Source organism: Xiphophorus hellerii, chromosome 4, assembly GCF_003331165.1.
Source record: "Xiphophorus hellerii strain 12219 chromosome 4, Xiphophorus_hellerii-4.1, whole genome shotgun sequence".
Taxonomy (NCBI): domain Eukaryota; kingdom Metazoa; phylum Chordata; class Actinopteri; order Cyprinodontiformes; family Poeciliidae; genus Xiphophorus; species Xiphophorus hellerii.
The window spans coordinates 17,148,848-17,289,819 of NC_045675.1; the positions used below are offsets into that span (position 1 = coordinate 17,148,848).

Here is a 140,972-nt window from a genome sequence, read left to right on the forward strand (position 1 = left end):
AAAAATCTACCAGAGAATTTGAGTGTTGTGAGCAAGATTACTTTTCAAGCTGAGAAAATCAGTTGCCAGTCTACTGCTTACCAATCAGAAAGAGTGAGCATTTATCAAAGCAAACATTGCAAAGCACTTTGTCTACACAAGATCTGCCTGGCTGTCCTATATTTCTTTCAAGCTATTTGATTAGGGTTTTTTTAAGTCTCACTTGATTTTAACAGCCAGTCCATCACAGGGCAAGACATCCACAAACCAGGAATGAACCCAGGATTTTCTTGTTGCTAGGTGACAGAGCATCCAGCTGTTTTTATTCAGTATCCTTAAGCTTTATACTAAATATCTATACGTCCAAATAAGTTAGAAAAATAAATAAAACAGCTTTCACATAGTTTTATACTTTTTTGAGAAGTATGTTAAAGAAGGAACAACAATGATTTCTTGTTTTAAAACTGTGACGCTGCACAGATAGTTATGTGAACAATATTCTACATTGTTCGCATAGTTCCAATGGTCATCTGGAGGAGACGTGCTGTCTGGGAGGGGATTGAGCATGTTCAATCGCTGCCCCTAAACTTCGGAATGAGTTGTCTTTGAAAATCAGACAGGCAGAGTCATTCTCTCTTTTTAAATCTATTCTTAAATCTCATTTTCCCTCTTAGGCTTTTGACTCAGCATGAGGTGTTGGCTTTAATGTTTTAATTGTTTTGTTTCTATGTCAGTTTTGTTTTGGTGTACATCACTTAGGGCCAGTTGTGTTTTTAAAATTGCTTTATAAGTATAAACTGTATTGTTTTGAAATAAAATCATTGTTCTATAGAGAAAAGACTAATGCACTAGTTGAAACTTAACATGAACACATACCCTTTTGAAGTATAAATTATTAATGTACTAAGAGCAGTGGAGGAGTATAAGTAATTTGTTCTCAAACTTTTAAGATGCATATCAACAAAATCACTGCTAGAGTGGGGTTGTGTGACCATTTAGGCAAGAAAAAGGTAAACCTGATGCCCTAAAATAACTTTTTAAGCACAATATTAAGAACAATGCCAAATATACTGAAAGTTGTATAATTTGAGAATATACCAAAGTTGTATAACCCATCTAAAAATGATGGCCGAGATGCAAGTATCTGGAAGTAGTGGCTATGACATTAGCCACTACACATCGCTAATGTCATGATGTGTAGTAGTTGTTGGTGGACCCAAATGCAGACAGGCAGAAGCAGCTTGCAGCTGAAGAATATTTTATAAAAATTATGAACAAAAAACCTACAAAAATCTCAGGGAGCCAGGGTAGAACACAAACCATAATTCCAAGAGGGGAAAACCCCCACAGCAAAGAGCCACGTTGCTCCTCCCCCCCGCCCCCCCCATGGAATTATGGTAATGAAAGACCAGCAAGGAGTAAGAGGAGAAGAGATGCTTGAAGTACTGGGAGGCTGAATGCTGAACAAAAGACCTGGGCTGATGAGCTAATGGGTTGCAGGTGTGAGAAGAGAGAGCAGAAAGCAGGCTGAGGAGGGTGAGAGAAAGTTACACAAGGGACCAGGAAATGAATCTAACACTAAAGAATAATTAGACTTAACAAACATAATTACCGTAACTAGATACAAAAAAAACATAACTAGAAACACTAAGAAGGACTGAACTATAGTGAAACAGAAATAAGACTGCTCTAATCAAATAAGGAGAATAAGGAACACAGAATAATTAAACCTCAAAAACAACTCAGGATCCTAACAGCTAAGTTGTAGAAGCTTCGTTTTAGTGGGATTTAAAAAAGAAAAAAAAAAAGAGATTCTGAAGAAAGTACGTTATAAGGAACAGCCTTCACACATTTAGTTGGCTAAATAGCAGTTCTAGAGCACATTTTAATTAGGAAATACTTTTGCATTACGATTCACATTGTTGTAACAAAAAATATATTAGATGAAATATATTTTTATTTTTCTATTTTTGTAACTTTTTCAATCATTCGCATTTAGAATTTTTATCAGTAGTAATGAGTACATTTTTTAAACCTGGTTCACTGGACTTTAGTAGATACACCATTTATTTTCTTCCTGCATTTCCATGGCTCTTGTGCATTTATTTGTGTTATTTGTGTGTATGTTTTAATAGCTGCACCAGACAGATTCTGCCTTTCTCCAAAGTAATGTAAACAACAAGGGATAGGTCAGATGAATTCCATCCGCACAGAGGTCAGAGATACAGAAAATGAATAGCGATGAGAATCCCCCAGCAGGCCGCAGGAGAGACGGACTAATAAGAGCATAGCAGAAGAGTAAAAGGGGGCCCCTGGGAACAAGAATAAAGGTTTTCAGTACATTTTTAAAAGAAAGTGGTCTGAAAATATAATGATGCCTGCATCAGTAATCAGGAAAAGAATTTGTTCTAGGATATGAAATAGGATTGAAATTCCCTAGTTGTGTTAAAGAATGGGGTTTGTAGGTGGAGGGTTAGGTTATGAGAGGTGAGTGGGGATATAGTGGAATGAGAAATGTGAAGAGGAAACCTGGTGGATTGTTGAGTGGGGGTGGGGTTCTCCTTTTTTGGAGGTGTAGAGTACAAGGGACATTGGAACAAATTGATTGTTTTCTGGTTTTAGCATACTTTTCATTGTTTTACTTAGCAACATTTATTTATTAGTGTAAAGCCAACTTTTCAAAAAATACACAACTTTAGAGTTCAAAATTAGCATTGAACACCTTGATTAATGCCTTCAAGGAAGATATTTTCTACATCTTTTCTAATGGCAGATTGCGGTAGTTTTTAAATTAAACTGCTTTAATCTGCTACCAATGGATGTTTAACAATTGTAAGCATGAACAGAGTGTCAGAAGAAATAGTTGGATATTTTTGACCTAATTATTTAAGACAGTAGATAAAGACCCTTAAAATATTTGTCTGTGAATCAAAGTAACAATACTTAAGACTTTCTTTGGGTTCTTGAAGTGGATGCATCTCTTATCATAGAGGCTTTATATCTAATTATTTAGGAATTCTTGCATATCTAAGCATTTTTCCCAACCTTTTTGGAGATCTGTCCACTTCTCCCTAAGTTGGAGCCCTACCCTAGCATGCAAATATTTTGGTGTATTTATTTGAATGGGTATCATGGATTGCTCATTTCAGCTCCTTATTGAGATGCTTTTAGGTTGCTGCCTAAGCACCTGCACATTGAATCCTCTCTGCCAAAGCATGACAGTAATTAAAGCACTGCTTGTCCTTTGTGATGATGGTTTTATCCATCTCAGTGTATGCAGACCACATGCCATATATAAACTACCACTCCTGCCATGGGCTCCTCTGAACCTTGCCCTATACTCAAGCATTCAGCCACCTCTACATATAACCACCACAATCTGTGGAGTTTTGGTGAATGCTCAAAACAGTTAAATATTTGTTTTACTCTATCACTTGTAATTGAGAGCACATTATTTTCTTGATGCAGCCTAGAGCACTCCAAGACCCCGCAAAGGTCATCTTATTCTGGTAGATTTTTTGTGTGTTTTGGACTATACTTTGTGCCTCTATGTAACCTTGTGATGTACAGGCATCACAGCAGCACAAAACAAACAATGATGTACATGCTTATTTTTTATTAATGGCAATTTTGAAAGACTAATCTACCAGTCACAGTTTTAGCTTGTGAGAGGATGCTGGAGAATGTACAAACTCAAAGCAGATAGATTCCAGTCCAGGATTTGAACACAGGACTTTATTGCTGCAAAAAGTTTCTGATTATTGTGATTTAAGAAATTGAGTAATTACTTGTTAATATGTATAAATTTTCATAGCAATGCCTCTGTACAAAACATTGCCAGCATACATTTCATGACTTAAACATTTTAACTGCTTAGAAACACAAAACAACTTGTGTATGCAATTTTACTTGATGCCTTGAAACATGCTGTTGTTATTTGGCCTTCCAGTACACATTTCCTATTTCCCGAGATAAAATGGTTTGTCGATAAAGAGGTCAATGCCATGACTTAAAATCTTTAATCACTGGAATTATAAAGATTTTTCTCAAGTAATTATCTTCTACTTCTTGGGTACACACAACTTAAAATTCATTTATGCTTCAGCCTAATAGTATACTTGTCTGGAAATTTATATAAAAAACAGACCGCTCCCATTTCACCATGATTTGACTTGTTGGAAGTGAGAAAATGCAAAAATTATTTGTTTTGGAACTCAAATTGGAGGACAACAGACAGATGTCATCTAACAGCCTGCTGTCAAAAGGTTGATTGTGCCAGTACCAGAATAGAAATGCTTCATAGCTGGCCCAATTTGATATAATTGACATCGTCTGGTTGTTTACTGAAGTGCACATTTGCAGTGTACATTCATCATGGTTCCTCCAGGTGATATATTTTATTAGTTCTTTTATGTCATTTTACTGTGTTACTATCATTTATATTCTACCTATCTCCACTGGCAGTCTCTCAACTGGACTCATAAACCCATCCCCTAAAAGTGCTTTTTCCTTTTGGTAATGGCTACCAATAATATGTTTCAATTTCAGAGGAGTGAATTATCCCAATTGCAGAATTGCTATCCGTGTATTTATTTTTGCTGCACCAGTTTGAGTCTGGGTTCCCAATGGATGCCCTCTTTGAGTTTCTGCTTTGATGCGAATAATGACTGAGCCTCATCAATGCCCCTATGAACCCTGTCAAAACCTTTTGATGTTTCTCGTGTAAATTTCCATGTAGTAGTTCTAATAAGGAGTCATTATCATTTTGATTTCTTTCAGTATGAAAGTACTGACCTTTAGCAATTACTCTGAAGTGTTTGGTTAAAAGAGAAACTACCTGAAATAGTGATGACTGAAGGTTTGGTGATTTTGGAGGAAGATTAGTCTCATTGGTATAAAGTTCAGAATTGCTCACACTGAACAGTGTGCAAGATTCTCTTAGTATGAATTTGAAAACATGATTTTCCATTTAGGAAATTTTTAAAGATGTTTGAGAGTCTAGAGTTGAACTTGGATACATAAACAAACAAAGCTAATGCTAAGTTTTAAATCAAGTCAGCTTGACTTGTATCAGGCTTGTGTCAAGAGATCACCTGTTCTTCTTAAAACTGCTTTTTGTGGGCAGGCCTATTCAAGAAATAATTTGTAATGTACTGCAGAAATCGATAGATTTTAGGAATCTTGGTTAAAGAGTTGCTTTTAGTCCTAAAAGTCATCTGAGATCAGTTTGGCCAGTGTAGGTACTAAAATTCCTTTAAGATCATATAATTGAAGTAGTTGTAGTGTAGTTTTGTAAACTTTCCAAGATAATGAAAGAAATGTTGGGCTTCTATTAAATAAACTCCCAATTTCAAGAACAGTTCATTAAAAATTCAGGCATTAGACTGTTCTTCAGTGATTCAGAATCAAACATCTTCCTCCAACTGATTTAAATTAATTATACTCAGAACTCTGCTCCAATCTTTTCTTTTTATTTATTCTCAGGGGATCTGCATAATTTCTCTTAAGCTCTACTTAATATTGTTTCCTGCTGCATGAACTCTGTGTGGTTCATTTAGCAAGACTGGTGTTGCTGTTTTGTCACAGTGGAGGGATCAAAGAACCTTCTTAATGCTGAGGTTTAGGAAATCTAGAACACCCAGTAAAGGCAGCATGCTGGGTCTGCTGTGGGTAGGAGGTCAGAAATAATGAGTATTGTATAATTGCCCTTTAAAGACGCAAAACTCTTCAAATGTGAACATTATTCAGTTGAAGCGCAGCTTTACTAAGACAACCTCAGGGAAGCCAGAGATTAAGAGAAGCCCAGGTATACATGAAGGCAGGTCACAGTGTTTCACAAGTCAACACTGAACAAATAAAGAGTGGGCGGAAGGCCTTGACAGAGGTGGGCGTTGACTTTGGTTAGAAAAAGGAAACAGTCTTGAGGGTACTTGGGAAGGCTGCACTTTGAAAAAGACATTTGCTTTACACCAAATGGAATAACAATTTCATAATGCATTGATTGTGAAATGTTTACTTTCTCTGTTGAATGTTTCTTTTTTTCTCTATTTACCATCTTCTGTGTTTTTTAATGTCTCATTGAAACCCATGTCTAAGGATGCCAGACTATTGTAAGTTGTGACCCATGGTGCAGAAAGCCTGGCCTTCGTAGTTGTTAGAGGAGCCCCTGCGTTCAAACGGTACCCTGTAGTGTTCGCACAACCTCATCTCTCTCCATGCAATGCCCCAGGCCACAGGCTTCAGACAACCCCTGCCTTGTTACACTCACCTCATCCGATTCTCCTTTGAACCATTTCCCTTTGTTTTTTTTTTTCCATCATTGTTAAATTCATACCACTTCTGACAATTTAAACAAGTGTTCAAGGATAAACATGTTTCAGTCTTTATGGAGCTTATTGCCAACTTCAGGTTAGGTAATAACTAAGTATCTAAAGAATCCCTACTTCTCAAACTGAAATGTCCTTTTGAAACCCATTGAATAATCTAAAAAGTATATTTGTAGTTGCTTGATTGTGGTTTTTAAAAATGCCAATAAATTAACTGCAACATCAAAATAGAAATCAAGTATGCCTCTTACGCATACTTGATTTCTATTTGGTCTTGCAAACAAGAGGGATATCTGTATGCAATATCCCTGTGCCCTGTGGCTTATCTGCCTAATGTATGGTAAATTTGACCATAAATTTGACAATTTACCTTGACATTGTAAGGTAAATTTGACATAAACAACTGTGAACTACTCTAAGTTTGAGATAGATTTGTTCAGTCCAGGTGGCATATAATGGTCTTTGTGAATTTTTAATACACGAGTTACAAAAAAGCCTACAGGTTTATGATAAGTAATCAGTAGTCTATGAATGGCTGGTTGTTAAGTATGTTTCTAATTGTATAACTTGTTAAAGTCAAAACCTAGAGCAAACTAAACACCCTAACATTCTCAGGTGAACTTCACTCCGCAGACGTCTGCCCGTACTCGAGGCAGACTCTAAGCGGATGTCCGCTGGACATGTGCGCGCAAAGGTCAATTTTTATGACCGCATACGCATACTCTGTGTCGCACAGTAAACTGCTCAGCAGGAAACAGTGTTCATATCAAACAATTATGCATGTGATACCGAGCTGATAAGGTTGAGAGTCAGTGCAACCAGTTTCGGGTACGTGCAGCATGACTGCCACTCTCTGTCCCGCACACAGGTTTGCGTTGACTGAACTGAAGGAGAAGAAACAGGGCTAGGTGCCCAAGAAGCTCATCAAACTTGCTTGTATATAATAGGACTGTGGGAAATAAAATATTTTGTCATGAGAAATATAGGCTATCAGTATGCTTGACTATGAAATCCCAACCAGCCGCGCAGAGTCAGCATGGCTCACAGAATATGCTCCATATCCTAGAGCACAGGTGTTAAACTCCAGTCCTGGAGGGTCACTGCCCTGCAACTTTTAGATGTGGCTCTGCTGCACCACACCTGAATAGAGTAATTATGTCATTAGCAGGGCTCTGGAGAAGTTATCTACACAAGAAGGAGGTAATTAAGCCTTTTCATTCCAGTGTTTTGTACCTGTGGCACATCTAAAAACTGCAGGACAGTGGCCCTAGAGGACTGGAGTTTCACACCCCTGTCCCAGAGTATGTGGGAGCCTTCAGGCTTCATCCACACAGGGACGATTTTAGGTGAAAACGCAGTTGTTTTTTTAATCATTTAGGCTTTGTATCCACAAGGCTTCAGGGTCTTGGGAGACCAGACAATCATTTTTGAAATACAAATCTAGAGTGTATTTCAGAACACTGGTTTCATGTTTCCATGTGTCTATGCAAGCCACATCTTTTTTTGTAAACACAAAACTAGGTGGTTGCCATTACTTTTTGGCTTAACTTATTTCTGCCATAATAACGTGTTCACTCTTCACAGGCTAGTTCTGGTGTTCCTTTATCTGAGTACATAAAATTAACTTGGGTGTTCAAGGTCTCGTTCAAGGTCATCCACAGCAACTTTTAAGAGCATCAGAAAAGTCTAGTATATTTTCCATGTCTATCAGGGTAAAACAATAATCAAAATGTAAATCAATTTGACTTCCATGTTCGCTGGAGATAAAAATAAAGTTGACCATACCAAAATTTTGTACAAACTCTTCACCCTGCTGCTTTGGCTTACTGTGCTGCCATCCCTCTGGCAATTTACTGTTCAGAGCCGTTCTGACTAACAGGAGTTAGACCTTGCTTGGTTAGTAGGAATTTGGCAACTGCAAACATGCTGAGGACACATGTGTATCATAAGTTGGGAAATTTTAATCTTAACTGTGAGATGATTCTGCTATGTATTGTATAGATTTTTCTGTTCCTCTTTACACTTTTAACAGTTTCGCTGTCATCTTCCCATCTCCTTCTTCTTCACTGTAGTGGTAATCTGTTGGAAAGGAGAACCAAAGTCACACTACATTAGTTTGGTGGTGGCTGTTGCTGCAGAGAGCCATTACTCTTCCTTGACAGTATCAAAGAGAGCAGCAGAGCTGGGCTGCGGCTAGCCCTTTACACTCTCCCTCACCATGCGCCACTCTGAGGAAATTGCCTTATACCTCAGCAGGCAGGAGGTGAAACGGCAGCGACACCCATGCATGTGTCACTTTCTGGGCTCAGGACTTGGGTGGGAGTGGGTTTTGGTGTCACACACAAATACTGCCTGGGGACCAATGGTGGAGCAAATCCTAAGGGGAATAGAAGCCATGATGCACATTTAGATTTGTTTGAAACTAGAGAAAATTCTTATTTAGAGGTTTATACTAAAATGATAAAAATGGAGGAATGGGGAGAGTATGTAATTGCTAATGATCATTACATTAGCAATTACACTTAACACTTAAAACACAATACTCATTAGCTGTTTGTTAAAGATAATATTAGGTTTATTTGTTGAAAGATTTTATGAGTTTATTATCAGGGGAAAATGTTTGAATGTGTTACTGAGTTAGCATTTTTAGTGTTGCTAAGGAGAACATTTTAAATTCACAATTTTTGTTAGCAGTGCAGCTGCTCTGAAGCAAATATAAAATAGATGTTTTCTCTAAAGACTTGGAGAAATGTACAGTTCATACATAGAGAAATATTGGATTGTTTGTTGTTTGTTGAAAAATAACCTTTTTTTTCAGGGTTGGTGGGGGGTAAGAAATTGTTGATGCCATTTCAACTTCTCCTGTATCTTACCACACCACACCCAGCATTCTGCGCAGATGTCTCGAGAGAACAAGTGTTTATTGCTATTATGAAGCAGGCTTTGTTGTGATTGTGTGTGCTCGCTGTCCCCTTCTCCTTGTTTCTTCTCGCCTTTCATTTTGTGCCGGGGTGTAAGGGGGTGGGGGGCTGAATTGGTGCAGCCAGTCTCCTCTGCGGCTGTGTGATTAGAATGGGAGGGAGGGAGAGTGCATCTCAGCAGGACTCTCTGTTTTATATTCATCAAAAGAGCTGCCTTTGATTTGCTCCCTCTTTGACGTGTGACAGCGCGGACTGCAGCACCACACTGCTGCGAAGGAAATCGTGCACTTACCACCCCCTCTTGTACACCACCCCAACCTTTTTTCCATTTTCTCTTTTCTGCTAGCCATGCCCCCTTCCACCGTCTCTTTTAGTCTGGACCCCAGGCCAATGCACCGACTTATTAATTTCTTCATTATTATTGATATTGCTGCTCTCTGCAAATCATCAGACGCGCCAAGGTCATCTTTGCAGAGAATGTGCCCAGTATTGTTACTCCCCTCCACCCGTTTGAGAAACAGATGGACTTATAAAATGGTGAGCTCACAAGTGCTCTGATTGTGAGACAGTAACAAAGAGAATGTAATACACATAATCCAGAACAATACCAGCCTTGAATAAGACCAAATGAGGATGATGTGATGTTGCTAACAATGACTGTAATGAGAGTTTCATTAAGTGACTTTGTCATCTGGACTGCAACCATTGAGTTTTTCTTATATTTTGTCATTGCACTATTCATGCACCATTATCATTGCTCCAACTACTCTGCGGTTACAAAAACAGCTCAGCTTGTGACCTTGAGTTTTTTGTCTTTGTGGGAAGGCATCTGTGATTTCCTCTGTGTTGACTCAATAGCTCACCTAATAACCACAGTCAACTATCAGATGAGTCAATTCTGCCTACTCTTTGATAACTTATACTGCAATCACATACACATTCATACGTACACCTTCACTGCACTGTTCAAACACAGTTCCATTTTCACTTTGCTGTTCCGTCTCAAGTGTACACAAAGGCACATTGCTATATTTGCACAGGACTGCTCTGTGCCAAGAGAGAGCAAGATGGTTATTAACAACATGAATTATTTAAGAAATTTCCAAGTCTGCAAAAACTGGTTAGAAGAGAGAAGATAGAGACGAAGCTGCTTAATTCTTTATCTTTGTTCTGGTGTTGCTGCATTTGTAAAAATCCTGACCTGTTTTCCAGTTTCTAATTTTAGTGATTCAAAAATCAAAAGTTTAACTTCTACAGATTTCATTTCCAAATAATTTTCAGCGTTCATTTAATTCTGTTCAGGGTCAAGAGTGTGTGCAGTGAGGGAGGAGGGGGACAAGAAGCCTAAATTAGTAAGAGGCAGAACATACTCGGAACAGTTCAATTTACAAACACAATTTTTAAGAAAAACATTTAAAATTGTAACAAAAGCAAACCAACAGATTATTAACTGTCTCATTGTAGATTTAATTTTCATACCTAAAATATACTTGTGAGGAAAAATGCGGAGTTGGTAATCATAACTGTGCAGAAGAAAAATACATTTTTGTGACTTTTGAAATGGACAAACAAGTGATTTACCAAGCAAAATACCTCCAAGGTTTAATCCGCAACCAGTATATTAGTCAGTCGTTTTCAATTTTGGTCAAACAATAGCTATTTTCAGTTCTTTACACCTTAACCTTTTCACAAAACTAAAGGGCATCATAGCTTCAGCTGCAAAAAGGCTAAAAGTTTGTTGATGACTTCATCCTCATGGGCACTTTACTTTTGTGCTTCTCTTGGTCAAACAGTAGCCTATCTGACCTGATCTTTTTACACTCTCCAGGTTCATTCATAATATAGCAGAAGATGACGTCTCTTAACTCAAATATTGTAATAATTCTGATCAAAACTCACTGTAGACTTTCTTTTTTTTTTTTTTGCATAATCCTGAACTGACAAACTGATTAGTCAACTTTTTTCAGGTGTGTGTAGTTATACTTTTGCTGCGTAATCTGCTCTGACAGGATTTTTCTTGGCTGAAGGCACAACAAAAAGTCACAACAAAAACCAGATAGCTTTCACTATCTAGATTTTGCTTTTACCCTTAATTTTGTAAATCTTGCTCTTTAGAATAAGATTTCACAGTTTAATGTGTGCTTTATTATCTTAAAATTAATGTGTGTTTTTTAATTTTATAACACACATTAGACTGCAAAGACATTTTCTTCCAAAACGTATCCGAAATAAAACCTGTTCACCTGAACAGGTGGAGTGTTCAGTCCCTCACATCAGTATATAAAATTATTTCAGTCTTTGCCTTCATTTTAAATTGTTGCTTTTTGACAAGTTCATCTCAGACTGTCAGTGTTGTGGTCACTCTTGAAAGGTTCTGATGAGTCGCTAAACACCAAAACAGCTGAAAAAAGTGAGAAGGTATCTCAATAATAGCTAGCCACTGTGCATGAGTAATAACATGTTGTGTGGGTCATTGGACCTTTTGACATGAGTACATCAGTTTGATTTTGTTGTCAGCTGAGATAGAGTTTGATTGGAGTTTGATGCTGCACTCTCCCCATGTGATTGCTCTCCTAGGCAGATGAAACCAAACTGTTCAAGGTGAACATTGTGTAGGTCCTGTCTACATGCATGCATCTTAACACTGTCTCCCTAATGGTCCTTCACTTAGCTTAGAGGCATTTTCTCCAGCACTCAAGCCAGCATCACCCTCTGTCACTTCAAATGTTCACTTGCTCCAGTAAGCAGACACAGGCGTTCAGCTCTTTCTCTTCTGTGCCACTTCACAGAAAGGGTCTGTGAGGGAGACAAGAGCAGATGAGAGGAAAAGAAAATGAAGAGAAAGAAGAGTGTTAAAGTATACACCACTGCACTTTGTGTCAAAAAAGGCACATCTAGACCCCTTGTAATCTCTGAAGCCATGGTGTGGTGTGTCAGTGTTAAGTTGATACCAAGCTTTGGGGTGCTGTCTGTGGACTAGTATATCTGAAACTACACTGTAGCACTTAAACTCCATAATCCTTCTCAAAAGGACAGCTAAGTGTCTGTGTGATCAAAATTCACTGCTCTTTTTTTCTAAACCCAAGCATTTTTGCTTCTTTTTCTCATTCTCTTGTGTTGTTCGTCTGCTCTCTGGACCCAAAAGACACCCTGAAACCTTTGGGTGGTTTCAGCATTTATCCCTTCTTTCAGACTGCCTGTTCTAGACACCTGCTGTCATACTGAAGATCGGTTAGAACCATTAATTTGCACAAAAAAGCTTTTTAGTTGACCTTTACGTGACTATTCAATAAGGTTTTTTTTTGTTGTTTTTTAAATAAACCATCATTCTATAAAGTAGCTTTAAACCATTTGTTGGAAATTGTTACAACTAGGGCTATAACAATTCATTGAGTGATTCAAGTACCTCTATTATTACAATTCCTCAAGGAAAATGATCTACTTTGAAGCTTCATTAAATTATGTTTTACTACTTAGCAGCATTTGTTCTGTCTGGATAATAATTTGTGTTTTGCAACGCTCTTACTTCCGCCAATGAGTTGTTGACAAATACTATCTGCTATTGGCACAAGATAGCGTGACAAAATGTTCTCTTTTTCCTGGACATGTCCGGGTTTTCGTCATTTTACGGGCATTCACAGGCATTCTTAAATTGACTGGCGTAATGCATGGAATACAACAGCCTCCCCGAGCTGCTGCCGAGTGGCTAGTTCGGAGCGAATGGCAGCAAAGTGCGTGGGTTGTGCTGAAATATGTGAATTTCCCTCTGGATTAATATTTTCATCCATTCATATTAAAATTTAGGCCGATATTGATATCCAATATTAATACTGCTGTTATGGCAACATTTACCAAAATTTTATTTTATTAAACTATTTTATTCAGTTACTTTATTAATGGTCAGAATAATCTACAGCTTACTCGATTACTAAAATAATCTAAAATAAAATGTAAAGAGGAAGAGAACAGATGTTACATTGACTAGGTTTCCTTCTAAGAGCGTATTCTAATTTATGACATTTCTGCATTAGAAAAGTCAAAGCATCAATCACATCAAGGGTTTATCTTCTCACCACTGTCTTTTTTTTCTTGTTGCTGAAGTCAAGAGGATTTTATAGGGCTCTTGACACAATGGAGCCTTGACAACTGACCCTCTTTGTTCTCTCAGAAAATGATGCCAAATTCAATAGGAGGCAGTAAATAAGGAAATGCTTTACAGTCTTCAGAGTCTTCTCTGTTAGAACATCAAACTTTTTTTTTTCCACACAAGCTTGTTTTTTTTCTAGGACAGAAATGTAAACATTCAGTATTTGGGTTAAAGTTGAGGCATACTCACAAAACCCTTGATTATAAATTCATAACATTGGAGATTTAATCTTACCACTGATATCTACCCAATGGAAGCACTTAGATCAGCAGAACGGAGAAAATCACAGGAAATAAAGCTCTCCTTTTGCTTTCAGACACCTGTTCCCACATCCAAGTGGCTTTGCCAGAGCCTCCTTCAAGCAATTACTTGCTAGTGGTCAGCATTTGGCCTATCTGTGTGGATTAACAGTGAGAATGCTGACCAGGGAGTCGGTCAGTCGTGAGGCTGTCACACCTCAGTGAGTGGGCTGTGGGCTTGAGTATTGGCACACAAGGGCTGTCTTGAGGGACAGGGAATTAGAGAGGTCAGGTAAATTCAGTTGAAGAAGCATTTGGTCTTATTCCTATATCCAACTGCAGCCCCTATCTGTGTCTGCCACACCAATAACTAGCAACAGAGGTGAAGGTTTTGAAATGAACCACTGCATAATGGAGATAAACTGAAGTCACAGGTCATACAGAGCGATAACAGCCCATCCTTAACTGGGAAGTTTCATACATCATCTCGACAACTTAAAGCAGAGGTTAGTTTGAAATAGGCCAAACTTTGATTACGTGGGACAGAATGTGTTTGTTCATGTGTGACTACAATATAATGTTTTTTTTGTGTGCATGTGCATGATTATGTGTGTGATAAAAATAGTGACCTCAGAGTTGCATGGGTGTGAATGTGAGTGGAGACCTTAAGTGATATTGGTGTGGGCCAGTGTTCGTCTGTTCAGGCGCCAAAACGTGATTGTGTTTTGATTAGGTCTCAGTGGTGTGCCTGGACCTAGCCTTGTTGAGATTCCTGCCACTCCCAAATCACCATCTCTTTCCCAATTTGACAGCTGATGGGATCTCAGATGGAATGTGCATGTGTGAATTGCCAGCAATATACATAACCTAATTTTTCGTCTTCATTTTTCACCCTTTTCCCTTCTCTTTGCTTATATTGCAGCCGTCCATCTCTTTTATCTGCAGTCATTTCTCTTTTTTCTTTGTTTACTTTTATATACTTCTCATGTAAGTCATGTGGTACATAGTTTCAATACCTGTCTTTCCCTTTTCACTTCTCTATAGTTCTAATAAGCAGTAACTGGTCGGTTAAAGAAAATTCTGGCACAGAACTATCAAAATAAACAATTATTAGGAGAAACATCATGTTTCTAAAATTTTGCTAAGCTTTAGTGGTTCAAGGATAAATTTAACTTGAAAGGAAACAGTTATTCAAGAAAGCTAACTGCTCTCTTAATAAGTCCATTAATACATCATGCATGGTTTGGTTGTCATTTTCTATCTTTTTCTCCAAATATAATGGACATGAAAATGGAAAAGAAATAGAGAAAGGTAGGGTACAAAGTTTAAAGGGAAAGGAGGAGACAAGAGTAGATGAGAGAAAGAATTATAGAGTATACCAGACAACACTATAGAAGTCTGCTTCTGCACCTATAAATACAAGAACCAAGAAACTACAGCAAAAACCAACCCTTGCATATACAATAACAATAATAGCATAATTGAAAATTACACAGTCAAAGGTAATATAAGATGTACCTAGTGGCAACCACAACCCAATGTACCTGGAAACACCTGAATCTAAACACGTGTGTAGGTGTGGGTATGTGAAAGGGTGTGCTGGCTTGTGTATATAAAGTCTCTCCATAAGAATGTTCAATGTTCATTCTCAGTTTTAATTTGACCCCAGTTTCAGTTCTTTTCAACACAGCGTGAACTTTGAACCTGACTATGTCTCGGTCTTTGTTACGTAGTTGACTTCAATAATGGCCTTATTTGTCTAACACTACCTGATTATCTCTGCTGATGGCTATGGCTATACAAGTTTAGAAATGTTACATAAGTCGCATAATTGCAAGCTTTTTTAAAGGCATGTAAATGATACTAATTGCTGTTATTACAATAAAGTATGAGGGAAAACTGTCTCTCCATATAGCATTTGTAATGATAAACTCTGATTGCTTTGGTCTGTCTTAAATTATGCAGTCCAGCTCTTTACTCAAGACTGGTGGACGGATGCTAACTGCACTGAAATGAAAAGTCATTCATATTGTTTTTTTTTTTTTTTACATGCATGATGTATGAGTTTTAGCTGGACCAAAATGCATGCAGAAGTTCAGGATGATCAAGGTGAAGGTTTTCAGTTTAACTTTATATTGTGCCAATTCACAACAAATCTCCAGGCACTTTAGTAGTCATTTCAATTCATTCACACATACATTCCAGTTGGTCCTAGTTGTCAAACAGTACAGTTAGTAGTTAATTATTCAAAGTAGTTTAAAATTTTGCTATCAAAGGAAGCCCAGATTGTGTTGAGTCTTAAATAAAAAACAACAGAAGCATACAGGTCTGGGGGCCTGACCAGAAAAACAGACAGTGGAATGACAGGGAAACAGATTATGTTTATATAGGGAAGGAACCATCAAAGGACAATTAAAAACCACTGAGCTTAAATACTGAGGGATGAGTCAGGAATGACACTAGATACAGGTGAGGAAAATCAGGTGTTTGAAAACAACTGTGAAAGGGAGCAGCCGTTTGTGTTTATATAAAATAGCTTTATTAGTAACGTGATTAGACAATAGTCCTGTTTAAATGTATATCAAATATACTTCACAGTATATCTGTGTACTAAGGATGGTTTTCTGATTGTAATTAGCATATCAGTTTTATTGTTTGTTTGTAATGATGAGGATGTATGACAAGATTGCAGTAATGTACCTTGGCAGTAAATTGCTTAGTATTAAACACACATCATCACTTTCGTCTTAAAACCAGTAAACCATTTTGGGATGTCGTAAAATGTTTACGATGCTGTGGTTGACTCCGGCAGCACTTTTGGACATGAACATTATTGTCCTTACAATTCTAATCTATCATCCTAGACACTAAATCAAGGCTCTGCCTGTTTATGCTTTCATGTCTGACAGCGCAACACTCCAAAGGATCTCTGAAGAAACATAATTACCTTAACCTGGTTAAATAGTGTCCTTGTTATTCTTGTGTGTTAAATGCAATTCTACTAATCATTTATATTCAATTCATACCAAATTTAAATAATTCTCATCCAATGGTACTTTAGGGACCAAACAATTCCAATCCATATCATTCTAACACAGTTTTATCTAAGGTGGTCATCCAATGAAAGATTACCATATCAATATGAATCACTATTATTATCAATCATAACTGTTGATTCAAGTACAGTATAGTTCGGTACGGTCCTGTCCATACATATAGTATATGTACTTTCAAAGATAGTTGCTCATATAATGCCAAGAGAAGTCAAACTAGGTGAGCCTAATGGAGCTGCTGTAGAGAACCATCTTGAGCGAGTATGTGGTGGCAACAGAAAGACAGACTTCCTTTTAACAGGATGGACCCTGCAGCTGCAACTGGCTGGAGGGAACAGAAAACATAAGCACTGGAGAGAGTATGTAAAGTTTATGGCAGGAATAGTTCCGTTAGTTGCTTCTTCTGGAAGAGAAACACTGTTAAATATCAAAACTCTGAGCCGTAGTAGGTGCCTGTACAGAAAATGCTCTTCAGTTCTTAAAAGTGAGGCAGCAGACTAGTTTTTTGGCTCTCCCATAAAAGAATCTGATCATTGACTGGAGCCTGATAAATTTATGCAGTCTTGGTTCATTTGTTTTATTCTTTTTGTGACTAACAAATTAAAAGTCGATATTGAAATAGATAGTCCATCCTGACATTTAGTTAGCAAAGGTGATATCAAAAGGTAAATGTTTGTTGACAAGCACACTGTTTTTTATGTTGGAGTATAATTCTTTATGACCAGGATGCAAAGTTCAGGGAGGAAAATAGAGCAAAGAGTGAAGACTAAGTATAGTGTAGGTTAATAGCGACCAATATCATAATCGGAATATTCATCTATTATTTCATTAAACCAAACGTCTTTATTTGTTAGTGGTTATGAATAATGTTTAACTGTAGTGAATATTGACTTTGTTAGTTTTGCTTTGTCTCTCAGCATAACTGGATAGAGGGTTTTAAACACATGAAGAATGAACACTCAGAGGCTCTAAATGACTGAATTGCAACTTTTATCTTTTAACTTATTTTATCTTTGCTCTCTCAAAACAAATGACCAACCAGCCTGAATCTTCCATCACAAAATCTTGAAGAGTTGCTGAACCTTAAAATGAGCTTAATTTTGTAAAAGGATATACATGTAGATTAGAAGTATTTTTTAATCAAAATCTAGCAGTTGTATTTGAATAAGAATAAGTTTGAGGTGGGATATGAAGAGCCATCCACCATTTGAGGACAACTGGTTTAAATTATTTTCTGCCTTTTCCAGTGTGGTAACACCAATAAGAGCCTGTCCTTTGCAACAGATCCTAATCTGTGTCAACTGCTAACAATACAATTAAAGTATAACACAACTGTCCAATATGCCTACATTAGACATGCCGCTTCATTGGTCATGTAACTGAATGTGGGAGGCTGCTGTTACACTGGCTCTAATTAAAAATCTGGTTAGACGTCGCTCCTGTGTGACTTTTGGGAAAACACCACACTGGACAGTTATTGGGTGATTTGTGCCAATTTGCTATCCTCAAACTAGAAGCTGACATTTAGTTCAACTTTAATTACCAGGAAGAACTTGGTAGTTAATGAGGTGGCAGTGGAGGAGATAAAGAAAAGTGGAGGGAAAAGTTGGAAAAATTGGGTGAAGGGGAGAGCTGAGAGAAGCTGAGTGGTGCTGCATTAAAGAATGCATTAAGCAATTAAAGTTAGGGAGCAGCAGAATGAAGTGACTTAGCGATTCTTTCCTACATTTATAACAGGTAATGGTGATTGTTGGATTTGAGCAGGGAAGAGGAGTAAGCAGCATTAATGTGGCTTATGTTAGCCTGCTGTTTTGACAGAGTTTTATGCAATCTGGTTACTAGGCATCATAGTCTACTAAATACATATAAATACTATCGAAATAAAACACATCAAATGTTCAGTGCTTTGTTATGACAAGATAATTATATCCATCCCCAAGGTGATTAAGTCTAATACGATTCACCTGAATCATATTTTCTTTTGTAAAGCCTGTACTGAAAATGGCTCTGCCACTGACATGCATCTACATATTCACACAATCTGCACACTTATGCTCAAATAATTATGTATGCATCAATATTTGATGAACAACAAAAACGTTTGCACCCCATCGCATTTTAAGCTCGAGCCATGGGATTATGGTAACGGTGTTCACAAAACCTCATCTATGATTCATTTATTACAAGAACCCAAGCCACAGCTGTTTTGCCCCTCAGAGCTTTGTCAGGGTTTGCCTCCAGGAGATGGCTTGTAAAAGAGAAAGGCTAGCGTACAGAATGTCCAAATGGACAGATTGGAAAGTAAATAGATGGTATGATGACATAGAAATATAACCTTTTTTAGTGTTCTATTTGAAGCCGTTTTCTCTCCCCTTGTTTTGTTTTTGTTCCTTTCAGTCCTGCTCTCCCTCCCTTTACTGCAGGTCTTCTCAGCTCTCATTAATGCTAATTTATGCAGGTCAGGCTGGCACAAAACTAGCAGGGAGGGTCTTCTCCCTTGATTACCAGCAGTGAGAACAGTGAGGTGGTGGTGTTGGGGGAGCAAAGGAGGGTGCTGTTGGAAGCTGGGGTAAGGGGTGACCTGGACAGACACCTCATTTAATTTAATACATTGGAGCATGCAGCAGCGGGGGAGTTGAGGCGAGGGAGGGAGATAATCAAGAAGCTGGGCCCTTATAAATGTGCTCTGAGATGACATGGAAGAGATTGGATTTGGAAACGAAGAGCAAAGAAGAGCAAAGCCAAGCGGAACACAATTGATTGATTCCATTCAAGTGATAGCACCCACTGATGAGGAATGAGTTTTTATTTTTTTATTTTTTCCTGAGGGAGGAGGATCTGATGAGCTCTTTTAAAATTTCAACATAAGTATTTTCATGGCCTATACCTTATTCAGCACGCTATCCCCTACAGTGTAGTTGCATAAATAAATGGTTGCCATAAATCCTTGCAATGCAGCAAAACACTTTAGAAATAGTATGTTCTTTTAGAATTAGTCACTGTTATTTAGATTTCTTAAACATGTACAAACATAGACAAACGTCTAATGCAATAAATATAATCCTTATCTAAAATAGTGAAAGTACTCGTTTTCACACAAGACTTGGTTTGACTGGGACAAAAGTTGCAACATTTGTCACATTTTCAGCTAGTGCAGTTTGCTTTCACACTGCAATGTGTCAAACCAAATAAATCCTTTGAAAAATCTGTTCTCCCCCCTCGCCTGTGGTGGCGCTGCACCAAGAACCACTGAAGGTTCTTCTCTGAAGAAGAATTGAGGGCAACTTGCTTCTAATGTAAACAAAAATGGAGTGGCATGAGATTTTAGCAGTTGTACGAGTTCTCCTTTGTCGTCCATGAGCCATTTTTCCCAGTATTGTTAGACAGACAAACATTTTTTAGTTGCATTTAACCAGAATGCCCTGCACTATACTTCTTGTTTTGCTTTTCTATAGTGGTTCCGCTTAGCATTCACATATGCATTGAAAACCTTGTGAGAGTTCATTTCAACTTATAGGTTTTTAGGTAGACCAGAGTTCGCTTTTTTGGCCCACATCAGAAATCAATTGCACATTCACACCTTACCAAACAAACCATAATAAGAGTGTTTCTAGACAAACACTCTTATTATGTCATTGTATCCTAAAAGTGGGAATTCTTCCTGAATATAACGGACAACATTCATTAAAAATTTCAAATACAATTGATGTGTTGTTTCATTGTTGTTATGAATGACGAGGAATATAGTACGCCATGCTTTTGCCATGTCTTCCTCCCAACAAAGCCATTTTAGCTCTACAAAAAGGCACAGATCTGTATTTTAGGCGGTCCCATAGCAACACAGCACAGACTAGTTTGTTTTTAAGCAGCCAGAAAACAATCACATACATTGCATCATTACATCACCTTAAATAGCTCTTCCACTAAAAGTTTGATCCTCACTTTTTGTGTTCTGAATTTCTTCCCAGAATAGCATTAGAGAACAACAGATAATTATCATAGTTCAGTGTTTACCTTTTATTTCTTTAAAGTTATGTTTTATTGTCACACATTTGGAAGTGGTTGTTGACACAGCTTGGCATCAGGAATCTGAGAGATACTGAGCTTGTTTTATTTTAGTAGATAATTTTAGTAGATAATTTAGTTTTTATTCATGCTCATTATGGTGTATTTCATCAGAATTTCATGCTGGCATGGAGACTCTTTAAAGTAAATTGATACCTTAGCTTCCTCTGAAGATGAGCAGTCTCATCCTGAGGCTAGAGCAATGCTCTGTTGTAAGTGGAGTGTTGGAACACCATCCGCTCATCCTGCCCATCCATACTGTGACGAATGGCAGGAAATCAGACGGTTGCCATGACAAGCAGATTATGAAATCCTTCTGTCTAGATGACTTAGACCCGTCTCTGCTTCTTAATCGTTAAATGTGATTAAAACAAACAAACTAAGCATTATTAGATTAATCAGACATGAACTCTTTGTTGCTGATCATGTTTTTCTCTTTAATGAAATGCTGCTTGAAATTAACATGACTTTCACTAATTAGATTTTGCATTGCCCTGAGAAACACCAGACAGCTCTTATTTGCCTGGAGACAGTTTTGAGATCCTTGTCAAGGCCATGAGATCAAATGTCAGGGCAAAGCAAACATTTCTGTTCTTCTGCAAAGTTCACGGGACTTGACTGAGTTGCCTGCAGTGCACTGCTTAAGCAGTAGATTATTGTTGGCGAGACCTTAAGAGAACTGTGTTGCCTTAGTAAAAGTTTAAAAATACAGAATTGCATTAAGGTAATACAAGGACAATATGAAGAAAAATAATCAGCCTAAGCAGTAATGAAAGTTATTGAATGGTCACTTTAAAGAGACACTTAACTATTCTAAATCCATGCATGTGTGTTCATTAGAAAGCCGTTGTGATCTTGGATTAAAGAGGGTTAACGTTTGCATGAATAGCAAGTATGTGTTTTTGTGAGTGGCAGCGGGTTCTACATTGTTGTCAAGAATAATCCTGTCAGCATAAGCCTTCTCTGTGAGTCATTAATTACATTTAAAATTGGATGCAATCTAGCTGATTCAGGCCTTTCTTTTCAGCCCTTCTCACCTTTTGCTGCACAAAGACTTTGTTGCTTCAAAGGCTAAATGCTTGGCCAAAGGATTCTGTCTGATTTACATTTAAATGTATATTGCTTTTTGATTGCATTAACTCATACTGTACCACTATAGTGTGTGCCATCTTCAGATTAATGCTGCTATATGAATGATGATTATAATAGAACGTAAACCATATTGGATGAAATATTGTGAAAAAGTTCAATATTTTTTTGTTCTTCACCTCCAAAAATTATACTATTGTATAGATTGGTGGAATTAAATATTTCAGCTTTTGTTGTAATTTTGTTGACTATATCCTCCTGATAATGAAAGCTTAAATTCTCAGCAATGTCAAATGTCAGGCTTCTGAAAAGTATTTACATCTATTTCTGTTTTCAATACTTAATCGAGCCTCCTTTTGCATGAGTTATTGCATCACTAGGATGTGGCATGGAGACAATCAACCTGTGGCATTGCTGAGATGTAATGGAAGCCCAAGTTACTTTAATAGCAGCCTGCAGATTATCTGCATTATTGGGCTGATTATCTTTAATTTTCCTCTTAACAATAACTCATATTCTCTATGAGGTTCAGGTCTGGCCAGTTTTGTTGCCCAATCATGCACAGTAACACCACTGTCACTGAACCAGTTTTTGATATCCTTGGCAGTGTGGGCAAGTGTCCAAACCCGCTGGAAAATGAAACCAGAATCTCAGTAAAACTTGTCGGCACATTAGAAAGCATGACGTGCTCTACTTCTTCTTGGTAGATGGCTGCCTTGACTGTGGACCAAACACCAGCAGATGACATGGCACCCCAAACCATCTCTGACTGTGAAAGATTCACAAAAGTATGGATTCTGTGTTTCTTTGCTCTTCCTCCACTAAACGATCTTAAAATCTCAATGAAATGCAAACTTTCCTTTCATCTAAAAAGTGAACTGGACCACAGAGCAACAGTCTAGTCTCTTTCTTTCCTTAGCCTTGTAGCCTGTATGTAGGATTTGCCAGCTGAGCCCAGTCTCAGTCTACTTCTTGGAAATCTGCCTCCATCTAATTTTTGGATGGCATTTTTCTGACAATCCTCTCAAGGCTGTGCACCACACTACCACACTTTTTCTTTTCATAAAATGTTCCCTGTATATGCTTGGGCACACCACTCTGTAAACATCCTGCTTCTTTAGCAAGGGTGTTTTGTTACTTGCCCTTCTTGTGCAGGATGTTGACGACTGTCTTATTGGACATCTGTCCAGTTAGCGGTCTCCCCAATGTTTGAGTAGCCTACTGACCCAGACTGAGAGATTACTTAGAGGCACAGGAAACTTTTTCAGTTGTTTTGAGTTAATTAGCTCATTAGAATTCAACTTTTTTACAATTCTCAAATTTTCTCTGTTCCTTTTTTCTCTAATTGTCTGCCCAGCTCTACTTTTTTGTCTTAATTTAGCTGAAGTGCATTTGTGTGTGTGTGTGTCCTCACAAACAAATTTACATTGTTTGTGTAAATTTGTTGTTGCACCTTCCTAAAATAATGGCCTAATTGATTTAGCCAAAATTGATTTTTTTTTTTTGCATACTCAATCTTTTGCAAATAAAAGGAGATCTTTATTTTTAAATTATTTATTTTGCTAAAATCAGTTTTGCCATTATTTTATGGTGATGATATGCATTGTTCAGTGCATTGTTCCTGTTTTATTATTCTATTGATAATACAATATTAATTGTCCAAAAAAATTATTTGAGATCATTCTTATAGCCTTTATGCTAAACTGCATTTATTGAACAATAATAAGATTTATTTCACTGAAATAAGCTCAACAAACAAATGCAGTTTTGCTGAGTTTTTTGCATCATTCAATCTGTATGTACCCATTTATAATGTGGTGCTTTTTAATTCTTATCCAGTTTGGTCCTCTCTCACATATGCCTCTGTTCTTTGTGAAGATCTTCTGTCCCTTTTTCTCTGTTTGGTGGCAGGAGGCAACTTGCCATGCATTTCACGTTGAACTCTGAGTATGTTGCTATGGTGGTTGCTAGGGATTTAGCCTAGAGTGAAGTGAAAGTCCAAATATTAAAGGTGTCCTTCTGATGCAGAGGCTATTAAAGCTGTGCAGAATGAGCAATCGCCTCAGAGAGACTTTTTTTATGCCCTTTTTTATTATCATGCCTATCGCTTTTGAAACAGCAGAATTGGTTTTCAAAACATAAGAAAGGATTACATGAAAAAGGAAAGCTTTGGGATAAGTGGAAACACTGCCTGTGTATATCAATGTTTATTACATTTGACATTTAGGCACATTTTTGTTTTTTTTTTCTTTTTTTAGGCACTTTTTTTTTTTCTTCATAGAGGTGCATGGTAATGCACTAACAAAATCAATAATTTGCCCAGTAGTATTATCACATTAAAACATGTCTTTGAATTGAATGTCAGACATAAAATGATTTACAGTTATTTTTTAAAATGTTAACTAAAGAAATAATTTCTTAATCCCAAATATAAATTGAATGTTACTGCATCCCTCACTGAGTTTCTTCAAAGAGTCTCCTGTAGCGGTTTGAATTACAATCACTCTGAAGAAGTCTCTGACTGAAGACATTTTTTGTTTTATTGTCTTGTAAAGAGGAGGTTCAGGGTTGTCAATTAAGCTATTCATCTTATGAGACGTGCTTCTTTGCACAATTTACTCTGGACGTTTCAGAGCAGAGCATCAAAGAGACCCACCCTTTTTTAATAAATGTGTTGAACTTAGTAAAATTTCTTGCTTTGCTGCTGCTACCCTAACAAATCATGGCAGAAGATATTGCACTCTCCACATTAGATATTAGAAAGTATCTTTAACATTTTATTTAGATATATTTTACCTATGCTCTTCCTGATGTCAGTTTTAAAGCTACACAACACACATACTTGAAGTAGAAAAATATTTCAATTACATTACTTTTACCAATGTTATATTTGAAGTCCCCTTGGATCTATAATAATGAAATGAGGGAATTATACCATTTATTGCTTCATGCTAGTTATAATTGTTTTTCCATTTTCTTTTTAAATGTACTGATTTGATCCCAACTAAATTTCATGTTGCATGTAACAATGACTACATTGAGGCTGCACAAACAACATAATTATCATTATTAGAGCAATTTTGATTGTAACATACTTGTACTTATATTGGAATGACTCCACTATATTTAATGCCTTAGTTAGTTATTAATATCTGTATTTGATGTGAGCATAAAACATAGTGAAATACCATCCAAATGATTAGATTTATTATTAGTAAGTGATGATTAGCAGTGATTTATTGTGACATTTGTCTTTCTCATCATGACAAGGCTGACTTAGTTTGAGATGTCAAGTTATTCATTCTTATATGCTTTTTAGCACAATAAATACCACGAAATGTGTTAAAGTTTAAATCCTTATTGCCTAATCTTATTCATTAGCTTATTTACTAATTTCGACATTGCTGTTCCAATCCAAGAGCTGGCGCTCACCTATTTGTTTTTTGTGACTTAAAATAGGTATCTTTGATTGAGAAAACGCGCTAAATATTCCATTTTGGTATTATTATTACTTAAGCACTGTGGTTATTCTATGCTAAACAAAATCTATAGACATAATTTTTGCATGTTGAGACTTCATGTATTGTTAGCATCTGTCTTTATTTGTTTCCTATTATTCCAAACACTGAATAATGAACCACCGTTCAAAGTATCAATAAGAGTAACTGTTTGCTTCCCATAATATATTTTGATTGGATGTTTGAATTCTTCTAAGTGCCTTTCTGCTTGTGTGTGACTGCTCAATATGATGGTTTATCAAGCCTGTAGCAATCGATAGCTGCCTAAATGATGATATCCATTGCCTAAATCAGGGCCTGAGGAGAAAAAGACCAGCTCTGCCCTTCCTCCTACTTCCCCTGTCGCAGTCCACAGCTGTAGCAGCTGTCACACAACCTGAGGCAGGCTAGTTAGCCCACAGAAAAGAGTCTGAACCCTTGATCAATAATTTTAGTCTGTCTGCTTAATTGCTCATTGGTCAACAATGGCGCCAGACTATATGTAAGTGATGTTCCCCCGGGTGATCGACTTCAGCTCCATTTCCACCCACTACCCTCCTAGTGTTGGGCTCACAGCCTATTCCTGCCCATTCTCTCTTCTCCTGCATTCTCGTTATGTTCGTCCATGTTCGCAATGGAGAAATTCTAACCTGATCAGCTTTTTCCAGCCATCCCCGAAGATGACACCATCCAGAAAACAGCAGTGGTACTTCTTTTGAACCAGGCCCGTTATTCAATGGCCGCTCAGGTAAATATCCGGGTTTAATGATGAACAGAAGTATTAGCCATCTACTTCAGCCTGCCATTTCAGGGAGCCGCGGGAAATTAGCAAGACTTGTAAGTTTTCTGAACGGCTTATTGTTTGATCTAATGCAGACACACTTTATGAGGATAGCGCAGTATTGATTTTGTTCATTGTGAATTATGTGAATAGATAAAAGCGTGAGTGTGCATATATATTAGATAATTATACACTGGGGTGCTAATGTAAAATTTCTGCTGAATAAATATGAAATATTGCTTCTATCAGCATCCAGCTTGTGTCTCTAAAGCTAGTCATTTGAGATGATAATTGGGATAGTATGTTTGCTTTTTTCAGATGAGATGAGACATTGTGAAAGCGTTCTTCAGCCTCAATTTAAATGTGTATTGATCAGTGTGAAGCTTAGGAGCTCAAATCCAAACAGCACTGAATCCTTTCACACTTATATAAATTCTTTGTTTCTTAAGTTATCTTTGAAAAAAATAAACTTTTTAACACAAATCATCACATACTGTATAACATTACCTATTTGTATTTATTCTTACGTTTTCCCTTCAGTAGTGGTGGGCTAATGCCATGATTTAAATGAAGTATTGATCAGTTTAGGAGGGGAGAATGGAGAGAGAGGGAGCGATTGTGAGGGAAAGAAAGCTAGACCAGGGTTATCGGTGTGGATCGCACACAAGAAAGAGACTGCTAACGGATGAGACACGTTTTAAGCGATTCCGTAAAATGGATTTCTGCATAAACTGCATTTTTAAATTAGGAATTACAGCCAGGTTCTTCTGTGTGACACACTGCGGGAGGTAAAGATGGACGCTGAAATTACAACATTGTTTTGAGCACAACAGAAATTGCCTTTTTTCTTCTTGTTCCATGTTTTTATGGAGTATTTGCCAGTCCAAATACAGATGGTTAAAGAGTTTTGGTCCTGTTAGCTGTCCGTGAGTCCATTTTGTCTCCATGACACCTGCAGCAGCATCGGGCTCACCGGACAAAGCCTTCGTCCAACTGAACCAGGAGCTTGGTCTGTTTCCTCTTTTGCATGCTATCCTCCTTTCCTTTCACCCAACCTCTCTCCTTTTCCTCTCTCTCTTTCTCTGTCTTTCGCTTGCTCTCTTCCCCTCCAACCCTTCCTCTCTAGTGATTTACCTCCGGTGATTTGTATTAATTATTGGCCTCTTTAATATTATTGGATGTCTTTTAGACTTGTCAAGAATTGCAAGTAACTATTCTACTTTTCTGATGTAGATTAGTGTTAAAGCACAGAGGAAAATTGCAATTTAAACTTTAGGAAATTAGTTTAAATATGTAGATATATTCTTCAGTTCTATGAAGCACTATAAAAAATTCCATAAAAAGTACTTTCCATCCTTGTTGTATATGTAGTTGACACCAGTGTGGCTATATATATATACACCAGTTAGCACAATCAATAATTCATTTCAGCTTTCAGGTATTTGTACCTATATGTAATATTTTTTCTGAGTATATTTGTCTGTTCTTCTAGTTCCTTGACACAATCTGTAGTTGAATACATTAGGCCTGCCTCTGAAGGACAGGACACTGTAGGTTTCCTTACTTTATAGTATCTTCTTAGAAACACAGGGATCTATTGTGCATCGTAGTTTCAGCAAAGAGTAAGCGAGTTTGCTGCACAGAAAGGGTATGTGCCAGATTGATTTTTCTCCTCTTCTCAGCACCCAGCCTCCTTTGTGTTTCTGCATTTGGACATCCTGGAGCAAATATCTCTCAGTTGCTGCCTGACCAGCTGGAAAAGTGGATGGATCTTTAAAGGACCAGCTGTATGCCAGAACACCTGAAACAGGTTGAGACCTCAACCAGGCCTAAGAGCTCTAGTGTCAGGTACAGTGTTTACTGCTAAGCATGCAGCTATTTCAGAAGGCCTCAAATTCAGTCCCATCTACTGAAGATGAGTAAATTCAGAGCAGGACAGCAATTTCAACAGTACACCTTATTATATTGTAATGAGTCATAGAAAGAGAAAGATAATTATCAAAACAAAGAGGCTACAGTGGTGCCAGTTAGTGGAATAAGGACATTTTTTCTATGTTAAATATACAGGCTAAATGTCCATAGGACTCTGACAAGTGATTAATGTTTTTTGATGTTTGGAGGTTAAAAAAAGGTCCAATGTGTTTTCACAGTGAAAAATAACCAACCACACTGACACTTGATAGCTCAATGGTGGATATGTCACCTGTTGCTAAGGTTCAGAGCAGACTGATTTTTTGTTCATGCGCTATTCCAGCATGGATATGGCTGTATAGAAAAGACAATGATAAAAACATAAAATGCTGCAGTGTAATCCCTTTCAAAAATCACTATATGTTTATAGCTTTAATCTTCTTAAAGACATGGAAGTGCAAAGCATAAAAGTGAAACAAATGACATTCAATTGCAGTTATTGTATGCAATGCACAACATTGAGGTGTTGGTCTATATTTTGAAATTGCATTTGTATATAATACATGACTTCAAGTAAATGTTTGGACTTAATATTCTATATTAGAAACAAAAATATAAATTAGATTTTAGTTTTTAGCCATTAGGCAATTTGTTATATACGCCAAAACCCTAAAGACTATTCTTTTTATCTGTAGAAAGTAATGACAGAGATTGTCTGAATGGTTTTGTCAAAAAAAGAAAAAAAAATCAGTTACTGATAAATACTTACACCTTGCTAGTAATAGGTTAGACCCAATTTACTTCAGAACTGCCCCAATACCTTTTGGCAAAGATTCAACAAGTTGCTATCAACATGCCTCAGAGATGTTGGACCTGCAGATTTGCTCACTGCTCATCCATATTTACTTATTGTACAGATGTCCATTTATGATGCAGATATCCTGCTGTACCACTGCCACAATGTCTATTTGCCGGAGATGTGATGACACTCTATCCAAAGGAGGACAGCAAACTTGTTTTTAAATTATAAAAATATGTTTATAACAAGCAGGATGAATTCATGCTTTCATCTTGCTTTTGCCAAATTGTGAATGTGTCATCTGAATGGTCCAACTTTATTGAGCTTTATATCATTGTAACATTGTACTTACGATGTTATACCCTTACCAAAACATACCTGGAGTGTTGGTTTGATTCTTTCTCGCATGTTTGAGGAATCCTCTTATCTCCTGAGGCTGCCATCTGTGGGTGCCTAAACGCTTGAACAAAGTTCTGCCTATATCCACAAAGCTTCTCCTCAAAGCTGCAGCCTCCTGCTGAGTTTCTGCCTCACAGAGCACCATCCCACTCCCTCGCCTCACCTGCTCAATTCCACCAGACTAGCAGCAGCAGCAATTAGCAAACACCTGGTGGAACTTCAAGTCTGTTGACATCATCATACCGACCCCTTCTCTGTTCTACATTTCTAAGAACATTTATAAAAGGATTAATAGAGAACACATCATCACATCACATCACACATCATCATTGATGTGATGACGTTTTGAAATTTCTTTTAAGTTATGTTTGATATATATATATATATATACAGCATTTTTATAACAACTGAAGGTAACATAATTACTGGATGCTATAAAATGGCACTATGTACCTACAAAACACATAATACCACCCCTTTAAATGGTATTATGTATTTTATAGGCATACATAATACCTCTGTATGGTTATGTTGCCGGGTCTAGTGTCAAATTTGAGTGAATCTTTGTGAATTGTACCCTCCGTTTTAGGTGATATGGGGGACTTCTTTTTGTGCAGGTATGGTCTTCTGCTGTTGTCTTATGAGGTGTTGTGTGCTCAGAGATGTTATTCTGCTTACCTTGGTTGCAGTAAGTGGTACAACTCTGGTAGTACAGCTGTTTGTCATGTTTGTGTTGCAGTAATTTCAGTGAAGATTCCTTCACTTACCATTGTCTCAGTGATATAGCAGATAGCTTCTCTTACAAAGCCAATTCATAAATTATCACCAGAGCAGGCAGAACAAAACAGAACCAAGAGATGAATAAGATATGTTTTTATTGATGACCATCAGATCAGAAACTCAGTTGGATCTACCAGAATGGGGTACTAAGCGGTCAGAACCTTTTCTTTTTGTTTCTCTTTTTTTGTCTGGAGCCTAATCAGATTAAATCTACCATGATTGTCATTCTCTAGATTCTATAAAGCAGCTGTTATCCAGTGGCTGTAATCTATCGAGTAATATTTAAAATTAAACAGAATATCACTTATTTGACCTCATTGGTGAAATTTTGTTACCTCTGAGTCTAAGCAACACACTGATCCAAACAGACATCCAAACATGTTTTCATGTTGGTACAGGTCACTTAATTTGTTGTATGATACTTTGGATTAGAATAAATAAAACATTAACTGACTGTTATTAGAAAAATCTATATTTTTATTAAAAATGTTCATATATCTGCTTTATACATTCATGCCATACTCAACTTTGAGTGCAAAACCCCCGAGTAGGATACAAGCTATATTTTACTTCAAGGTTAAAACAAACTTGTAATTCATATTAGTTTATAATGTTTGACATATGTAGATTTCGCAATAGATTTTGTTATAGCCAAGAAATGTAAGTATTTTATGTCAAATTTATTGATTTTATATATTTGAAATGGATATTACTTAACTCTATACAACAACCTGTCAGTTATTCTCTTTTCTTCTGCAGATTACGATGATGACTGAGGTATTGATGGAAGTAGAGATTAAATCGAGCACAATCAGTCAATTCAAATAAGACTTTGTTGAACCGTCTAACTTGCATTTTTCTGCTATGACAAAAAATATTATTACATTCTTTTATCTAGTTGCCAGTGATTTTTCATAATTACCTAATTAACTGTGGCTCTACATTCCTTGTTATAATATGTACTGAATAGTGACTCAGTCCCATTTATTGCAGCAAAACAAAAAGAACCCCTAAAAACTAAACAAACAATTTTCAATATGCAGCAAGTGGAGCTGTATATCAAATTGCAATCTCCATTGCATTGCCTGTGTGTTGAGTATCGCACTCACAAATAACTGATCAGATGTAATTTTTGAATGCTGTATTACAAGTGTAAAGCATTCATCTAACAGCCCTTACTCCTCTTACCAAATGTATGCTTTTAGTGGTTAATATACCAAAACTCCCAGATATAGGAGCAAAGTGTAATAGTAAAGAAAGAAAAGTCAGGATAAAACAAAAGTGTAATAATTATAAGTAATGGATTCATCACAGGCTTTTGCAGGGCTATCACATATATATATTTTTAAGAAACTGTTATTATTCATTCCAAAACATTGAGATAAGTTTTTCACATAAAAAGGGAAAGTTAATGATGTAAAACTGTGACTTCTAAAGCCTAAGTATCCTAGATGCAAATGAATAACTTACCACATGATGAGTCATCAATAAGAGCACATGTTTTGCAATCAGACTACAATCCATGAAAGCCATAATAGCTTTATTTTAGCTCAACAAGTTAAATTGGCCACAACTTTTTGCATAAGGGTTTTGCAGTGATGTAATCAAGGTGGCAATCTACTCAAGACGTATTGTATAAGTGAGAGAAGAGAAATTAACTGTTTTTCTTCCTGTGGGTGGATTACTGATGATAAAGTTGGATCAAGTGAGATCAGTGTATCTTGATACTTGAAAAACCTTGATTACAGAAAATGTCAACTTTTTTCTTTGTTTTTTGTTTTGCTTAAAACGTTTACATTTATTTTTCATCAATGTGCTTTTCAAAGAGAGTAATTAAATGAAACACAACTAACTTGTGTACATGTAAGATATATTAGTAGACATTCTTTTTCTAGACAGCTGATGTTTCATCTACAGCTTGTAATCTTGCAATAATTTCAGGTGCAGAAATTTAAGTTGACAAGATTATAGTCTACACAAAAAAGTTAAGCACTATTCTGTAGATTCTGTATAATTTGAAAATGTCACTTTTTGTAATCTAGATTTAGAGCCAGGCAGTTTAAGAACTGCATGTCTTTATCATAGGAATGTGATGTTCTCTGGTTGGAGACTGTGACGTAAAATTTTCTTAAAAATGTAATGTGGCTTAGGTGGAATTTCTCACATTTTTGAAGATGGTTCTGTGAATGCTTAAAAAATATATCAAATATGTCTATCCAAGAGTTTCCCTTTTTATATGGAGAGGCATTGATAATGAGCCCACTCAACTCCAATAAAGCTGAACACATCATAAATAAGAATGCAGACGGATGGAAATTGAGTCCCTCAGTTTTGTCAAATTTTAAAGGATATTTTAAAAAAAGCTAAAAGAAAATTGTTTACTTAATATGCACAATTCTTTTTTAAATGTTTATAGACTTACCTGTGTCTTGTTTTTAGGTGTAGAAGTCATGGTTGATATTTATTCCTTGCAGAATTTATCACTGTGTGAAATGCTTGAGCAAATGGAGCACATTAATGAGTAACAGTTGCCAAAAGTATACAACAGTGTCAGGCAATACAGATTAATTTGTCTTGTTTGTCTTAAATAATTTATGTAGTCAGAAAACATAGATTGCCTGATACTTTCTTGTGATACAATCTTAAGAAAATAGCTACCAAACCCTGACAAATATTTTGGAAATTAAGTCAGTTTCAATTTGACTGTTAAAATGTGGCTGATGAGTGGAGATAGTCTCCGCTACTTCTAAAACTTTGGTTGACTTTAAACCAACCACTGACCAGCATCTGGATGTCAATGTTCAAACCAACTGTTATGTTGTTTGGATGGAAAGAGGTCAGCTCCTAGAATCGCTAGCATGTCCAGATAGATTATGAGTGGTTACTATAGAACCAGTCAAAATTTCTATCAACCAAGGGATGAACATTAAGATGGAAAAGCAGAAGAATATATGTTTTTGAGAGGTCAGCTTCTAGGGTTTATACACACCTGACACATTTGGTCCACTTTAAACAAACCACAGTTTGCTTTCTCTTTTAGTCTGGACCTTTTATGCAGGTGTGAAGATTCTCAAACGAATCCTGGTTCAAACCTGGTTCAAACCAAAGAACCGGATCAAGACGCGCTTTTTTTTTTAGGTGGTCTCGGTCTGCTTACAAACAGTTCTGGTACGGTTTGCTTCTGGTGTGAAGACAGGCTGGCCTTGATTCAGACCAACTACAGGAAACTTATGTCTGCTTGGACTTAATGAGCCAACGTTGCTGATCATTGTGGTAAAAGCGAGACCTTTATTATTGCTAACGCTGCTTCTCCGTGTGCTGAAATATTTGATCGACTCATTCAGCTTGCAGCTGAATTTGCAGTTGCCTTTCCAAAATTAATATCACTTTGCAACACCTGCATCATATGATCTGCTCTTGACATTCAAAATTGTGCTGCAGTTGTAATAACACCACAAATATGCCTAACAGACTTGCAGCAAGCAGAACTTTCAAAGTTTGTTTTTTTTATTTGTTTTGTTTCATTTGTTTCTGTCCCGCCCCCTGTCATTTCTGTCTAATGGGAGGAATGATTGTCACCTGCGTGGCTTTGTTTACAGTCCACTTGCTAAAATGCTAAAACCACACCAAATGGAAAAAAATAAATAAAAGCCCGCTTTCAGTCCAGACCAAACAAGCCGACAAAAGGACTTTCCTGGTGTGAATATATACCCTTAGTCATGCTTGGTCAACTTGTTTTTTATCCAGCCATTCCAAGCACACTACAATCTGGTCAATCTAAATTTAGATTTCCTTTGGAGGCTTTACTATGAACATTCATGCAGCTGTTCTAGAATATCCCAACTATTTGTTACATCCTGTGTATATTGTCATCTTGGGAATTAATAGAAACCTTCGTTATGTTTTTAAGTATAAAATAAATTGTGTTACTAAAAGTGGCAATTATCCATGCTATAGGACTGAATGTTACCCACATTATGTTGTAATCTTCCTTATTACAGAAATGCATATTTCCCTCAATGATTGCATGTTATAGGTGTTTTGCTGTTTGAGGTTTAAAAATATTTCTTTAAATAATACTGGAATGATAAAATCTGCTTCCTTACACTGTGAATTTTGATTCACAGTGTAGAAAAATATATTTCTGGAAACACTTTTATCAGCACATTTGTAGGTTGCCTTAGTAAAGGTTGTGTTTTTTTTTGAAGAATAACAATGAGCAAGTTCAACTAGATGAGGAAAATAAGGTACATCTGGAATATTGTAAACAAGCAGCACCACTAATTTGACATTGCAAATTTTTCAAAGCTATTCCTGGTGCTATCTATCTATAGTATATATATAGTGTTTTATGCATTAGTGCCTCTGACTTAATGCATGCCCCCTCTCCAAGACGTAAATTACAGCAACAGCACATTATTCTTTTTCATTTTAGGTTAAGAAAATTATATCTAAAAGACAAGAAGATTTATTTTATGCCTACTGATGCAGGTTGACACATGTTTCTAAAAGCATATAGTAAAGATTTGGTGTTCTATTTCTTTCTCTTTGTTGTTTTCTTTATGCAGATGTGCATTTGTGTACAATGTGTGGGCGTGGGCACGTGTGTTTCTGATTTCAGTGTCCTCTGTCTCCATGTCACCTTTGTTGACTTTGTCTCTCCTCCTGCAACACTGTGCTCGCCGCTTTAATGACGCATACATCCTACCTTCAGTCAACTACCTAATCCCAGCAGCGCTAGCTCAGGAACAGATTACTGCTGCCAGACACCAGAGGAGAGAGCAGCAGAGAGGGGTGGGGGTTGCAGGGGAGAAAACGATGCTTCACTGACACGATATACAGAGGAATGGAGAAGGCATGCATAGAATGCTTACCAACAATATGATTACATTTTTAATCCTGAAAATTTCAATTTAATGTTAAAAAATAATATAACTTGTAAAAGCTTCATTTTAGTTTGTTAAATTGTATGTGTTCAGTTCAAATTAGATTGCTATATTTAGCGTGACTTTTCACATCAGTAAACCACTTGACTGCAAAATATATCAAAACAAATACCTACAAAGTGATAGAATATATCAAACATAAAGAGTTTTCTATGACTTAAATTACTTACAATGGGACAACAACAAAAGCAAACAAACATGGTTTTGTAGAATGGATATGCTGCATGTTTTTTAAATTGTCATTCTTTCTTTCTGTCTCTAGACCAAAGTGAAGACCCTCCCACTGTATGGCAAAATATCCAAGATGGCTCCTTCCCTCAGCAGGTATAGTAACAGCTGCACAGACCTCAAAACAAAATCAAAACACTGATGTCTGGTGTTGCCGAAGTAGTGCACAGTGTATTATGTTTTTTATATATAATCATTGCTTTAATGGGGTAACAGTAATAGTTTTAAAATGTTCTTCTCCACAAGCCAGCTCCAGACACCTTATGCCTTTAGAACATATTGATAATCAAGTTTCTTGTGTTCATATTAATAACAACTTTTAGTAGTGATTTTAAATATATTTTAACAGTATAAAAGTGTGTGTGTGTGATAGATCAGAAGCAGAAGGTCTGTGCAACCCTTATACTCAGGGTTAATTAGAGCTTTTTACTGCCCTCTCATGCAGGTGTAAATAATTGGGAGTGGGGTCTTGTCTGTCCAGCAGCTGTTGTCACCCTGCCAGCTGACACACAAGACCATGACTTTTAGGACCAAATGATTGCCAATAAAACATTTGATTGAGAGACGAAGAGAGTGAGAACCATAAACAGGCAGGAATCTGCCCTTTAATTTCACCATCTCCAGAGAATTGGTTTTACCCTGCTGGGGAGTAGGTGCCAGACACAAGGAGTTTAGTTGTCTGCCCAAGGACTGAAATTTAATTTAGCTTGTGTGTAGCCATTCTGGTTGCTTGTGAGTGTGCATAGCTGGGTGTACATGTGAACATGGTTCTTTTTGAGCTTGCTGGTGTGATTTTAGTATTTTTAAAGTGGAGCTTTAAAAATAAAAAGCTTTGCTTGATGGATATATAAATGTTTGTGCTGTTATATTTGTGTGTACTGTATTTTGTGTGTGTGTGTTTTTTTTATTCTCCTGTGACCTAAAATTTGCACATTGCCTGGTTTCTGCAGCATTTCCCTCTGTCTGGTTGTACTGAAGTTTTTATTTTCATTGCATACTGCTTTTGTTGTTACTGGATTTGAAGTCATTCTTGTGTATATTTTCCCCCAATGTTTTATCATTGCTTTAACCTGTAAACCTTGAAAATTATTTTCTGTTCCTGCTGGCCACATTTTTTTTGTTGTAATTTTCTGGTGTTCGCTGAAATATGTGTGTAAGGGAAAAAAGCAGCAACTGAAATGTTCGACAATAGTTACTTTGGCTTTTCACTGCAGCCAGCTGGTAACACTGCTTCATGTGTAGGTGTGTGTCTGTTTATGTGTTTAGGTCCAGGTTTCTGATGAAAGCCTCGAGCAGAGGCATATATCAGAGCTCTAGTACTAATAAAAGGCCAGCAAGCTTTGTTCCTCTCCGTCTGGGAACACCACTGGTTTTTACTGCCTCTCTGACAGCAAGATAAAGTGCCCTTCCAATTAGAAAAATATTTGAACGCATACCTACCAACAGCAATCCTAGGGTTTTATTGTTTATGACTCTTGATCAGGAATTCTTGCTATTTTCACACTGCTTTTTTGTCATCATGCTCTGGGTATGAACATGCTAAAATGCACTGTGTATGAGCAGTGTTATGCTTACGCGGTTTTAGGTGGTTGTCTATTTTTTTCTCTTCTTTGTTAGAGCTTTTTACTCTAACAGGTAGCGCACCGTTATGTTTTGGTATGAATTTCGGACTAAGACTGTTGATGTTTTAGCATATTGCATGAGAAGATTCTAGCGCCTGTGTGTGTTTGGGTAGATGTCATTCTTGTTTCCCCTGTCATCCATCTCTGCCTCATACAGAAATGTGTGCATATACACTTAACTGCTGACGCTAGTCCCCTCGTACTGTAGATGTTTTTCCCCCCTTCTTTCCAGAGAGTGCATTAAAATTAAATTCTCTCTTGTTGTTGTGAAAAGAGGCACACGTAAAAAATAATTGGCTGTAGGAGAGAACAAAGGGCTGGCTCCTCTCCCCTCCCTGCACACCACAACCAGGCATTAATACCAAGCCTGCTGCATTGTTCTGCTGTCTGCAGCCATCCCCCTAGCCAGACACTCAGCTCTGGAGAAGTCACTTTTAATGTCTGATAATCAAGGTGAATTTTCAAAAAGCTGCCATTTTCAAATGGTGGTGTATATATTATGTGTAGATGGGAGTTCAGGACTGGAGGATCCCTTTTTTGGTGAGAGAGACAGACAGAGAAAGCACGAGAAAGAGAGAGAGCAAGTGAGAGAGAGAGAGCGTTTCAGTGATGTGAAGTGAAAGAGAGACACCTAACGGCAAAAGAGGGAACTGCTTGAGGATTTTTGGACTAATCATAAGTAGTTGGAGAACAGAAAGCAGCTAAAATATCAGTGCCACTTCAGAATTTGGTTCAGCAATTTGATTTTAGGGTCAAATGTTTACTTCTGCAACAAAAACATTCACATGAAATAAGGTAGAAAACCTAGCAATCCAAAGCATCCATACTATCTGTACCTCTAGAGTGTGAAGGTAGTTTTTTTTGTTTGTTTGTTTGGGGTTTTTTTTTGTAGAGAACAAATGCTTCATAGTGTTGCACCTTTCTGAAGGAAATTCTTGGGCAGTGTTACCAGGGAATCAGGGATCCTGCAGCCAAGCAGTGGAGCTCCATTTCCTTGCTACAGGGCACAGACTCATCTTCTTCTTGCTCCTCCCTCCCTCGTTTTCTCCCCCTTCTCTAGGTATGATTATTTCTCCTTCGCTCCAGCACACCATTATATTCCAGTCTGCAGTTACCCCTCCCTGCTGTCATTTTTCATACCATGTTTTTGCCCATGTGCAGCACTGCATATTTGCGCTGGGCCTGTGCAATATGTAAAGGAAGCGAATGTATCCAGTGTGCAGAATGTAATAAATATATTTTTTTTATTTTATTTTATGGTGATTTACTGTTTTTTTTTTTTTCCCCTGTGCTAGTAAAGAAAGGCCAGCACTAGCCATGTATCTTAACAAACATGACTGCTGTGTATGCACACCTCCAAGGCTTTTTACTCACCAAGGAAACCAAATTATACATCTGAGGCAGACTGGTCGTTCTCCGTGCCATGACTGTTAAAAATTCACTTTTTTTTATTTGAGATACAAGCTTTGCTAGCATTGGCCAGGTAAAGTTTTTGAGTGTCGATTTAGCAGCAGTGTTGACAGCCGATATGCTGATCTTTCATAACTTATAAATTATATGTACTTAAAAAAAAAAAAATCCATTATATATCTGACGCCATGCAAGCTTGCTGCGATCGGCACTTGGATCATGTCTTATCCTTCACATTGCCTCCTCTTACCCCCCCATGCTCGCCGCTCTCCACTATTCAGGCATAATAAAAAATACAGCAGGAATTTTGAAGCTCAAAATACGGAAATATGCAACAAACACTGAAGCCGAAATTACACTCAGAGGGGAGGTAGATCTAACCCTGTGGAACAGTCGGCTTTAAATGGAGTCTGTGTTGGGAGCAGCATAGTACACAAGTCTCCCTCTGCGAGGCTGTCACAGTGGGACATGTTTCACAGAACAAGCAAGGAAAATTAACTCTTAAAGATACACTGCCTAATTTTGTCCTTGTTCATAATATCTTCTGATAAAGCCCCAGGTAACACAATACAGTAGTGATAGGTTTAAAAATATTAGTGATCAAATGAAAAAAATTGGTGGAGAGATGGGAAATTGCAGTGACCTTTGCTAAATCACTGCAGGCTTCACATGGAAGTAGGATTGAGTGTTTCTTTAGAAAAACGTACTCCAATACACCCTTTCCACTATTTTAAGTGTTCTTAGAAATGCAAAAGATTACAAATAAATATTGCTTTTCAGGGTTTTATTCACAGTAAGGTGTAAAAGTGAAGCTTTACTTGTGCTTGTCGACGGTGAGCTGCTCCACTGCACATTATATTATAGTATTTTTGTGTGGTTAATGTTCACTTTGCTGGGAGTTTTGAACTATATCGTCTAATCAATACTTGGATAAACAACTCAAACCTGGCTCTTTTTTCACAATAAAATTTGACTTTCACTCTGGCTAATATTATCCATCTTTTCACCGTACACCTGATTCAGTGCATTGATGTAACATTGTTTAAAGGTAACTTAGTGTCATGTTTGATTGCATAATAGCCAGGAATTCAAATAGGCTTCATTTGTTCCTTTGCAGTGCTAGAGCTATGAGTGCTAGCATTTTTCTCAGGCTGGTTAGAGGGCATACTTTCAAAGTGTTGATCTCAGCTGCGGTGCAGAAAAAAACCGGAGGAGACGGCCGCAGGCATTCAGATAAAAGAATGCATGGGGAATTTGAGCAAGTTGAGAGGGAGGGTGTGTTTTGCCCGTCAAGTGTGGCAGAGCAGCTCTGGCTCTGTGCCAGTATGGGCAACGTGCCCACGAGGAGGCAGTGTGTGGCCAACGCTGACTGTAACACTGAAAGGTTCAAAGATAGCAAGAGAGATGCTGGGAGAACACAAGTGTGTCTGTGGGGGGTGTCTGAGGCTGATTGGCAGGAGAGGTTCGGTCTTCATCTGCATGTGAAATGCCCAGGTTGTGATTCTGCAGCAAGAAACAGCAGGGGAAAATGAGCAGAAATTTCCTGGGCAGTGTTATGTCACCAGACTATTACTTATCACAGGCTTCATGCCAACAACACTGCTTAAACTTGCAACAGAATTTGAATCTTGTTCTTAATGATGAGGAGTTGATGGAACGGTTCATTTAATCAAGCGTTGTAGTTTCATTTAATCACACACTTGATTGTCACTCTTAATTGTGTTGTCTCCTGTTTCTTTATGCAGTGCCTGAATAAATACTTTCACTACGGGGACGCAAATGTAATCTTTCTGCTTTGTGTGCATTTACATATTATTTGCCTTTCTACATATTATCTCTCTCTCTCTCTCCCATACTCTCTCTGTTCTCCTCTTTGTATCCTTAAAATATTCTGCACACCCCTCAGCAGTTCCGCATGGCAGACACCCCTAATATAATCTGTGCGTCTGAATTCTAATTTACACCGTCAGGATAAAATAAATAGTCTGCAGTTAATTATGGGGAGGCAGCTCCTGGCTTTGCCAGGGTGATTTATGAAGTGCACGTAGGCATTCTGCAACACATTTTTCTTAATTTATTTTTAATCTGTCTTTCAATTAATTTTACTGCAAATGTCTTAATGATGGCAAAGGGTTTGTGTTAATGAGGCCTTTGTCGTGAAATGAACAGACACTTGTCCCTGCAGGTTGGAAGTTAGAGGCTTTGGGGATGAGGTCATGTAACACTTCATCTGCTACGTTCAAGTTTACTGTCTTTAAATAACGTCTTTTCCTGCATTGTAATTAAACTAAATGCAGATCTTTTGATAATTTGGACTTGTTTATTTCCAGATTTGAAGAAATGCTTTTTTCTGCTTATATGACTTCCCTCTGAGAATACAGTGCCCTATCTGTTGTTCCCAGTGATTGGCATTTTCACACCCACCATCACTGCTGTTTAAGCTGTTTCATTCAGCTGTTGTAAAGGAAGTGCCACTCTATTCTTGAACTCAGCCCATTTCCAAACGATTTTGACAATGCGTGATTGTCCAATTCGCACATCTTGCAGACTACTCACAAATTCAGACCATGAATAGAAGTGGTATTCACAGTGGAATTGTGTTGCTTATTTGTGACTCGCAATTTTACTGTAAAGCAGTGATGTAGTGAAGCTTGCCCGGTTAACATATAGTGACTGGAGTTGGGGACTGCTGGACGGTGTATGTGGACTCAAGCCTTTTGTTCATGGCACATTTGTAAGTCGTGACTCTTAGCTTCTTATTGAAGAGAAAAAAAGTTGCAGTTGCACCTTCGAAAACAAAAACATACTTCTGTCTTTTATTCATCATTTCCACCTTTCTTGTTAGAGACCATTGTTTTTGTGGCCAACTCACATAGAGTGTTGTGACAGAGACCTGGGCTTGCCACTTTCTAGACAGATCATATCACGGTCTATCCCCAATAGACGGCTTCACATTCAGCTCTGAGCATCAGGATGCTCTCATTCACTGCCTGCATATTCAGGCATTTATCTCCCTTTCCTCCGATTGCCATCTCATTCTGTTCTCTCTCTCTTTAATTTTTCCCTCAAAAAAACAAATCTCACATTAAGCAGCCAAGCATGGCTCAGTGCAGTTCCTCTCATGAAAGAGAAAGGGAATCGTTTCATTTCTTTCCCTCTCCGTCTCTGCGGTCTCTTCTCCCTGCTCATACACAGATCATTACACACAAAGGCCTCATTTTCATCTCCCACTGAGGGCACATGCATGGTTTTAACTAGTCAGCCACGCCATGACCATTGCTGGCAATCAATACCTGTGGTCAAGACTGAGCATGCAGTTCACGGTAAATGGGCCCTCCTGGTCCAACGATAAAACACCTTACACGCCACCCAATAAGTTCCTTTTTTTCCTGAGTCCATTGACGGAGTTAGGTGAGCTTAGTTTATGTTAGAAGGAAAACCCACCGAGCTGGTGATTATAAGGTCATGACAATCCACAGGAAATATTACTTATCTAGAAGTTCAGTGTAGGAGTTGACTTTAAAAGAATACATTGGATTTCCTAAAGTGAAGTACCGTACGCATATCAGTAGTGCTTTCCTTGTATGTAGTAAACAAATGCCATATCTGTCATGGATGGCACAAGGATCGGACCAAAGAGCAGACAGGAAAGTGGAAGTATCACAATAACATGAGAAAGAATCTAACAAGTATGATGAGGACCATACTGAATATATCGCAGAAAATACGTAGTTGCACCCCTGAATATTACTCATTCCTGCCGTGGAGTTTAAAAATCGTGCTTTCAAGACCTAATTTTGAACCATGATATCTAATTGCAATTTTGAGAACAAACCAGTCACTGTACTTTAATGAAAAGAAACCTGTAGTGATGATTCTTTGAGACACTTTAGAGACTACCAGAGGCATCAGGCTTTGATTGAGGAAAGTGTTAACTGAGCTCATGTTGAAAAGCAGCAGTGCAACAAGTCTTTATGGTTTCAACTGTCCCGTATGGAAACCTTACACAAGAAAAATCTACTCTATACCCAAGTGATTTAGCCAGTTCCATACTGAGTCTGTGACTGTCGCCTGGATTATTCCAAGCACTTAAGATTTCAGAGTTTTCTAGAGTTGCTTCAGTTGTATCTAAAGTTATACCCAGGAGCAGGCGGAGAGAGCAAGCAGGAAAAAATATTATGAAATAGGTGATTTTACAAAGGTACAGAAAATACAGAAATGTTACACCAACAGAATTTCACAATTTCAGAAAAGTAAGTGAACGTCCAAAAAACTGAACAAGAATGTTAGATGTAAATCAAGAAAATTTATGTTGCAAATGTGTGTCAGATGAAATCTATATAGTTTCTTTGAACCTTTTGCTTTTCTTTTCTTTGATTTTACCACCTCAGTAACTCTTACAAGTGGAGGAATAATCAGTTCATCTGAAACTACTGTTCCTTTTGCCAAAAATGATCACTAGAAAATACAGTATGTGATGATAGTTGGTCTCTCCTGGATTTTGGGATATCTGGAGGCTCTTCAATTTGGACTCAGAATTGCATTACACAATGAACTCAAAGAGTGACTTTTAGAAGTGTGGAGGAAAAACAAAACATAACTCTTTGCAGAGAAATTGTAACAAAATTAACTAAAAGCCAAACAATATCACAACCAAAAATTGACAAGTTTGTCAGGATTGTTTGTCTTTCTCTGTTTTACAGGTTCTGTGTTCTTAGTCACAGTTCATCACATTCCTGGAAAGAAATATTTTGAGTTGCCTGTGGTACTACTAGGGACAGGGCATATCCACTCAGTGACTGTTTGGTTTTTAATAAGCAACACAGAGGCAATTTGTTTCCATAGACCAGGCTTCATGGAACACGTTTTTCTGATCAGAGCTGAGCTACTGGAGGTAAAATGGCTACTGGAGTGCAGGACAAGTGGAGAAGGCATTTGAGACGGCATAGTTTTAGGCATTGTTGTGCTACAAAACAACAGAATGCTGCATGGGTGAACTCAACTCCTTCTCCAGTGGCTAACCCATCAGTCCACCTAAGAAATTCCTGGTAGCCCATACGCCAGTCCACTCCTGCTGCCATGGGCCCCTTTTCCAATTGAGCTTTAGCCAAACCAGCTCCCTCCACATCCAAACTGCTAATATCTTGTACAGCTGCTTCTGTCTGATTCCCTTTCAGTGAGAGTTGGAAGTAAATATAAAATTGTCTAAAATAACTAATCTGACAAAAACATAGTTGATATTGATTCTATATATAGCAACATGGATTAGATCATTAAGTGAAACTTGGGCATATAAACCAAACTAATGAATATCAGGTTGAATTATATGTTTCAGGGCATTTTACTGGTTACATAATTTTTTCCAAGCTTGGTGACTAACTGTTTTAAATAATTTTGCTTTGAACATTTATAGTCAAATACTGTCACCAAAATATTAGTCTGTTGAGCAAAAAAAGACTTACATTTCATAGCAAGATAACTTTCCATGGATTATTTCAAATTGGTTTGTTTTTTTTACCAAATTTCTCAAATATCAGAAATAAGCCATTAATATACAACATAGTTTGTTATGTAATAACAAGCTTGCTTTTTTTTTAATTCAAACTGTTCAGAGTCGTAATAACATCCACATTTTAAAGACTTGTTTGTGCCATCAGTGTTAGATATGAGGCTTTTTACAGCTAACTGTGAAATACATGTTTGAAGTACTTTATTGGAAATCTGTGTGAAAGGTCACAATCACTACAAATGGGCAACATGCGAAGTAATTACTATGTAATCTGCTTAAACATCTCCAAAGGTGTATGAATTCAAACAGTAAGCATGAGATGTTATAACAAGATTTTATTCTTTGGAAGCTAATTGAAGTAAGATAAGCTTGTTGAATTAATCCCAGGTTTTGTGAAATGATTGTTTTTGTTTTAATATGTGCACTGCCAGACTGGAATAGGTGATGTATGGATTAGATTGGGTCAGCCTGGAGGCTGGAAGACTTGGTGAAAAAATAGATGTTTCTCATCTTGCTCTTTGCCTCCAAGGCTCTTGACAGGCTTGATCCGTACATTAACCAAATAGATAGCCAGCAACTTTAATTACCTTTGCATCCAGTCACTCCCTTTATCCACTACTCCCCGCTTTGTTTGCACAAATCAAAGAAAGAGAGGGGCAGAAGAAAGAAATAGCACAATTACTTATTTTACCAGAGAGCAACAGCAGGCTGCCTTTTGCCAAATGACTCTAATTCCACATGGTTAACAAGATGTTTCTTTTTAATAGAGGCAAATCCATGTGACAGCAAATTGCTTTCCTGTTTGGGCTCTTAATGGTTTTCATAGTTTGCACTTCCAATAGGCAGTAAACTCAGAAATTAATATTGCACACCCTGTTATGATGCAAATGTTAGTGAGAGACGAGAGCTGTAGCTTCATTCAGAAACCTCTGATTAGATTCATAATTGTTCCACTGGGATGTTTTTCTTGAGTTTGTTTGGTCTTATTCCTTTACCTTCTTCCTTTTGTCCACATTTTTCATTCCGGTAGTACAATCATTGGCACCCCTAATTTTCTCTGTGTTGCATTTTAGCTCTGATTACCTTAAGTTGAAATATTAGCGAAGCACATTCACTTGTCTTTAAAATGGCAATCATAATAACCTTTGTGGTTGACCAGTAATAGTTCCAAATCTGATTTATGTGATTCATTCACATAATTAAATAATTTTAAGTGTAACCTAGTGGATATTGTTGTTTAGACAAATGCAAAAAAACAAAAATATGACCTTTCTGGTCCAATTGAATTTGTATTGCTTTTGCTGACAGATTCTGCTGGACTGATATATAAATAAACTAATTTGAAGTGATACTGTAACCTTTAAACCAGGTTGTCATGTCAGATTCCAAGAAGGTTTTTCTTTAGAAAATTTTAAAGTCTTAAAAGGGGATATTACTTATTTTCCAGATGCATAGGGCCATTGTATAGAACAATCAAGTAACTGAGTTATTCTCAGTAGTTATGAAAATGCTATATATATATATATATATATATATATATATATATATATATATATATATATATATATATATATATATATATATATATATATATATATATATATTCTATTGAGCTATCCAGCCAGCCTACTGAGATAATAACATAATAACATTTCTCTCAGTCCAGAAATGTGCAATCCTTGGCACAGCCAAGATACTGCGCAGAACCCTCAAGCTCCCAGGCCTCTGGTAGAGGACCCGAGCTCAGAGGATAAGAACCACCCGCGGTGGGTGAGAAGGGAATTTTTATTTTTTTTATATATATATATATATATAGTACAGACCAAAAGTTTGGACACACCTTTCTAATTCAATGGGTTTTCTTTATTTTCATGACTATTGACATTGTAGATTCACACTGAAGGCATCAAAACTATGAATAACACGTGGAAATATGCACTAAACAAAAAAGTGTAAAACAACTGAAAATACCCCTTATATTCTAGTTTATTCAAAGTAGCAACCTTTTGCTATGATTGCTGCTTTGCACACACTCTGCATTTTCTTGATGAGCTTCAAGAGGTAGTCACCTGAAATGGTTTTCACTTCATAGGTGTGCCCTGTCAGGTTAATAAGTGGGATTTATTGCCTTATAAATAGTCATGAAAATAAAGAAAACCCATTGAATTAGAAGGTGTATCCAAACTTTTGGTCTGTACTGTATATATATATAAATTTAAAAAACGTAACAAATTTTACTGCGCATCATAGCCATATATGACGCCTTGCAATTGGCCTTAATGTCTTTAAGAAGCTTCTACCCTTTCCAACATTTCCCATTCATCAAGTAGTCACAATAATGCTTCTCCATGGTTTCGTTTACGACAGTTCTTTGGACTGAGAAGTAGTTTGTATGAACTCAAGACACACAAGATTTTGGGTATATGTGTTATAACATGATATAACAATAAAGAAAGTTGATTTTGCTTCAGCGCCTCACCCTCAGAAGATTGCAGAGTGGGGCACTGTTTTTAAAAAAACATTCCTGCTGAGACTCTCTTAATAGACTGTCCAAAGGCAAGACAATGTTCAAAGCTTTTTTGAACCTCTTAATTTGAGCAGTACTGCAAATCAGGACCTTTATAAGCAGTCCTTGACAAATGTGCTAATCGCATTAATGTTGATTGTTTCTACTGAAAGAATGACATCACCGTTATTTCCTTCTTCCTTCTGTGTCATTAAAGAATGTCTTTATGTAAAGTAGATGTTGTAGCTATGTATGAATGTCCTATTGTCTTCTGCCCCATCCTCTGTCATCCTTATTAAAACGTAGAAGATTTGAGAATGCCTGGGCTTTGATTGGAATAGCACCAACCAAATACACATCTAGCCTGACCTACAGACAGAAACCACCAACAAATTCAGCTCAATCATCCTGTGATCGCTACCAGCAACTGAGGTTAAGTGGCCTGTGGTCTACATGCCTCGAGCACAGCAGCATTCCACATATTAGTCACATGACCACGGATAAACTGTACAGTCAGATTCCATGCTATATCACCATGGCAACTCTTCATATCTTCTCTTCACTCGCACATTTTCACTTGTCATTGAATCATATATATATATTCATGGGATAGTCAGGAAGATATGGAGAAAAAAATAATTTGAGAATGTTAATGCATGCTTCTTTTAGGAACTAATAAGCTTTGTTCTCATTGTTTTTATATGTTTCTCTTATTTCATGGATACTGAACCGTTCTGGAGAGTAGTTCTGAGTTTCAGTGTAGATTTAATTGGGTCACCCTCTCCTTCCATTCTCATTTCTTGCTCTGCCTTTCTGTAAAACCCAGCTTAATTAGACCTACAAGATTGTGAAACTACCAGAAACATATTGCCTCCATTCCTATTGATGTTCTGTTTTTAGAAGTATTGATGATACAAACTATGTAATGACATTTACTATACTGCTGTAGTCGTTAATGGCCTTGCATGGGATGGCTTGAGACTGTATAGCAGCACAGACAGAAATGGATAAAAGGTTTTATGGAAATAAAAGATTCCTGAAGGCGGAGAAAGCAAGGCCTAATGACTGTTGTACCAGCTGCTCCTCATTACCAAGGTCACTGGCATTGGGACCAGCTGAGATATGCTAAGTGGTTTAATGCCTTTAAAAATGGCTATGAGGCCTCACTGTTACATTCACTGACACCATTAACTCTCTGAAGTGCAAAACAAAATCGTATTTTCTTTTATTTTTTTTCTCATCTTAGCTGGTTTTCATCAAGAACGCTGTCAGAAAATGGCATACTTGTACTGTATATACATGACAACTGTATATTTATGTTACACTGTGCTGTTTTGAGCGCTGCCATGGTTGCCAAGGTTCCTTGTCTCCCACTATAATTACAGTGAGAGATCTTCCTCATGTTTTATTACATTTATGAAAAATATTTCTTTTGTTATACAGCAAGAAGCAGCAGTAAGCTAAGCAAAGAATGTATTTGCTCCCTCAATAACTTATTAGATTGTCAAACATCAAAAGTCATGTTCAATTCTTACATAGCAACAACCAATTTTTCTTACATTGCTTTGGCTTAAATTGAGGCATTAAAACTGTTTTGCTACATGCAGAAAAAGAACAAGAAATCTAAGCTTAATGTTTAGATCTATGCGAGTCCTGCGGGGGCTTAGAGGGCATCAGTGGAATTAACTCATTTGCCCGCATTTACCAGAAGAGAGTAAGCACCTAATCCCAGCTTGCATTATTAAACATGATAGCACAGTGGTTTCTGTAAGACCACCGCACTGAATCAAAGTCTGACATGGGCTGATGATGTATGGATATATAATTCAGTGCATTGCATGGCCCTTGGAATGATTCTGCTCTTTTTTTTTTCCTTCCCTCCTAGCCAACTGACTCCTCATGCACAGACACATTCATGCAACAAACCACTCCTCATCCCCTGGAGGGTACCTGTGTTTTCAAAGTAAAGACCACTTAAAGAATAGCCCCAGGCGTCTGAATGCTAAAGTGCCCTGCGTTACACATTAGAAGCTACTGTACTCACCAGAAACATAAACACTCTCAGTAACCTTTGTCTCCTCTCAAGAACACCCCAAATATCTCAAAATGGTGGAAATATACTATTACAGAGACTTTCATATAGAACAGATAGTCTAGTGGGACATGCCCCATTAAAGACCAGTCACTTGCAGGCACAGTTCATTGGATAAAAAAGACATGTCAAGAGTAAGAAAATGGTCTCTGCCCCATCAGACTTTTTAAATATACATTATATATTGTTCAGCCACATCGTAATTTTTTTAGTCCAAAATTGTTGTAAGAAGTTGCATTTGGTGAATGTTCATCAGTACTAAACAGGAGGAGAAACAGAAGAACAACCAGCCCAGCCTTTAGAGTGAGTCTGTTGTCATTTGTCGTAATGCACAGCTTGATATTAATCTTATCACAATAACAAGCAGCCACAGATGAGAGTTTTTGGGAAAGAAAGAAAAGTGTTATCTAAATTTTTAATGACTCTTCCAACATGATGGCATTGTCTATATATTTTATGTGTTTGGGATGGGAGCAATGTTAGTGTTGTTAAATCAGGTTACCCTTTTGTGCATAAATAGCTGGCGGAGACATTTGATTGTCTCAATAGAAGCTGCAACTGCTCTGTCTCTAAATGTGTTGAAATGGAGGCGTGAGGAATGGCATCATTAAGGTAATGTGTTCAGGAAGCCAACGAGTTATGCTCTAACCTCTGCTGCTCAGTTCGAGATGCGGTAAATGCACAATGTAAGGTCACCTCTTAATCAGTGAGATGCAGCACTCACAAACATGCACACACAATGCTCCAATTATATTATGAAATGGCTCTCAAATGAGTCATATGACATGTCTAGCTGTTTTTGTTCTTGCAGAGGTTATGCTTTGTAAGGCATATATGCATTGTATATGGAATTTGTGCAGTTATTGCATGAAAACTAGCATGCTGTTCTATGTTTTACCCGCATAAAATGCTGTTACATTATCTCTTGAAACAGTAGATAGTGTTACTTGTTTATACACACCAAAGGAGCTCTATACTTTCTGTTTAGCAATTACTCTGAATAGCAAAGGCTATGATGAGAAAGCAATTTTTGCTATCTTTGCCCATGACAGGATCTCAGGGAATGATAAAATCCTCAGATTTCCCTTACGCACTTCGAATTTTCCTTGTCAGCCCTGAAGCCACAGTCAGCAGCTGTCTTTTTCCATAAACCAGAGTCCTATGAAGTCTCTTGTCCCTATGTTTGGAGGCTACCAGCACTATAATGACCACGCACTCTCATGTCACTTTGTTCTCCAGTGTTTGTTTTGTTTGGTATGAAGGGTTTTCTGTGATGAATTTCACCTATCACTCTTGCCACTGTGGTTGACCAATGAGTTCTATGACTGCCTCGCCTGTGGTGTTTTTCTTTAATAAGTCCAGAGGTGAGGCAAAGCAAGCAGACCATCAGTCATCCTGCCAGGATCTTACACTCTGATTGCTATAGTTGCCTACCTCATGAACGAGTGTTATTCTTCATGCAATGATTTACATTATTCTGCTAAAATTCTGTATTTCTAAGATTGCTGTGCATCGTTCTGCTTTAGCTGGCACCGAAAAATGTGGTGTTTTATTCTGCTCTGTGTTGCAATTTCAATTACATTTTATGTATTTGAAAGGTGTATTTGGGACCAGTCTTTTATAAATGAACTCAACATACATATATAAAAATAAGCAGTCTGGTTGAAGTTTTTTTTCCCCATTTACAATGTTCGTCAACAAAAGCAATCAAACAAGGGATTTGATAAAAAAAACTATTGGCATGTAAATGGTGTAATCCCTTTTTGTATTTCTGATAGAACCCTCCCATCCTACACACCAACAAAATAGGTTCACAAGAACATTTGCATTTCGTGCTCTCATCTCAAGTAGTTGTTTAAGATGTATGCCATCACATTCGGTTACCTGCTCTCTGTTTCTGTCACAGTTCACCTTTGATGAGGACATTTGTGTGGCCCAGCACATCTTATGGAAGTCCAACCTGAAAAGCAGCACTTGTGCCTTTGGGCCTCAGTTACACACCTCAGAATGGATCTTTATTTACAACACAGAACGCGGAAACAGCTGGTCAATCCATTTAGCCTAAGGCCACTGATTTGTTCCTATTTACTACAACAGCCAGAGAAAAGCCAGGGTATTTTTTCCTCTCTCCTTCCTATTGATCCGACGCTTAGAAAATCTGCCCCGCTGTCTAAACACTATTGATCCCCCCCTCTCAACGACAGGCTCTCGCACCAGTGTATAAAGGGACTGGATGAATTGAAATTTCATTTCCGACAACTTGTTCCTGTTATTTTTACCCTTTCTTTCAATAGTTGGGAACATGCACTGGCGGGCTCTGCTACTCAGAGAGTCGATAAGTGTTTGGCTCAGAGGGGAGACAAGGGATAAAGGTGAGACTCTTTAGATTACTTTAGTCAGATCTTAAGAGCAGTATGCCATCGCATTCGGTTACCTGCATGTTTGTGGTTCTTGGCGCTTTTGTTGGTTGGGGTGATCTAGGACAGGCAAGTTGTACCATAAAAACAGATCTAAACAGATGTGGTGTTGCACCTTGATAATGCACCGTTCAACCTAAATGAATATTTTAATCAGCTGACTTTGCTTTGTATAAAGACAGTTGCTACTTGGGATATTTATTCAAAGTTAAATCACAATTTCTCAACATTAAAATTAGCAATATTTACAACTATACAACTAAAACAGAGTAATTTATTTGTGTTTGCAGTATTAGTGAAGGAAATAAGGGGCTGGGCGTCTTTCCTCTCTTAAAAATTCACTTTGGTAATTATTTAAGTTTCTCCATAATCTTATTTAGATCTTTGACATTTACCAAGTCCTCTTTGTGTCAACATTTAACATGTTGTTTAGATTGTATAACTGTTCCAAATTGATAGCAACTAATCGTCCCAGCTTTCGATCATTATAATAACGACCTTTCGTACGATGATGGTGTGGTTCATTTCACCTTAATGATGAAATATAATGTTTATCTGATAAAGATAAACACATAAACAGATGGATGGGAGAGCTAAAGTGGAAAGTTACATGAAATGTTTACTTGAAGAAAAGTGCAAAATAATGAAATTTTCACACAGGACAGCTGTGTTTTTTAAGTCAACAGCATTCCCAGTGTAGTCATACAACACATGCACTGCAGTAAAAATACAAAAAGTATGCAATGTATTCCTTCTTGTGATTGGTATGGTGCCAGTTTATAAATCTGGCATTTATAAATTTAGCTTTGTGTTTGTGCTTCTTTCTTTTTAATTCCCTGATATTAATGGTTGAAGCACATGGGCTTCAACCATTTAAACCATTAGGGAAAAAAACTGATAATTATGGGCTTCAAGCACTAAAATATTGTTATTGTAAGGCAAAATTACTATTTAAGTCACTCTGATGTCACTAGCGTTGGCATTTTATCAACTTACCCTTAAACCCATACAGGAAGACTTCTGCAAATTAGACTTACCAGTAATGACTGGTTGCTCCATCTGGGCTGAAGTTTGGAGCAGCTGAAGATCATTACAACAAGACTGAGTGTTATGCGAAAAAGATACGTTCTGTTTTAATTAACATCAATATTCATGTAATAATCTTAATACTAACCCACATTTAATTTTAGCCTCCTATTCATATTTTAATACGTTATCATTTTCACTATCATAATTCTTATTATGTTAACTGTAATTATTAGATTTATGACTAAATTATGGCTTTATTCCCAGAGGGCACATATTTTGCAGCAAACCCAATTTTTCCTGGTATAAAATGCTCCCAGTGTTTCCCCCCCCAAAAGACTGAGCAGACACTGATAAAGATAAACATATAAACACCCTAGTGTGTCTGCCACTGGGCCTGTAAGACACTCAATCTGAATTGCATATCCGCTTTGCCACAGAGGTTGTCATAAGCTGTATTAAGAAAAATGGTCACATGGTTTGACATAAATTGGAAAATGACATTTGGAAAACGGGTGCTGCTGTGGAAATTAGAGATATTAAAATTATAAATCAGCGTCTGGAAGTGTGGAGGGTTGTGGTAGCTTGAATTGCTTCTGTGCTCCACTTTCTACCTCTCTTTGTCCTTTGCCCTATTTCTCTTTTCATTTTTCGTCACAGATTTTGCTCTCTCTTTGGGCACCTCAATGTCAAAGCCCAGAAATCGGTTCAGTAAAAATGGTTTAAAACATAGCCACACAGAATGCTGCCCCAAGAGGAAAATCCCACCCTATTCTCTGGCTCTTGGAGTGTAGGATATTTCATGTATATGAACTTGTGTGAGACATGCTAGTCTGCCAATGTCCTCTAGAGCTGCATCTCGTCAGCTTATTGCACAGCTCTCTTGGCGTAACCTGCTAATGGATCATCTCTGAGGTGTGACATGAATTATGCAGAAGTTAGGTGTGCTGACACCTTTAAAAACAGACTCTTCCAATCCTCCACATGCTTCACCTCTGCTCTGTAGTTTCTGTCTAAGTGTTGAGCTGGAGAAAGCTAAGAGGCAGAACAAAGCACAGGTTTTTGAGATACGTGGGAGAAGAACATTGGTAACTGCAGAAAAATGTAAGTGGTCATTGTATTAACAGCACGTACAGATGTACACATGGGAAGTCTGCATGCATTTATCCTCATGTCCCTTTGATTTCTGACTTCCTCCTCCTGACTTTCACACTGATAAAAAAAAAGTCCCCTCATAGACTTTTCCTTATTTTGCTGTTTTGTTCTTTTGTCTCAATTTTTAAGTGATCAAACAAATTTAAAAATCAGACAAAAATAACATTGAGTTATTAAAGCGACAGCTCCAGTATTAATAAAAGGAGAAAACATTAAACAATAGCATAGATTCCCAAAGTATGACTCGTCCACCAAAATTAATGCAAGAGCAATTTGACAACTCAGGAGGTCACCAAAGAACACAGAACAGCTAAAGCATTGGACGCCTCAACTACTTCAGTGTTCATGATACAACAAGAACACATGGCAGGAATTGTGTCCATGGGAGACTTCTAAGGTAAAAACCACTGCTAACCAAAAAAAAAAAATAAACACCACATTATATTTGCTTATAAATATCTTGGCAGTCTACATAACCTTTGTGAATATTTTCTGTGGTCTGAAAGAAACAAAAGTAGAAGTTACATCTGCTGTCAAAATAAAGTATTTCAGAAAAAGACCATATTGAGAGTCAAGCATTGTAATGGTACTACAAAGGTCTTGCATTGCTTTGTATCCTAAGGTCTTGCTATATATTGATGGAATGATGAATTCTGCATTCATAATGAATTCTGCATTGTGAAATTCAGTGCTTGATGCAGGAAAAACCAGTAACTAGGTTTAGAGGACAATTATCTTGTCACATAATTAATAATACATAACATCTTAATTTGAAAACTGCTTATTGTACTTCCTGCAACCTCATGTTGATGCTAAAATTTACTTTAACGTCTGAAAACAAGGGGAAAAAAACTCCACCACAAACCAGATTCAAAATGTGAAATATGCATCTGATCCTTCCTTTATCCATTTTCTGCTTGCCAGACTTTATAAGAAATGAAGAAAATCTGCTGAACTGAAGAGTGGCTGTCACGAAGCTATTGTTAAAAAAGCAAAAAGAATTTAAAATTCCATATGAACAGGACTTAAAATCAATAACATCAGGTATTGTAGAGGTTTGCCTTGAATTATGTCAGCATGTGTGAAAGAGATCAGCAAAGGACTGTACAAGAGGGACTGTCTACTGCTATACTGTATGTGAAACAGCACAGAATGTCAATATTTTCAGACAGATTTTAGCCGTTGATGATAGGAAATCAAATGTAGTGAAGTTATAAATAAAGAACAGTATAGAATATCTGCACACATCATGTATAACATCTGGAAACCATGTTTAGCACCTTCTTTAATTTTTGGAATAAAAGTGCTCCCAAAACAGTACTACTGTACCTGAAGGAAACTCAAAAAAGAAGAACTCATGACAAAACATAATCAGTCTTGTGTTGCCTGCACAACACCATGGTCTTCTTAACAAAGCAAGGGAGGAAAGGCTGCTAGCATCTACCCAGATATTGTCTTTTATGCTTTTTAGCATCTGACTCTCTAGTTTTGTTTGCCATGTTCAATTTCAATTTTGGTTTTCAACAAATGGCTTTCTTTTTCCTTTTGAGAAAGAAACGATTGACTGAAGATGTTGCAGATGTTGTCTTTTTCTTCGTGTCAATTGATGGATTTGCCACTACATACAAGTGTTCATGCGTACCTTTGGAAGCAGTTCAGGCCTTTTGATTGAGCTCAAAGAGCAAAGCTGGAAAAGGCTGGAAATGCTGTGGGCCTTTATGCCATGATCTGCTGACCTCTGTCTTTTGAGAGAAAAAAAATCTCCGGCTTGTGAAGAGCTGCAGCTGTGCCCAATATGTTACCCATAAGACCTGGGTCAAGAGCTCTTTTCATCGCTTGTAGAGGAGGAAAACATTCAATCTTCATGCCCTTGAAGAATGAATGTTGGATTCACACACAGTGTTTAGACAGTAGTCCAAAGTAATGTCCTCTTTATAGCATGTAGGTCACCTATTTAAGAGCAGTCATTGGCTCAGACCTGCATTGCTCTGCGTCCACAATATATACACACACTTTCTTGAATTTTAATTATTTTTCTTTAAATGTCAGCTCAGTATTACATTGTGTTTGCCATAGAAGCCAACTTATATTCGCACATCAATAAACACACGTCCTTACCGTAGACCTTTAAAAGTTAGAAAAGTTTAATATGCCTGTTATGGCTTTCAAGCTGAACAGATCCATAGGAACCTTAGCTTAAAAGTCTCTCCTGCATCCAAACTTGATTCCACTATATCACTGCCCATCCAAACACCACAGTCTCCTTCAATATTTCAGCACTTTATTTACCTCTGCTGGAAATTTCAGTCCATCCTTTCTGTTCTATCATTGAAATATTTAAGGAGGTATTCTGGAGAAGTTCAAAAAGGAGACGAGGCAGTTTGTTTAGTTGAAGTTTAATGTGACTTTTACTATAGCTAAAAAATAGCTTAGAGGAGTTAACGTCTACTTGCAACAAATAAACCAAGGAAAAGCACGAAGGTTTCACAGTACTCCAAAAATAAATAAATAAAATAGAATAAAACAAAATAATCAAGGTTTTATTAGAAAGGGTTTTGGTCATTTGTCCCATTGACTTGTTCAAGTATCTATGATTGGCGTTACTTATCAAAGTGAAATAGTAAAATGCATCCTATTGATGTTTCCTCTCATTTGAATAAAAGGATTCTAGATTCAAAATTTCTTTATCTATAATATTAATAATTTAAAAGCTTCCGGTGATGAGTAAGTTGTATAAATTGCTATTTTAATACAAAAAACTCTTAACTTTTGATTTTTTTAAAGTTAAAACTATGGGACTATTTTTTGCCATCAGAAGAATATGACTAAAACCAGTGACGATCCCCTGGGTCTTCACTGGTTCACTGTGGGTGGCCAGAATCCTGTTAAGTGGATTTAACAGTGTGGTATGATGGGAATTTTATTCTTTGTTTGGGTTTTCCTCTTCAATAAAACTCATGTGTGGATATTGGCATTCATCTTTGGACTGCACGATCTAAATCCAAACATTGCAGGGTTAAAAAAATAATTATAAATTGTGACAATATCGATTGAGTTATACGTATTGTTTTTAATATTTTTGGGCCAGCAATGAATTTCTATACAAAAACAGGAAATATCTCATGATCACACAGCATGGAAGAGTAGCGCAACCTGCAACCCCGACCTAGAAAACCCAACTCCTCTAAATGTCTTGATCAGAATATATTGGAGGTTTCACAATTAATGTTTGAAACTAATATGATAGACAAACTTTTCAGGAAAATTTTCAGATCACCGCTGCATTCCCCGATACATGAGGCGTGTTGCCAAAGTCAAGTGATGAGTTCTGAAATGATGTGTTTTTACAGCACAGTTCTGCTCTGCCTTGGGATAGTAATAAACCTCGGCCTTCAAACCACAGTCAAGCGCCACTTACTGCTGAGTGCTTCTCTGGTGGTTGGGTGAGATTACTCTCAAAACAAAGTGTGGACAGGTTGATTAATAGAAGGGTCTGCAGAGGTGCGTGCTGCAGTATATTTTCACACCCGGCAAACACTTGTTCATTTCTTTCACATGGACTTTTATGGGCTGATCCTGTCATTGTGTGAGTTTGTGACTTCATAAAAATGGCTCCCTTCTTTGACGGTCTTTCAGTAAAAATGTATCAAAGCTCCTACAGACTTCTTGTTACAGTATCATGGGAGCAAAGTGTGACTTTCGGGCAACAGCATTTACATATATCAGACTCTTCTGCATAACTTTGGGAAAATACATCTTCAAGATCTACTCTGCAATCTTTTTCAGACAGGTGTAAGATACATAAATAATGCTATCGCTACTCTATTTATCCTTTGACTGATCCAGATTATATATTTATAATATTGCACTTGAAATCACTGTCATTCTTTTTTTTTTTTACATGGCCGCATAACTGTGAAAGATGGACTTACAGATTGATCTGGTATACAGCATAAGAAGTTACTGTTGGTGCTCTTAAAAATGAAAAAAAAAAATCCCCACCATGTGTATAGGAGGCTCAGATCTATTACGCATGTTAGGAAACAGAGATGCGTCCTGTACAGCCTATAGACTGTGTGTGATGGTTTTACATGGCTTACTTGGTGGATGGATGCAGCCAGATTGTTGATAGAGGGAAGCTGCTGTGTGGTCAGGCCCTCATCACATCAGATCACAGGATTCTAATTAACATCAGCTTCACCAAAGACTGCAATCAGTAGAGCCACAAAGCAAATTAGTTTTTTCTTCCTCCTATGGTGTTAAAATGCATGTTATTCTTGTGTTTTTAATTAACAGTTTGTGCTTGGAAAGCATGTTAACAGTAGCCCTTAATGAGTTTTTTTTAAATTAAACCACAGTGTGGATAAAGGGCAACTTACTTCCATGTTTGCTGATGCTTAGTTCTTTATTGTAGTACAAGGAGATCAGTAACCAGGGTTTTACTTCTTGTTCAGTATTTACATGCATTAGATGACCCTGAGAAGGAATGACTCAAGACTGGCAACCTGAAGATTAAGTGTTTTATTGTTTGCTTTTGTACTCATATTGGTAGATTAAGCGTTTAAGCGTTTTACCTCATTTAAATTACCTAATTGTTATTGTTTGTCATGGATGATATTTTTATAGACCAGCATAATAGACTTTATACTTCAATAAAATAGAAATAACTATCATTACTACTTAAGATAAAAAAGCAGAGCTCCTAGAAAACTGTGTTCTTGTTCCTACAGAAGCTTGAACTAGCTGCGTACCAGAAAAACAACAAAATAAAAAAGTTATCTCCTAGTGAGATAACTTGGAGATAACTAGTTACAAGTTATCTTGAGAAGGTACAAGTTTAGTCCAGAAAGAGGTACTCTGTAACGACACACATCAAGCTAGTATTTGAGCATGGTACATAAATCTGACTTTATTGGATCATCATTGCCTGCTTCTGGTTATTTTATAGTTAGCAAATTCAAATAAATGTTCGGTCATAAAAACATGGGTTTGAATGAATCTAATGAGTGATCCTAAATTTAGAGGTAAACAAAATCCTCAGTCGACTCGTGTCTTTCATGTTTCAGATGCGTCTCTCATTCAACAAACCTTAATCAGCTAGTAGCAAAAATTTCTCAGTGTGTCACAAAGTTCTGCTACAGCTTTCTAATGTGGCCCATTTGCTTTAATCAGGAAATTCAGTGTGATTGTAACTCATATTATTCAGCTTCCTTCAAAGAGTTGTTGTAGATGCTGAAGGCAACATCACTGTTACCTCAGATTATGTTGTTGTTGATGACCCCCACTTTAGTCTTCTTTTATTGGAGCCACTTACTGTATATCTCAACTCAGAGTAGACCACAAGGATTAAAATGTAAAAACTTTTGCCCTCTAATTATTTGTCAGCTAGAGTGAACAGATTTAATATTCAGAGCAGATACGGAGCCTTTTATGGTAGAAATGATGACCTTCACATCCCTCTCATTTTTTATATTGATTGACCCAAGCAGAAAAGACTCGCAGAGAAGTTTTTTGTGCGTTTGTTTTTGCGTTGTACCGCTGTTAAAGCAAGTGTTCAAGGGGAGAATTAATCGTATTTGGGCCTCATAAAGGTCTGCTTCTTTCTCACTAGTTAGATGTTTTCCTTTTCAATGACTTACTGAGGTTTTGGAGTCCCTTTCCCTGGCAGCCAGGTCCTTTCTCTTTTATTTATTTCCCGTAGCATCCGGCTGGTCAGTTATTTGTTTTCTGTGGTGTCCTTGTGTGTTTATAAATGGGAGAGGCCTGTCACTTCAATGCTGAAAGGATGTTTTGAGTTGCGAGAAAGATTTTTATTTATTTAATTTAGGTGAAAGGAGAGTGGTGAATAATGCATCTCAACCTGCTACATGTACTGTTTTTATCATTAGCATGCAGCCCAAGTTATCTGCAGAATACTTATGAGTACCGGCGAAATGTTTGTGATGTTATTTATTTATGTTGCTCCCTTCAATTATTCATTTGTTTATTTATTCATGGAAGAACTAACTGAAATTGGAAAATTCATTTTTGCTGAAGGGCTTTTGGCCTCATTCTATCCCCTCCCAACGCAAGGGGGGAAAGAGGGTGGGTTGCACATCATGCTTGTTAGTAATTGCTCCTTTGGACTCACAAGAGTCACTTTTACTCATCCAGAGAGGTCAGCAAACTAAAAGGAAGAAAGACAAGTGAAAGCTAAAAACAGGTTAAAACATAGAAAACATCATGAGACTCCAGATGACGGTAACATAAAACTGAGAAAGAAGTGGTCAAGAAAGTTGTGAACACCCAGACAGCCCTCCACAGGTTTAATCAAAGGCAGCGGTTCACATTAAAGGAGAGCATAATAAACTGTGGTTGCCGTTATTCAGGTTCGTGCTCCTGTGACTTCTTCATAGTATTGTGTTTGCTGTATTTTGTTTAATTGTATGGTCTGGAATTTTGTTTAATTTCACAGTTGCGCAAACATTTAATAATTATTCCTGATAAGTGATAACAAATCACTGAACATTAAATTATTGTGTTGCTGTGTCTGAGCAAGCATGAGCCTCGTGACACAAATAGCTAACAGAAAAATAATTTGTAATTAGGTTTTTGTGCTAAAGAAAAATGTGTGGTGTGCACACGTCTGTGTGCTCACCCAAACACACACAGATGTGTGTTGGTGTGCACGTCTATTATTGTGTTTCTGCGATTTACATTCTAGGCCTTCATTTTGACAACATTTTGATAAGTTTCTGTTTTTTTCTTTTTCTTTGTTTAGAGGCTAGCAGTGCAGACAGGACTGGAGTCTGACTTAGTGCTACAGGCAAGAAAACAACAAAATGATCAGAAACTGACCTGAGAGAAACATCTGCAGTAAAGGTAGAGTGAGTTAATGCATGTCTCATACATTCATATTCGAACACCCCTGAACTCCCTGTTTCTGTTTCTAAGTTCTTAAATATCTAAATTTGCTAAGACAATGGATATTTTGAGGGGACATTTTATTTGTTTTTGTTTAAGTTTTTACTTTCACTACAAGCACTATAATGAAGTGTCAACAGCTATAAAAAGATTTTTCATGACCTGTCTTGTTATATGGGCATTTGCCTGCTAAAATTAAGTCATTGTGCAACCTGAAAGATGCAGATAAAATATTTATGTGTAAAGAACTAATCTTCAATATTTATCTATAGGTGTGAGGAAATACAAATTAATGTTCACTGCCTTTATTGGCATTATTTTCTGCGTCTATTTTCATCAGGCCATTTTAATTCATTTTCATTTTAGTTCATTTTAGTATGAAACAAACTTCTTAAATTCTCGTACAAAATCTTTACAGCCTTTTCCATATAAATATTTTACTATTCTCCATATAAATAGAGAATTAAAAAATTAATCATGTGCAGATAATGGTCTTATCTTCCACTTCTTCTTTTAGGAGACACTGCTTGCTAACTTCTTCTTTGTTCCAATAGTAAAAAACCTTTCTGAAAATACAGAATTATACAGGTGTGGACAAATAAATGGCAGAAGCACATATATTACAAAGAAACAAGCAGGTTTAGTTTTGGAAATATAATTTGTAATGTTGTGGATTCATAAACACCATTTGCATTATGTTTTTGCCTCAGGGAAAAAATTGCAGTTTCTATTTTTTTCTGTTGTTTACAGCTGAATTTACTTAATTTAATGAGACAAGATCTATGAAAGAGGTGCAAATGTGTTTAAAACCTGTGTCATTGTTATTAGAGACAACTTCTGTTTGTTGTCATCACAAATGGTGATGGTGTTTTGAAGAACTTTGAAACATTTTGTGCCATTTTTAAACATCTTATGAAAGGAATGTTCACAATTCCTAAATTGTACTTTTCGTACTTTGTTTAATCCTCTTATGCATGGTAACTAAGCAAGCATAACAAAAACTGAAGTTCAAAGAGGCCTCAGATGATTTACCTTTTTCAGTGTCTCCCTTTCGGCGACAAATCTGTGATGAGTGTCATACAGTTAAGCCTAAAATGATTTGCACCCTGGCAGATTTAGATTAAAACTTTTCATTCAACCAAGAAGCTTGTTTCTGACAGGAAATGACACAGACATCTCTCAACAGATAATAAAAAAAGCTCTCATTAATAGAAATTTAACAAAGATATTATATATCTATTTTTGTTTTATTTATAAATAGTATGTTAATACCATTCTCAATAATTGATGGAGAAACTACTATTGGCATTACAGGAATCAAACCCTTTTTACATTTTTTGTGTGTTTCCGTTGATATTTTTATCATTTCTGTTTGCTAACTAGCTTCCACTTTTTTAAGGTGAGAGGGCCTCTGTGTGTAGAGTAGACTTGTTTTTCCACTGTCAATTCAAGAATTGAAGAATTAAAATATGCGCTCTTAAGAACAAAAATGTCGAAAGATATGCGTGTTGACCCTGACAAAAAGAAGTATAACTCAAAGACCCAAGACAAGCGCTGAAACATCTCATAAAGAATGTGTACAGTGTTTTGTATTTCTAAAATCCACATCGTGCATTTTCATTGCCACATGCATGCCCAATGCAGAAGCATTTTCAGAAATTCTTCATTTCTTGCACATACAAGAGCATTTATTGGTGTGAAAATGCTTGTCTGAAAAAGGGTTGTTTTCTACTTCAGTGTGCTATTTCAGAGAAATGTCGGTGTATTTGTATTAGAACTAATGAACCATACTAAAAATGCAGTAGAAGTAGGTCCCATGAGGCTGGTCAGGTGTGTCGTACTCTATTCTTCAAGATGTCAGCAAATACAGCACTGCCACAGAATGAAAATTTGTATCATTTAATTAGAGCACACTTCATTTATTTTAATCTTGTTTATGCACCTTGATTGTTTCTCAATATATATTTTCTAATTAACTTGGATTGATCAAAATGCATTGATTCTGTATCCTTATTAAATAACCTCCTCCAAGCTCTCCTTACTTATTTTTCATAATTAATGTTACTGTTAGTTCGTGGCTGTGGAGGAGGGCACCACTAACAATGTTGGATTTTAATGTAACTACGTTCAAACTAATTTGGAAAGGGGTGGAGGTTTGTGATGTGAAAGGAAAGTAAAAAACAAAACATCGAACAATCACATAAATCACCAGAACATGACAGATTAGCTTAAGATCATGTCGTTTTTGTCAAATGAGGTTAAGTCACCAACGCCATCCACCCATCAGCATTGACCTTGGTTGTTGGAGTCACTGCATACTTACATGCAAGCAGGCTTACACACATGCGTTCATATTCGCTTGCTTGGACAAAATGCCATTTCAAACCCAGCGGGCTCTTTAATTTTGATTGATGACTCAGTTTATCTTTGGAATAACAGTCCACTGATTTGTCGCACCACCTTGGTACCAGCCTCCTTCTCTCTCCCCTCATCCTCAACCCTTATCCCCATCACCCACCCCCGCCCCATATGAAAATGATATTAGAAACAAAATGAGATCTGAAATTTTGTGTTTGACAAGCAGCTTGGTAAGGGGGATTTATAGGTGGGCTTAATCCATGGAAATTTTATGCTAATAGTACTGCTTGCCCAGCAATCTAGTTGAAAATTAATCAGGGGGCTGGATGGAGAAGACGGGAAGAGAAGAGAAGAGAAAAGAGGGGAGGAGATAGGTTACTCCATAAACACCCTTCACCCTCCTCACCCCCATTCCCTCTCCTCAGCTCTGAATCTCATCAGAAATAGCCATGGGGTGTTGTCTTTGTGATGGGGTGGGGAGAGAAATGAGGAGTCAGAAAATTACACTGCAGCTTAGCACTGATTGATGCAGTAATGTATGCACCAACTTATGCAGCCATGCAAGGAGCTGCCGTATTATGGATTAGAGCTTCCCTTTTCCAACAGTCCCCTCCTGCATGACAGGAAATACACATTTAGCCATAGATCCATACACACAAACACACACACTTCTTAAAAGCCAACTGAGATTTGTTCATATTCTATTTACCTTGTTTAGCCCTTGGTGGTGCATCGTTTTGTGTGCAGTTAGCTTTGTATCGAAACGGTGATTCAGCCTTTGTTGGTTTACTCTTTCCTCTATCTTGTCACATCTTCTACTTTACACACACAGACTCTCTGCATATTCAGTCCTTATTCTCCCTTTACCCTCAGACTCACCATTACGGTTACTCGCTAATGAAGTCATTATTAGATTTTACTGGTTTTAAAACAACACAATTAGGACTATGGCCTTAATGATGTTTTCAATTTAAATGCAAACTAATCTCTTTCTCCCACTTCTCTGTCTCATTTCCTCTGCAGGCTTGCAGCTCAGCAGGAATGAACAGAGTAGATGAATCACTGAATTGTTTCATGGGCATGCGGGTGTTTTGGTGCCATTTTTTTCTTAACCGTGTTGCGAGCCAGCGTGATTTATTATTTTTACCCCAAGAGACATCTGTTACACCATTCCCTGTTTTTGTAATGCATCATCAGCCAGAGGAAAAGTAATATTATCCAGCCTGGGATATTGCACTCTGGAGTCTAATAATCTAATGTATACTAGGGCTGTTGTCATTAAATTGCCAGTGGAGCTGTAAGAAGATGCTGGGTAAGTACACATCTTTCTGTCTCTGAATTCCCACCAATATTTGTGTTTTGTCCTGCTCACACACAAATTATTAGACAACCTCAGATTTCCACATGCAACCTGGGTATGTCTGCTAATGACGTCTTAGTCTTACAGAAAGTGAATTGACACTGAGCTCCAGGAATGCTGGAACGATTAGGGGTTAATAATATCACACTTTGTTTTTAGATTAGGGTCATTCGGTTATTTAAAATACAGTCTATTAGGTCCCTGATAAAGGAAAATGCATCACTCTCATTCTGTCGCAAACTTCAGAGTAATACATCTATATTTCACTATGCCAACTAAATAAAGTGGGCTTACTTTTTCTTTTCAAGTGATTCAGGTAGAAAAGCTGTGTGGAGGCTGGTAGGAGACAGACAGGAGACATTGATGCTAATCAACAATTTCTCCATGGACCTGCAAGTGGCGGCCCTGCCTGCCTGCGAGCATGCTTTAGTTCTTATTAAGGAGAAAGGAGCCAGTGATGCACCTGAATATTCAAGTGAGGTCTGCAAGGTGAAGGGCAATACATGAAGCCAACGTTGAGCTCCATTATTTATCCATCTCAAGTGACAGTAGCCTTCTGTTTCTATAGGTCAAAAGTGTCTCTTCATTTTTGTGAACCAAGCAACATCATTTTTCTTTTGCACACACTAAAGTATATTAGCTTTTTCTTTACCTTCATAAATTTGTTCAGCTGTCTGTCAGCTGTAATCTTGAATTTGTGTTTATTAACCCGCTGCCCCCATGTTTTACACTCTGCATTTTCCCTTCACTATGGTTGTTCCAGGTGAGCAAAACAAATTGGGCAAATCATGACCCACTGCCATCTTCCTCTTGGTTATTGCAAACGTTTACTTACACAATAAAATTATTTTGTTTTAAAAAAAAAAACCTGTTTCTTCAGCTCTGTAGTTACTTGTAGTTTCTTGGCTGATTAAGTAGAGAGTTTGAAGTGTTGAAAGATGTTGTGTGTTAACAGGCAGACAGATATGAGCAGCAGTTGTGTTTGTTGGACCAAAAGTTCAATGTACACTCTTCTATTTTGAGAAAGGGAGCATGTAGATTTGAGTTGCCTTGGAGCCACAACAAAAGCTTTTGAGATCAAATGTGCAAAAGAAAACAGTATTTTAACCTGACAACAGGTTGACAAAGCCAAGAAGATGGAAACTTGGTCTGAAATACTGCAGATCATCCAGGTCGCAGGTTGTCAATGCACTGCTAACCTCATAACGTTAATGCCCCTGTCTGTAGCAGAGTAAGATACAGTATGCACAGCTCTCCACTGATCGGCTCCTGTTCCTCTCGGCCATATTCAACCCTTTTTGAGTGCAACTGACTAAGGTTCACAACCTTCAGAAAGTTTTTTGCTTTTTGGAAAGCTGTTGCAAATTCTTCTTCTGAGTTTTATTTTGAAGTCTTCATTAGTGCTAAAATGTCAAATTGGAATGATTTTGAGCATTAAGAACCCACTCATGGATGCTCAACTAAGTATCTGTTGCTTATTTTTTATATACAAAAATGTTTTATAAAGCACATTTGATTAGTTATTTATTATGTAAGTTTTTGGCAATGATAAAATCAGTTTGGTTTAAAATAATCTGCTTTGTTGGAGTTGAAAAAGAGATTAATGTTTTCAGAACATCCAGAGAGAAAAACTTTTGTTTTCAATTCTAGAAATACAACATTATGCTCATCCTTTGATTTTGAGATTAATCACATACGATATTTTGTGGTTGTTTTATATGTTGAGCAGTTGTAAAATCTGCAGGTAGCCTTTGTTGTAATCAACAAAACTGTGAACTTAACATTTCCCTTTACCCAAATAAAGGTGCCCACTGTGAAAAGCCCTTGCATATAAAGTCTGTACCCACAGCAGTGACTAATTGTTTGTTATGTCAGGGCTCGTCGGGCCTGTTTGCCTTTAATGGAGTGTGGTGTGGTGATCCATCAGCCTGTCGAGGTAGCCTGATGTCAGCTGAAGTGGTTGTGTGTCAGTGGGGCGACTGCACCGTAGATGTGTGATTTAGTGCCCTGCTTCTTGTGCTGCCTTGTGCCTTTCCCTCCAGCCTTGCACTGAAGCCCACTCTTCTCCTCTTCCTCCCTGTCTTCTCTTCTCACACCAGATTGATTACCTGAGCAACTGGCTCATGACACTCGCCATCTTCTGGCAACCTTTTAGTGCCGTTTTATAGATGGTTAGTGCACCTCATTTGGCTATTTATACATCCGCAAGTGGCCATGAAATATAGATTTGTCTTGATGGGTGTCAACATCGTAGCTATGGAGCCGGAGCACGGTGACACCTCATTATTTTAATGGTGTGAGATGAAGAGGCTCCATGGCGGGGAGTCATTTTCAAGTGTTGCTAAATGATACTGTTTTTATTTTCATTTAATATTTTGAGTCATATTTTACTCCCATTAGTAGGATTTTGTTTTCACTGCATTTGGTTTGCACCCAGAGCTGGGTTTAGGATGAGGCAGAGATGTAACTAACAATGGAAGAGAACACAATGAGCCTTTTTACTGCTCTCTCTTTGTCTCAGTCGCCAAAAAAAGAGAAAAAAAACACTCTTTCTATGTGAATGTCAAGGTGGTTGTGATGTGTGACCTGTCATGCAGGCGCACAGATGAACGCATTTTACTCCATTCACAGCCAAGGTCTCAGAGGTAATTAGGTGGTGGCACCCACTCAGTGCGATGTGCTGGTTAATTGAATAGTTAACACATCTGAGGCAGGCCTGCACAGACTGGAGGTGACACCTGTCAGGGAGTCGATCCCTACCGACCCAGGACATTTCCTGCTCTGCCTGATACATATGTCATCTTTGAGGAAATTCCAAATTAGTGGCATGCCACTGAGTGAGTGCAGTGCAGCAGGTGTCCAGATAGCTGGAGGCTGGGAAAAGGCAGGCACTTCTGTGCTCTGTCCTTCAAGACAATATGTAAAGCTTGGAGCACCTATCCTTATTTAACCTCGGGGCATTTCCATGGTTATGTGACAGGACAGTGACAATGCCTTGTGTGTCTGTGTGTGCATGTGCACGTGCTCACTTCACCTGGCTCACCCCCAGCCCAAGGCATCCAGGAGTGCAATATACATCATATTGAGATCATTTCACCTCAGAAAAGATTTGTCAGGCATGTATGCTGCTGATTGCAGAAAGTTAATTGTTTAGTAAGTTACACTTACTGTAGCAACTCTTAAGAACATTTTGCAGTTATATGTGTCTTTGCTGAGCAATTCTTTATAAGAGATTTTAGACTTTAGCAGACAGACAGCTGACTGCAGGCACTGGTCCCATCAGTGGCCAATATAGTCAGACAGAGATAACAGCTGTGGTTAGAGATGGTTTTCCACAGTTGAGTGAGACCTGGAGGCTGCTCACAGCCATACCACTGAAATGGAGCTCACAGCAAATGGAACCAATACCAGTTTTCTGCAAATTAATAGAGCAGTCGGCTCACTCACTCACTCACAGGCACTCTGATACACTTCTCTCCACTGTAGTCTGATATATGGATTACTGCACTGAGCATAGACAAATCTGTTGAAAATATAGAAATCTATATAGAGAAAACAGTATCATGCAGCTTGATTGCATTATGTCATCAATATAACATGTAAAGGCCCAGCAGGCTACCATTCAGACTAACTGAATGGCCTGGAATGATGTAAGATATCTGCCTTCAGTCTGAGAAATTATCATGCAGTTCAATGGTTTGTAGAAATGACTACAAGCAGTTCTAAATGCTTGTAACCCAAATTCAGTTTATTTAAGGTTAAATCTTTTATTATTTTTCTGTCAAACTGTAATATCTCACTTTATTTTCTGTTGTTTTTGCCTTACTCTCACATCCCATCAGTCACTCTTCATCTAATGTGGTTCAAAATGGATTAAATCATGGAATGAATAGGAAAGATGATGATTGAAATCATATTAGTTTGGTGGAGAAATATGAAAGACAGTGTCAAGGTTGTGTATAATGTGATCTACTCTGGTGCCCTGGTTTCAATACATTGTGAGACGTTCGCCTTTAAATGCTAAAAGGGGGACTGACAAGTGTTCTTTGAACTTGAATCACCTCAACTTGTGTTCTTTGTGCAATAAACAAATCCAGGCAACAATAATACAAACTGTTTTGAAAGTAAGCATTTAAACTTCTTCACAGTACTTGGAAATACTTAAACTTTGGTCTTCATTTATTATGACCCTTTGGATTTGTCAGGTGGAGACCACAAATTGCAGGATGGCTCCTGTTGTTATTCTGTAATTGACTGAATGCAAATCTTTTGCATTTATGCCAAAAGTTCAGTGTACCCTTTATGAATAAGAGTGGAGATGCTAACATTTAGATCATTCAGCAAAGTTTGTCAATTATTTATGGTGAAAGTATGCTATCCTGCTAAATTGATCACAAGCATAAATAATAGTTAGTCATTTGACTGTTGATTTAATGATAACATTTTGTGTATGTCTGAGTTGAATTCTTTATTTTTTCTTGGCTGTTTGAGTGTTCAGTGGTCTCTCTCCCATCCCATTTCCTGCATTTCTCAGCAGCTTGGTGGGTATGTGGGGCTATGGCTCAATAGGCAGATCATTCTGGGTCAGAGTCCTCTTGTGCAATCAGGTGTTTAACTGGCCTGCTAAAGTGGGACAGGAGCATCTTAACCAGCACATTGCCAAAGGTCTGATGTTCACTCAGCCTCTGGGACTGCTGTGAGTAAACGCGCCACCTGCCAATAGGCATTAGTGCAGATTTAGTAATTAAGTGATAGGGTGAGGACTAAATTGGGTGTTTGTGGGCTGGCAAGCCACCCCAAGGTCCCTTTAGCCATGCAGATAGGGGATTCTAATTGCCAGGAATATTGATCAGACGGGCGAGGGGGGTACGCAGGGAATTCACTAGCCATCGATTAGCTGTTACTACACCTCACTTGTCAATGGAGGAGAGAGGTGAGCATTGGAAAACCTCCAGGCTTTTCCCACAGTATTCTTCACCACCAGCAGCGTCTGACACACATCCAAACACTAGTGGAGTCTGTGACACAGCATGTTTCTGTAGAATTACTGCATATCAATTGCATATCTCTGAACCAACTTTATTTTCACGTAGGTGACTCCTGAGGTTCAATTGAGACCAGTAAAGTGGTTGTAATCCTCTCTACACTAACAGAAGCCACTGACTGCAAGTGTCATTGACAGATAGCTGTATCATATCTCTGTGAGTAAAACTTGATAAAGCAGAAGTTTATGAGAGCAGTCTCAGGTTCTCTTTACACATTTGTGCTGAAATGAGCTGCAGAAACAGCAGCAGTAAGAAGGTTTGTTGGCCAGCAGTCACTAGCCTGAGTCATTTAGAGCCTATTACAAAACATCAATATATTGATGGAAGTAAGTGTCTCAATGTGCTGCTCTGTAAACACACTGCTGGTTTCATTGAGCATGTTTTATCTGCTTGAATCTTATCTGGACTCAAATCTTTTTATCTTCAGCACTCTATTATTGCAGTTTTGGCTTTACAGTTTCACATTTGAATCACGGCGCCTTTTATTTGTGTAACGGCCTAATAATTCTATATTTGTTTTAAATTTAGTTAAATATTTTCTGTTTATGTTTCTTATAGAATTTTAGTTTGTTCTCTGTATTGAAATTTTCACAGACTCTTTCTGTATAAATGGATGCAGCATGTTAGCATGCCTTGTTCAGCAGGAATAGGCCAAGATGCTCGATCACCAGGTCAACAGAAAAAAAAGAAGCAAAAAGGATCAATAACTTCAAAGAAGTTTTGACATAACTCAGTAAGGTCAAAATGTATTTATGAAATTCCTGAATATATTTAACTTCTTTGACATTCTCCATGACAAATGCGTTTGTGTTGGAATTGTATAACTTTTCTGTTTTATGTCAATATTTACTTTTTCGGACATGCAGGCAACTTAATTTTAAAAATATTGGGGGTTTTTGCTATTTTTATTATTATTTTCAGTAATAAATAATTAAAAGGATGAAGAAAAGAAAATGTATTTTGTATAATGTTTCTCTCATTCTTATTATATTTAAATATTATATTTGGCTTCAATAACAAACTTATTATTCCTAAAATAATAATGTTATTTAGCTTCTGTAATTAGTTGTTATTTAGATAGTGCAAAATACAAACTTGCTTGAGTTTTGGTTATTAGTATTTAACACCACAAGTTTGTGAACAAAACCATATGTTCTGAAATAACTAAAACATTTAAACTGTTTGACTTACAAAGTCTTTTAGACATTTCTGAATGGTGATTGTCCCTCCATGCTTGTCTTCTGATTGAAGCCAAGCTGCAACCATTTATACAGCACTCAGTTACCCTCCAGCCATGCTCACAAATTGAATTAATTTTGTCTGAATTTGTGTTTTCAATCTCGTAATTATTTTTTTTAACCCCAGAGAAAACCAAGAGAAATGAGTCACATCTTCACAAGTGGTGAAATTCGATGGTCTATGATTTAACACCAACCAAAGGGACAGGAGCCTGAAGCGTTGCAATTTACCTACCATTCATCTGTTAGCCGATTCAATCACACCACATTTAACATCTTTCAGAAAATTAGATAAATCTGATGGAAAAACTGTTCTGCTCAAATTAATCTCCTTAATCCCAATTTGATCTTACGAAACTGTATCTTTTGTCTGTGTCCTTAAATCTGTCACAAAAAGTCAACGAAAGGTAAACTAACTCTTAAACCGCAGATGACTCCAACACACATGCTGCTCCATTTATATAAAAGAACTGATTACAGGACATGAGGAGTGTCCACTCTCCATTACTGTTTCCTCAGATGTTAGACAGATGTAGCCAGAACAGTTATGAGCTACCAGGCTTTATCTTATGGAAAATAAAAGTATTTTCTCTCAAGTTTAAGTTCCTCTAATAAAAGCTCAAATCAGCTGTTAGCCAAAAATATTAGTCAAAAAATAAGTTCTACCTAACTGTATTTCACATAAAATATGATTTTAGATGTCTCTGGAGACGAAGCTAAAGCAGCTGCGCCTATAGACAGAAGGTGAATTCAAACTAATGAACTCTTAAAGGGTTGAATCGTGTTGTTTTAAATTCAAACTATTTATCACATTGTCTTGTTTACAACTTTACTAAGAAAAGAACAATTGTAATACACAGAATTTTGCAAAAGGTATTGATGCAGCAATTAATATCAAAGTGCACAGAAAGGAGCTCTACAACCTCCTTGTTATAGAGCTTGAATTGTTTTCAAAAATTTTAAAACAATTTGTGTGTCAGAATGGGTTACACTGTTTCTGAGCATTGGACTACAGGCAATGTCTTGAAGTTGCCATTACCAAATCAGCTTTTCATAACTTTCTTTTGGAAATATTTAATAAAGAATTGTACTTTTTAACCACAGCAAAGTTCTACTGTCAACATTTTGTGTATCTCAGCTTTAGCAGCATAGCTTATCTTTGCAGTTTGGGACTTTTGGTCAATTTAAGTGCCAATCTAAACATACAACACTATTAGGCCTATGCTTCACAGAATAAGAACCAACAATTAATTTCTATTAGATGTCTACCTTGAAGATGTTTTGTTTTGTCATTGCCTGACTTTTTCTTTGTGAATAGAAATATATTTTGTTTATGGTGTAGCTTTTTGACAGTTAGTCAGAAACAAAAGGACATGCACTTGTGCAAATATTCCCTGGACTTTTTGTTTTGTATTAAAAGAACAAGTAAATGTGAAGATCCATTTAGCATATAGTCCATATTTAATTGTCTGTGACCAGGAAGAGTTGTTGGTTGACTAGCTGTCTATGTGATGTCTCATTTTATCCAAATGACCAGCTGGCAGAAGAAGCCAGCAGGAAAAGACCCAGCTTGAAACTAAAATGATAATTAAGCCACTCATTAGTAACAAAGACTGAAATAGTGGACCAGTTACTGCACTAGGTTAGACATTTGGCCAGGATCCTGCTTTAAGCAGCACTTTGAAAACAGTACTGCAGGCTCCAAATACAACTATGCTGAGAACATTAAGGCTAAGAAAATTAGTATATTTTTCTTTGACAGTGACAGATTTTGTTTAGATTGTCACAGTGAACAGAGGGGCACAATGTATATTTTGATCACAGTATGGAAATGTCAATCCAGATTTTTTGTTCCTAATACAGATCCTAGTTATTAAACATACATTATTTTCCAATACTCCTTTACACCCAAAATTTGCTCATTGCTTACTGTGTGTGCAATAGTTATTAAAACCAGTTTTAAGGTAATGACTGATGCCTAAGTAGCTTTACAACAGTTTGATGTGCTGGCCCATGTCAAACGCCCATATAGTAGTTGATCATTTCTTTCTCTTTTCTTGCTTCTTTATATCTATTTCTTGCATTATTGTGCAAAGCTCGTTTGCTTGCTTTATACTCTCTGCAGCATACATAAACTGATTGGCTTATATTTGATTAATTAGCAACCTGTTCAATGTGTCAAAAAAATAATTGAGTCAATTTAGTTCATTTGGCTGTATATAAATCTGAATTTGAAATGAATTTGTTTGTCTTGTAAAAAGCCCTGAAGTAGCCTTTGTTTTAACTTGGTCTTATGAGAAGTTGGTTGACATATGTCAACTCAACTGAACTAACATAATAAGTAATGCTCTGAATAGTACTGTCACACAGCAGTAGTTACTTGGGGTGTTATTGGGTGAAAGGTGGATGTTTTTATCTTTGGTTTAACACAGTGGCACTTTGTGTGCTCTGAGTTTGTAGATGGATGGGCACCCTCACACGAAAACATATAAATTATTTGATTTGTCTCTTTGTTCTTCATTAAGTACCTGAACAGTGCAGCTCAAACTACTGTACGTCTAAAATATCTACTTCATAGAGTTCCCTTGCTGCAAGGACTCCTGAATGCTACACAGTAGCATGTAAATACATGGTGTAAACACTTTCTGTAATATATTATGTTATGTAATTAAAATATTGTAAAAACACTAAGTGATTATGAACTGCAGATACAATATTCCTAACAGTAACCAGAAAAACAGTCATGTTGACATGATTGAAAATTGCTATACAGATTTTATTGGTTAAATTGTAACTTGTTTTGTTTCATAAAGCTGTGACCTTCTGTGCTTTCCAAAAGCTGATTAGATAATGAAGTCTTTCTCCACAAGCCTGAGTGGCAAGTATTGTTAAATGCAGACAATTGGGAAGCCTAAGTGCTTGTTTCGTCTTTTGTTTGTTAGATCTTTGTTCCAGTTTGCACGTCCTTATGTACATATTTCTACTCGATCTTTGCTCTGCAGTGCCATTTGCTTTACTGATGTGAGTGACAGCATTTGTATGATTGCTTAGACATGTGTCTCTTAGACTGCAGCGCTGGCTGACTCTTGAGTCAAGAGCAGATTTCAGGCTGAACTGTAAAGCCTACCATCAGCTTTCTTAAGTGCTGTCAATGTCACATGGAAACAACAACGCTGCAGCCTCTTAATTGGTTTAGGAAAAGCATTATTGTCATTTTGCAGAAAGTAAACTGCGCTAGAGAAGATGAAGTCCAAGATTCTGCCCCCTCCTCAATACCCCACACAACCAACCTGACAAAATAATAATAATAATGATTATGTGCCATGTATGTTTTTTGTGATTTCTGTTTTCACTTTTGCTTTTAGAAATAATTGCTGTTGGTTGTGTGGGAGCATCAGAAGAAGGGCATTAATGATTCTTGCTGGCTGCATGGAGGAATTGCACTGCGGTGGGCTGGAAAGAGCACTCATTTACTAGTCGAGTGTTGAATATGTGAGAGATGGCATGTTAGTGTTTCTGCCTGAATGTGTTTGATAATATATTTTTAGCTGTTTCCTCCCTTTGTTTTGCAGTGGATATTGTGTGGCATCTATTGTAATTAAATTTCCTGTGTGCATGTCTGTGTTTGTCTGATCACTTTAATGTGTGTGTGTTTGTGTGTAAAGTATGTGCATGGCTGAGCTTTTTTTTAATGGCTTAGCTGGTGGATGCTGCAGGTGGATGATCAGACTGGGGCTGATCTGCGATCACACAGGGATTATGGGGGATATGGAGCTATACAGCATTCCAGGGCTGCCTCCAGTTAGGCTCATCTCTGCCATGCTCCCCTCACACACACCACTTTAATTGCCTTTGCTTCTTTCATTACTTTTATTGCCTCTCCTCTGCATTGCTTGCTCCCCAGGCTTGTGGAAAGGTCATTGTGATGGTAGTGGTGTACTCACAGTCACCCTCTCTGACGAGTAGAAAATGGCTGTGGGGCTGAAGCTTTCAGGGAAATAGAGACCCACAATGAGTATGGACTGTCTTTACAAATTATATAGTAAATATTTTTTAAGTAAATCTGTGAAGTAAGTGTGTGCCTGTGTATAATCTTGACAGTAAGATGGATTCCCATTTGGTGGCAGCCTCACAATGGAAACATACAAAACATAACAAGTCTGACAACCTGTATGCAAACAGTATTATTAAAAAGAAAAATGAAGATGGAAAATGCATTATCATTATTAAAAATGATTACCTTCATCATCTGAGAAAGAACTGGGCGTTGTTTGAGAACTAATGGCTCTTCCAATAAGTATTAAGAAAGTGACAGCCCTCAGATAAACGGCATTTTCGTGTTGTCTTGCATCTCCTGCTCACAATACTAAGTTAAAAAGGAGCATCGGTTCTGACAAAAGTCCCCAGTGACTGATAGTTTAAATTATAATACAATAAAGTTTAACTTATGATTCAACCTCTTAACCACAAATGTTCTGTTATGTGTTAAGAATATTTTTGATTGTAATCAATCTAGCATGCAATGAGTTATCTATGAAATAATATGAAATTAGATTCAATGGTAAAGACAGAATTATATCAGATAATAATTCTGATAAGATACAAGATATACTTGTATCTTACAGATTGGAATGTAAGATGATCATCTTACAGACCCACAAATAAATTTACTGAATTGTTTATTTCAGTCATTTAATAAGTGAAACAAAATGTATAGATTAATTACACATACACTCATAAATATTTGTAATATTTATGATTACGTTTTACTTACTAAATGAAAACACAACATTTAAGTTTAGAGTATTACATCAGACCAATAAAGTAAATAAATACAGTAATGTCAGCTCAATAAAAATTATGGTTACTACCTGCTTAAAGGTTGGCATTTCCAAAAAGAAACTTCTAATCTGCCAAACGAGCCTCACTGGAACACATACTCAAACTTATTGAATATGACTGTATTCACTTTCCACAGAGAAGTATTTTCATTATGTATTTCAGCCACAGATTTTCTTAGTGGCACTAAGAGTTTTTGGGACTTGTACTTTCAAGGAGGGCATATTCAGCAGAATAAGTAAGGTGTTATTCTGTAGGTGATAGGCTGGCCCAGGGCGGTTGTAGCTACAATGTTGTAGCTTACCACCATCAGTGTGCGAATATGCACATGAATGGGATAATTTGGTGTCCTCTGGACTTGATAAAGTGTAATACAAGCACAGACCATTTATCGTCCTTGTAATTCTGTCTCCCATAAAAGTTTGTGAGTGAATCAACGGGTAAAAGAGACAAATGTGACTTATAAAAAACACAATAACTTTGGATTTCCATTTATTTATTCTAAAACTTCTCTGACTTTAATATTTTTGCGCTGCGCTTTGACAAAATTATCCCAGGCTGTGTAATTTGGAAAAGTGTATCACTCCTTGCTCATCACTTTTTAACTTTTAGGTTTAGGTTTAGTTATAGATTCTTTGAGCGGAGACTGAAACGTGTTTGGGAGTACTGCTCTGTGAGGCAGAAGCTTGGCAGGAAACTGCAGCTCCAGAAGGTGGCCCATTGTACGAGCAAGGGTTTAGGCACCCTGAATGGTTGCCACGGGAATTCAAAGGATTTCTCAAACATACATGACAGAATCAAAGTAATCCTCCAGGTATGTTTTTGATGAGGGAATGGCATTACATATATACAGTACAGACCAAAAGTCTCATGAGTTCAATGAGAAAGTGTGTCCAAACTTTTGGTCTGTACTGTATATTAAGCTCAAAAATAGTTTTTACACAATATCTCTGATCTAACAAATATGATTCCTTGTAATTCCACATAAATCTCTGAAATCCCAATTATTTGCAAATGTGTTTTATTTTTAGCTTAGCTTTTTTCCTTTTTGTTTTGCTCATACATTTTTTCATTATGTTTTATCTCCTTCCTGGCTGTTGTGTGTGTTCAGCATACAATGAGACCATGTATGGTGTAGACATTAGTGGCAGTGTGGGAGGGTTGCTTTATTTTAATAAAGGTTATGATCATGTCTCACAGCAACAGCTGTGCCCCCAAGGTTGCTTTACTCTCTCAAACAGACTACTTTAATCTACATCATAAACTACATATTATTCCCTCTTAGAACCAAACTCTTAAAAATTGAAAATAAAACAATGGCTTAAGTGTGGTAGTGACTGTTACTCTGTGATGCACAGGAGATTTTAATGCACAGTTTCAGTGTTTGTATTTTTCAAAGCTTGAGCTCATCAGATTGAGCTCATCAGATTAAGATCATTGGTCTCAAGCCTGAGCTTGTAGGAAAATAAAGGTATATGGTAAAACAGAGTATTGTCGTTCACATCTCTTCCAGCTTTATTTTAACTATAAACGTCAATGAATATTTTTGCTTAGTTTAGTTTATTACAGTGCTTAACATTGAACTGTGACTAAAAAGATTTGATGTCACTATAGTGTAGCATTTAAGCTAACAGTAGTCCATTATCACTACCTGAACCACTGTTTATGGCAGAAATGTTATTTCTGCATAACTATATTACCAATAGGTGTAATAGAGAACAGACACAACAGTCATAACATGTACGTTATTTTGTATAGTTGACACAGATTTAGCTGACACTGAACATTTTGCCTGTTCAAATTGGTTCCATTTAGAATCTAATTTAAGAGCTTATTTTGACAACAGAAGTCAAACTGGTTGCTCTTATTTTAAGACAAAGGCAGTGAATGTCTTACAGGCTGGTTGTAGTGCATTCCTTTAAAAATCTGAGTAAACTCTACACATTTTTCTGAGGAACTGTTTACTTTAAATAAGCAGGTGGTTGCAAAAGTGAAGTATTGCAGAAAATTAAAGGAGGCTGTGCTTAATGGATGTCAAATCTCTTAAGTGGAAATCAAAATCACATAGAAAAAAACTGAAAACTTCTATTCAAATTGATCAAAGTTTAGCCAAGCTATTGGCAATAAGCCCATGCTAAATCCTATCATTGAAAAAATAACCTAATTCACTGAATACATTACAATTTTCCAGAAAACATTGAATAGTTTGAAGTGAAATGGTGACCCTTTTTTGGACTGATGGAAGCAATGGTGCAGGTGTAGACAGTTTATCAGACAGCATACCAGCTGAATTCAAACCACAGTACATGTACCATTATGCTATGGGAATGTTTCTCGCACTATAGTGTTGGGACAATTCACACACCAGGGATCATGTATAAGTCTGAATATTTCAGAATACCTGAAGAGGACATGTTGTCTCATGCCAAAAAGTAAATGCCCTTGAAATTTGTGTTTCAACAAAAGATCAACCCAAAACACACCAGTAGGCAAGCAGCATCTTTGAACCTGTTAGCATGTTAAAAGTGACCATCCATGTCTCTGGACCTTAATACAACAAAGGACTCGTGGCAGGATATTAAACATGCTGTTTCTGAGGTAAAACCAAGAAAAGCAGACAATTTCTGAAATTGCTGTTCATTCACCCTAGGCTGGAAGAGTTGCTCACTGTACGACATCAGGAAAATCTCATTTTGATATTACAGCTGTAGATATTGATTAGAAATAATTCACATTTTCCTGACAATTTTCTATCTTTCTATCTTTCCCATCATCACAATGTCCCCACTATTCAACATATTTCCATCTAAATATTAGCCCAGATATTCAAAGAGAAGCTACATTTTCAAGCATTTTCTGTCAAGTTGATAAAGTACAAATGCAAACATTACAATTTTCAAACAATCTATTATTAACTTTATGTAGCTCAATAATAAATTTCATAATTTCCCTCACATTTTGTTGTGGGAAAAATGTGCAGTGTTTTCAATCACTATATATAAGGATATTTTTACTTACAAATTCAAGAATACTGAATATTTTAGACAATCTTGATATTTTGCTGGTCACAGAATGATAACTTGTCAGTACTTGTTTCCTTTTTGCTTTGGAAAGTTGTATAATGAAGTTATACAACATGAAAAATTATTCAACAGATTTATACAGTCCAACTGCTGTTTACTGAAACAGAAAATTAGAACAGTATATGTTTTAGATTATTTTGATGTTAGTTTTACTAGTACCAAAGAATAATTTTCTTCTTTTTCAAGAACAAAAGTTGCTTGAAGGGCTGAAATTCAGTCAACGTATGGAGTCCATCATCTCGTTACTGTGATGCTCCTGGCTTTGCTCCTCTCCCAAAAGAGGAACAGCAAGCCTGTACAAGCCATCTGTGACTACATGTTCCCTGTTTTACTTTGGCCGACTCCAGAGACCTCAGTGACAAAGAAGAAAGCTTTCAGGCAGAGCAGAAGCGTTCCTGGAGTGGCTCATCTAAAACGCAGGTCAATAGAAACACTCAGCAACACATCACAGACACCGAAAAACAAAGATGCTTCATAACTCCGAGGACTCTATTGTCTGTCATGGTGGAGAATTTTTTTCTTGCCCTGGGATTAGCATAGGATTTGATGCGTTTGTTTGACTAATGGTCAGTGTTTTGTGGCTGTAAAATCAGCAGCCCAGGAGTCTTGGAAAGCCAAAACATTAGTGTTTGAAATGCCACCATCCTCCCTGGTGGAACCTCTGGGTCCTGTCGCTAATGAAGGCGTGGTACCATGTCCCTGCTAGAGCAGAGGTTCTCCTTTACATACAAACACATTTAGCACATTTCTTGTTCTTCACCCACAATGACCTTCTCTTTAGTCTGCTCGGCTGCAGCTAACCTGTGTGCTCCTTTGATGACTGATGGCAAAAGCTTGTTAACACTGAAGACACTTTTCTGCTGGGAAATGTTGAGACTGACAAAGAGAATCTATAATCAAAGGACAATGAAAGGCACTGGAGAAAAATGTCTCTACTCCCTGGGGTAATTTGGTCCTCCAGAGTTTACAAACTTTCCACACTGAAAACCCAAGGACTCTCCATAAGTGTCTCTGTTACTGGTCACTGACAGCCCACAGGACACATCTCCCAACAGAAACAGAAACTTTCAACTCTTTCTAAATAAAATATGAATTCAATGTGTTGCTTTTGAAAGGGTTGCTTATTGATGGAATCATATCTTACGGCCAAAAAAAATGTAATTTTCCTCAGCCAGAATCTCCTTGCCTCAGAGTAAGCCCAGCTTGTGTTACCTGGCATTTTCTTGCAATACATTCTTATCCCACATCCCCTTAAATTGAAAGCAGGGAAATTGGAGCTGATTGAAGGGATTCGGTTTTGGTGATGGAAGGACAGAAGCGGCGTGAGAGTACGAAGAGAAAGCTGTGAACCCAATCTGCCGTGTGTTGACTGTACTGATTAGGGGCTTGTGCTAAGAAGAGCCTCTCTATCCCCTCATTCCTTCTGTTTACTTTGAACCTCACAACTCCTTTCAACACAAGCACCCTTCTCATCTCACCCTCAGCTGGATCACCTGCATCACAGGAGGCACATGTCTTTGTATGTCATCCAGACCAATTAAGAAGATGACAGCGTAACTTGGGCTAGAATGAGCAAGTTAGCGTTTTCATTGCAGAGGGGCCATAAGCCATATTTAGTAATATAAGGAGAGTAGTAAGATGTAGCGAAACCTCCAGCATTCTTTATAAGCGGGTGTTCCACATTAGATAAAGCCAGCTGGAAACCCAGCCGATTACGGCTACTGGAACAATGTTCAGCTAATGTTTTGCAACATTTCAAAAATCTTCGGGGAGCAATAATTGGAGCATTGGCCTTACAAGCAAACTAGAGACACAAGGAATTATGCGCAGATAAATAAGGGGTGGAATAGAAAAAGAGAAGCTAGGAAAACAGCACATCTATTTTCACGCAGCATGTTTGCTTATTTATGATATCTAAAGGCCTGGTCTGGTCTGGATGCGTGGCGGGGGCTGAGGAAATAACACAGCCAGCCTATTGCCCTCAGCGTCCGACTCCCAGCTTTCATTAAGTGTCATTACCAGTACTTTCCAAAAAGCTGGCCAGCCTGAGACCTTACATCCCCTCTGCAGATAGTTGTCCATGCATATGGATGTATTTCTGATCCCTCTTATCCGCCACTGAGGAGGGGGAATTAGGGCAGCAAAAGGCAGAGGACAGAGCTTAAAGGCGGCATCCATATCTGACTGTTATGGCAAAGATGAAGCTATTAATTCATCTCATGGTCAGTTTTCATGCTGCGCTTGTCGTTTTCAGAATGTCACTCACATTATCACCATAGATTTTTATTTTATTTACTTTCATTTTCATGAGCATATGGGTTATTTACACCCATTTCTGACTGAGCAAATGTGTTTAATGTTCTTGCGAGGAATTGTATTTTCGTTTCAGCCAGTGTAAAATATCTATGCTATTTTAAATTGTGAATGTCGAGCAGCACGATATTCATTAGCAATTTGCTATTGTTGTTCTGTTGCTTTGAGGCTGTCTCTTGATTGATGGCAGAGCTTGTTGTGTTTATTTGTATATCGGGGTCTGAAAAATTCATATTGTATGCTTTTTCGAGCAGAAGTTATCGAGATTCGGTGTAAATGGTACTTGGGATTAGATTTTCACAGCAGATTGCTGTTATTAAGGAGAAAAAGCCTACCCCTTTGAGCAGTCATCTTCCTGGGAGGCAATCCATTTCTCTTTCACGCAGCCCCGAGTGCCGGACCAGGCTCTTAATGCACTGAAGCAAAAGTGCTTCGGTCCGCAACCTTTCACGCCTTCAGCTCTCCTTTATGTGATTGAATAGTTAATAACTATAAGTCGCCTTTGAAAGCTTTGTGCCTCCATCCTTCTGAGGCACTGCTTGTCTTTTTGTTTGCTTGGTTGTTATACCTGCCCGCTGATCTGTCTGTCTGCATGTCTGCTTGCCCCCGATGGCAAGTCGACTGTTAGCCCACCTCTTCTGCACCAGCCCCTCGGACTTTTATCTTTGTGTCCCACCTGACTTGCAGCCTGTGTGTCTGGCTGTCTTGGTTTGTACATCCGAATATTGAGGGCTGTGGATCCCCCTTTTTTATCTTGTGCTTCCTGTTTATCTTCCTGTACATTTACACAAGCCGACAGACTCCCTCACACAGCTTATTAGCTCATCCCACGCTCACAGCTCTGGCAGAATGTGACCCTGCCTAATTGTGTACCATGCTCATTTGTTCTCCCTGCATGATGTGACTATTGCTTATTTATTCTCCCCAGGGCTTCCATCCCACATTAAAATGATTGACTCATTTCATTCACTGCACATTTTCAAGCTTTATTTGATAAGCCCATTTCTCTTGGCATTCAAATCCTTCCTCTCGCGATGCTTAAAAGTTCTAATGTCACCGAGGCATATTGCAGTTCACAATCGGGTTTGTTTCTTCAGCTAATTATCTGAGTTGTGGAATAATTTTGCACGTGTGATGTTTTCTTTCCGGTGGAACTGAGCCATACAAAAGGCTAGACATTAACAATGCAGTCAGAATGGCTGAGGAGCCAATTGTGTACAGCAAGCTGGCAGACGCGGTCAACAAGAAGCTTAAGTGGGATTGGGACGCTGTTGAAGCTTAGCCAGAATAAGCAGAGCAAATTTGCATTCTGTTAAAATTTGTGTCTCCTTACAGACCTGTTTTTCAAATGAAAACGCCATCAACCAATCATGTAATAAGGGAATGTTTTGACGAAAAAAGGAGCCTAACAACCTTTTGCAGTCAAGGGACTTTGGCAAGATTGTTAATTTTTGTGATTTTCCTTTTTTCCCCTGTTGACAGTCAGTGTTTCCTCCCTGAAGTGTCTGAATATCGACCAGGCCTCAGTGACACCACACCTGCTGGAAATTTCAGGTGATGTGTTTGTGTGCAATGAGATAGACTGTAACAGGCATGTACAGTTAAACAGTTTGTATTCCTCTAAAAATGGACCAAAATGATATTGAAACTCTGTAAACATACCAAGTCATTATACAGTATTTTAAACTGTCTTTGAAGCATTTTCAGTTCACTAATTGTTATGTTTTGCAAATAAGTGCATTCATTATCTTGTTAAATTTTGCACAATATTTAAAGCTGTGTTAATACTGACTGAGAAAAGATTTTCTGCAGTGGTTAAGACAATGTGACTGTTCTTTTCATTTGTGGTATTTCAAGAAAGGGTTCAAATTAAATATTTAATAAAAATAAATAAATAAAAAATTTGGAGGGAGAGGATCCACTTACAACCAGAACAAAAACTGGTATTACTTCTTAAATTACAAAATTGAGTTTCGACAACAGCAAGTAAAAGAAAACAGAGTCCCGGCCTTCATAATCTGTAAATACAGATGAAGATCTTTTGTTTCTAACAGCCTTTTGTGATCTTTGATCATCCAGTTACTGGAATGTTTCTTGTTCTTTTGCAGGTATTTGACTACAAGAGGAATGCTGATTGCAAGAGGAGAGAGGCAGCAGATGAATCAAAATCTCATAGCCTTTGTTTTTTATCTGCTATTATAGTTGCAGAGTTGGAAAACTTTCTTCTGAAGACCTTATCCCTGAGGGGACTCTGCCCTTTGCAGACATTTCTAACATTTTGGAAATTACTACGATTGAGAAGATTCTACTTTTAGTATTATAATGACCTTCAATCATCAGTGAAAAGAACTAAAACATGTTCAATTGGTGTAATATAAAAGAAATACATAAAATGAATAGTGAATAAAGGCTGTGAAATCACAGTCATTGCTAATTGTTCTGTGAAGACTTTGAGTTTTTCTGATTAATGTCAGAGTACCTTAAAGCACTATGTTGTACTTTTATCTTTTATATATTGATCTTTATTGTGATTATTGCATTTCTGTATGTTGACATCTACAAAAGAAGGTATGCTTAAGTAGCACCGAGGAACTACTCCTAAAGTAAAATGCCCACAAGTCAAAACAGTCAAAATCTTAATGAGTCTGGCCAGATAGAAAAGGAATTTCTGCAAAATAAAAGAATAATAAAGGTATCAAACCCTTAACAAGTCTGCCTTTGTTCTTCCACTCCACCCACCACAAGCAGGCATCGCTGCAGCTCTGAGGGCAGCTCTGAGAGTTCCATGCCCATCGGCCTTCAATCACTTGGGATGTCTGAGTTTGACAGTATAAAGTCTTTCTTCTAGAACAAAATAAGACCCCTAAGCAATAGTGGATGAGCTGTTAGTAACTATGCACTCCATGGGGAAGTAGATCAAGCTTGGTAGTACAGTACACACAAAGTGCTGGTTTGGGATAAGACAATGGACCTTTGAAAGCAGGACTGGATGCCACAACGCTCCCCCATTTCTTGCCATTTGATTCCCTGCAAATGTATCTTTGTTGTTTTAAAACTGACACAAGTAAAACAAAGTTCCCCCCTTAATTTCTACAATAAAAGTGTTCAACTATGTAAAGTTACACAGTTTTCCCAACAAATGTGTAAGTGTTGCTTTCTACCAGCAGCAGACCTGCAGGAGAAGATTGTAGAAAATATAAATTGAATTTTAAAACGGTGTGAGATAGGAGGTCAGTTATAGACTTACTGGCACTATGGATGGATTTATTTAGTATTAACACACAGATGACTTGGTACCTTTTCGTGGTTGAAGTCATATTTAAAATACTTCCAGCATTAATGTCAATATTCAACACTTTGAGTGTCCGAGAAAACTAAAACTTACCAAGTATTGTTATTCAATACCTTGGATCTTTCCATGATATCATGTTTAGATGTGATCTTTATCCTTCTATATCATGCTATTGATATCCTGCAAAGGATTAACTGATATTTGCCAATACATGGACTCATAATAAATAGGAATATATACAGTATACAGTACAGACCAAAAGTTTGGACACACCTTCTCATTGAATTCAATGAGAAAGTGTGTCCAAACCTTTGGTCTGTACTGTATATATACGTATATATATATGTGCAGGTAGTGTCGGAAATCTACACTACCTGCAGATTAGTGACACGTCATGCAGGTGTAGTGAATATTACTGGGCCAGAGCTCAGACACAAAGATTAAGATGACACTTTGACATAATGAAATAGGCAACTCCTATTAGGATTTTTAAACTTCTTAGTTAAAACAGTTAAAACACTTAAAACAGTTAAAAGTTGAAAATAATTGATACCACTTGCAAATTGTGAGTCTGATGATAAATTTAATGTTTTACATCATTTCATTTAGTCCCAAGCTGTTCTAAAGTTCCATAATTACCCTGATTAATGGGGGGGGAAATGTTTTTATCAACTCAAAAGGTGAAAAAAAGCATTTCTGCATAAAACAAAAGAGCTGCAGCTCCAGATTGTGTCAGTGTGCGACAAGTAATCAAAATAAATAAGAAAAATAGACCTCAACACCAGTCTGCTGAGAACTTTGGTCTTGGGAATGATTACAGTGATTTCAAAGAGGGCTTCCAGCTTCAAAGATTTTGTTGCAATGGATGGTCAGTGACATCACTGACCATATAGTTCGATATTCAAATAGCGTCAATAAAGAGAAAATGAATATTCATAAGCTAAACTGTCAATTGGCAGACCTCAAAGTAACTTAAGTATGCTTAAGTGGTAAAGGTGAAATACATGTATTACTCATCAGAAAACATTTGTACTTTTTCACTTTGATTGTATCCAACCAGCCGTCTTCTGACACAAATAGTAGCCTTCTGTGTAGTTTCTATTTTTAAACATGTTGTGGCAGTTCTTTAATACATGACATGGAGACAAATATATTAACATAGTATACTGCTGCACCAAAAAGGTTAGGAGTGGGTGTGACATTGTTCCCAGACCAGGATTTTGTGGGGTATCAAATTGAGCAAGCTTTAATAAAACACACTATATATTTATTTAATTTTTAAAATAATTATATTTGTTGCAAAGTAAGAAACATATCGTTGAGGCAAAAAGTATGTACTCGTCTTCGCAGGAAGTTTTTGTTTTGTTTCATTTTTCTTATACATCCCCTGCTGTCTGTGTTTATTCAGTTCAAAAATATCACAGTTCAGTGGTTTTAATCTCTTTTCCCCCCGTGAACATGCTGTTAGTCACAGGGATGCAACACACAAACAGGCATTAATGCTCCAGCTGGCCATCGCACACTGATTTGAAAGCCACTCTATCACAAAAAGCAGTTATAAAGTGAAGGACAGCTAACAACGAGCATACATACCCTCCCGTTTCCATCATAAACCACATGTGGGTTCAAACCCGCTGAACGTAAAGGACTACAGAAAACAAGGGGTGAGGTGTGGGGCTGTGTAACATTCAAAATTCAATCAAGTGAAGGCCATCTCCAGCAGGGTAACAGCATGTGGAGGCAGGGGGGGGGATAAGGGCGAACTCAGCTGAAGTTTCCACTGGGCCCGCTGAGCTCCTAATGCAGCCTTGGATGTAATTGGGTCCCAGAAGGCTGTTCATTATTGCTGGTGAGCGAGGCAACAAAACAAAAAAAAAAGGGGGTAGTGGGGAAAAGAAAATGTCTCATTCTTTGCTCAGTGCCTTTGTCCTGGCAACATTATGGGACACGAGTTAATTAAAAGAGCACTTGATGCCTCTGTTTTTCTCATCAATCTCGCTTCTGCTCTTATTAAGTTTGTAATGGCAGTGGAGCTCGTCGCTGTCAGCTGGCAGACTTTAAACCAGCGGGAAGGGCAGTTAACATGAGGGACAACTCATTTCAACAAATCTCTCAGTGGTCAACATCTAACATCAGCATAATCTCTTCATCAAGTCTCGGGCCGAGAATATGTAGTCTGCAGGGGACAGATGCCTCTTACGTAGCGGCAGCTTTAATCATCCGGGTGTGGCAGAGGAGCCTGTTTAAGAGGCGTGGTTCTACACCTAATCCTGCAGCTCCTATCCACACCGCCTTGGAGGCCATTTTAATTCTCTCTATCATTACAGGGCCCTTCTCCGGAAAGCTGTAGTAAAGGTGACTGCTGACACTGTCATTCACAAGGACTATTTCAAAATGTCAGCCTGTAGCTGAGATTTGTCTCATTAAAGTTGGTGGAGTCCATTATATCCGTCCCCTCCTCCACCTGCCACACTCAATCAAGAAAAACTCAGAGAACCGAAGGGGTTGAGGGCACACTCATAATGTGCTTATTTGCATGAGGGTTACGGCAGACAGATGATCACTGACCAACAAGAAAGGAGTGAAGCGGTGGGATTCAGCTGAGACAAAAACATAGTTACTGAGCTCTTATTTGTCTTTCCTTCTGGATCCATGCCAGTTGGACAGGCAGGTTTTAGCAGACGCTTCGAAGTGCAACTGTGATAAAGACAGCCGAGCATCATCCAAGCTTTTGTTCAACAGTCTTGTGACCTGAAGTTTTACATACAGCTTCGGCAAACCCAGAAACAAGATACATCTTCACATTGGTAGATGTGTTGCGTGATCTGAGAAATGGGAGGACAGATGTGGGTTTCTTTTTTCCTTTCCTCTGATTTTCCTTCACCTCTGCTCAAAACTGTGGAAACAAACACAGTGGGAATTTTATTACAGCCATTAATATTGTGGAGCTGTATTTTTATGTTCCCTTCTCTTTGCAAAAACAAGACCTTAGTGAGATGAAGGTTGTTGAAAGAACAAGTTCCAGAGTGCAATAAAGTTTTGAAAGTTGGTTCACTGAAAGATTTTTTTTTTTTCGCTATTGTTACAAGGAATTGCTTTAATAATCATTAGGCTCCAGCTTTTTAAACTTTTTTTATGTTGGTATGTTCACTCAAAAAAAGTCAAAACACGCATTTTTGGAGACATTGTCAATAATTAGATGAGAGAGAAATACCTAGAGGGCTATATAAAATCATTTACTGTTTTCCTAATGTATAATCTGTTGTGGCAAAAACCAATTAATTTTAATCCACATAACTTCCCAATTGATCATTATCCACAATTATTTGTTGAAGTCTTATTTTCTCTACTGCATAATTAAGGTTGTGGCAGAAGAAAATAATTCAGTTGTTGGCATGCTGGCATGTGCACAGCTGAGAACTTGTAAATTAATCACCCACCGTTGTTTACTCTTGCTTGTGCATCTGTAAATATAAATCACTGAACCTGCAAGTAGGCAATTTATGGGCTAAATTTGCATCGCTTTCACTTATTAAGTTATCATTTGTGCCACCGCAAAGCCAACCTAAACGTGCGCACATTAATCAAATATCACTAAAAAAAAGACCTTTGAGAACCTAAAATATTAAATCAGATTGTCTGAGATTACAAAAAAATACGTAATGTTTATTTTCTTCCATTTACATCAATTGTTAAAAGAAGCATGAGATAGAAGAACAAACACAATGTTTACAATTTATCCACAGCTGCTTTATATTTCAGCCAGGGATGAACCAATCAACTGGGCACAGTTCAGAATCAGATGTTCTTCCTTGATCATCTGCTTTTTCCTCTATTCCTTAAATGCAACAAAATAACTCCCCCCATTTTCAGTCTTTAAACACACCAACAATCAACATGTAATTTTTTTTTTTAGATGAATAAAAGCCAGATAAAGGTAACACATTAAAGCTAAATGAGGATTTTTTTTTTAGCTCTTGCATTTTCTATTGCTACTTTTATCAAAGAATTTGCACCACATTTCCTCTTGCAATTCTTTAACAAATAAAAAGAGAAGAAAAACTGGCTTTATCTAGGAAAAACCTGATCTTTAATCTCAACCACCTGAGAGAGCAGGGAAGGGAGCCCATCAAAATGATTCACTTGAAAACTATTTTTCTTCAGCACAAATTACAAAGCAAAAGGTTTGTTTGTGTTTTTAAGTTAGAGCCATGAAACTGTAACGGCTAACATGAAGAAGTAGCAATGCTGCAGTGCACTACTTTGCTGGAGCGAGTTCAACACCAAGAAGAAAAAAGGTCAACCATCAAAGCCTGCATGACAGTTGTGTGCGTTGCAATCCAGCTGTATGGGACAGTACAGTTAGAATGACGCTTCAGTCTGTGGAGAAGCCCTTCAAGGTGACAAACACTGTTCCACCCACCACACAAGAACTACTACACAAAGAAGCAACACTGAATTTGTTTTTTTTTTAGTCTCTGACAACAGAATTAAGAAAAAAAAAAGATTTTAATACAACACCTAGTGTAAAATAACTTTTTGTCAAGCAGGCAAATGTCAATGTTGAGCATATAAAAAGAGAACGAACATAAAAACAGTGGTTCTTGTGTTCCTTTAGTATCATGTGGCCACTGAAGGTGGAGGGAGGTTCAGTGTTGTTTAGGACTCATACAAGCCTTATGCAAGTTCTCACTCTTGTGGCCTACACATGAACTGCAGAAGAGACCAGAGGGAGATGGAAAGTGAAATGTTTTCTTTTTTTGTGGATGTTGTTGTTGCGCTAGTGTGGTCCAGATTTGAATGGCAGTGTCTTCTAAGAAGTCGAGGTGAGTTTTACAGTCCAAAGCGGGCCGGGGTGTGTCTGGGTGTCATGGGTGCCTCCTCTCTTCTCCCTGGTGTGCAGATTTTCACTGCCCTAAATCAAGAAAGAGGGAATAATAGCACATGAGACATTTATTTACTGAAATAAAGTCATATTTATCCGCCTGCTTCATTCTTCAATCCAAATATTTCTTGCATTGGAGACCAGACTGGAGTTTCAGAAAATAAGTGGGGAGGAGGAGGATGTGTTTGTGTAGCAGGATGGGAACATTTAAGCAGCAGGACAGGAGAGTGAAAAGGCAGAGCGGTGTCTCAGTGGAAAGTGTTGGGACATGGACTCTGATGTCTCTGACAAAACAATCCATCATCTTTAATTACGTGACAATGACACTGCCCACACTTCCCTCATCTCTCCCTCTTGCCTACATACATGTAGCAATTACACCATCAGGGCTTAACCTCCTTTCTGCCACTGGGGGCTTTTTCACCAAAGCTATTCTTGTGATATTCTGGGACCCCCCTTAATAACTTGGCAGCCGTTCTCTCTGAGCTTCACCATTAATAACAGGCTGAATTAGCTGAACAGCAGCAAATGTGTCTCATCTTCCAGCATTTTGTTTGAAAATTTGGTTTCTGTGAGTTTAAGTCAAATTTGAGGCGTTTTAAAATCTATTTTGACCTAAATTAAGACCTAATAGATTTTAAAACCTACATTTAACTTAATGCATCAATCCATCCATTCAAATTTCTGTGCATGTCTAAAGTGAATGAACAGTACGACAAGAATGGTTAGATTTTTGTTGACCCTAAACACCAACTGATACCTTTCTTCAGTCTATTGCTTCTCTACATCAGGAGGATTCTGGTGTAAGAGCCACCATCTGCAGCAGGAGCTACAAATGTTGGGATAGACAAACATCTCTCTTCAAGAACAAAATAATGGAAGCAATTAATGAACAAATACTAATCAGCTAATGAAATTAAAACATCTGCAGAGGTTTCCTGAGCCTTCCTGGGTCAGGAGCTCTACACTCAGAAACTGACTGTTCACAGACTGTTGTATCCAAATCTATTCATAGAAAGTTTAAAGGAAAGAAAAAGTGTGTCTGTAAACCATAATCATCAAAAATAGCAGAAATAAAGGTGTCTAAATAATCTATGTAATAAATAAGTTTCACTTTTTGAAAAGAATGATAGGAAAGATTGAAATTGTCTATGATATTCGATTTATAATCACATTTTATCGATTTTCCAAGTGCCAAAATATTCCCACCCCTTGTCGCTCCTGATTACTTTGGGAGATTGTTGTGGATCCCTCTATAGAAAAAATACTCCACAACTGGGCACACATCTCTCTCCTTAAGCGTTGCAACACTGGGTAGGAATGTATCTAATACTTTCACAGAAATGCCTAATTTGCCTTTTCAAAACAATTCACATCCATTTAAGATTTTACTGTATTCCTCCCAACATCGATAAATAAATTGAGCTCAATTTATTTATATCAAAATGAAAAAATGTTGAAATCTATAGGCATAAATTTAATATTTTTATTTGTGCAAACATTGTTGGTATAATTAGCTATTACTATTTGAATCAGATTTAAAAGAATCTCCCTTTAAATCTAGTCCAGAACTACAAAGGCCTCATTTCCCTTTCGTCACACAAAATGGTTCTATATTTCTGCCCAGCTCTAGTCGCTGGGCTGTTTACTAACTGATAGGAGGAAGAATGATGATGAGCAGCTGCCGGATCAAGGGAAACCAGATCAAATATTCCATCCTGGTAACAGGGAGCTCAAACAGACGACACTAGTGAGACCTGCAAGAGGACAAAGAACCAACACACACCCAAGAGAGCTTTCAACTTTATTACCAACTTCCCCCGCTTAAATCTAATTTTTAATCCTAAGACTCCGGTGTGATTATTTTCAACGTATCTGTCACACTAAACTCGGAGCAGATAAACCAGCTGATTAATTAACAGTAAAAGTTCTTTTTAAATCAGTCTTTATAGCCCCATTTCTCTGTGTGAGGCTCGCAGATGGGTGTGAAATTAATTTTTTGGTTTAATTTGAAAACGAACGTTCCCCTCCTTTTCTCTGTTCTGCTGTGGCACAATTTAAATTGCTGCAGTAATGGGGGTCAGCCTGGAGTCAATATTATTTCTTTTTGTCTCGTCTGGAGGGACCAGAGGTGAGACAAGCTCATCACGAAGAGTGAGAAAGGTGGAGTCGAGAGAGTGGGAGAGGAGGACGGCGACGGCAGGGTGGAGACGTGGGTAGGCAGAGAGGAAGGTAAATTAAACCTTTCTAATCTTGACAGTGCATGGCAAATGAGAGGCCGAGAGGAACGCCTGCTAGTTGAGGGCTATGTGGTGAAGACGCTTCACTTACCTCACACTGCCGGCGTTGCTCTTTTTCTCCTGCTCCTCTCGACGCGCCCTCAGCTGCTCCTGAGCCAGGACCATCTCCTGCTCCATGTTGCTCAGCTCCTCTTTGGCCCGCCGACGGTTCTCCTACAGGAGCAATGCAAACAGGTGGAGGAACACAGGAAGTATTATTGTGTCAGTGGGTAGAGTAGCAAAAAGTTCCACTGTGAAACCTGCGTCTTGGCACTTATGTAAGGGTTACTTTGAGAGAGTCCTCCCAACAAGACATTTGACACAATTCTCAGACCCATTCTTCACCTGTAGGGCAACAGCAAAGCTTCACTGCAACTGCTTCTCCTTAACATGGTGGATGTTGACCTTTGAAATTCTCTAAAGCTGTTATAATGCCCTCCAAATTTCCCAGATACAATGTTTTGTACCACCAGTGCAAAGTGAGCCTAACTAAAACACTATAGATTCAAAACGATGCGTAGAGATGGGTAAGAAAAACATGTCAGATTTCAATCAACTGGTGCAGCTAATATTAACTGATATTTATTGAATTTCAAGCTTCAATGAAATTCAATAATGTAATATATTGTGCAGCCCTACTGTAGAGTATATTGAGAGAAGTGAAAGATGCACATATTAAACCTTTATGCAACTATTTGAACATCCTTTTCCAAATCCATAGTTTGCAACGATCACTATGATTCCATGAGATTTTGATTCCAGGAATTCATTTTGAATTCATTTTGAGAAAAAGTAGCGTAGGATAAAATATTTTATTCAAGAGGAAAGAGCTTCCATTCTTTTACATCTAACTTCACCATGTCTGCATAGATTTACTTTCTTGGGTAAAGATCTTCTCATGTTGAGGGAACAGCACAAAATGTTATTGCTAGGATAGTAACCCTACCCTAGACCTAAATCCTAATATACCTTTGCAATTAAGAGGTTTTATATTTTTAGCAGTACTGATCACAACCCTTGGACATATGTAACAAGTAGCAACAAGGGACGTGTGAAAATTTGCTATTTATAAACGATATTACAGATGTAGTCACAAATAAACAGTTCTGCCATCATTTGGGAGACAGAACATTCTTGCACACCTTCACTGATAGAAAAATATCTACGAACATTTTACTTTTGTATTGTAGGCCAAATTTGAAAATAAATGAGCATCAACCTTTCCCAAACGTACCTGTCTGCTCTTTCCTGCATGTTTGATGCTGTAAAACATGGGTCCCAGCTCCGCCAGCCACTCTCCGTCCACAGCAGTAACACACTGCATGTACTCCTGCAAAACAAAGCACACAGTTCAAAATCAAAAACATCTATAATTGATGTTTTTAACTTTATTGTTCTTTTGCTTTCGCATGCGTTTACCTTTGTAGTCATCACAAGCTCGTGGTAGATGATGTAGTCGGGGGTGTAGCCCATACCAAACAGGGAGCTGGTGGGGTGGAGGTGGCATGGCATGCCTGTCCTCACGTTCACATATTCACCAATGCCCTGTGAACAAATATATGCATAAATAACTAATAAACTGCAATACAAGAGTCTGTGCCGGAGTTTAAATGTGCCTGCATTTCAGGGTGCACCATAAGGTCAAAGCAGAGCAGGTCATGCAGGCTAATTTGCTTCTCAACTTGGCTTAGACAGCAGACGAAAAGAAAAATCTAAAGTATATCCAAGTTTAATATGATTGCTTGGTTTGGCTGGCTACTCGTAAGTCAAACTGAAAACCATGATTATATAGTCATGACTTTAAATTCCCTTTCAGATTTTAGCGTTGTATTAATGTGAGGCCAGGGGGGATATTTCACCACTCTGTAATTATGCTGCTATAAATCTGCCACAACTGGCCGCCGCTGGGCCTAACATATTAACTGAGGAGAACCCGGAGCGCAAAGAGTACCTTGAGCTTGGCTGCCTGGTGGAAGTAAGCAGCACAGATACACTTTCTGATGATGTCCCAGTCTGAGCCACAGGACATAAGGTTCATCTTCTGCTGAACCATGATGTCCTTTAACTGGGAACGCACCTCACGCACCTGAACAAAAAAATACAATAAATAAAGGAAACACATTGGGAGTGGAAGTAAAACCATTAGCACCTGGAAAAACAGATAAAAATCTACACTGGCTACATGATGTTATAAAGGACTACATGTGAAAGTCACATGAAATGGGCTGGAAATGGAAGTATTCACAAATTAATCTGTACAATTCACACATAAAAATATTGTGCAGTGGGAATTTAACAAGTTTGGATGAATAACACACAAGTCTGACCTTGCGCATGGCCTTGGTGTGGATGAAGTGATCATTGCACCAGATGCTGGAATAATTGTTGTTCTTCCACTGCATGTAAACGTTCAGGTATGTGAGGTGGTCGCTCTCAGGGACTGAGAACTTCTCCCTCACCTGGTCGCTTTCTTCCTCACGACCCTGTAGAGGCAAAAACGTTTTTAGTTCAAAATAGATCTGAATCTCAGAAGGGAATAAAAATAGTCAGACAGCTAAAATTCAAAAGCACATGCAGATACGTTGCTATTCTGCACTAAAGGTGAAAAGATTAACAGATTTAGTGAACAATGTGTGAAAATCACTTGTGCATTCATCGTTAAAATTACCCCTCCTAAGTAGTCGCACACGCACGCACGCACACTAGGGGTTGAACCAATTAGTCGACTAGTCGACTCTAGGACGTCTCGCGAGTTTTTACATTTCATGTCGACTAGTCGCAGTCATGTGATTGCCGGTGGTGACAGCCTGTGCTGATCTGACAGCACAGTATACGTCACAAGACACAAGAAAAATAAGTTAATACATTAGTTTAAATGATATGTAGATGGATGCATATTTGTGGTTTTACAGTGTTTTTAAAAGGAGATGGAGTTGCAGCTGCAGTCCACTACAAAACACGAGCCGTCTAAAACTCGCCCCCTTCCCGCTAAGGATGTCACTTAGCCGGCTCGCGAGTGTCTTTGTCACGACGATCTAACTAATACATTATGATGTTATGTTGCTGATTAAATAAAGATCTGTGGTAATGACAGCTGCTGATTAAATAAAAGCCTGTAGTTGGTAATGACAGTGTATACTTGTCTGACATATATATAGCCGTGAGTTCGTGCTAAGAATGACACTTCGTGCTTAGAAGTGTCATCAGATCAGCTGTCAGAAGTGTATGACACTCTGACAGCAGATCTGACAGAACACTGGCTGCAAAATGGCGTGACATTTTTCCGTGAAAACGGGTAATAAAGCCTGTACGTTACTCCAAAGCTTTGCGTCTTGCGTTGCTATGACGTCACAACGACTAGTCAACTCGACATCGACTCGACTTTTATCATGTTGACGACGTTGACTAGAAAATATCTTAAATCGTTCAATCTGCTGAGTCAGCAGAGCTTCCTGCCGCGCATCGGGCGGAGGAGAAGCAGGTGGTTTCGTTGAATTCAGCTGTAACCAAACGGGATCCGTTCATAACAAGTTTGGCTTGTGATGTTCCAAAAGCACCATGTAGTCAGTGTGATAATTTGACTCCTATAGTAACTATCCAGAGATCATCAGCATCAGCCGGTGTTTAGAAAAAAAAAGTCAGACCCGACTTTGTGCAACAAACTTTTCCCCGCTGCTCACGAAGAATCTCCATAATAGACTTAGTAAAAGCAGGAGAAGGGGAGAGTGTGTGTGTGTGTGTGTGGGGGGGGGGGGGTCAATATTTGCCGTGAAAATAGCTAATAAAGCCTCCAAGTAGTTGTGAAGGGTTTTTGCGCTTACGTCACTATGACGTCACCGCGACTAGTCGACATCGACTCGACTATTATCATGATGTAGTCGACCTTAAAAAATATGTAGTCGTTCAACCCCTAACGACACACACAAATTACACACTTAATCTACATTACTGCAAATTCATACTAAAATGTATGCATGTTGGGTCATAACACACAGTATATGACGAAATGTGGCCCCCAGTGTCCAGATGTGACACTGGTTGTTTTCTTGTCTGAGTCTCACTTTTAGTACAAACAAATAGAAAGCTACTAAATACCAGCTAGCAAAGCACAAACCTTAGGTCTGTAAAAGATGGCTGGCACAGACAACATAGAGACGATGATGAGGATGTCTGCACTGCAGCCCATGTCACAGGACACAATAAGCATCTTTGAGAGGGCGGGGTCGAGTGGAAACTCCACCATCAGACGCCCCGTTGGGGTCAGAGCACCTGAAGAAAAAAATAAAAACAGGTATAACATTACAAGTGTGAAAAGGAATGTGAAAAATGCTGGAGAGACAAACATTAAGAAGACTGACAAGCTTCTTTTCTATCTAAAATCTGCTGGCATAAAGGAAGCATCACCATTATGTGACATTGATCTATCAGAGCGACAGGAGAGAAGGAACTGCTGACAGCTTAAAATACTTTTGGCAATAAAAAAACCCCATGAGATTAAAAACTTTACCGTTTCTGATTCAAATGATTAAACGAAAGAGTCTAAGAAGCTTATGATGAGGAAAAGCAAAGTAGCAGAGCAGCCAGTTTAGGGCAGGTAAGCCTTAATCAGAGATAATCTGCTGTTAACACACCATACAGAGAATCATCAAAAGTCTCCTCTTATTCTCAAATCCCTAAATCCCCAGGAATCTGGCTAAGGATGAGATAGAACTGAGACCCAACCAGTCAAATAAAACACGGGATCAGAAACTAGGCAATTACTCCCCTGGCTAAACCTCACAACTAACTCCTCCAGGCCCGTCTGTGGAGTCAGCATCATCGGTGCAGCATCCTGCCTCCATTTGTAGCATCATTATCAGTCTGGGGAAACCCAAAGTGCCACAAAGAGGAGGAAATAAACCCTAAGAATCTCAAACTTTATATCATCATCATTAAGCAGCATTTCGCCTGCTTACTGTACATTTACAACCAATTACAAGGATGAATGATATGTCCATGGTAAAAATGTTTAATTACAATAATCATATTGCTATCAAACTATATTTAGTAAATTTAAATTTAAAGATTACAGAAATGTTAATTAGCAAAGTTAAGAGACACTATTAATGCATGAAAAAGCAAATTTATTCCCTCCTGGGCCTTTGAGTTTCAGCGTTTTTTTGTTGAGTGCCATCATATGTTTAGTCTCACAAAAAAGATCAAATGTTTGCAAAAGATGGCCAAATCCTCCTGTTCTGGATATGAAGTAAACAAGATAAGTGCAGTATCACTGACAGCCACTAGAGGTCATCTACAAGCCATCTATTTTTTTTTTTTTTTTTTTTTTTACCCCTCCAGGGGGTCTCTTTGTGGGCTCTAGTGTCCCTTATATGAAAGTAGGCTGACAGGAAAGGGGGAACGAGAGGGGAGAAGACATGCAGCAAATATTGTCCGGGAGTCGAACCCGCAATGGGTCGCGCTATCCCCTACGCCACCACGGCAAGCCATCTTTTCTCAAATAAAACACCACGTGAATAAATTGCTCCCAAAGGTTAGTGTGCTGAGCTCAACTGAATCATCATGTTAGTGGTCACTGTTCAGGTCACTAAATGAAAATTAGATCACGTGATGATTTTCTGCCAAAACTACCACTTTCCAGTTCAAAACTTTTACCCAAACAGGATTTATGCTCTGCAAAAATATTAAAATTGTGAAAAACACAGTTTTAAATAACACATGTAACATTGTAGTGACAAAATAAGGTATTTATTAGAGGTTTATTGTTGTATTGGTCTATAATTTCTTGAAATCATACTTGAAAAATGAAGTTTTAAATAAAATTGACTATTTCTTGAAAGGGGTAAATACATTGCAGACATTCTTGTCTGAACCAGTGGAAGATGCGTCTTAACCACAAAAACTGAAAGATGCAACTGATTCGGTTTAGTTTTTTCCAAGTGAAGCCACTGTTGACCCACCTGTGTTGTCCAGAGCTCCCAGGATCCAGAGCTGGTACATGGAGTTGAGCATGTTGTCCTCAGGCGGTGGATCCATGAAGTGGAACAGGAGCAAGTCCTGGACCCCCAGAGACTTCAACAGCAGGACCACATTGGCCAGGTTGGTTCTCTGGATCTCTGGGATGGTGGTGGTCAGCATCTCATTCTTATAGGCACTCTGAGTGTAAAGCCTTTGTGGAGGAGAAAAACACCAAATAAACTTTACCACAGTGGAGGACATCGTACTGCTATCTTTTTCACTGATGTTTTTTAAGGAAATGGTCTGTTTTTGTACAAATATACAACACAGTTTGTCAGTTTTTCTATTATCTAATTTGTACACTTTGTAAAATCTTCATCTACATCTGTGGCATAACTGTATAGTTTTTCTTACATTGTACGTTCTGTATGCTGTATTTTTTTAAATAATTGTACCAATTTTAAGGCATATCTGTGTACTTTCTCTTTGGTGACGATATACTGGATTTTCCCATTAATGTTCTATTCTAATAATTTTATAAGGTGTGAATGTTTCATGTGTGAATCCCCACCCTGACCAAATGAGCCATCTCACGCATTCACAGCAACTCAAACACATCAAATCTGCTTAAAGAAAATCAGCCTGAGGTTGTTAGGTTTCTGGAAGGGCAAGTGGATGAGATTTATTATAAAATATGAACTTTCAAAAGTAAAATACATATCAGTGTCACAGTCTTTTCTGTAGGCAAAAGAAATAAGACCCCTGTGACATATTTGCCCAGTTTAACTAGATAAAAATCCTCAGGGAATCAATGTCTGCTCTCTTCTCTGCATTTGCATCGAACGATCAAAGAGGGAACCAAATAATTACATTTGATTCACACTTCTTAGTAAGAAAGAAATCGCAATTAAACACCATTCCCTACATTATTTACAAGTAATTTTGTTCTACAAGATTAGAACAAATAATATTTACATTTATACTTAAAATGCTTCAACAAGTTCTACTAAGGAAAAATTGGCAACTTTAAAAAACATGAATTGAAAAGCTAAGCAGCAATTTCAGCTCAATGGCTTCATGAATTGCAAGTCCCCTTTAAGAGCTGGTGAAGGCTTGAGAGTCACCTGTAACACTGGCCTGGTCCTGTACGCCCGGCTCGGCCGGAGCGCTGGTTGGCATTAGCCTGACTGATAGGGTAAACCTGGAGAGCATCCATACCGATCCGAGGGTTGAAAACCTGTCAAATTTAAAAAGATTTCAAAAAGGGGTCGAGTGAGTAATTCATGCTGAATATTGTCTCTATTAATATTGTACACAAAAGGAGCAAAAAATGACATCCAGGCTGTAAGTACCTTAAGTTTGCAATAGCCTGAATCCACAACAAACATGATCCCATCCACAGTGAGCGACGTCTCTGCAATGTTTGTGGCAACAATGCATTTTCTAACACCATCTGGAGCCTTACGACGCAAGATCAAAATAAAGTCAATACAAAGAAAAGTAGCACACAGACGAAATGCAAAAAAAACTAATCAGCTGTGGTGATTGAGGCAAACCTTCTGGAAGATCTTCGCTTGGAGATCAGAAGGAAGTTGTGAGTAAATGGGCAGCACAGCCAGTGGAGGAGCGTTCTCCAAGTCTTCCAGGCGTTCCACGATCTGGTCCGATGTTACCTGGAAGGAAAACAAAATCACATGCAAGCTGCAGATACGACTACAACAAAATGTACGTATAAAACAACTATTTTACAGTCAGAGTTTGAAGAAGTTAAATTATGTTTCACCAATCAAAGAAATGTGTTTGAAACCTCTTAACTTGTCAGTAACAAAAAGGTGTAATTAATAGGTAATAGCATCTGACACATCATCGCTGCCAGATAATTTACCTCAATATCTTCCTGTCCAGGCATAAAGATCAAGATGTCTCCCACCATCCCACTGAGGTGAATCTGCAGAGCCTGCTTCACTGCAGCCTCAACATAGTCCTCCTGTGGGGTCTACACAATGCCAAATAAAGACAAAATAAATAATAGAAACAAATGATGTTAAGAGCCAACTCAAACATTCTTCTAATTCACACCCTAAGAAAAGATAATATTCTAAATTTAAAGCGATATTTTCCACTTTTCACCAAAGAAAAGATGAAGCTAAATCAGGCCTGCCGACCAATGCGATACATTTCAAATTGAAGAACAATGTTTTCTGTACCAAAGTTGGAAGTTTTAACTTTTTTTCTTTTAAGAAAGTTACAAACGACAGGAATTTCTGCTCTTGATTACAGTCAGTAAAATTTCATCGTGTGAAAATTTGTGATTTTAACATACCTTGCTGAACAATATGTCAACTGGAAATGTTCTTCCTGGAATATGGAAAATAGGCACATTGCCAAAAAATGCTGCAAATTTGTCCGAGTCCATAGTAGCAGAGGTCACAATGAGCTTCAGGTCAGTTCGTCGAGATACAACCTGGCATGAAACAGCAAACATGACTGGAATTAGAGCTGAACATTTCAAAAGAAAGTTTTTCAATCTGCACATTATATGTTTTTTTTCTTTAACATGTAACACCAACAGTACTGACCTCCCGCAGCAGGCCAAACAGCACATCTGTGTTGAGGGAGCGTTCGTGAGCCTCGTCCATAATAACTGCACTGTAGTGATCCAGGTCCGACTCCCGCAGAGACTCCCTAAGCAGAATCCCGTCAGTCATGTACTTTATCATCGTTTTCTCCGAAGTGCAGTCCTCAAAGCGGATTGCGTATCCAACCTATAAGGAAGGAATATTCAAGATGTTTTCTTCCTTCACCAAATCAGATGATACCACAAGGCAAGTATTGAAAATTGTATGATGTTTGTATTTAAATAACATACTATTTCCATGTTTCCCATTATCCCATGATTTTTCTTACTATGATCTTCATTCTGCTCACACGTCAAGTACCACAAATGGTAGTTTCCTTTTCCCCCACTAGATGGCAGTATTGTATTACAATAACTACTTAAAAAATGTATATGGCTCAAATTTATGAGACAAATTATAAAACAAACATTTTTTTGTGAAGCTAAATTGTTACTTTGTAATGCAAACACCTATGAATGGCTGCCACTTTCATTTCCAATAGAATATATCGCAATTATTGAACACAGATTGAGGACTTTTGAGTTCTGACACAAACTCAAAAAATTAAACATCAGATTGAGACATAACTAAAAAGAAATAATAAAGCAGTTTCCAGGAACAATGTCTAACTTTATAAAACTAAATATTGTTTTCTAAATATTTTTACTTATTATAAAGAAAAGGTTAATTGCGAAAGCTGTGTAGCCATCTAAAATATAAATGGAAGCAGGTATTTTAAGTGCAGCTTCTGTAGAAGCCTAAACTCTCCAAATTCTGATGATATCCTGAACCTAGACTCTTTTAGCTGCTTATATTTCCCTTCTTCATCAGTAGAAATGATAGAACTTTCATCTGAAGCCCCGACAGAAACAACCTGCATTCAAGTCTAAACCTGGAAAAATTGGTTACTGGATATTTAATCCGGCTTCCTGTTCCGACGACAAGCCCAACCCACTCTGCATCCTGTGAGAAAGCAGCATGAGGGAAACATCAGTGTGATAACGTAGACCCAGGTTCTGTCTCACCTCCTCTCCGAGGTTGGTGCCGATCTCCTCGCTGACTCTTTTGGCCACACTCATGGCGGCCACTCGTCGGGGCTGAGTACAACCCACCATCCCGTAGCGAGTGTAGCCGTCTTCATGGAGGTACTGAGTCAGCTGGGTGGTCTTACCGCTACCCGTTTCCCCAACAACAATGACGATGCTGTTGTCCCTGTAAGTTGCAGTTCATGTAATGATGAAACGGTTACAATAACGGTAAAGATCTGATTTGATTTAAAACAACTTTTCATAAATACTGTGGATGAAACATGACTTAAGGAGAGCAACGACAACATTATATCCTTGAGTATCGATACCTTATGATATTGAGAAGTTGCTGCCTGACGGCAAAGATAGGCAAGTACTGCCTCTGCTCCAGAATGCTCTTCTTCTTAGCAAAGTCACTGCTGGCTTCACTCTTCTCCTTCATGTGCTCAGCAAATTTCTGATCAGCCCTGTGCAATACGAAAAGATCATTTATTAACATGAGAATTTTAAGAAATTCACACAAAAATATGTTTGAAAGCTAAAACTGACAGTCCATTCACCTGTAGTCTACTTTGCCATCCTCTCCCACCACTTTGCCTCCAGGTTCTTCATCCTCTTTCTTCTTGATACCCATTATATCACCTAACTTGGTGCCTGCCAATTCCCAGTGTTTGTGCTGTGCCTGGAAAAAGATGGAAAATTAATTGGAAGACTAATAAAATATTAGTGCAGCCTGTAATCAAAGAAAGAATTACATTTTCATAAAAACTCTTAAAACACAGAGAACAGAGCATCAAATGTTAAGAAAAATGTTTAACAAATATGTAAACCACAAAAGGTGTAACAAATATTATCCAGTAATATCAATTGGTAAGAAAAGACATAAATTTAGCAAACTTCTATTTTGACATAAAAATCAATCATGATAGGCTGTTCACTTATAATTCCCCCCTGTTGTTTCTTTTGCTTAAGGCAACAAAAAATAAACTAATCATCTGGGGTTCGTTTCTCTTCTGAACTGCTGTTATGTATGTTGGTACACTCCTAAAAACAATCTTTTACAAAGTGACGTGTCTTTTCCTCGCTGCAGACCCAGATTACCTTTTTGCGTTCCTTTTGCTCACGATGTTTACGGACAAGCTGGCTTCCCTTTCGAGAGATGATGGCCATGTCAGAGGTGGGATCTTTCACAGGGACGATGGGCTCTGGCTGCATAACAAAGAAAAGAATAAAAATCACACATGCATACAAAGAATGAAAAAAAATGTAATTCAACACAAACAAACTGCCATGTAGAAAGCTTTTTTTTATAAAAACACATTACACATCAGAATATTTTCAAAATTAGGTACATCTATAAACTTTGCTGTAAATGTGATAACTTTGTTAAACTTGTTGAGTTGAAGAAGAAGAAGCAAGTATGAAATAGATTTTAGAAATCACAGAGCCGTTGGAATCTATAGAAACTGATCTAATTGTTGGTTACCTGCTTAGTGAAAACTATTCTTCCATCCAGGAAAGGAGGAACCAGATTGTGAACCAGCAGGTGAACTTTAGCAGCGTTGTCTTCCTCAAAGTCTTCATCCACCTCCAGCCTTTGCACAACACCACTGGTCAACATACGGTTCGTCTCCCAGCGTTCGTTATCCTAAAGGAAGAAATGAAGCAAATCTACAAATTAACTCAGAGCTCCTGCAAAGTGTTAATGTCAAAACTTAATACATTCTCCAGACTCAGATTCTCAGATTATTCTAGCTGTTTTAAAAAATGTCGTTTTAGTTTAACTTTATCATCATTACAACTCATGAAACAATGTAAAATGAAGCTGATTTTATATTCAGTTGCATAGTAAATGACTGTTTTACCGCTTTGCTGGTAAAACAGTCTTTTACTGTTAGATCATCACAGTATAAATAAAATCTGTACTAAGTAGACATACAGTACATAATCTGGAATGGGTTAAAATACTTTTTATACTGATCTTCCTTTACTCAAATCTTTAGATCTATTAATCCTTTTAAGTTGGTTGTGAAATTAAAAAACAAAAACAAAAAAACAATGCCATGTCAGTGCTTTCTTTAGCATATAAAATCAAACCAAGTTTAAGAACACAAATTCTAAGAGTGTTTAGAGGGAAAAAGAAAGAGAATTTTGAATAAGTGTGCTTTTATCTTTGGTCTATTATACAAACTGAATTAGCGTGGAAGCATTTAAATTTTTAGTCTGGCAAATAAAAAAGGGAAGGAAGCCAGGTTAAACAGGCCCTCTTCCAAATTTGTACTGAATCGAAGGAAATTAGATGTCTTTTCATTCTCAATTTTCCCATATGTATTCAAACTTAAACATTTTCAAATTCAAATTTAGCCCAAGTTTATCTGGAAATGTGCGGTTTTACCTCATTGATCTGTCGCTTCTGAGCAGATATTCTTTTTTGAGTCTGCTTCTGGAGGATCTGCTCTCTCTTTTTCACATATTCTTCAGAGGTGGAGGTGAAAGGGTTGTGAAACTCATCATAGCCTTCGTCCATCATGTACCAGTCTCTGTCAGCTTGCTTTAATTTAAAGCCACAATAATCGATTAAGCTCTATCATTGGCAAACAAGAAATATGTTCTGCAGTGTAACTAATATAACTAGGAATAACGGTATGAGTCTCACCTTTTGGTCCTCCTCCCACTGTTCTTTCTCATCCTCATCATCAAAAGCTATTCCTCCCTCATTTTTTTTGCCTAAAGGAAACACAAATAAAATTGTATAATATTCTGTCACCAAATATTGCATTGGAATACAAAACAACTTGAACTTAGACAATAATACCTTTCCCTTGTGACAAACGAGGTGTGGAGCCTAAATGCTTCCTATCATTGGCCCACTCGTTGTACTTGTAGGACGGGGTGGGCAGGGGTGTGTCATCAGTGTATCGGCCTCTGACTGATCTGAAAAATCACAGAAGACAAATGTTCCTGAGCAGTTGCACATTGCACAAGGGGCAGGATCACAATTTTAATGATAATTGTAATTTTAAAAACAAAGAAAAACTGTGAATCATGAGGAGGTAAAAATGGTAAAGTTAGGAAATAAAACAATATCTGAAAACAACAACAGGACTAAGATTTTCAATTTATTGAAAAACAGCTGGCCAGTGTGAAATTAAAGCAATAGTAAATGTTCAGGGTCATGCAAAATGAAGTGAATGACAGTTACCTGTCCCTCCTCTCACTCTCTCGCCCAGAACGATGGCTTCTTTCAGAGCGATCGGACTCTCTGTGAGAGGGGGCAGGAGATGGAGACTCCCACTGGGAATGCCGTGAGCTACCATAACCACTATCGTCCTCATCCCAGTTAGATCGGGAAGGTGTAAAAGCATCTATATAAAGACAAAAGGAGTTGAGTCAAACAACTAAACAGGAACGTTTTAAATTTTATTTTTATATGAAGACAAAGAAAACAAACTGACCTCGGGGGCGATTCTGTGGTGTCGCGGGTTCGTCTCTCTTACTCCCTCTGCTGATGCGTTCGGACCAGCCATCTCGCTGTGAGCGCTCACTCCTCTCACTCCGTTCCAAGCGCTCCGACCGGCTGCTACTGTTGCCCCGACTATGTCTACTGTCTCGATCATCTGTCAGAGAAAAGGGAAATTCAAGGTAAAAACGGGCAAGAAATTAAACTTTCGGATAATGTCGATCATGCAACACAACCAAGTAAACAGCACAAAATTCACAAAGCACACAGATTAAGTAGGCTTTATCAATGTTTGAACTTTTTTCTCATGTTCCACACTAGACTGTAATCAAATGGCTGTTCTCATTAAAAACATAAGTGGTTTCAGGAATCACCTCTCTCACTCCGTCTCTCCCTTCCTTTATCTTTACTCTTTTCTTTGTCTCTGGTCTTGTCCTCCTTGGAGGAGGCAAAGACTCCCTGCTCACGCCTGTCTTTTTCCCGCTGCTCATGCCGGCGTCTGAACTCTTCGCTGACGCCTCCAGGATTGGAGGGAGTCTCAGAGCCTGTAACACGGTACTTCCTGCAGGCAAAAAAAAAAAGATACATCAAAAGTAGTTAATAGCAGTTACTGTGCTATATATGTAAGACTTAATTAAAACAAAACAGACATTCCTCCAAATGTTTTGCTATAACTTACCTCTCTTTCTTTGTGGCACTACTTGTATCATCATCCTCCTCATCATCAGACCCAGAGTCACTTTTACTTTCCTCCCAGTCTTTGTAGGAGGAAACTTTTGACTTCTTCCTGTTTCTTTCATTGCCATTAGACTCTTCTTGCTCTTTCATCTCCCGCTCCTTCCTTTTCTGCGCAGCCAGCAGGTCCAAGCCCAGCAAAGAGGTGCGTGGTGTAGGTGCCCGAAAAACATGTGGCTCTGAAGCAGCGCTCTTCTTCTTTACTATCAGACCTCCAACTTGAGCACCTGGCTGAGTCCCTTCCAGCCTATGCATGGACACATCATCGTCATCCATAATCTATGGGAAAATATCAACATACAGATCAGGTGAAAATCTGCCATTCTATTTGACTTTTGCTCGTTAAAATCAAAGTGTTGCAAATTCATTTTTCAGACAAAAATGTAGTTAATACACATTAACATTAGGTTTGAGCAGCTTGAAATTGGTATGGCCCAATAAACTTTAGTAATAATACCGCAATCTAATGAAATCTCTATACTTACATAAAAACGGAAAACAAGTTCAATTTCTCACCATCCAACAGAAAGTGAGACTCTAAAAGTTGGTTCCCCAAGAAACTATGGCTCTGATTTTGTAAGAGTTAAATGTCACATGGATTTTTTGATTTTATTCTATTCTTCTTTTTTTTTTTACACAAGAATTAAATCTAGGCACCAAAATAAGTACAAGCGCACACACACAACCAGAACTCCCTCCCCACAGAGTCTCCCCCCAAAAAATACTAAAGACTCACATAGATATATCAAATCACTAGTTAGTTTTGGGTCAGTTATAAAAAGTCAAAATGAATCACTGGTTTAATAACTTTAAGAAATAAGGTTAGTTGGCCTTCAGTTTTTCTCGAAAACATGCCACTTATCAACTTTTTAAACTCAAATACATTACATTTGTTCTGCAAATTCAGCTTTTAATTGAGCATGTAATCGCTATAATTCATTGTAGTATTATATCACATTACTCTAATTTACCTATTCCTGCTAACCACAGCATTTTAAAGTAAAATTAAAGTAAAACCATCTGCATCAAATTCAATCTGTTTCTGAGTAATAATGAATACCACGTCTTAATAAGATGATGTAAATTCCCAGTGTCATACCAAATATAAGCATTTAAATCTACATATTAATGTTTAAAGTATTTCCTATAGCCCAGGATAAATAGCTGATGAATCGATATATCTTACCTTAGTTTGAGAAGCTAATGTTAGCTAGTCACAATAAAAGCAACAACACAGAAATAGCTACGTATTCCCTTGAGCATAAAAATCCAAAACCTCTTAAATAAAAGTCATTACTTCGTAGTGCTCTAGTGACAAGAACGTACAGTGGAAATACAGAATTAATGGCGTCCTGGAAAATAACTAAATCGCTTTCGTAAACCCAACGCGTATGTTTACAGACAGGGAAGCAGCCATATTTCTCAGTTTTCTTCTGCCGCTGCAGTAAGCAGAAAAAACGCGCTACTGCCACCTACAGGGCATTAGAATAAGTTGACAAGTTGTGAAACATTTGATCAATGCTTTAAAATTAGTTGTATGGAATTTGTTTTTATAAATGAATTGAATTAATTAGTTTTTGGATATGCCACATCTTTGATAAAATGGATTAAGACTGCGATAAAAAAAAAAAGATTTGTGAATTTTCTTGTTTTCCCACTTCTGCTATGTATGTCAATTTCCTAGGGATCGAAAAAGTAGTTTCTAGACATTAATAATCAATTATTCACTTCTAACTGATTAACCCTAACACCCCGCAGATCTGCCTTTGAACGCACTGAAAGAGAAGGGAGACAAGATTATGCCTTATCTTGTGGTTGTTTATCTGACCTATCAACATAAGCCATATGTCTTTAACCACAACCAGAGAACTGGAAGCTTCATTTTGGTGTAATTTACTTTGTGTTACTTATACTTGTATGAAGAGGACGAACTGGGGAGATTTTAAACGACACGATAAACAGGGGAAACCGGTCTGAGTTTACTCTTTGTCAATATAAATTGACAACCATAAAGCATACCAGACACACACTACGATATAGTCGCTGACTATGTTCAGCATAAGACTTTTTTTCAGATTAGAGCAAAAAAAAAAAAAATCGGATTTGTTTGTATAAGTCAGGTACATCTGAGTCACTGATATTCTTTTTAAAATGCTGTACGTCACCAACTAACACCGGCGCGGCAACTGCCTAACCGGCTAAGAAATGATGCGCACCCAGAAAAGGTGTAATATCATGATCTGAAAATGCTCAATTTGATTGGCTACCACTGAAAAAGTCACTCCGCTATTGGTCAGTCGTGATGTGTGGGCGTTAGGGTGAATAACATGAACGTCATTGGTCTGTTTCACATGTCTGCTGATGTACCCGGTGTAAATGTTCGATAATCTAACTAAATACATCGGTCAGCCGCGCTAGGTTCGTTTTCGTATCTGTTTTATATCGCTTTTGTTTGTTCATTTGTGTTATTATATCCTTGGACTCTTCTTTCACACCGTTGAACTCTTACCAAAAGGAAGAAAAGGCTCGTCTTGTTGGCTAGCAAGACGAGGTACCGTGGTAACAGACGGTAACAAGAGCTAGAGTCCAGTCTTTTTTCTACTCAAACGTAAGAATGGGAGAGGGAATAAATGAACATACGGGCAGCGGATCTGTTAACACCAACAGTAATGAGAACAACGGAGAAACTGCTGACGGGGGAGCAAAATATTACACATTAGAGGAGGTCCGAATGCATAATATGAGCAATGACACGTGGCTAATCATCCATAATAAGATATACGACATTACAAGTTTTCTAGAGGAGGTAAGAAGCACTCTTTTTACATACACTGGTTGCATTTATTTTGACATCAATGTTCTTTCAGGATCTTTTACGTTACTTGTAGACATGTGACGTGTAAGCTTACTTCCTGAATTTCTGATAATGTCCTGCATTTGTGTGTACAGTTTGTTTCTTGTTCATTAATGCTGTTAACAGAGACAGAATGTAAAGTACTAAGTCTAATTTGGAGTTTCCATCGTGTTTAATGGGATTGTTTTAAGCTATCTCTGTAAAATTGACTAGCACTAAGACATTTTAACTGTTAGGACTCAATATAACAGCTTTAAAGAGGCAGTACTGTAGTAACACTTTTATATAACACATTTCTTAAAACGCAGATTTCTTAAAAACGTTTGTTTTTGAGAGTACCTCCATTATGTAGAGGACCATTATGTCGGTCACGCTCTACACAATGGAGTATATTCTTCCATAATTACCTACCAGAAAGTATGTTCTTACATAATTACCTACCAGTGGCAACCTTCCTGTATTTTAGTGTTTGGGCAACATTCAAAATGCAACCAATGCACCCAAACAACTTTCTTGGGATTTTGACATCACTGTTCATAATTCACGTTATGAAAGCATTACCTTATATAGTAATGTTTTTTTTTAGATTGTTTTTATTTTTTTAAAGGTATTATTTCTCAGGCCATAACCCTGCAAGGTTGGGATAATTGGCCCCATCCTGGTCCTCAGGACCCACTGTCCTGCAAGTTTTCGATATGTCCCACCACATTTAAATGGTCCCTGTTTGCTGCTCTTTGAATTAGCATCCAGGAGGGGAGGAGGTTTTGCTGGAGCAGGGGGGATCAGATGCCACAGAGAGCTTTGAAGATGTCGGCCATTCTACAGATGCCAGGGAGATGCTCCAGCAGTACTACATTGGAGAGCTTCACATGGTAAGAAGACAGGTGGTTTCTTACCTTCTTTTTAGCTATGCTTTGGTTATACTATGAGTACTATAGTCATAAAAAGGGTGGAATTTCATTTGCAATGGATTCAGATTAAATGCCAAACAAAGCATTTAAATTATATTTGGGGAAATAATTTTTCATTACTGATCACACTGTGAGATAAGATCTGAATTTAATCCAGGATATTTACAGTGCATAATATTGTAGTAACTATAGATTTGCAGTGATCAAAGTTTGTCCAGATGCCACAAAATCAGCACTATGTTGTTTCATGATTGCATTCATGTCCATATTATCATAAGAAGCTCCCAGAAAAATGTAAAGAATCGAGTCAGGAAAATGAGGGAATATTAAAATGCAAATTTCACACAAAACGAGTCTTTTCCATTAGATTATTTTCACAGTATCAAACTACCAGTCAATAAAAGCAAACAATTGGTGTTTGCATCTCCTTCTTAATAAAATGGTAACAGTTTGTCATGCATATAGATTGTGTCATGCCTGATTTCAAGTTTTATAAGCTTTTTAAGTGTTGATTTGTCACACTCCCTCACAAGCTTATCATGTGAGCAGCAGTTTTTGATCCTGTGAGGGACAGCGAGTTCTTTTGTGTGTTTTTGATTTTCATCTAAGTAAAATGCTGATAAAAATTTAAAAAGACTTTTCTTTTTTACATGTAATTCCATAATTTTGCTTTTAAGGCACCACATTAAATTTCTGAATCTCTTGAACAAAAACGTTCATTTAATTAAAAAGAAAACTTAGCTGGACATTTAGAGTGGTGTGCAGCTTGCTACTGACGTTTAATGAAAGGCTAAAATTGAGTCATCATTGACGAAAGGTATGATTTCACACACACTGCTCTACCTTAGCTCCAGTTCATTTGGTGACGATTAACAGCAAATTTATACTCAAGGCACTTTGCAAGAAAAACATGTTTTATACTAATCAGATCAAACCACCACAATCTAAACATATAGAATAATTCAAATTCAATGACTTGTATGCAATAAAAATGTAGTTTTAAATGCAAACGATGTCAAATGAAGCCCAGCTGATTGGAGTCATCCATCCCTTCTCTTGAGCAAGTATGTGGCGACAATAGACAGTTGATTGCATTACACAACTTCTCATCCTTAGTAAGGATGTAGTTTGAGTTTAAACCTGCAGAACCCAGATTAGTGTAAATGTCTGTGTGATGTGATTGGCTGGGGGTTGGGAGCACATTCGTATGAAAAACTGATTGAGTTTAATAAATGCTTACTTGCTCCAGCTACATTTACATTTATGTTATAAAAATATTTTTTGTAAATACTGTAGTTTTATAAAACCTGCATGATCCTATAAGATAAGACAAAATTTGACATTGTAAATTTAATGCATCACATATCAGTTTGTAGGTGATGCTTTCTGAAACTTCAACTTTCTGTACACTATTCTTAAACTATAAATATTTCTGCGTCATGTAGTAAGAATTTATGTGTATATTGAATTATTATACAAATTATCTCAACTACACTTTCTTATGTTGACATTATGCTTGTGTGTTGCAACATTAAAAACAGTAATAGTGAATTTATGTGTTTGTAGGAGGACAGGAAGAAGGAGAACACAAAGGTAGGCACCAGTCCACTCTGATCCTCCAACTTTTACATAATTTAAATTTTCGTTTTCAAAACTTTTGTTTGAATTCAAATCATTTCTTTTGCTTTAGGTAGCAGACGCCAAAGATTCTGGAGAATCCAGGTGAGACTGTGTGTTTTATCAGACGTTTCACAAGTTTTATTCTGAGAAGTAATAAATACTATGTTTAGAAATCTTTGTAAATATACGACAGATTGTAATACTAACATGTAATTGCTATGCCTTCTTTTCAGCATCTCCTGGGCCATGTGGTTGATACCCACCGTAGCTGCAGCTGTTGTTGGTGTCCTGTATCGTTTCTTCATGTTTGAACACAAGTCTTCTTGAGAGCTTTATTTCAATCTTCTTATCTGGAGGCCTTGCTTTTTTCTTTCTTTTTATTTTTTGACCAAACCCACTTCATGCTGAAAAAAAAACATAACTGTTTGCATCTTCTGCTACAAGAGAGAAGGAACCACTTCATAAATATTTGTCCTTGTTTTGCTACATAGTGTGCATGAAACACAAAGTCAAAAAAAAAATATATATATATATATATATGCCTTATGCTTTTTATGTAATAATGGCGTTTTTCATAAATAAATGAAAATGTGGCCCACAAGCTAAACTTTGAAATTTATACCAACTAATTTAGCAGTCAAGTGAAAGATTTGTTTTACATGTCCACAGCAAGAGACAACATGACCAGCATTACAGTGTGAAGATAGACAGCTTGACATAAAGCAAATAAAAAGCAGACACACCTTCATTTTATTCTGGATAACTACCATATTTACCCATTCAGTGAGAAATGTTACAGAATTTCATTTACAAGGATGTAATTTTTCCTCAATGTACAGTTATGCTGTCTAAGCCATGTCTGATTGCATCTGCCACTTTTCTCGCAAATACAATCTGTCCAATATATATATGTTAGGTGTTAAATTTTATTTGTTGCATTTTTTAATCATGGTGAAGTATGCTATGTGATTATTTAAGACAGAATGTGCTTTCCCTAGTCTTGTTATATAAAATCATTAAGTAGTAATATTGTTTTAGTGCCCTTCATTCAATCCTTTTTCTAAAATGGGTTACAGATAAAAATTTAGTAAAGATAAAATAGTTCACCATTAAGTTTAGCTTGTTTTATGTATTGTTTGAAAACTGGGGAACTTGCTCCTAACATTTGAACCATAAATGTGGGTCTTGTAGCCGACAGTTGTTTACCATAGATCATCATAATCATCTGTTTTCAGGTCATACGTTCTGCATAGCGTTTAGTTCAAGATGTCTTGAATTTTTTCTTTATTCACAAAAAGTTCTTTAAGGATTGTGGTACTACATTTTAGCCTTTCATTAAACATCAGTAGTAACATTTATCTTCAATTCATACTTGAATTTATCCAATGAACATTTGCTAAGATAAGAGGTACATTTTTGTCATTTTGTGCTCTTTGTTATTACTGAACATCTGTTTGAACTGAGTAGAAACTTAATTATTACATTCAAATTTGTAAACAAACAAATGTATGCAGAAATGGTATGATGTGATTAAAGACATTTTAATAAAAGGCTTCATTATTGACTAAACTATAATACATTATTTCTGCCTGTGTAGTGGAGGAACATTTGTAAAATTATTTTTACACTTTTTGCAAAATCAGTTCTTTTGCAGATCACCTTTTCAAGAAAATAAAATACTATCATAATAGAAAACTACAAAACTTAGATTAATCACTTGGTGGATTTTAATCAGAATGCCTCAAATGTCTTGTCATCTTCACATGAATTAAACTCCGCTTTAAATTTTTTGTAAATCACATCTCAACCTTTTAATTGGGGTGAAAGGTCTAAGCGTAAACTCTATGAAAGGTTCATATTATGCTAACAAGAAGAAGACTAAACTTGTTAACTGAATTCAAAGTGTAGCAAAATAAAGTGTTAAAAATATATATAAATTTTTACAGTAATTGGACACTTGAGGAGCACATTTGTTTTTTGATAGTCAATAATGACATCTAACTGGTCAAAATGTGTCCACTTAGCTGCCTGCTAACTTTACTCGGTCACGACTCCACCACTTGCATCACCCACTGCTGTCACAGTTGTTGACAAACCTGTGGCTGCTCTCTATGTGCACCAAAGTATTTCCAAAATGGATCATCACATAAGATTAATTTTTGTTACTGAATTTACAGGTAGATCAAAATTTTTCATATCCCTGTCTTTAAATTATTTTCAGTCAACCAAAAAGTTTGTTTCCGATAAGAAATAGGACAGGAATCTATCAATAGTTGTTAAAGTAATGTAAAAGTAGAATGGTGATAGAAAAGAATTATTTCTGTTTTTATTGTTGACCAACATTTTGCTCAAGTTCCAAGCCTTTGAAGTTGAAAGGCCTCCTTACCATCACCCTAATCTTTGGACTTAAGAATCTAAAACCGATGCATCTTACCGCGCTTAACTTAGTTTTGTCTGTGTAAGAAATTTACCCTTAGAAAACTTTTCCAAGTGTCATTTAATCACTTCAGTTTCCACTAAGTGATATTCAACATATTTTAGTGCACAGTTTTAAAATAATGCTTCAACATTGCATGCTTTGCTGTTTTTACTCCTTAGTCCCAGACACAAAGGGAAAGATCCAGGTCAGTTGCACACGATGTGAAATTGTTTAATATGTATTGAAGTTGTTTTCCTAATTTAAGCTGGTAGTTTTAGCTGCAAATCCTCAACAGCAGATGTTCAAACATTGATAAAGAGACAGAGTCGCAGAATCACTTAACGAAGGGCCTTTGTTCTGTCAAAGCTGGTAAACACAAGCATATCTGAAGATAACGAGAAGTGTTAATTAATGAATATGTTTACATTTATAACACAGCTCATAATAAAACCCCCAACTTTTCATACAAGTAAGATGTTAAATGATTCTACAATAAGAATTTTAAGTTATATTCTTTTGAATAATAGACTTAACTATAAACTGATTTAAAATATAAAGTTGCAACACAGAATTTGATCAACTATTATTTTGCTCTACAAGCAGAGTTAATCCTCACTTCATTTTAAATGTCATTGCTAAAACGTTCTTGTATCCTGCATTGCGTGAAGATTACATTACAACAATATAACCTTTTTATAGTCCAGCCCTTCTAAAAGCAAATAACATTGTGTCCTAGAGTATGTCTGTGTGCTCCTGTGAGTTACTTTCCTGGCATGTAAGTGGACTAGAGCAGGAAAAACTCATTATTGAAATAAAAGCCTTTCCATCTGCACCCTCAACAAGAGCCCTCACAAGTTAGAGTTGCTATGGCTGATAACATACACAGTAAATGCTCACACCCAGTGATTCACCCTTTTTGTGGCTTAAAGTCAGTGAGAGATGTCAACAGCCTAGGCCCATCATTTTATTACTTTAAAACTAAATACAAAGATGTTTTCTGATTTAAAAAGAAAAAAAAAGATGTTAAGTGACTGCAGTTTTTATCATTGATTCTCTGGAATATTGAAAAAACCCAAATACAACAAACACTCATACTACTTGTAATAAAATTAATTGAATCTTTCAGAAATTCTCTAACAATTCTGACATAATTGTTGAATTACGTTTGCCTTATTTGCATTATTTTATGTAACCGCAAGATGGCAGTGTAAACCCAGGATTTGTATGTTGCTGTTGCTTCCGTGAAAAACTACTGTAATCTCTACTGAAACGGCCAATTTAGCCACTGTGTGTCTATCTGTAGGTTTTCAGCGAAAACAGTGAATCCATCACTGTCACACATGGTCTTTAAAACACTTAGTAAGGATTAAAACAGCAACTCTCTAAATTGTGACTGGTATTATGAACTCAGATAAAGACCAAACATGAGTTAAATTTTTTTAATGACAATCCACTGATAAAGCTGGACTCTTAAACCAGTTTGGGAGTCTACTGTATAAAAAACAAGTAAAATGAATTTTTATTTAGAAATGTCCTTTTTTGCTACACTATAATATACAACCCATGCATTAGTTTCTTGCTTCCTGTACTTTCAGTCTTCCATAAGGCCGTTAGGTATTTGATGGCCTTGATGTAACACTAAGATGACAGGCTCAGTAAAACAGCATGTTGCATCTGCAGGAACATCAGATAAACATTACTCGCCATGACTGAATCGCCTGTCATCTATTAGCAGTCATCCTCAAGGAGAACTTAGGGTGCTAATGGGCAACACTTCACCGTCCTCTTCAGAGACCTGCTTGGCAACAAACACAGGACAGCTAAAAAAATACCACATTTGGATGCAACAAGAGCAAAGACTCTGTCTATATTTGATTAAGAGGAAGGCTTGAAATGTCATGTCAACCTGTTCTTATCCAGTTGAAAGTAAGCTTTGATAAATTGCTTTTGTTATCAAATATAGACAGACTTTTAGCAGAGACCAACAGTGTAATACTGTGGTTGCCAGGCTTGGAGTCTGCAGTTTTGTGAGTCTCCTAAAAGCCTTTCAAAAACACTGTATTGCCTGAAGGACAAGGACCAGTCAAAGTACTATGATGCAGCTGTTGCTGGATTTCTGAGGCTGGGTTTTTTAAATATTTTGCAGCAATCTATTTACATATAATTCTTACAATTTGTTTAAAATGCATGCACTAGAAAGGAACTGATTAACAGTGCCACAAAATTTTTTAACATTATAGTTTTTCTGGCTTTTAGTGCTTGTTAATATTCCTTTCGATCCTTATACATTGTAAATACCTTCTGCAGCATCATTATCTGAAGGCCAAAGCAAAATGTTACAAATAGAATATCTGTTTCAAATTATTTTGGACATGTTTTTAATATAAAACTTGTGGCTTAACCTGTTATCTAACATGTTTCTGGTAGGTGTAAATTAGCATAATTCAATTCAGTACTCATCATTATTCAACATGTTATGACACAAAGCACATCATGACTACAACAAACTAAAATTGTATTTTTTTCATATTTAATAATCACAGAAGTGAGTATGCAGTTCTTATGAAGCAGCAGTTCGGTGTTCATTCTGGTTTAGACATTTCTCAGCTTATGTGGACGTTTCTCAAGTATGGTGGTAATAGGTTATTGAGGTGTTTGAATCACTCTTTACAAGCCTTCTGCACTTCAGCACATTTGAAGTACAACTGTTTTAAGTTCACATGGTTCTAATGCTGCAGCATGAGAAAGCAATGGACTGATTTGAGGGAAAAAAGCAAGGTTTTGGACAATCATTGATAATAATAGTTTACCAACATGCAGCCAGAAAATAGGACCTTAAAAAAAACCAAAACACACACAACTGACTCAAAGGTATCATACTTTATTTTGCACATCATCCTCAAATCATTCTTTGTCTTTATAAGTGTATCAACTAATATAGGAACACAAATGCAAAAGTCATGAACGCAGTCATGTTCCCTATTTTTAGTGATGATTATAACAAGCAGCAATTTAAAAGTGTATAAAAAATTCCAATTCAAAAATCAACCTTTACCATGACAAAACTTTATTTAAAGACAAAAATGCTTATTGCAATGTTGAATACAAACACACTAAGGTGTTCATTCCTCCTGATTATTTATAGACTCTGAGCCCAAGATCCTCCAAATACAAGTTGTCTCTTCCCGCCATGAACGTTGTGACCTTTCTGCAGTCCAGGTGCTTAATTACTTTTCTCCTTGCATGCACTGAAATGCTGCGCCTTAAAGGTTAACCTCTCTTCGTTGGTATATGTCAAATAGTTTAAAATGAACAAAGGTTGATAGCCTCAGTAGTTCAAAGTGTTTGAAACCAGGTTGCAGCCTTCACAAAAATCTCACATGAGAGGGAGCCTAAATATCACTTTCTTCTGATGAGCTAAATGACAGATTGTGAACGACTGAAATGTGTTGAGATAAGTTTCAGCTTGACGCATTTAAAAAAAAAAAAAATGGTGTATGCAGAATAATGACAGGCCTATCCGTAGCACAGCCAAAAGTGATGGCTAGCTGTAAAAATAACTAAAAATTTGATTTAGGATGCCACCTTGGATTGAAAATTAAATCCTGACAATGGTGCATCCGTTTTCAGTTGGAAATAATAGTTTAAAAAATAATGTAATTCATACTGATGCTGACTGTATTTTAGTTTTACACAGAAATAGTCACCATTACAGTCTCTCAGAATTTTAAAGCATTTGCCCTGCAAACAAATTGATCGTTTATTTTTGCTTTAGTTTGTTAAAACACCAATAACTGGGCAAGGATTTTAAAAGTGTGCAGGTCACTGACCATGTCCTTTATGCTCTTGTTGTTTCTGGGTTCAGAGGTTTTAAGCCAAGCTCAGCAAGGTGCAGGTGGAGGACACACTGGAGGTACGCTCATGAACCATGTTGTTGTTGTCTAAAATTCCCGAGACGAACTGTGCTGATGATGTGCTGCTCCACCCAAAGGTGTCTGCCAGTTCAGGACAGATGGCCAGAGCCAGCCGCTGCAGAATAAGATGGAACTTCCTGCGAAAGTTTTTGTTTATCCAGAAGTAAAAGATGCAGTTGAGGAAACCATTGGAGGTTGGGAGCCACACCACAACGAACTCAATCCACTCTGGTACTGTGCTCCCAGAGACTGCTGTGGGACAGAAAATGTTGAATAAATATGAGTCAGCCTAGTGACAGAAACAACAAGTGTGCACAGCTCTCAAATAAAAATATTATCTCACTTTTGATTGTATATAATCAATGGCGGTTTTTGGATAAATGGGGAAAAATGCCTCACTGCCCAGGACGTCGTCTCTTCGTGGGCAGCGTGAGGGTCATGCACTACAAAGAAATACGACTGTTCATTGCATCCGACTAATGCTGCAGGAATCTGACATGAATATCAGATTCTGCTCCAAATTAAAATTCTCTCTCAGTTTTTTCCACCTTCTGGGCTGCACTTTGTTGCCTCTACATAAATAATAGATAGCGATAATAAAAAAAAAAGAGCATATTGTATGCATTTTTGGCACTGATACAACCTATAACTTAAGCATAAAAAACTCAATATGTACACAGGCCAAGCGTGGAGAGAGATATTCTGCACTGATTACAAATGCTGGGGTTATAAATATGGTAGTCAAGTGCATCCCCGCAACATTGTAAACAGTGTGTCTGGACACAGTGCAAACTAACTGTTTAACTGTCAAAGTGTCCTCTTTTAAGGCCTAAAAGCAAATCAGGAAAATTATTTTAAAGGGCTGTTCTGTTTGTATCAGAACAGCTCTGAAAGAAATGGGGCTGTTTCATCAGGATGCATCATCCTTCAGCCGATTATCTACCATATGCCAAGTATCTTTTATCTATCATCTCTTTGAGAATTATTTTTAATACCATTTTAGTGCTGTGAATTGCATGTACATTTTATACTGCGCAATTTTTAACTAGCATGTTGCTGAGCTTTGCTTTTGTCTAGAAATATAATTTTATGTAATATCTGCTTAGACCTCTTCTCTGCAATCAGTGGCAACATTTTTATTCCCAGGAACACAAATCAACCTCATTGTTGAGTAATTTGTATCTACTAAGGTGAGTTATTTTAAAACCTCCTTTGCAGTCTTATAGCCATGACATCAACCATCCAGGTAACAAGAAACAACTTGACAAAATAAAATGAAGTATCTGGTAGAAAACGCAAGTCAATCTACACAATTAAATACCCTTGTCATTAGATTCACAAAGGGCTTATTTAAAAAAAAACATTTTGGAAAGACCTAAAACTCAACACTCATTAAATCATCAATCAGAAACTGATGAACAAGTGACAAAGTATTATTTACATTTTCAGACAGATAAAAAACAATATAATTTAAACACCTAGCATGCCTCACCTGTTTCTAGTAATGACATTGGCTATGAATATCTTAGAGCTTTACAGTAAATTAGCTCATGGTCAAGTAGCTGAGACTTAGTGGAACCAAGTAAAGTGCTTTACTGTTGGGCTTGTGATCATTTAGACGAGTGCACACTTGCAGTTTAAATTAAGACTCTCGGCTTCACTTTGCAAGGATTTTCATCTGTATCTGATAGATTAGGGGTCTGCTTGAAAAAGAGGGAAAAAAAGGTCTTCACTTCTAAAAATATTCTGCCACAACTCCACTTTCACACTGATTACTCCAAACCCGCACATGATCAAGGTAAATTAGAAAAAGCCAAAAAAAAAAAAAAAAAAAACCAAGTCTGAGTCATCGCCAGCCTTAAAAAAGTACATCATGCCCATGATTACATGAATAACTCTGACAGCTATTCCTCCCACAATCTTGGCAGAAACTGACAGATTTGATGGGGGAAATGATAAGATGTTTAATTTTGAAAGACAGATGTCTGTCTTACTATGAAGCAACAAGGAATAAAATATTTTCTCATATGAAGTTGATATAATATGCAAAGAGCATATATACACATGATCAATATCCGAAATAACTGTAACAAAAGCAGAAATCTGTTCTGTATCATTCAATACATGCAGCCAAAAATGACATAAGCATATTTGATTCTACATGCTATGAATGTCTCAAGTCATCACTGTGACACACAGCACAACAACTCTGTTAGAGGAGTTACTGATGCAAGAGCAATAAGTGACAAACAAGTGCAACTCAATTTATTAGAATATCAACAAAATGTTATTTCCATACTTCAATTCAAAATATGGAACTCATTATGTTGATTCATTTCAAACAGAGCAGTATGTTTCAGTTGTTATTTCTGTAGATTTTTAGAACCATTGATTACAGCTATTGAAAACCCAAATATAGGTTTCTTTGAAGAATAGGCTATAACAAAGCGGGGATTGTTCAACATTTGTTAAGGAAATGTTTTGACCTATGAAACCCTAAAGAAAACCACTGACTAGAAAGTAGCCTAGCAGACAGTGGATGACCCTTACATGAGAAGGGTAGAAAGCCACAATCATGGAAAGTTTAGTTGAAGGTAAGTGTGGGAGAATAAGGAGCACAGGCAACAGAGATTGTCACAGCTTTGAGAGGAACATAAAGTAAAGTCCATTCAAGCAAGTGGGGAAGATTCTCTGAAGTTGGAGCTTCAAGAGCCATCACAGATGTAGCCATGATATCGGCTGTCACAGCGGTATTTCTTGTGTTAAGCCACACCTGAAACTGTGGCATTATCTGAAATATTTTGTCTGTGACAAAAGACAAAAATGAGAAGACTGTTGCTCAGTTTGCCTAATTTTGCTTAATTTAAAAATCAAAATCCCATAGTCTAAGGAGCAAAGAGACACACAAAATCTAAGTTGCTTAATGATTTTCCATCAGTGGTGGTGGAATTTAGTAAATATTTAAGACAAAGCTAAAATTGTGAAATAAAATATACAAAAGTACACTTTCTATAAATGTTAGTGAATGAGAGATGTCTAAATAAGAAGCCGCTGTGTGGGCAACAAGTTTAGAATAAAAGTTTGTTCATATTTCCACATTAAATGCTGTTTAGATGTGATGCTTTGCTTACCACTGTAGATCATAACCACCATGCAGGGAGTCCAACATGTGTAGTATGCTGCCATCACAGGTACGAGCACTCTTGCGGCAACATTGTGCCTGTTGCGCAGTGCACAGCCGTATTTGCGCAGTTTCAGCCTCTGTCTCTTGGCCGCGCACCACACACTCAAGTTTGCATATGTCATGACAATGGAGCAGGGGAAAAATATTAAACAGGTCAAACTTAAGGTGTAGGCAACGTTTGTAGAGTAGGACGGGTTGCAGACCAGCGACGCGGTGGAGAAGTGGACCTCGATGATGCCATCTGGGAATGTGATCGGCGACAGCAAGAAGAGAGGGAAGCACCAGGTGAAGGCGATGAGAAGCAGGGTCCTTTTCCTGGTCATAAGAGTGGAATACTGCAGGGGGTAAAACACCGCGATGTACCTCTCAAGGCTGATGGTGGCCAGCGTGTACATGCAAGTGGAGTAGATGGTGGCGTTGCAAAACGCAACCACATGACAAAGAGTGTCAGGGCCCTCACTGTAGTCCTTCAACAGACTCACCCAGAGGTTCAGGGGCATTACCAGCAACCCGAACGCAGAGTCCGCTGCAGTGAGAGACAGCAGGAAATACCGGGAGTTTCTGGACCAGCCTGCCACGGAGGAAGTGATGACCAGGAGAACTGCTATATTTCCCAAAGTGATCATCACCCCCAGTATAATGATGATGCTTATTTTGACGGAGCGGTGGGTTAGTTCCTGCAGTCTCAGAGAGTCTGCGTCCGACAGGTTGGAGTAGTTAGAGGTGGAGAAGTTAAATGTTAGGTACATTGTTGCTTATTTAACTGTAAGTAAATCATGCATTTAAAAAGTGTTGGCAGGCGAGAAAAAGGAAACAAAACTATGAGTATAGATTGAGTTACACTGGAGAGGAAACAAAACTGCAGGTTTTCTTTCAGAGGTGGGGCAAAAGATCAGCTGCACACCTGCTGCAATCAGTGACGGGAAGTCACAGCCACTGCAACAGCGCAGCCTGCAAAATGCTTCATCTGCAGCAGTTCAGACTGAGAAGCACTGCATACAGGAGTCAGCAAGTAAAATATCTGATGAATATTTTACTTATTCAGCAATAAGTAAAATATTTAATTTCTGTGCAGGCTGAACAGAAATTTTCCTCTTCAGCCTGAAAAATCCCTCACTCACTGCAGCACATTTATGCAAAACCATAAATTATTATATATGCATATATGACTGTTCTCTTGGCCAGCCAGTATATAAATATTTCACAATATTAACTTAAAAAAGGACACAAAGAGAATAGTTTAGTTGGAACATTTATGACTATGTCTGTTTTTCTCCTTCATACTGTACTCGTTTTGAATGCCCATCACTGACTGACCCATCATCTCACTTTGCTAACAATGACAGTGATCTGCCACCCCAGTAATGAAAGTAGGTCCAATATGGCCACCCATTTGAAAACTTTCTTGAAGCACTTCCATACAAAATCCAGATAAGAGTGTGCTAAATATCTTTTTTTTTTAGCTGTTACCCTATGTTATGGAAGGTCTGAATGACACAAATGTTTTCCATTCCAGTACCTTAAATGTTAAATAAAGTTCTGACACCATTTTGTACAGAAATACCTAATTCATCAATATTTTAAGCAGAATCTTGTCCAAATTTTAGAAGGAATACATATTGTAAACTTTTCAAATTTTGACATATGTGACAGCTTGTTTGTAGTGCATATATCCTCTGCTAAGTAAGCACGGCGATATTTCTGTAACAGCCCCATAGCAAAATACCAGGAAATGGCTTGACAAGAATCATTTACAAATCATACCGAAGGGCCTCTTCATTAGGATGCATGGAGAATTGGTGTGATTTAGTAGGTAAAAGACTGCATTTTTTTCCACACATCATCAAAGATTTATTCTATAATTTATTCAGGCAGCAAATATTGTGTTGGTGAGATGGGAGACAAAATTCACACAAATTTTGTTCATAAAAATAAGCACTTATTTGGAAACTCTAAGGAAAAGGGAAATTTTACAGGAAATAGTCGGAAAGAAAAATTCCTTCAACGAACAACTTTTGTTTCAAAAAACAATGAGACACACACACACACAAAAAGAAAAGTCAAGCTCATTAAATGAACTAAAAATCATTCCACTTTGGATGAAATAAGACAGCAGGAGGTTACTGCTTATGTCTTTTGCTAATGTTTTTGTCAGTGAAATCTTTTTAAAAATGTTGCCTTGTAACATAGTTGTGTCTGGAAACACAAAAGACCAGCTGTTTTCAACTTGAATGTTTGGAGATTTTATCCACTCAGTATTTGTGTTTTAATTCTTTTGTTTTGTGAAACTGAAAGCGCAGTTGATGGCTGACAGAGAACAACTTTTAACATTGTCAGTTCGGCTTTAAATGGTGCAGTCTGTGGTTTGTTGATGTTTGGAATGGTCCTGTGAAAGATATTTGGCATATGTTGTACCAGGTATTACAAGTGTAATTCATCAATATTAACGCCTACAGAGAGGTGCAAATGTTATGTTATGCAGTGTAACAGATTTCCATCTTTCCATCATCTTTACCCACTTATCTATTCACGTTCACAGGGAGTGGCTGGTGCCGATCTCCATCTGTCTTTGGGCGAGAAGTGGGGCACACCATGAACAGGTTTATCACAGACACACAGGATAAACAACCACTCAACCACACATTCAGAGAAATCAATTGGCTTATCAGGCTTGTTTTTGGACTTGAAGAACTCATGTATGCACTGGGAGAACATGCAAACACCATGCAGAAAGAACTCAGGTCAGAATTTTAACCCAGGACAATAAAAGTCATTATTACTGAAAATAATGTGTTTGTCATACTGTTACAAGTGCAAACTGAAGCCAGTTGGAGCAGTTGTTTAGGACTATATTTACACACCTTTCTTCAAAAGGTCCCACAGAAATTGCAGTCTGATGTCTCACAACCAATCATGCTTCAATTTCTGCAGTCAAACACCATCTTCTGTGTCTTCAGAGCTGAGAGGCAGCTGCTAGTGTGACTCTGTCTAAAAGAATTGACACGTGATAATTACAGGTTCTGGTTTAGGTTTTATGAAACTTTATGCAATGTCCTAAATGAACCCGTTTTATTCCCTTTGCATTTCTGCTGCAAAAATACATGTTGCATTTATGGGTGACAGTGGTAGGAGTTCATCCCGTAATCGTGGGTTGCCAGTTTGAGGTCCCACTCCATCTGCCTCCCTTATTGTGTCGTTGGGCAAGACAATTCACCCGCCTTGCCTGCTATTGGTGGTCAGATGGCCCGGTTGTGTGAATGTGTCTGAAAGGGTGAATGACTGAATGAGGCGCTTTGGGGTCCTCGGGACTTCATAAAGCTATAAGTAAAGTCCATTTACCATAAGATAATTTCTTTCTTCCTACACACTTTGATATTTAATTTATTTTTTCACATATGAACAGAAAATAGAGAAAATACATTCTTCCTCTTTTCGCAGGAAAGATTGCTCATTCTGTGTCTATAAAGAATATATAATGTAGAAAGCAAATACAAAGTATAAAATGTTTTCTTATAAATCTAATGAAGAAGTGAAAATGGCCTTATTAAAGTGTAAAGCTATACAGAACAATTTCAATGTATGCTTTTAGTACAGCTATAAAACCCATTGCTGTTGTTAACCTCAGACACAAGCCCTGGAGGAAAGGACTGACTCATCTTAAATCGTTTTTAATCACTGGCAGAGATAAGATGTTACATAAAGTCAAGCTAAATATCATAAATTCCAATTATAGTCCTTCTGTTTATGGTAGAAGTGCTGGTAATTTCAGTCAGTTTATTGGCTTATAGGAGAAGAAAATGCAATAATAGAGCTTAAATTTGTCTTACACAATTGACCGCAAATTCTTCATACCACTGAGAGACTGTAAATTTCAAGAAATCCTTTAATTTTACCAACATGTTCTATCTTACTGAAAGTAATTTAACATTTTGGAGTGCAACAAAGTCAATAAAGTAAAAGTAGCAACTTGGTTAACACTAAAGCAAATAGGTAAAAACATTTATTAAATAATCAAACATTCATCTCTCCCCACCCGTGTTTCAGCAACTGAATTTCTGTTGTGTATTCAGATGAACATGTAAGACCCCCAAATTCATGTATCCTACATAATACTTAAAGGTCACATTTCCACAGTCTCTGATTCACACTGTAATGATATGGTAAAGAGGCTTTGCTCATTTTGCATTATCTTGTAAACAAATGTTGACAAAACTGAAGTTTTTACACCTGAAATGTAGATGAGTGGGAGTGCAAAGTCCCACAAGAGAAAATCACTTTTAGTTGTTATCCCTAATCTGTTCATTGTCAATTTTAGAATTGAATACATGTTGTGCTTTATAATAATGTTTCTTTCTTCCCACTCATTTGACATTTAATTGATTTTCAAACTTTTAAACCCAAAAGGCAGATTGGGTTTAAACAGATTGAGAAAGTGTGTTCACTTAAACCCTTCCTTCTACATAGCAGAATTTATAAACACCAATGTATGAAACATATAAAATGTGAAATCTATGATTTTCTTAAAAAAATAAAAATCTCATGGATAGGGAAAAATGGATCTGCATAAACTAAACTTGGGAGCCTATTTTGGAAAGTCGCTATGCAAAATCCAAATAAAAAAATGGACAGGGTAGATTACAACAGATTTAATTTCTCTCTGTGCCGTTCACCATAAAGCTTGATGTTTTAAAATGTTAAAATGGTTTGTGTGTTGAATCTTTTAATGGAAAGAAGTGCATTGCAAATCATTTTCATAGCACTGTTCATTCATAAAACCAAAAACATCTTAATAAATGTGACGCAGCACTAATCCTGAGATATTTTATGCGACAGAGGGAGTGTGTTTTAATCTGTTTTTGTTTCTATGTTGGGTCTGCATGAGTGGGTGCCAAAGCCAAAGACCCGCTTGCCCAAAGGTGCATGTTTAAATGTGGTTGATCCCAAGCGAACATGAGAGAGATGAAGAGAGAGGATGAATTCATACATGCTTGCAATTGAATATCCTGTGAGTGGGCAGCCTCCTCCTCTGGCCACCTACTGCGCAGCACTTCCTGATGTGGAGGAAGGTAGCCATCGATTTGATCTGTGCATGTGTGCTTGTGTGTGAGAGGGGCTGTGTGGGCAGTAATGCTATCTAATTCTACCAGCGAAAGATGATGCATGATGTTTGGCGGAGATAATGCAGCAGGGAAGGTTTGATGGGTGGTTGCGTAAAAACTTGGAAGTCGATGTTGACAGTATGCCTAAAAGATAACAAGACTGTTGGTGGAGACAAAACTCAACCCGGCAGGTTCAAAAGTTATGACTGTGATGTCTGTTTATACTAATCCTGTTTTATGGGAAATACAAATGCTTTATTATGTGGAATCAATACTGAATTCAGTTACTTTGGTCTGGTCAAAAATCACCCAGAGAGTAAAGGGGAAAAAGCCCAGAGTGTGCTGGAAGTGAGAACTTTTTTCAAGAAGAATTGCGCAGGAAGGAAATGGCAATGCTAGGTTAAAAATATATATATATACAATACAGACCAAAAGTTTGGACACACTTTCTCATTGAATTCAATGAGAAGGTGTGTCCAAACTTTTGGTCTGAACTGAGTACAGACCAAAAGTTTGGACACACCTTCTAATTAAAATGGGTTTTCTTTATTTTCATGACTATTTATAAGGCAAGAAATCCCACTTATTAACCTGACAGGGCACACCTATGAAGTGAAAACCACCTCTTGAAGCTCATCAAGAAAATGCAGAGTATGTGCAAAGCAGTAATCACAGCAAAAGTGATATATATATATATATATATATATATATATATATGTCCCTTTATAGCATCACAGAGTCTAGAATGAAAGTGAAGTGCCTATACTGTATGTTTCTAAAGATATGTTGTGTTTGTCAAACATGGTGTCATGCATTATGGACCAACGATGACTTTATCTGTCCAAATGACATTGTTCCAAGGCTTGAAATGCTAAAAAGAGAAAAAAAAAACTTTAAGTAATTTACTACTATTCTTTTCATTATTTTTAAATTACATACATTACAAATTGTTTGTTTTATAAAGTGTCCTTTTGTGCAGTTTACTAACATTAAAATATATGTTTTTTTACCTGCAGATGCTTTAAAAGTGGATTAATTACTCTATCAGAAATCTTTAGTCTGATTATGAGTCATTACTGATGGTAACATTCACTAATTATATCAAAAAAGGGCACTACTAACCTTCCTTATTTCCTGTTATTTCTCACATCACACATTCTACATCTAGCTCATTTTGTTAGTATGCCAGATTTCAGTCAGAAGGTTGGGAGAAGGAGAATAAAATCTTTCTGTCTAGTTCTACTCTTACACCAACCAGTGAGGTACCCCCTAAACAGGAAATGATGAAGAATATGAACTGAACATGCTTCTCTTTTTTTAGGCTAGATAATCAGTTCCAGGTTAAGCTCACAGAAAACCTGATATTAGTCCACTTTAATCAAAGTGTCCTTTAAGCCCTGTCTGCAGATATGGCTGTCTTTTATCAGCTTGCTCCTGATGGATGTGCAGAGAAATGTTTATTGTGTGACGTCACTCATGTGTGCGTCAAACCTTTTGATGCCGAGTGGCCTGCAGTGAATATCAATGAGCCCACTGAGTGAAAACTGTGCCTGAAAAGCCAGACTGTTGCAATTATACCAATAATTTTCTCCTCTGTCTGCCACTTTCGCTACCTCGGAAAATACACCAGTCCCTTAACATGCCTGCAGTTAACACCAATATGCAGCTAAACAGTTTTAGGCAATCAGACGGTCATCACCAAGCACTTATATTTTCAGAATTGCTCTCTTGGATACAGCGCACTGGGTTTTTCTGTTTCCTTCTGAACTGCAGCCTGAAGATACACAGTGAAACTGTTACTCTAACCCAGCAATGCAATTGATATTTCTATGTAGCGACAGCTAATATTGCAGTTTCTACCAAAATCAAACCTTCTTGGAAGTCAGACTAGCTTGTGTATATTTTTTTAAATTGGTACATGAAAAAAAAATAACTTCAGATACAGAAATAATTGAAAAAGTCATACTCTGTCAACAGGAAATTTGATCCTCCAGTGTTATCAACTAAATTCTCATCACAAAGTAATTGTTGACTTTGGTTAAAAATCTGTGCGCTGGATTAAAAAAATGGACTTTAAAAAAAATGGCAACCAAATTTAGTTCCTTTGTAAAACTTCCAGCAAAAGGCCATGATTTTTTGTTCAGCAGGAGTGTTTTATTTTAAGATATGGTGTAGAAATGTCAGAAATAAACTATAGAAATATCCATCCTGAAATAGAAGATGTTGGAAACAATTGTGGTGCAGTGAAAACCAGAAATATTGTGGGAGCAGTAAAAGAATACAATTAAGTGATGTGCTAGAAGGTGGCAATAATGTGGTAGTCAAGAAAAAAACCCTTTACATCTTCTCTTACAGAGGGTAGAAGAAGAAAGTAGAACAAAGTAGAGTTAACAATATATAATGAACATACTATCATGTTACAATACACGGCAATCTATTTATCAGAATGACACACATGCATGTTAACAACAGTAACATGTAGTAACAACAGTACTCAATCATATTTTGGTAAGATTTCTTATGATGTTCCTGAAAAGTAATTTAAGAAGATCTTATATCATTTGGGTTCTCAATAGATAACAGCAGACAAGTTCAGGCTAAAATTGAGATGAGGAGTATGATGGAGAAAACTGTTTATAGAAACTCAGAAAAAACAACCACTACACCTCCTCCTCTACCCGATCTCCAGGAAGAGTTAATATAAATACAATCAGATGACAAAAACACTGAAAAAACATTAGACCCATCAATATTAAACAAAATACTTAGAGTTTGTCATCTTAGGTAAGTTAAACGAAATAATTTTTATAGTCTATATTGTACTGGTTTTTCTGTGCTTTGTGTGAGATGTCGCCAGCTTGATTGGTACAGAGATTTATTCTTCAACCTTTATTTATCTAGGATAAAACTCACTGAGATCAAAGATATCTTTTACAAGAGTTTCCTGCCAACAATACAGTGTTTTTTGTTTGAGTGGAATGAATCAAGAATTGTATTTTAAAGACCAAAATGAAACACAAGAATTAACATTATAATGCATTCACTGTCAATTTTAGTCAAAACATTATATCAAAGAAGGAAGAACTCAATAGATTTATCTTCACTCATAAAACAAAGCCTAATCTAATTTTAGGTGCCACAGATGCAATCTTACTAAAGCAAGGTTGATCGCATAAACATGTTCATCTTCCAAATTAATGACAAGCAGCAGACAGAGATAAGCAATGTCTTCAACCTTCATCCATGAGCTCAGATGGACCAGCCTTATCTATCACAGGAGAATATGTTGTTTCAGGAACCCACAACATAGCCTCTCAAAGACCTTTCCACCTGCTACCAACCTACTGACAGCTGTACTACATCATCAAGGCAGCGATATTGTTGGAGGGAGTTCCAAATATACTTTTGCTTAGGACAGAAAACACAGATGAACTATACACAGATTTTCCCTGGAAAACTGGAACTAAAACATGAAGATGAAACTAAACAAGCATGAGTAAAAAACAGATCTTCAGTATTTAAAAGTAAAGAAGTAATGATGAGTTGTCAGCAGCTGTCTTTACCAGTAACACTCATTGGTGACATTATAAAGCACTCCCACCCCTCCAGCCTGCTCCCTAAGTCCTGGCTTCCCTTCAGTCTACATAACCTCCTGTTCTGGATTCACTTTTGTATATCTCTAAGTGAGCTGGGGGAGTTGTATGCATTAGGATTTTCTGGGATTTTATCCCCAGATGTAGCTTATTTACTTTTCTGATGTTAGTGTTTGGTCTATTCTCACAGTGAAAGTGAAAAATAAAAGGGCACAAGATGGATATCTCTTAATATTACAAAAAGACTGACAGAAAAAAATACTCTATGACAGCATAACATTATTGTTCCCTTGTTTGATAAAATTGTTTAGTTTATTTACTTTATTTAAAGCACAAACAGAACCGATCTCTTTGGTTGCACAAAGGCACAGGTATGAGATACGTGTGTCAGATCTGTTGAGAACAGACTGTCCTGTACTTGTTAGTTTTCTCCTGAGTCAGAGAATAAAATAGTCTTTTATTTGTGCCTTAGAGGGGAATATTCACAGTATATTAGCAACAAAGTGATAGGCAAAGAGAACCAGATACATCTTAAAATAGTACAAAAATAAATACAAATAATAATAATAGACATTTTTTTAGAAATATTTTCTAAATAATGGAAGTGAGGTAACCTGTTTTATTTTGCTTAATTTGCCCAAAGTTTGTGAAAGAAAGAAGAGTCCGAGGTTGCTGACTAGTGCTGCTAGAATACAGTATCAGGGAGTTATGTTTAAAAATGATTGTAGTACAGTTTTATGAAGTAATGTGCAACAGATTAAATATTTTAAACTATATTCCAAACTCACACATAAAGACACGTGCTAGCCGTCTGTTAGTGTCAACAGAGCTCGTAGTGTATTCATTATTAATACATGAATTTAACAACTAATCAGACATCTTGATAATCAAGCTTTCATATAAACACTTAACAAAAAATCAATTTATCCAAATGTTTTTTTAAGACAATAAATAAGAAAAACGATTCTATAACAAACCTAAAGTTGCTATCACACTGTTCCAAATCTTATCATGCATGCTGCCTTAAAAACAAACAAACACAAAAAACACCTGTTGCATAGGTTTAAACATGGTTTAAACATGAGTAAATGAAGAACATTTTGTTGAACATCAATAGATACAGTATATCTGACATATGTGTTGCTTTTCATGCACTCCTACTGTGAAACGCTCATGTAAACAGAAATTATACTGGTGGAGTTCACAGTGTCCTGCTGCATTATGACTGGGTATATAACTTTACTATGATGTCACTGTGACTATGTTTGACTAATATTTATTTTACTATAAATAGCAAGATTGAAGAAATGTCAATGTTCTACGAGTGTTCCCAAGAGGACAAATAATTATTAACTGAACTAATCAGACAGCTGAGATGGCTTAAGGAAAGTAAAGCCTCTACACACTGTGGTGTATGAATAGATGGTGTTATTACTGGGTCAATGCTGTAACGTTTGAGTCATACTGTAGTTGCACCGAGTCTGCAGCAGTGATATGATCCAGTACAATAATGTGCGCCGTATGTGGCGTGTGAGTGTCTTTCAACCGCACTGAAATGAAAGGCTGATGCTCAATAGTGTGATGAGAGTATAAGCTTGACATGATCAATAATTGTGTTTATTATATTTTGAATGCAGCATTCTGTATTAAAAAAAACAACAAAAACAGATAAACAGATTTTATTTCTTAAAAAATGTAGATAAGCTTAATTTAAAGAAACAATGAGGAGGAATTAGAATGTGATATATTAAGAAAAACTGATTTAGGTCAACCGTATATGCCTCCTTTTTCTTTCAAAAACTAGTCAGAGCATGTATAAATCCAACACATTTTTGTGTGTTCTCTTTTTCTTTATCAGTTCTTCCTTTATGAGAAATCACAGGTTCTGGGTGAGTAGAAATGACAGTAAATGGAGCGAATAAAAGAGTGCTGTCAAGTCTGTGACACATGGGATGCCGGAACACCAGCCAGAAAACACATTTGTCTCTTTCTGCCAGCATGCCCATACCGATGCTTCCATTTGACAGGAGTGCTGCTGCCAACATCTAAACTTATCGCTGCCAAGTTAATGATTCATGGACGGGCTCATTGTCACGGTGTCCACTTAATGTTACTGCAAAAACACAAAAATGGAAAGTAAAGAGCAGAAAGAAGTTAGTTCCAGAGTGTTTATCTTTGTTAGTTAGCTTAGAACTGTGTCAAACAAAGTTTTGATAAAAACAGCAAAGCCCACAAATACTTCTTAGTGTATTCTCTTGATTCAGCTTCATTTGTTCTCTACACATCATGAAGTTAAAATAACTTCTGCATGTGCAATTTGATTATGTTGTGTAGCTACACAAAAGATGTGCTGACTGACAGGCAGGACAGCTCACCTTTCATCAAAAATGTTTCTGCTTGCATTCAGTGTTGTGTTAATCTGTTTTGTTTTTATTATGTTTTCCTGTTGGTTTTAGAAATTCAGCTTTTCCTGCTCTTTATATATTGTAATAAAAAGGTTTAAATGATGCCTCTAGCAAAACATTTGCACATAAAACAGTTTTAATCAATTACTGTGTGACAGCAAATAAGGGGATCATCACACAACTTGTTTTTGCGTCTTGGTATATTAATTATTTTCCTGCGTAAAAAAACCCATTTGAATAAATATTAGGTTAATGCCTAAGAGAGATGGGTGTTATCGGTGCTGTAACTTTAACATACCTGTGAAGATGAGAATAAACCGTCTCAAGAATAGCTCAATGCTGGGAGCACAGCTTACATTTGTTTGAAGCGTTTTGTTTGCTCACAACATTGCAGACATTTACATGTCAAAGCAATCTGAGTAGCCCTTTTCAGTTTGGTTAATGAAAATTTTATATGAAATAGTCCAAATTCTAACTGTAGGACAATAAATGACACAGATGTTCTTTAGGAAATAATGACTGACGAAACAAACAGAAGGAAGAAGGAAAACAACAGCCTAAAATGAGGATGGAAGTAGCTCTGAATGGGAATGAGGCTATAATGAGAGACAGAGTTGTCTGCCACTGACCAATGGGTGTTTATCTCGTTACCCTAAATATGACAGCTCATTTAGCCTGACAGAGTGATTCACAGCTACAGGGAAAAAATATCTGCATGAAAGTCAATCTCACACGCACACAAGCTTAACACGTGTCAATAATTGTAACTATAAGTCGACAATAGGTTTCTCATTTCCTTTATTTGGCTCCATTTTTGATTGCCAATGTCTGCTGAGAACATTTCTAATAAAGAATTGCAAAGATTAATCATATTTGAAACTAGAATTTTACGTTCAGTTTATCAAAATTACCCAAACCCTGCAATTTGTTTTTAGACCATGTCTCAGAGGGGGATCTGACCTTTTGTGGCATTATTACAGTATTATTAAGCAAGTCCCCACTGTTTACCATCTAATGAAAGCATTTCAAACCTGTATAATGCCAAAACTACCCATTTCTGACATTTAAGCCTAAACTGACTTTGCAGTCAACAGAAGGACATTTGTGAGGTTATGCTTGCTTGAGCTCAATATTTTAAACTTTGAAACATGAAAAATAAAGTACTGTTTGGCCCAGACTAAAGGTCTGTTAAAATAGATGACAAAGACTAAATGTCTGTACCAAACAGACCTTTAGATACTTAAGTCACTTCAAACAAACGTAAAGTGACTTTAGTAACTTTATTTTAGTCACTTTATTTTAACACAAATAATATAATATAATATAAATTCCAAAAGCACTGGGGCAGTTTCTCTTCAGGAGAGAAATCCACACCTCACAGTTAACTTGGGCTGAAACTAACACTAAAACTTAAGTCAAATGTTACATTTTGGGTCATTTTCATTCAACTTCTCTATGTCCTATGATGGAGGTTTCAAGATGCATTTTGCAGACAATAATGCCAAATAACACTGCAATCACATTGGTGATACTTTTCAGCTTTTATATTGTATTTTATTAATACTATTCACATTTTGTACTTTGGATTTGATAGACTCAATTGTAAACAATGGACCATTGGTGACTAAGCTTAGCTGACATTGAAACAGGTCAGATTTGTAATAAGGATCTTTAAAGCTACTACAGCTTACATGACATTCAGCTTATGGATGCAACAAGAATAAATATTTTAGTTCTTAATGCTGTTTTTCCGCAATTTAACACAATCTATTTCCTTTCATATGCTTTGTGTATCCTCCAAGTCTAAATATATTGCAGATCTTAGTGTCCTGGTTGAAGATGGGAGATTGGCATAATCGTGATGCCTTCCCTCCAGACAGAATCCGTGGCAGCGATAAAGCATCAGTCAAACCCTGCCAAAATGTCAGGCAAACTGATATGAGGGAAGGCGTAGGTGGAGCTCTGTTTGTACCACAGAGCGAATATAATAGGTGGAAGTTCAGGGATCGATTTTCCTACTGGAGACACATTAAAATGCCTCTTAACACAATGCCCTGGCAACACTGTCTGACATAGTTCAAAAACAAACAAGACCACATTGTGATGTTTTCTTACCTTTTTCTTCTTCCTGCCTCTCAAGCTGTGATGTTACTAAAATACTTTGTTTTATCAATAAATTGATAAAACTGATTACTTTGTGCTTTTGTTCTTGTTTTGCCTCAATTCTAGATAAGACAAGTCATTTTTTTGTTACTGAAAATAAATAGGACTTCAGTCTTCTATTTTGTTCTTTGCTTTGGTTCTCAACATCACAACATTTTAAGACTTCATATCACCCTATCCTTTCTACAATTTATGGGTTTCCCATCAATATTTTTAAAACTAAACGACATATTGCTACCATTCCTGCTTATCACGTCCTCCATGTTTAGTTAAGTGTCTCAGAAGAGCACTCAGAGAGCATAATACCCACCTAATCCTATGCCTTATTTCACAATTTATAAATGGAGCAGTGAGGATCTACACCATGATTTTATAGATTGTTTTTGTGCCTATCCTTTCATGAGACTCAGTCTTTTGCATAATCTCTGAGCTAAGCAGGCATTCATTCATGAAGGAAAACAAACACCCCCATTCCAGCTCTCCCTTTCGTACATTACGGCTTTAGTGGCATGCCAGGGGCAAAAATTGTGTCTAAATTGTGTTTTCTCCCATGTTTACATACAATTTTATCTCATCTCTCAGTATTTAATATAATCCTTTATGTTTTATCCTTTTATTGCAGTAAATAGCGTCAGTAGAAAACATCAAATATAGCTGCCACACTAGTGTGGCCGCAAAGTTGAGCAACATAAGAATTAGATGATAAAGTCGTTGCTGCAAGTTATGAAATCTGCTCAGTAAAGAAAATAATGAGCAGCTCCAGGAAGTTTTTATCACACACCGAGCCAATATGATGTCATTACATTTTTGTTTTATCCTGGGTAAAATTATTTTCATATTCCACTTTGTCTTGCAGTTGAGTCTGACGAATGGACGAAAATACAATGTAGTAACGAGAGATCACCAGGCCTCCCTATTGGTGAATACATATATGTATTTGCCTAAAGGGAGGCCTATTCTGAGTTCACCAACTTCCCTATACATTTCACAACATATCAAAGTGATGCTCCGTATTTTAACAACAAAATGCTGCTTGCTCACATCGTAAAAATCTAAATTTTTAAGCAACAAAGCAATAACCTTGAGTTATACCGTCTATTTTACTTCAAGTCACAAAAGGGACTTGGAATAACGTTATAGTATCTTTTTTTTGTGTGTAGATGACTTCTTCTCCACAGACGTTAATGGGAGCATGACTAAATACACAGCAATCCCTAAAAATGTTGGAGGATGCAAAACATATGAATATCAACAATATTCAGCCAGATCAACAATGGAATGGTTTAGATCTGGAAATATTAATGTGTTAGGCTGGTCAAATAAAAGCCTAGACCTTAAACTAGTGAAGAATCCATGGCAAAACTTTAAAATCATAGATAGCCAAAATTTCAGGAAATTATATTCTACAGTAGTATGTGGAAAAATGGCCTTTAAATATCTATTTAAAACCATGTTTATTTTTTTGTCCCTTTACAATCATGCACTACTTCGTGGTGTTATCACATGAAACCCCAATAAACAACTGTACATTGTACTTTTTGCTATGATGTGACAATGTTTAAAAATGTTCAAGTGACATGAATACTTTTGCAGAGCACTGTACATGCCTCAAAAGCCCAAACAAAGTAATTTTTCATGAACAAAATGTATAGGTCTGTTTCAAATTGGTAAGATATTCAAAGCCTTTCATCACAGTTTACATCAGGAATAAAAATCCGCCTACAATCAGCAACTACTTTGGTGGAAATAAAGCCCCAGAGTAAAGTGTTAGTATTCACAGCAGGTTGCTAAGTGTGTGAGCTGGTGATCTTTAAGACTGAGGGTCACCCTTCTCCCAGATGGCTGCTGTTTTGTCATTGTGACTTCCTTGACCTTACAAAACCTGCCTGTCAAAATGTGAATTTTAAATACTTGCTAACCCAAATGGTTATATAAGCTTTCTTGTTGGCACTAGCTAATATAAGTCCCAGTCCCAGCTGGAAAAAAAAATTGTTGTCCAAAACTTTGTAACTATTGAAGTGAAAGAAATAGTATCTGGCACAATCCTTATTCCTGGGGAAAGACATTATTAACTGCACAAATCCCCGAAGATGGTTTCTCTGCATGAGCCTTGATTTCATGAAGCTGTTTGAACAGCCCACAGAAATTCACTAAAGAGCCTTTACTTTGCTAAAAATGTCTGTTTAGTTGATGGACTTTATTCAAATACAGTGCTGACATTTTTGCACTAGATTTTGCTGTCTATTCAGAATAAGTTTTCTTGCTTACTGGCAAACACCTCAAAGCAAACAACAGAAATCAGACAGTCTGTACAACAGATTGTAAAGGTATTTCTACACACTAATTATTAATCTATCTTCCATGTTTTCTATTGAGTATATATGTATCAATAATTGGTCTCAGATAAATGTTTACTAACCACAGAAACAAATGCTAAGATCTCGTATGGCTGATGAAGGACAGCTACATTCAGATGATAAGGTTAGAATGTAAAACACACAAGCTTGTCTAACAACAATGATCTGTAATGAAGCTTATGCTTTAAAGAGATTTCCAGCTGGAAGAAAAGTCCCAGTTTAATAAAAGAAATACAGTATAAAAACAAATGTTTCCCTTGTGTTTCTAAAACTTTTAGTTTTATGAACAGATCTAGTTTAATAAAAATCTGAAAGCCCGAAGATCCATGTGCTAATCTGGATTTACTTTTACTACCATTTCTAGATACATTGATTGAGGTTACAGCTGGTTTGCTTTTAGAGTTTGAAATCTTTGGTGCTAAGGTTATTATAGAAAGGATAAAAAAAAATCTATATTTTATGCACCCAGCTGGTCTCCTTCAAAAACAATCGAAAGGACACAACACACACTATGCATGTGCAGAAGCTGGAAGACATTGCCTCTAAAGTTTCAGTCGATAATATCACCTCTTACGATCTGCCGCTGATGTCTCAGGTCTCCCTACAACTGAAACACAACCCAGTTCACACATACTCACATTATGTCTTTATGCATCAGAACCTTTTTGCCTTTTTTACTATTTATCAATTCTTTAAAGTTTTTATATTGGCATTTATTGATGATAACATGATTAAAAGCTTGATATTAAAACTGATATTTATATCAGTGCCATTTTACTTACTGTTGCACCTTGCTGTGCTGTGTGTGGGACAAGTAAGGTAAAAATAAATATTGATGTTCATTTCTCTTTTTGGTCGTTTTCTTAAATTTATTCAATTGTGCTGTATGCATATAGCTTAAATCTAAATAACCACGCAATAAAACGTTATCATGGTTTCTTAATTGCATATAAAACTTCAAACAATTAGGAAGCTTGAAATATTGTCAGTGAGAGGAACAGACTGTTTTAACATGTTCAAATAAAGACATAAAACACAAAAAAGTTTATATACTTTCAATTTAACTTAAGCTTGAGACAACACATGTAACTTTTTTGAGTTTGTTGAGCTTATAACATGAACTACTTCTCAGTTCAATGCTCCTAAGAACGATTGTAAACGGATGAACAGAAAAGTTTCGTGATGACGTGCTGAAGATGAAATGCCAGAAAAATTTGGAGCCTCTTAAAGTGACCCAAGGCCAGATCCAAGGCTACAAATTGCAATGTCAGTTTTTTATTAGGTTAAATTTGATATACACAGCATTTTTGCAATAACTGAAGCTAACGTTAATACTTGGCTTTGCTATAAAATGTCTCTAGGTGCCTGGACAATACATAATGCCCTTTAACAACTGACTTGAACCAGTGATTTCTGACACATGACTATATGGCAAGTGACGTTAAAAAGACATTTAGAAAGGTACTATAATTCATTTTAATTACTCACTGATATCATGGACAGTGGCTGCCAGTAATTGATGCTGTTTATTCTGGGATAAATACACTCATTAATTGACTACTTTATTAAGTACAACTTGCCTTTTGCTTTCAGAACTGCATTAATTCATTGTTACGTTCATTGAAACATTCCTCAGAGAGTTTGATCCATTTTGCCATGAAAGCGTCACACAGTTCCTACAGATTTGTCAGCTGCATGTCAAATATGTGTATCTCTCCTTACATCACATCACAAAGGTGCTCTGTTCGATTAAAATCTAGTTGTTGTGGAGACCGCTGCACAAAAGTCATTATTTGTTGTTTGTTACCTGGGGACTATTCTGCTGGAAGCAGCTAACAAAACATGTGATAAGAAAGGAATGCACATGGTCAGCCAGTGCTAAAAAGGGACCATTGTGTACCAAGAAAATATTTCCCACAACATCCTTTGGTGGATATTATTTTCTGAAGTTTTTAGTTACACCTCATTTCCAAACATTTTGGTTTTCATCCTGATTTGGGTCAGCTGACTTTTTTTTTGAGTTTCTGTACCCCTGACAAAATCAAAATAAGTTTGAATGACAGATATTTACACAAGTTTTATGAGTTCTTTTCACAAGTTCTTTTAAGGCTGACTCTAGCTAACTTAAATCACCAGTCCTCAAAGTGAGTACAAGCATAAGAAGAAGCTATGGACTTGAATGTCCTGTGGCAAACATCTCATTTTTCTTACAAACAAAAAACTTGGTTCAAAAGTGCAAAAGAAAAGCAAGATAACTAGCTCTAATCAACTTCCATACACATTTTAGTTTGAATTAATAATAAGTCCACAACAAGTAGGACTACATATAGTCTACTAGCATTGAACCTTTCTCCTTGATCTGTTTCTAAACTCTAATAAAAACAAATTAAAAGCAAAATTAGTATTTGATCACTATGTAATTCTAAATATGCATGTTCCTTATAATTACTTTAATTACAGAGGACCCCCCTGTATTCACAGGGGTTATGGAGCACATCCACCCTCGAACAGCTAAAATTAGCTGGAAATGCTGCCAGCCAATAGCATGTTAAGTAGCACTGTGCTTTGGTATTTCAGCTTCCCAAACTGCATCTTCTTTCAGAGATTTCAGATATGCTCTACAGAAATATCCATGAACAGATGAATCCACAGATACTGGACTACGAATATGCAGTGCACTATTGTTCCCTCATTTGACTAATAGGACAATATGAAATTGTGAACCACAAAGCCACATAACAGGTTCATTTTAAAATGATTTGTAAATAAAAAAGAGAAGATAACTGATACACAGAGACACATAAAAAAAATTTGCCAGATGTGCAACCAGTTCCCGTTTGGCTCCTTTATTGCAGACTTATTGTTACCATTAGCAGTCATTCAGACATAAAACATCTTACTTTGAATTTTCTCTGACACATTGATCAAGGACATTGGCTGAAAAGTGTTAAATGCATTACTCCCACAATGAATGTGCTCAGGGTTTGCAGACCACTCCATCTTACAGACAGCACTGAATAAATACTACCAGACTTCTGTTCAGGATCATTTGTTTCCCAAATGTTTTGCTTGTGTCCTTTTGATAGCTGGATCTAAAAAAAATGCAGCACTGACAAAAAACACTGTCCACTGCCTCAACAGATAAACAAAAAGTATTTAATCATGAAGATTATTACATTCAGTGTGTGCACATTGCTATGTTTTCTAGAGCACCACTCCCTTCCTCCTCTCAATAATGAGTAGTAAAGTTAAGTTAAGTAAAGTTGTTTTGCTGGCGCTTCGATGCACTGAGCAAACTCGCTGCTTTACAGCAAATAGGTAAACAATTAGCTAAGAGCCCAGGGTTTCAAAAAGGTGACTTGAATGCACAGTAGTCTTTAAATTCACAAATTTATGCGAACGGGCGTTTTGGGAAAAGCAAAGGAAAGTAGCAATAACGGAAACAGCCTTTGCATTGTTATTTAATCCTGAATAATTCATAATTATGTGCTGTTAGGTTTGTTTGTTTGTATGAAAAAAATATTAATGTGTGAATTTACTTTGTTCGATGCAGTTGTGCCTGGGTGTCAAAATGTAGAATTTGCTATCTTTTAACTGTTGTATTTAACATTTGAAACTACAGTAATGTTCATTATGTAAGCTACAAAGTTGGGTTTATAATATTAAAAGCATCTGCATATACGTGTTGGATACATAAAAGGCTTCTCATTTTATTAAAAATCTGTCATGTTTTAATTATAAGTATTTAATACTTCAATGAAGAAGTTCTTACGTCAGGTCTTCTGGTGGAGCATTTTCACCGTCTCTAATTTAATTCCACATGCTTGACTTCTTTATGCAAGTGACATTTCTCTTTTTTTTACTACTCATAATCCTGGACATCCGACACCAAGACAAGCGCTTTAGTAAAAGAGAATTACATGGTAATTTATTTTTTACAAAAAAAAGGTCATAATAAGAAACCTCTGCCTAAGCTCTCATAATAAAGTTTAATTACTTTTTGTTCACTTCTGTGGAAACCATGGTGAAATCTCTTTTTTTCCTCATGTAATTATTAGAGCTTGTTCCTCAGTCACTTTAGCATCAAACTGCCTCAGTTTTATGCTTGATCAAATCAGAGATGCAATTAGGAAAAATCAATTAGTTTTATAGTATTTTGGTCTAATCTAATCAACATCAATATAATTCTCTCTTTTCCATCTTGTTGGCAAGATTGAAATGCGTCTCCAACAAAAGGAGAACTTTCAGTTCAACCAGAAGGTTCATGTGAAGATGGATTATTTCTCTGTCATCATTTTCTGACAAGTTGAAACCCTAACAAACCGTCTCAAACGTTTTCTTTCACTTCAAACCTGGGGGCACTTAGGGCTGACGGAGAAAAATAAATTTCCTGTTTCATATGATTTTATCATCTGTTCTTGATATATGACACAGCAGTGGATAATAATATGGGAAATAAATCCATTTATAGCTTTGCATTATTCATGATGCTTTTCGATCGCGCCTGTGAGACGATAGAGAAATTCTGTTACCCCTGTGTAACAGAACTGCTAAGGCTTTCTTATAAATGCAGTAATTAGTGTTTGTTTGTACATTTGCTCTGGTTCTCTGTTGGTTGGGAGTTAGAGCCATGCAGGCTTTGCACTGTGCAAAATTAAGCCCATTTATCCCCCACAGAGACAGTGATCCAAGCAGAGTTTCATAATTTTCTCCTTAAAGTACACAGAGAACTAGTTACATAGTTATATAGTTTTTTGTGTATAGCGTTAGTTCAGTGGCTGTGTTACATTGCTACATACATATGTCATCTCATACCTTTATAATAAATTAAGTGCCAGGACATGTTTTGCATCACCCATTTTTTCCTCGTCAGAAAGAGCTTCTGACGAGGAAGGAGCTTTTACTTACTGCTTTTTAGCTGGACACTAATTAGAAGCTCAATGGAGAAAAAAAATGTACACAGAGATGAGCAATTTTTTATCAGGTACTCAACATTGATAGAAAAGGTCACAATTAAAATTGCAAAAAGAAAGCCCTGGATAAAGACAGAAGAAGAGAAGGGATGGAAGATTTTTAAGACATCACAAATCAAATATAGAAAGTCACATTTAATGACTTGTGCCCCAATGTGCCATTGTTAAACAATAATAAAGAACTTCATTACTGTCATTACAAATCAGTAATAAGTTCCTCCTGGGTAAGCTTTGATAGCCAATTTTTCAGAGCGGGTGGCAATTTTTTTTCTTGACTAGCTAAGTGAAGTCACCAATCACCACAGAGTCCTCATCAAGCCAATTACACACACCATTGTATTTTTTCATTCTCTTTTAAGACTAATTTTAACTCCTGTAAATTTAACCTTAAATCAATGAAAGTGGAAGATCTTAATTGGAAATGTTGGCTTAGGGTCATTACAGGCCCTCAAGAGGAGAAAGGACAGAAATCATTGAGGAAGCAGAGGGGGTTTCAGTTTATTTTTACTTTTAATTTCACAGAGGTGGCATATATACTCAGCCTCCTGCTTTTGGCAGGGGGACACAAAAAGCAGCCTTTTGATTCCATTGCCAGTGTTTAAAAAAATTGTGTACATTTCATGTGCAAATAATGTTCTTGTGTCAGTTCACTGTGGTTACGAAAAGAAAAGGTGAACAGAAAGTTAGAGCTGCCTCTCTGATGGAAGGGCCTAAACTGAGCTGAACGTACTGGATTAATGCTGTTAACCAGCCTCTCGAAGTCAGAAAAAGCTACATTTTAGTAGTAAAATGTGTTAAAACAGAAACATAACTATAATATTTAGTGTTTAATTGCTAATTTGTGCAGTGACAACAAAAAACCTCCACATATTATTTGAGTCCCCAGCTGGTTTTCCATTGATAAGTCTCACTATTATGACCTACAACATTGTTTTCATTGCAAGCAGAAACAGTTGCATTTTCAGTCAAAATGCACACATCACCACTTGCCTACAATAACACACAACTGGCTGGACTTAAATGAAAGCACTATTGTAAAGATATTTTACATTATTTACCCTGACCTTTACATTTTTAGTGCCAGATTGCATCATTTAATGATGTTTATGCCTTTGCAAAGACATTTCTTTGAGTTTGAAGGCATTACTTTTTAATATCACTTGGTATTATCTGTTTCATTAGCCTGCAGAGA

General features: G+C 37.2%; 3 protein-coding genes and 1 long non-coding RNA gene across 8 annotated transcripts; 2 read left to right on the top strand and 2 right to left on the bottom strand.

Moving 5' to 3' along the window:
- The first annotated feature begins 26,520 nt into the window (after positions 1 to 26,520).
- Positions 26,521 to 82,743, top strand: LOC116719128 (uncharacterized). 4 transcript variants are annotated; one of them, XR_004339087.1, is made up of 7 exons: positions 26,525 to 27,106; positions 27,780 to 27,945; positions 35,195 to 35,256; positions 59,658 to 59,758; positions 63,182 to 63,470; positions 81,519 to 81,590; positions 82,145 to 82,743. It is a non-coding gene; the product is annotated as an uncharacterized LOC116719128 (long non-coding RNA). The 4 variants fall into 4 exon arrangements; XR_004339085.1 differs by having other exon boundaries at positions 26,521 to 27,945; XR_004339086.1 differs by lacking the exon at positions 63,182 to 63,470 and having other exon boundaries at positions 26,529 to 27,945.
- Positions 82,744 to 86,973: 4,230 nt separating this feature from the next.
- On the bottom strand, positions 86,974 to 105,724 carry dhx38 (DEAH (Asp-Glu-Ala-His) box polypeptide 38). The gene is made up of 27 exons (XM_032560448.1): positions 105,475 to 105,724; positions 104,233 to 104,567; positions 103,928 to 104,115; positions 103,549 to 103,710; positions 103,296 to 103,458; positions 102,909 to 103,027; positions 102,750 to 102,820; positions 102,489 to 102,644; positions 101,580 to 101,741; positions 101,195 to 101,302; positions 100,654 to 100,775; positions 100,423 to 100,560; positions 100,091 to 100,277; positions 99,027 to 99,212; positions 98,771 to 98,911; positions 98,333 to 98,443; positions 98,004 to 98,120; positions 97,800 to 97,907; positions 97,572 to 97,684; positions 96,450 to 96,658; positions 94,607 to 94,761; positions 92,820 to 92,975; positions 92,444 to 92,578; positions 91,912 to 92,037; positions 91,727 to 91,822; positions 90,545 to 90,666; positions 86,974 to 88,243 (listed from the first exon to the last, which is right to left on the bottom strand). Exons 2-27 carry the CDS (start codon positions 104,562 to 104,564, stop codon positions 88,162 to 88,164), a joined length of 3,765 nt encoding a protein of 1,254 aa, XP_032416339.1. The 5' UTR covers positions 104,565 to 104,567; positions 105,475 to 105,724; the 3' UTR covers positions 86,974 to 88,161.
- An 882-nt stretch (positions 105,725 to 106,606) lies between these two features.
- cyb5b (cytochrome b5 type B) lies at positions 106,607 to 111,225 on the top strand. Of its 2 annotated transcripts, none has more exons than XM_032560450.1 (5): positions 106,607 to 107,094; positions 107,886 to 108,014; positions 109,620 to 109,646; positions 109,744 to 109,775; positions 109,910 to 111,225. In XM_032560450.1, the coding sequence occupies exons 1-5, from the start codon at positions 106,903 to 106,905 to the stop codon at positions 109,998 to 110,000; spliced, it is 471 nt and encodes a 156-aa protein (XP_032416341.1). In that variant the 5' UTR covers positions 106,607 to 106,902; the 3' UTR covers positions 110,001 to 111,225. The 2 variants fall into 2 exon arrangements, with proteins under 2 accessions (XP_032416341.1, XP_032416340.1); XM_032560449.1 differs by having other exon boundaries at positions 106,609 to 107,094; positions 109,907 to 111,225.
- Positions 111,226 to 114,959: 3,734 nt separating this feature from the next.
- LOC116718972 (probable G-protein coupled receptor 21) lies at positions 114,960 to 119,977 on the bottom strand. Its single transcript, XM_032561285.1, has 2 exons — positions 119,138 to 119,977; positions 114,960 to 116,258 (listed from the first exon to the last, which is right to left on the bottom strand). The coding sequence occupies exons 1-2, from the start codon at positions 119,937 to 119,939 to the stop codon at positions 115,963 to 115,965; spliced, it is 1,098 nt and encodes a 365-aa protein (XP_032417176.1). The 5' UTR covers positions 119,940 to 119,977; the 3' UTR covers positions 114,960 to 115,962.
- Positions 119,978 to 140,972: the final 20,995 nt, after the last annotated feature.

What these genes read in the sequence shown, in the direction of transcription:
- LOC116718972 (XM_032561285.1), bottom strand. Translation starts at nt 119,939, where the DNA reads ATGTACCTAACATTTAACTTCTCCACCTCTAACTACTCCAACCTGTCG. An exon ending in GGTGGTTATGATCTACAGTG is followed by an intron (nt 116,259 to 119,137) that starts GTAAGCAAAGCA and finishes TCTGTCCCACAG; the next exon opens with CAGTCTCTGGGAGCACAGTA.
- cyb5b (XM_032560449.1), top strand. Translation starts at nt 106,903, where the DNA reads ATGGGAGAGGGAATAAATGAACATACGGGCAGCGGATCTGTTAACACC. An exon ending in ACATTGGAGAGCTTCACATG is followed by an intron (nt 108,015 to 109,619) that starts GTAAGAAGACAG and finishes ATGTGTTTGTAG; the next exon opens with GAGGACAGGAAGAAGGAGAA. An exon ending in AAAGATTCTGGAGAATCCAG is followed by an intron (nt 109,776 to 109,906) that starts GTGAGACTGTGT and finishes CCTTCTTTTCAG; the next exon opens with CATCTCCTGGGCCATGTGGT.
- dhx38 (XM_032560448.1), bottom strand. Translation starts at nt 104,564, where the DNA reads ATGGATGACGATGATGTGTCCATGCATAGGCTGGAAGGGACTCAGCCA. An exon ending in GGAGAGACGGAGTGAGAGAG is followed by an intron (nt 103,711 to 103,927) that starts GTGATTCCTGAA and finishes TTTCTCTGACAG; the next exon opens with ATGATCGAGACAGTAGACAT. An exon ending in TGTTTGGCCTGCTGCGGGAG is followed by an intron (nt 98,912 to 99,026) that starts GTCAGTACTGTT and finishes GTTTCATGCCAG; the next exon opens with GTTGTATCTCGACGAACTGA.